Source organism: Sprattus sprattus (assembly GCF_963457725.1).
Source record: "Sprattus sprattus genome assembly, chromosome: 13".
NCBI classification, from domain to species: Eukaryota; Metazoa; Chordata; class Actinopteri; order Clupeiformes; family Clupeidae; genus Sprattus; species Sprattus sprattus.
Window position 1 is genome coordinate 31,609,820 of NC_137911.1, and position 144,179 is coordinate 31,753,998.

The 144,179-nt window shown below is 41.6% G+C and overlaps 1 protein-coding gene across 1 annotated transcript; it reads right to left on the minus strand.

The window, feature by feature from the left end:
* Positions 1 to 5,105: 5,105 nt before the first annotated feature.
* LOC308374514 (guanylate-binding protein 1-like) lies at positions 5,106 to 64,516 on the minus strand (the record flags this gene model as incomplete). Its single annotated transcript, XM_080850295.1, has 14 exons — positions 5,106 to 5,166; positions 5,552 to 6,621; positions 8,376 to 8,572; positions 31,770 to 31,830; positions 47,101 to 47,142; positions 48,655 to 48,867; positions 49,125 to 49,405; positions 61,346 to 61,612; positions 61,726 to 61,910; positions 62,110 to 62,219; positions 63,290 to 63,339; positions 63,518 to 63,595; positions 63,715 to 63,900; positions 64,504 to 64,516. 14 exons carry the CDS (start codon positions 64,514 to 64,516, stop codon positions 5,106 to 5,108), a joined length of 2,814 nt encoding a protein of 937 aa, XP_080706421.1.
* Between the last annotated feature and the right edge of the window lie 79,663 nt (positions 64,517 to 144,179).

Genomic DNA, 144,179 nt, shown 5'->3' on the forward strand with positions numbered 1-144,179 from the left:
CCAATCAAATGCAGCCCCTCCTTCTTTGTAAACCTGTTCTGCTCATTGGAGATCCTGAATGCCCAAAGCCAATACTGGTGATTGTTTCTACTGCTTCCAGATATTTGTGATATTGGATTTGTTGCTGTTGTTACCAAAGGAATGTCATGGTTTTAGACAGCTCCTTATTGACCATCATAATGTATTTCTAAGTCTTTATCCAGACAGAAGTCTTATCCCGAAACACCATTTTATGACTTACTTTTGGTCAAGGTCTGAAATATAAAAAACATATGTAGGTTTATGCCTTTACACAAAAAAACAAGGTTGTTGTGTTTCGAAGGAAAATAAATAAATCAAAGGAAAACGGCATTCATCTTAAGACCATCATTGACCATCATCATTTATTTAAAAGTCTTTATCCAGACAGAAGTCTTTTCCCCCCTTACCCCCCCCCCCCCTGAAGAGAAATAGAACGGCACCCAAAACCTTTCCTGTTGGGGTACAAAGTCAGGAGTCTGTGGAAGGAAATACGATTTTTTTCCCCAGTAGTGTGATCCGAGTTCGACAAGTGTATTCTCCCACTCAGGTTGGAACTTCCCAGTTGCTCCTGAACGCACCTTGTGTTTGGAGTATAGATGCTTCCCGGACCTGCCCACCCCTTCCACTTCCTAGAATTTGCTGGAAGTGCTAAGGAAAGCCTGTTCAATTATCCAGTAAAACTACACGATGGTAGTCCACTCCACAATGGTAGTCGTGCATGCTCAGATACAAACTGTTTACCGCACAAGGCTCAACGTCATCACATGGGGTTGTCTTAACGCATAATGTGGTTATATTTAATGTAATATTTGATTATTAAAAGTGTGGAGACGGAGTCAGGGTAAAAGGCAAATAGTTTGTATTATGAAGAAGTGAGAAAATATAGCAGTAGGTAATACAAATAAAGCATTGATGTGCTATAACTTCACAGGCAGAACAAAATACATCAGAATATCCAGTATATCTTTATCTTCTTAATTATACTAACATTAAGAACTTACAGTTGTATACAATGACCAAGCTTCTTCAAGTATGCCATCTTTCGCGAAGTTCCACAAGCTGTCGCAGTGTTGCAAAGTGACACATGCTACCGGTCTACCATCATGCAGTGAGCAACTGAGCATGCGCGACTACCATCGTGTAGTGAACTACAATCGTGTAGTGACATCCAGCATTAAAGTGGCGAGTATCCAGTGTTCCTCATAGCCAGTACATTTCCCAGTATACAGACCATAATAAACATGAACACCTTACTGATACCGCTTGAGTCAAAATAATAGGGTCAAGACATCAGGGGCCGTATTCACAAAGAATCTTAGGGCTAAAAGTAGCTCATAAGTGGCGAATTTAGGAGAAACTCCTAAAAATAACGGGGCGTGTCAGTCTTAAATGTAGGACTCCTAATTTTTTTTACTAAGAGCAATTCACAAAATATTTTATCCCTAAAAGTAGCACCTAAGTCTAGGACAGCTTAAAACTCCTCATGAGGACTCCTAAGTCACTAAGACCTATTCACAAAAAATCGTAAGATGGCTGCAGCCGACTTGGAATTGATAAAAGACATTGCTTAAACCGTGAAGGTATTGATATTGTCGTAGAATTAGCGCGGGATGCAATGACGCCTTTAAACAACGATGTGTCCCGAAGTGAAATGTTTGGAAACATAAAGATAGCCTATTTGGCTTCGCGTAAAACATCATTCAGCCGTTTAATTCATCAAACTATCAACGCACTGTAGACCCCACATCATCCAACAGTTGGATGTACCGATGACTTGTGCATTTCAAGAGCGGTCTGCAGCAGGTTTTTGAGAACTTACCAGCTGGATGCCGCTGGGGTGACAGTGGCTATTGGTCCTGGGACCAGTAGGCTTTCGCTTAGGCTATACGTTTCACGTTCGTTTCGCTTTGATCAATTAAGATTGGAGGGCTTAAAGGGCCGCATGTGCTGATATTTGAAGTGGTCAAGGGCTGGAAATATAATAGCCTTACAGTTTGCTGGGTGCTTTAATTATTACTGCCTTGATTACATGCAATTGCCATATTTTATATTGATCGCTTTATATTTCTCTTAACGTGCAAAGTGTCATTCCCGTTGGATGCACAAACTTGTCATCATGCGTGTGCATTCTGCTAACTGCACTGTCCATAACTATTTAATATGACTTAATTTGAAGCCTAGGTTATTCTCTTATTTTCAGTCGATATAGTGGGATTGTTAGAGAGACGTCACGAATGAGTTTTTAATGAGAGAGCCTGTCAACAACCAATCACCGTCCTCACCCCTTCTAAACTCGTGCATGAGAAGCGACGTCATCCATAGCAACGGAGTTTTTATCTTAAGCTTAGGAGTTGGTATTATCCTTAGTATGAGTAGGTCTCAGAGCCGTTGTGAATCACTTTTAAGAAATGACTCCTACGTAAAAGGTTTTAGCGCGAGTTAGGAGCACTCCTAGTGGTAAGATAAAAGGCTTTGTGAATACGGCCCCAGAAGTAGGAAAATTATTGTGAAAATAATGTTTGGTGTTATTAAGCACACGTGACTTTATAGACAGAACACTTGACTTCTAAAAGTAATATGCATTTCTTAAATCTACTCTGAACCAAGAGCTGTGTTGTCCGCTAGAGGGTCCTTTTCTACTGAATCCCTAACAGATTCTTCTATATCTTTCAGTTGTTATTATATGTTCATACCTTTTTGTTTTGGATCAATTGTCTTTCTATTATTATTTTCATACCTTCTGATGGATTCAGAATACTGAATGCGAATATCTTGATTGTCTGGTTGCCGATGTTTTTGTCACTTGTTACCACTTACTCTTACACCTGCACTTTATATATTTCATATCTCACTTCTACCTCAATTGCTGCTAGTCCCAATTCTGTTTATATAACGATTCTGTGTCATATTCTACTTCTTACTGTACATATCATATTTATTCACTTATTCCACTTTACATTTGCACATACTCTGCACTTTTATTGTTATTTTGCACTTCTGGTTGGATGCTAAACTGCATTTCGTTGTCTCAGTACTTGTACTCTGTGCAATGACAATAAAGTTGAATCTAATCTAATCTAAAAGTTAAAGGTTTTTCCATAATCTGATTTAGGCTTTTTCGTATCCAGAATGGCTAAACTATGTAAAGTTACATTTCATCATTGAGAAATGATGCCCAATGTGTATTTTACAAATGTGTATAATTGTAGTCATGATTCATAGTTAGTGTGTTCTCAATAGTGAAAAGCTTTCATGAATTATACACATGATTCATAGTTAGTGTGTACTCAACAGTGAAAAGCTTTCTCCGTAACCAGCTCCTGCATCACCACCTTTAGTTTCATCACCAGTCTCAGTGACATCACTACCATCAACACCTTTGTTTCTGCAACAGCTGGAGTATGAATACTAGAGCTCAGACCTGAGAATTGTCACGCTAAATTACATGGGTTTATTATGAAGGTTTAGGGTGTGAGGTGTCCAGATGCATAATTAACAATTGTAATATTAGCCAATATAATAAAGTTATAATGGTAATATTCTGAGTTATTATAAGTTTATGTAAGTGCATGTATAGAGAATTTTTACTTCTCTACATTGTGTTCACTGCAGAACTTTAGTTGAACATTATCAACCCCTAAAAGACCAGAGACCAGACCTGAGCTGTAAAATAGCAAATCATTTTTATTGAGCACATATCATATGATTACATTTAGCCCAGTAGTGAAAATCACCATACAGAGCCCAACCCAACACTAAACTCCCCAGACTCAGAGCTCAACCCAACACTAAACTCCCCAGACTCAGAGCTCAACCCAACACTAAACTCCCCAGACTCAGAGCCCAACCCAACACTAAACTCCCCAGACTCAGAGCTCAACCCAACACTAAACTCCCCAGACTCAGAGCTCAACCCAACACTAAACTCCCCAGACTCAGAGCCCAACCCAACACTAAACTCCCCAGACTCAGAGCTCAACCCAACACTAAACTCCCCAGACTCAGAGCTCAACCCAACACTAAACTCCCCAGACTCAGAGCTCAACCCAACACTAAACTCCCCAGACTCAGAGCCCAACCCAACACTAAACTCCCCAGACTCAGAGCTCAACCCAACACTAAACTCCCCAGACTCAGAGCTCAACCCAACAATAAACTCCCCAGACTCAGAGCCCAACCCAACACTAAACTCCCCAGACTCTTCATGTGCACACAATTAACAATTCTACTAATGACAACTATAGTATGGAAGGGATGTATGATACATGGGGATAGACAGAAAAGGCTGAGAGTGAAATACATATGCAAAACTTTAAGAACAACCATAACCATAAAAGCTTTGAAATACTGATTACAAGATTGAAACAGGATTCAACAATAATTATTTTGAACTCTCATTTGAAAAATAGCTTGGATAAATGAATAAAGTTAAAGTTTAATGATTATCCTTCACACCGAGCCACCTCTCCTCTTACAGACAGCATCTCCACTGGTAAGGCTTTAGGGGATATATATTCAGACAGCATCCCCACTGGTAAGGCTTTAGGGGATATATATTCAGACAGCATCCCCACTGGTAAGGCTTTAGGGGATATATATTCAGACAGCATCCCCACTGGTAAGGCTTTAGGGGATATATATTCAGACAGCATCCCCACTGGTAAGGCTTTAGGGGATATATATAGTCGGACAGCATCCCCACTGATAAGGCTTTAGGGGGCTATATATTATTCCCACTGAGAATTTAAATGACAATTGAATGTTTTAAATCACACCAACTTCAATTTCAATACCTTCTTTTTATAGGATGAAATAACAAACTCAATTATTTGTGTAATTACACTTTTATGGTTTATGTGATAAAATGAACTGATCTGCCAATTAACGAAACCAATTGGCAGGATTGCTGAAGACCCCCTTGACCCTAGACTTAAGTTTCCCCGATGTAGACTTTTCTGTTCCAGTTAGAGCTACTCCCTTTCCCAGATTTTCTTTTCCAGGTAGAGCTACTCCCTTTCGCAGATTTTCTTTTCCAGGTAGAGCTACTCCCTTTCCCAGATTTTTCAAAATAAGTGCCCTCTCTCTTACTTCTTGTAACTCTTGAACACGCTTCTGCCATCCAGGTTTGGCCTCATGTTTCTCTGTCTGTATGAGGATATCAATGTAATCTGGAGTAGACAAAGGATCTGGACGAAGGGCAATCTCTCCTAGACGTTGCAGGCATTTAGTTAAAATCTCCATCTTTTCCACAACTTTCCCCTGCACTTGCTCATATTCTATTCCCAATTGTTTGATGATTTTCTCTGTAGTCATCTTCTCTCCCTGTGCTGCCTCATATTTACTCTTCAGATCCTGATATGTCCTCTTCTCTGTTTCATGTTTTATGTCCCATCGGTAAGTCATGTTGAAATGTTGACTATAGTGGCATTTGTTGGGACACACTGTGCAGTATTCATCTGTTATCGCAGCACAGCCAATTTTGTCTTCATCCTTTGGTATCTGACAAGGATAGTGGCAGGTGTAGTTGCACCCATGGCAGTTGGTGATGAAGGTTCCTGGTTCAATATCAATCTTCTCAGATTTATCAACCTCTACTTCATAATCAAAGTCCTCATTTTCCTTCATGTGGGTCTTGTGGTTTTCCAGTGCGGCTTTTGTGGTGTTTATTTCATCCAGTTTTGACAAACCTAATCGTATCATTGGCTGCACCCCCTCAACAGTTGCCTCAAGCCGTCTGCGCTCTTCCAGAACTTGCTTTGTCAGCATCAAACTCCGGGGTTTCATCGAGCTTAGATGAGTGAAGAATTTCTTCATGCTGGTTTTCCCCATCTTCCAGAACATGTTATCAAAGTCATCCTCATCACTGCTGGCTCCTGTATTTTTGTCAAAAAGCACAGAGTTGTTGAATTTGAAATGAAGAGAAGACCCATCATGATTTGATGCACATGGGATGTTGGCAGCTTTGATTCCCTCCAGTACTGGGGGAGATTGGCCATCAGCAAAGGTCACAAGAAGAATGATGTTGGCGGCGATGTCCTTCCCAAAAATGGAGAGGATAGCATCAAAGATGTATTTCTGTGTGTGTGTCAGACGAGCTAACGCAGACTGCACTACAAAGCACACTGCATCAATTTGATCAATTCCACCCTTGACTGAGAAAAACTGTCTTATTTTATCTGTGATTTCTTTGTCTTGTGTGATTCCTCTGGTGTCCCCAAACCCTGGAGTGTCAATGATTGTCAGAGAGAATGGAACTTCGAATCCATCTGTGTGGTTAATCTGATAGGCTGTCACCTCCGAGGTCTGACTGGACGCTTGTGTTTTGTGAGTTTGTTCATCAATCAGTTTATATCTCCAGTCGTCCTCCCATTCAACTCCAAGAACGTAGTTGATCATACCGTTGATGAGGGTGGTCTTGCCAGATCCAGTGGCACCAACAACCATGATGGTTTTGTTGGCTGAAGTTTTTGTTGGTGGGCTTCCAAAAACCTTCTTGTTGAGCTGACTATCTCCTGCTGATTTCAGTTTTAGCAGGCGAACTGTTGGGAACAGATCATCACCCTTGATTTCAGTGAACTTCTCCGGATCCAGTCGTGTTCTCTTAGTTTTCAGAAAGAAAGGGGAAAAAAGAAAGTTACATTTATATGGTTAAATGCAGCCCCTCTGATGATATAATGATATGCAACACACACACATACACATAGCACACACACGTACTGTTACAACCCCCCTGTGCCCCCCTCCGGCCTTGCGCAGTCACTGCAGGGGTAGTGCTGATTGGTTCACGGTGCACACTTGTAGAGGGGTGTGTGGGTATATAGGGGGATCGTCTCCCTCCCATGGTCTAACCCTCTCTCTCTCTGTAAATACTGATACACTCATTGTATGCACACATACACATTATTTCATCTTTCCTAGGCTTCTGTTTTAGTCTGGATGACTGCAGTAACTTATTTTTTAATTCTTGGTTAAAAGCAAGGTTGCTGCTTGCTGGCTGACATAGTGTCTGTCCGGGTACAGCTGTGATGATAAAATACATACAAGAAGTATTAATTAATCCAACATTACAGTTGGATCAGTTTTGGATTAGGACTTGTTCTTGTGTAGTCTTGTGAACTATGTGGGCAACACTCAGATCTCTCTCTTTGGCAAAAGTCTGCCAACATTGTATAGAAAGTGTCAGTTTACTGTCATTCAAAATAACTAGGATCAGCGTACACAGCTATGTCATATCATGGACCACTACCTTGACTGCAGTAGCAATGTATCAGTTTACAAGTCCAAATGTAATTCACATGTGAGGCTTCTTTGAGTAAAACAAAAGTGGATCCAAAAGTGAATGGGTAGTAACGTGCTACGTTTACGGCGTTACATGAAGCTGAGTATTGTTTTTCAAAAAATTGTACTTATAGTAAATAACATTTAAATGTAATGCAGAGTGCCATTCACTCTTACTCAAGTAGGTCTACATTTACAATGAAACAATTGACTTATACTGTGTTCCATTAGGCTCGACTTTAGGGTACTACTTTGATATGAAATCATTGTTATTCACACACGCACAGCTTCTAGCCTACAACGTCGACAGCTTTGGCTACGTACACAATTACGTACACACCGCATTGGTCGCTTGTCACCTTTTCTCATGTTCTTACTGAGGCATACCTGATGGAACTGTTCTCAGTAGGCATTACCCTTATAACCAGCCTCCTATAATTCAGTTTTTTAATTATGCATATGATGAAAAATTAAGAAACAAAATGCTCATTTAACAAACTTTATGTACTACCAAAGGTACACTGAATGTAGAGGTGGAAAAAATACAAACCAAACCGGGGAAAAAAGATTGAAATGATTGTTATGTTGCTGTAACCATGACCCAGTGTGAGAATAAATCCTCAGATGCTCAGTTTCTACTTATCAACCGCAGAGAGGAAGGAAAGGGAGTTAACCCCGGGGTTAAAAAAGAACTAGAAAGGCCCCTGCTACCGACATACGCTAGTATTGTAGAGAATTCTGTTTACTGGCCACGCTGGCTACGCCCCCACCAATCAATGTGTTGTAGCAGGCTGCAGGTGGGTGAGACACCTGAGGCCTGTTGAGCAGGGACGTGCACAGGAGGGGGCTAAGGTTGCCCGGGCAACTGCCCTTCTGCCATCCTCGACTCAAGTTGATCCTCCGAAGGAAAACATATTTTTTTTTAAATAGTATAAGGCTGCAGAATTTCATGTAGGCCTAGATAACAAAATGACGGAATATGTTTGAGTTATCTTCAGTTAAGCTGTTAGCATTCCCTAAAATCTGGTTACCAGTTACCTTCAGTGTAGCTATGATTAGCATTCCCTCAGACCTACCCTGAGATTAGCGGTTACAACCCGCTCCAGCTCTGCCTGGGCTCTCACTCTTTCCTCCTCCTTCTTCTCCTCCAACTGCCTGATGTTCTCCTCATTGATGCTTCTCTGCAGGTCACAAATGGCTTGCTGCTGGAGGTTGGTACGCTGTACCAGAAGTTTCTGCTGCTGCTCTGCTTCCTCCCACCTTACCTTGTCCTCTGAGAGAGAGACAGAGAGAGACAGAGAGAGATAGAGAGAGAGAGAGACAGAGACAGAGACAGAGAGAGAGAGAGAGAGACAGAGAGAGACGGAGACACAGAGAGAGACAGAGAGACAGAGAGAGAGAGAGAGAGAGAGAGAGAGAGAGAGACAGAGAGAAATATGTGACTTCAGTAGGTTCAACCCAGCCCGGGGAATCATTTACATACAAGGCTGGTAGGTACAGTGGGGAAAATAAGTATTTGAACCCCTTGCGATTTCACAAGTTTGGCCACTTGCAAAGAAATGTGTGATCTATAATTGTAATGGTAGGTGTATATTAACAGTGAGAAACAGAATATCAACAAAAAAATCAAGAAAAATGTATTTTATAACATTTATGACTTTATTTGCATTTGATGCAAAAAATAAGTATTTGAACCCCCAAAATTGACTGACAAAAATGACTTAGTACTTGGTGGAATAACCCTTATTGGCAAGCACAGACGTCAGACGTTTCTTGTAGTTGGTCACCAGGTTTACAAACATCTCAGGAGGGATTTTGGTCCACTCTTCTTTCCAGATCCTCTCCAAATCTTTAAGGTTGTGTTTTCAATGGGAGGGAATGAGGGAATGAGGTTCAAGCCCAATATTCCACGTTACATGGCCCCATCCATAGTCCCCTTGATGCGGTGGAGTCGTCCTGTACCCTTGGCAGAGAAACAGCCCCAAAGCATAATGTTTCCACCGCCATGCTTGATGGTGGGTATGATGTACTCTTGGGGTCATATTCAGCATCCCCCCCCCTGTAAAACACGGCAAGTCGAGTTGATGCCAAAGAGCTTGATTTTGGTATCATCTGACCACATTCTGTCTCCCAATCCTCCCTAGAATCATTCAAGTGTGCAATGGTAAACTTCAGATGGCCCTGTACATGCGCTTCCTTGAGCAGGGGGACCTTGCGAGTCCTGCAGTACTTCAAAAAATGACGGCGTGGTGTGTTGCCAATGGTTTTCTTGGTGACTCTGGTCCCAGCTGCCTTGAGATCATTCACAAGCTCCCCCTGTGTAGTTCTGGGGTTATTCTGCACCTTCCGAATGATCACTGATTCCGCACGAGGGGATATCTTGCATGGAGCCCCAGACCTGGAGCGGGTGACAGTTGTTTGGTGTTGCTTCCATTTATGAATAATCGCACCAATAGTTATCTGCTTCTCACCAAGCTGCTTGCCGGTGGTTTTTTAGCCCATTCCAGCCTTGTGCAGGTCTACAATCTTATCTCTGACGTCCTTGGACAGCTCTTTGGTCTTGCCCATGGTGGTGAGGTTGAAGGTGTGAAGTATGATTCTTTGGACAGGTTTCTTTTATACAGGTCACCAGTTGAGATCAGGTATACCTTGTTAGACCTAATGAGGACTAATCTGTGTGCTTTTTGGGCACATAACTGGCCATTGGGAGCCAGAATTATTGCTGTTTGCTTGGGGGTTCAAATACTTATTTTTTGCATCAAATGCAAATAAAGTCATAAATCTTATAAAATGCAGTTTTCTGGATTTTTTTGTTGATATTGTGTTTCTCACTGTTAAAATACACCTACCATTAAAATTCTAGATCAAACATTTCTTTGCAAGTGGCCAAACTTGCGAAGTCGGCAGGGGTTCAACTACTTATTTTCCCCACTGTATCTCCTGAACACATTGAACCATTTAGTAAATTCCATAGATATTGTCAGGACGGTTCTCATAATATTTATAATAATAATATCGTAATAATATCAGTGACAGCTTCTAATAATGTGATGGGAATTACAGTTAATTGTATCATAGGGCTGTTTTGTCATTAACTTTCCTGGCAACTTATGCTAGGATATGATGTCTTCCAGGATGTTGTGAGGCAACATGCCCTTCCTTACCTGAGCAAAATAACACAGCATGTATGTAAGTGTTAATGCTGCCTTTAATACCAGTCATATGCCCTAGCTTTAAAGAAATTCACCAACAATAACAAAAGGGCAGGAGATTCAGGCAGAAGTTTCCAGAGGGCCCAATTTAACAGATCCAGAAAACAAGCTTGGGTCAAGAACAGCAAAAATATCAACAGGTTGACTGAACACTAAAACGAAAACAAGGATACAAAAGACAGTCTGTCCAATCACAATACGTAGAACTATCGGTCTAGGAGTTTAAGCTATAATTCAGCCGGCTAAGACCTGCGTGTAACTTACCCTGTGATGTATGTAGGTGACGTGACCTTGATGCTGTATCGGTAGTGTGTGTAGTGATGTTCCATGACCAATGAAAGGCCACAAGAGAACCAGCTAGTCTAGATCAACACAAGCTATAGTCTTACCGTGAGTGGCCAGCTCCTTATTTTTTCTCTAACAGTTCAAGTTTTAGGATGTTAAATTAATTGAGGACTATTGCTAGAGGATATTTGTAACGGGGGAAAATGTCATCACATTGAACATATGTTTGGGGGCGGGACAGCCTATCTCTTTCTGTGTATTTGTAAACAAAACACATAAGAAACATCTCCAAACTCCGCCCCACTTTAACCCTATCAGATGCAGAGAAGCTTGTCCACGCCTTTATCTCCTCAAGACTGGACTATTGTAATTCACTTTTCTATGGGATCACTGGCAAGAACATCCAGAAGCTGCAATACATCCAAAACAGCGCTGCCAGGATTCTGATGAAGGTCCGGAAATATGAGCACATAACACCAATATTACACTCACTACACTGGCTCCCTGTCTCTTTCCGGATTGACTACAAAGTCCTTATAATCACCCATACATGCATTAATGGACATGCACCTCCCTACCTGCAAGAATTAATTACTCCCCAAACCTCCACCTGCACCCTCAGGTCTTCAAACAGCTCGCTCCTCCGCGTCCCCAAAACCAAGCTCCGCACCATGGGCGACCGGGCCTTTTGCTCGGCAGCCCCACATTTATGGAACAGCCTCCCTGACCACCTAAGGGCAACACAGACGCTGGATTCCTTTAAAGCTGGACTTAAAACTTTCTTATTTAGGAAGGCATTTCTGGCCTTGTGTTAAATCTTTTCTGCTATGCTTGTGTTAATATTTAAATTTGTTTTTAATTTTATTGTATTATTATAGTTAATTTCTAATATGTAGGCACTGTGAGATTCTTTGGAATGAAAAGTGCGTTAAAAATAAAATTAATTTAACCTCCCATCTGACATCACCACAATGCCTCCCCTCAGTGATGCACCTGGATGCGACCCTCCTACTCAGGCAGCAGGTAGCAGAACTCAAAGTCAGGTTAGCGAACCTCTACCAGATCAAGCTGGATGAGCAGTTCATTCTCTGTGGGTCCCCTTCACACACACTGGACATCTCAACTCCACTCCACCCTGCAAGCAAACTAACCAAGAACACACACTGATGGGGACCCTGAACTCCACTCCTCACAGAGCCAGGCCAACCACTGCAACTGAGGAACCGCTACACCGCACTGATGGATGTGGAGGATTCCCCTCCTCAGCTTGCCCAGAATGCCTCTGCAGACCGGCTCCAGAGCAACACCAGTATCGCACCGACAACCAGCATCGCCCACGCCGCCCTGCTCCCTACCCTGGGCCCTCAACACAGTCGATTAGATTCAACTTTATTGTCATTGTACAGAGTACAATTACTGAGACAACGAAATGCAGTTTAGCATCTAACCAGTAAATGCAAAATAGCAATAAAAGTGCAGAGTATGTGCAAATGTAGGGTGGACTAAGTGAATAAATATGATATGTACAGTAAGAGTTAGAATATGACACAGAATTGTAATAAAAACAGAATTGAATAGCAGCAATTGAGGTAAGAGTGAGGTATGATAAGTATATAAAGTGCAGGTGAAAGTAACTGGTGGTAACAAGTGAAATCAAGTGAATGAGGAAGAAAAGTACAAACAATACAGGTAATGTAGTAAAGGTGATACAGTATTAAAAAGACATATGGTGCAAATGTTCAGTGGCTGGAGGAGGGTGTGTGGCAGTCAAGCCAGGGCTGGACTGGGGACATTTTTCAGGCCGGGCATTTTTAACCAAGAGCAGGCCACCACCAGGTATTGACGGGGGAAAATGTAAGCGCGCTGTGTGACAGCGTGGGTTTTTTCCCCAACTGCTTTTGACATGCGTACCCCTTAAGCCTTTTTGTCACACCATGAGTACCCCTTCACTCATGCAGTGACTATGCTGCACACATTCGTTAATTTATCCTCATACCCCCTGCAGTTTGCTTGCGCACCTCAGGTGGTATGTACCACTTACCCCTTGTTGGGAATCACTGCCTTAAACGATCAATGTGCACTAGGAGACACAAACATTTTAACACTATGAGAAGCATTATGAAAAGTTCTCCCAAAATACTGTTATCATAGGCTTATCAAAAGTATGATCTATTGACCGTAGGTCAGATTACTTTTTAGACATGTCATTTCTTTCAACCTTGTTACTTAAATTTAAGTAAAGGAATTATATTAAAAAATATGAATTAACTTAATCTGATCCACTTTGAGTGTTTCAAGTCAGCGTATTATTTTACCTCATCACAAAAGCAACCTTTTCATCAGATCGCTCTTCTCGGCTACCCTGTCAATGATGACATCTGTACAGTGGCGTAATGTGGTTACGACGGGCCCCGGTGCACGCTATTTTGACGGGCCCTATAGTTACTTTGGCGTTCCCTATTACACTAAACAAAGATGTTTGTAATCAATATGATTGTGACAAGTGTGTACACAAAGAACGAAATCTTGTTTAACTCGTTAGAAATGGTCAGAAAGTAGCCTAGATAGCACTGTTTACGATAACCCTGATCTTAAAAATGACAGACGTCCCACATAACGTAATTAACTAATTGATTAAGAGGAAGAGTAAACAATGTATTAACAATATTTACAAGAAGAAGTTTCAATAGGATATTTAAATTGTGTATACAAGCAACGCAGACACGATGAAACTAACTAAACTAGAAAATGCATTTCCTGAAGGAAAAACCAGTGCATGAAATGCAAAAGTTAGGAAAGGAAGAAGAAAAGAAAGAAGAGTGAAAGAAGGAAAGAAGAAAGGAAAGAAGAGTGGAAGAAGGAAAGAAGAAAGGATAGAAGAGTGAAGAAAGGAGAGAAGAGAGGATGAAGGAAAGAAGAGTGAAAGAAGGAAAGAAGAAAAGAAAGAAGAGTGAAGAAAGGAAAGAAGAGTGGAAGAAGAAAAGAAAGAAGAGTGAAGAAAGGAAAGAAGAGTGAAAGAAGGAAATAATAGTTGAAGAAGGAAAGAAGAAAAGGAAAGAAGAGTGAAAGAAGGAAAGAAGAAAGGAGAGTGAAGAAAGGAAAGAAAAGTGAAAGAAGGAAAGAAGAGTGGAAGAAGGAAAGATGAGTGGAAGAAGGAAAGAAGAGTGAAAGAGAAAAAGAGAGTGAAAATATTGAAAAAAGGAGATACAAATGGAGTGAAGAAGAGAGATTGAGTGTGAGAGAAAGTAGACTGAGAGGGATAGAGAGAAAGATGGAGAGATGGAGAGAAAAAAAGTAGAGAATGGAAGGTGTCTTAATGTTCCTAGTTACAGTTAAATTGAGAGGGACAGAGGAGAGGTTCCTTTGATTTGGCGCAGCTGTTAGTGAAGCACAGGTGCAAGCCAGTTTAAAGACCCTATTATGATGTCATAATGGCCCAATGTAAGTCAATGGGAAAATTTCGATTCGTTTTTATTTAATATCTTAAAAAGTATAAAGTTTAGAAAAGTGAAAAATACATAGCATAAGTGTCCTTTACAAGACCTACGCGACAAAGTTTGAATGAAGTTTCTACGTTAAGCGGTTCGCAGAAAAAGGTAACAAGAATAAGAAGAAGAAGAAGAAGAAGAAGAAGAAGCCTAGGAATAACAATACAGGGCATTTCATGCACTGTGATTATTAAACACAGACACACACGTTCTGTTTTCCATCCCCCTGGCCATGGCCCGACACCTCTCACACTCAAAGTCCTCTTGCTCTTAGACAGGACAGTGACAAATGTATTAGAAACATGGATAGCGACGCGCTCCGACTCGCGGTAACGTAAACACAGGTCAAAGTGTGCTAAAGCGTTCTTAAAACACGGATGACAAGCGACACACCTGCTTTACCCACATCTGAAAAACACATAATGAAACGGGTGCTCCACCGCGAATTGTTAAAGGGGGCATGGCCGGGCATGGCAGCCCATCAAATACCCTTGTAGCTACTAGTACTCACCTATTTGAATGGCATTCGACGAGCCTTGCGTGCTAGCAGGAGGGTCGCCCGTAGCACTAGCAGACTCCATGGACTGGCGAACGTTTGTTGAAAAAACAAAATAATCTCATTTAGGTAGCTTTGCCACCTTCTCCTGCAGCTCTTTACTCTCTTGCCTTTTCTTACTGCCACTTTTGTGTTCATAAGACATTTTCAACAGACTCCTGTAGCCTTCACAATAGGGTATAGCAGTCTTGCTCCTTTGCTATTGACAGTTAGCAGCCTTAATGTCACTCTGTTACCTTCCTCGTGAGACGAATATTTAAATGATCTTGTCCATTTACAGTACTGCGGCGCTGACCTACATATTTCCCAGAAATCCCCATTGCAAATCAGAAATTCTGAATGACAAAATACCAAAGAAAATAACTTATTCGTTTCATTGAAACGTTTTTCTGTATTGTTTCTTCAGTGTATGTAGGTTAATCATGTGCTGTTGTTCTAAATTGCTACTATTTTTTTGCAAAAATAATACCCACCATGACGAAGATACGTACGGTATTATAGGTGTATAAAAAGTTGTCGAGACACATATTTTTGTAACTAATGAAGTTAGCGCTGTAAACTCTAGCTGGACTGCTTGAAGGCCAGGTCCCGCCAGTTTAATTTGAATTGACGTTAATGTGGCCTGCTACGTTAAATGCGAGTTTGGCATGAATAAAAAAAATAATGAAACGCTTCAGGCCTGAAGCCAATAAATAGCATCCTCACATAGCTGTTTTTACTGTCCAGGTGAGAGAGGGCGGAGTGTAATGCTGCGGAGATGGCATCCTCCGTACTCCTGTTCTTGCGGTAGGCGAATTGAAAAGGGTCCAGTGTGGGTGGTAAGGAGCTTTTGATGTGAGCCAGGACCATCCTCTCGAACTACTTCATGATTGTGGGGGTGAGTGCAACGGGGCGGAAGTCGTTAAGGCTCACTGCAGCGGAGTGTTTCGGCACTGGCACGATGGAGGTGGTTTTAAAGCACGTGGGGACAGTAGCTTGGGCCAGAGACAGGTTGAATATGTCAGTCAAGACCTCAACTAACTGCCCAGCACAGGCCCTGAGCACCCGTCCAGGGATGCCATCAGGGCCAGCGGCCTTGCGTGCATTAATCCTGCTCAGTGCAGCACACCCGTCAGTGGAGGAGAGTGTGAGAGGTTGGTGGTCAGAAGTGAGCACAGCCTTGATGGCAGCCTCCTGGTTGTCCCTGTCGAAGCGTGCATAAAAGCTGTTCAGCTCGTCAGGGAAGGAGGCCGCACTGTTATGGGGAGTGGTGCTGGTGGGTTTGTAGTCTGTTATGGCCTGGATGCCTTGCCACATGCGTCGGGGGTCGGAGTTGTTCTTGAAGTGCTCCTCAATCCTTAGCTTGTGGCAGTGCTTGGCCTGCTTGATGCCCCTCTTCAGGTCAGCCCTGGATGAACTGTAGGCCTGAGCATCACCTGATCTGAAAGCGGTGTCTCTTGCCTTCAGTAGTAGGCGGACCTCTTCGTTCATCCAAGGCTTCTGGTTGGGGAAGGTAGTGATACGCTTGAGTGTGGTGACGCTGTCAATGTTGGAGTTGATGAAGTCCAGAACGGATGAGGCATAGGAGTCAATGTCCGTGTGGGAGTCCAGTGTGGCTTGAGTGGCAAACACACTCCAGTCCGTGTGTTCGAACCGGTGCTGTAGTGCAGAGTCTGCTCCCTCTGGCCACACTTTAACTGTCCTCACTGTGGGTTTCACACGTTTGATGAGTGGTGTGTATTTGGGGAGAAGGAACAAAGAGAGGTGGTCAGACTGACCTAGGTGGGGGAGGGGGGCTGCCTTGTAGGCATCAGCCATGTTTGTATACACTTTGTCCAAAGTCTTGTCTCCTCTTGTGGGGCAGGAGACATGTTGATGAAATTTGGGGAGTACAGTCTTCAGGTTGGAGTGGTTAAAGTCACCCGCAACAATAAAGGCTGCCTCTGGGTGTAAAGTCTGTTGCTTGCTAATGCCAGAATGCAGTTCTTTCATTGCCAGCTTAGCATTAGCGTCTTGGGGGATATAGGCTGCAGGTACAACAGTAGATGTGAACTCTCTGGGCAGATAGAACGGTCTACACCTAACCATGATGTATTCAAGGTGAGCAGAACAGTGACTCTCGATGATAGCAGTGTCCGTACACCAAGCTTTGTTAACATAGATGCATAGTCCACCGCCTCTGGTCTTACCGGAGTCCTCTGTTGTTCTATCTGCTCGGAGGATGTATCACCCCGTTAGCTCGATGGTGCTATCAGGAACGCCGCTGTTGAGCCATGTTTCCGTGAAAATCATGACGTTGCAGTCCATAATCCATTTATGAGTGGTGATCCGCAGCCGCAGTTCATCCATCTTATTCGCCAGAGACCGAACATTGGCGAGGAAAATGCTGGGTAGAGAAAGCCGGTGAGGAGTTAGCTTTAGCCTAGCTCGTAGCCCTCCTTGCGAACCCCGCTTTTGTTTACGGTCTCAACGCCGCCTGTGAGCACTTCCGGTCAGCGTAGCCGGGTTGATAGTTACCGCTGTTCTGGAGATCTCTGGAATGAGCCGGAGACTGTCGATAAAGTTGTCGGAATCGCATGATCCGATGTCCAGAAGTTGCTGACGGCTATAAGATATATTCGCAAGGCTGTTCTTAGTGAACAGGCTCGAAACAAATAGGCAGAAAACTACTATTTTACAAATACTGGAGAGACGCTGAGCCTCGTGTTGTTCACGCGCCGCCATCTTACTGCAATCATCATTAGGGATGGGTATCGTTTGGGTTTTTTCCGATACCGGTACTTAACCGATACTTTTAAATCGATACCGGTGCCTAAACGGTGCCTGAACCGATACTTAAAAAAAAAAAAAGCACAAAACGAGGATTGACGACATTAAAGAAAGGCTTTTTTTATTGCCAAGGCCATTTTTTTTCTTCAAATTGAACAATATATTAACTGTTTAAAGTATACTATGAATATAAATACACACAAAACACTTGGCTTCAAACTACAGCTTCAAACTATGAATATTATATTAACTGTTAACAACAGTTTATAGTATGCTTAAATAAATATAAATAAATACAAAACACACACACACTCTCTAAGACTACAGCTTCAAACTTATGAGCATATTTGCCTTTGGAGTCAAACATTTATTATTTAGTTTGCATTTATTTCATGAAATTTTCAACACTTTCTTTGTACTGTATTTGTACATACCTAGCTATCTTTTCTTAGCCTGACGATGTCATACTCATAATTCTAGTCAGAATATGAGTCTGAGATCGGACAATTGGGCTGTGATTATGGGGCGTGTTTCAACGAACCAGGAAAGAAAATTCCTCTTCGCTGAATTGGATACCTAGAACCAATCAGCGCAACGTAGTATTACCATCTGACAGATTAAACTTTTACCTGCTCCCGTAGGAAGGACGGCAAAAACATCTTTTCAATCGACAAATGCCTTGATCGCGTTTCTCTGTTCCTCTTTCAAAATGAATGCGCTGTCAATATCTGCTGAGATTTGCCTGCTCACGTTACTTAATTAGCACTCAAGGCTAGAAGCTACCATTAGTTTCAACGATTATTTTGGCCAACGCGTTAGCATAACCGATCAATAATGGTCTAGAGTGCTTTAGTTAGGACCTAAAATCCTCGGCAACACTCGTTTTGCGTATACACAACTAACCGAGTCAATGTAGACATAAAAAAGTCGTGTAGATAGCTTAAATCATATAAAATATGTCCCACTAAGCTCCCGAGACGGCGCCATCTTTGTTCGATGTATATTCCGGTATATTCTATCTATATCTGTCCATCAACGTATAAAGCCCGCCCTTACAATTTGATTGGTTTAGATTGCGTTTCAACCTTTTTGAAACGTTAAATCTCTCCCAACTAACTCGATTCCAGACTGAATCTCCCAGCCCAAAAATGTTGTGGGCGGAGTTCAGGCTGGTATCCAGGCTAATCTTTTCTATCTTGTTACTTGAACACCGACTGCGTGAAAGTGTACTGCCCCTTTAAGAGATTATGGCACCCACCGGTTGCTATAGGCTACAACCCGGTACCTACAGTTTTAGTTTGCGGTTGCAGATCTGCCCAGAACTCTTGTGTTTCTCCCCTCTTTCCACGCGATTGTTTTGTTGCATTTGCTGCACGTCGCGGTGTTTGAATCTTTTTGTGCGAAATACAGCCACACTTTTGACCGTTTACCTTTCGCTATTTTCTCTGTTAAATGGTTGATGGCGAGCTCTGTTTGTGCTTGCGCTGTTAAATGCTGCCTGCTTCACTGTCCCAATGAGCGTGAGCGCCACAGGACAAAGTTAACAGTGGGAGATGGGGCAGTTTTAAATGTGACCCACAAAATATGCCTGGCAACAAAATAAAAAATAATTCATACAGATCATACTCATACAAACATGATACGCCACTAACGTTACTGCTAGTTAGCTATCGCTAGTTTTCTACTGTTTTGGAACCAGACTCCGTGTTTCATGTTGCAGCCTGAAATAATTCCTGTTTATAAGACAACATTTTACGGAAGTTTTGTTCATTTACCTGCATGATTTGTTGCTGTTATTCATTTCAATCGGCTCAGGCACCGAAAGGAAGCACCGAAATCTGCGTGACAATTCGGTCAGGTTTGTTCATTTAGCTGCATGATTTGTTGCTGTTATTGATTTCAATCGGCTCAGGCACCGAAAGAAAGCACCGAAATCTGCGTGACATTTCGGTCCGGGTAGGTATCGGTTGTATAGTCCCGGTGCCATATTGGTACCGGTTCTCGGTACCCAACCCTAATCATCATCCCCTCGGCGACTTCTCTCGCTTGATGCGACAACCACCACTCTGGTCATCGGCAGCTCCATGGTCAGAGATGTCTACATCAGTGGCGGCTGGTGGTTTTTAAAGTGAGGGAGGAAGGACTGTGCGCCTGGTTGCCATTGGCCTGCTTATTCCGTTGGTGGCATAAGTATGTGAGATACAAGTTGTTTCAGGGTGTTTTTGTGGACTACAGTACTACAAAATAGCAGGCTGGGATACAATTGATACAAAGCCACCAGTGTGGCACCATTATACTTAAAAAGCTGGTGGGCAGCATGTCTTTGGACTAGACAAGGCCAGAAGGAAAGGATGCAAAGCCAATTAGTCAAATCAGGCCTACTCTTGATTTAAAAAACTACATTCTAAATTTTGGGCCTACCATTACTAAAGCTTTTGGTTATTATTTGACTAATTTTATTTTCAGCTGCAATTGTTTTGACACAAGACCAAAAGTGATGCCATTTAAAATGCTCTGAATCATTCACTAACATCCTTTCCACAATATTAAACAACAAGTTACAAAGGCAACAAGTAAGAGAACATTATTTCAGAACTATTAACATGGGCTGTTAGCCTAACATTGTTTGTGGCAAATGTGGATGTTAATGGATGTTTCAGAATGTTGGTCAATGTGTAGGCTAATTAGAATAGATACGAAACACATCGCGTTCTGAAACATTCATTAACAATTTCCATTCAGAATGTCAGCTGAACGTGAACAGTCAGACTAACAATAGGCGTATGAACGATTTAAAAACAAAACAGTACAGCCGATTGTTTTTTTATGGTACCAGTGAGCTATAAGTATTTTGCATACCAGTTAGCATTAACGGCAGCGGTTTTACCATTGGGTTTAGTCACTTGGATTTTTGGAACAGGTTCCCTGCTGTTATGATACTAACCTTCTCTCTGTAGCTCAATGAATGAGACGGTTTGTTCAATAAAACATGAACAATATCTTCGTTCTCCATTGCACATCCTCTTTATTTGCAATCTTTCTACAACACTCTTTAAGGGTGACGAGTTATCGAAATCCTTCTGCAGAACGGTTGAAGACGGAAACTTCTTTCGGTATTAATGTCTAATCCCCTCCCTCCAACGCCAAATCCGTTGTTTATTGGTTAAGCGATGTTGGCGCAGACTCAGACGCTAGGGAGGTCTTTCCTCCCCTGGGCAATGTAAGTGAATGAGCCCCAAGAACCGCCAGTATCAGAGACAGATTACATTGATCTCAATGGGAGCCAAAGGGAGGACGTCCTCCGTGCAGTCATTTCTTGTTTATTCTTAGTTATTTTAACTCAGGGAAACAAATTATAATATGCATAGTATTAAATACTGATATCAAACTGCATTTTTAAAGGAGTTTAGTCAGTTCAATTACAAAAATACATTTCTCAAACAGATTGGGGAGGTTCTTCCTCCGTTTCCTCAATGGAAGAACCTCCACTGGTCTACATCCCCCCTTCAACAAGCGGCCCCTGCAAGGTTCACTGCTTCCCCGGAGCCAGGGTCCGAGACATCCAGCGTAGACTCCCAAGCATCCTCGCTGGCTACACCAAGATAAGCACCATAGTTGTACATGTGGGTACAAACGACATCAGGGCAAGACAGTCAGAAGTCCTTAAGGCAGACTTCACAGCACTCCTCACCACCCTCGCAGACACAGGAAGACACATCGCCATCTCTGGGCCTCTCCCAACCTACCGGAGAGGTGTGGAGAGATGGTCCAGACTGTTCGGCCTCTACACCTGGCTGCAAGCGACCTGCGCCTCATCAGACACTAGCTTTGTTAATAACTTTGACTTGTTCTGGGAGAGGTCCAGCCTGCTGAAGCATGATGGCCTCCACCCGAACCGGAGCGGTGCCAGTCTGCTGTCGGACAACATGAGGACCACCCTAAGGAACTGACATCCTGTAGAAAACATCACAGACTCATGCCCCCCAGGTAGTAACTCTAATAACACTTTCTATGAAAATTAATCTGAATCTGTCAATGTTTTCTACAGAGCATTATATGATTCCACTACCTCAGAACAGGCTGCTTCATATAATATCATGGCATGCACCTATAATCCTATTCCAGTTTTAATCTCTACTCGACGCATAGTTAAAAACAAAGGCCATAGTTACAATAGAAAAAATAGAAGCCCAGCAAATATTCTATTTATACCTCGGCATATTCCTCCTTCCTGTGATCCACTATATCCAGAAACTATTTCAATGGCAATACTAAATATTAGGTCACTATCAGGCAAAACATTTCTCATTAATGATCTTATATGTAAATGTAAATTAGACTGTATGTTTTTAACAGAAACCTGGCTAAACATAAATGGGTCTGCAGCTCTTATTGAAGCGTCCGCTCCCAATTATAGCTTTTTTCAGTCCATTAGAAATGAAAAAAAAAGGGGGCGGGACAGCCACCATAGCCACGGATGCCCTGTGCTGCAGGAGCATCTCCTTCGATGAGTTTGCCTCATTTGAATATCATGCCATAGTTCTAAAGTGCCAGCCTCCTGTGACAGTAACTGTGTATAGGCCACCCAAGTTACGATAAGATTATTATCACTGGCGATTTTAACATACATATTAATAATGGGAACGACTCAAAGGCCCGGGATTTTATGAATCTCTTAAATTCCATGGACTTCAAACAACACCTCACTGAGCCCACTCACAACCGTGGCCACACCCCTGATCTAGTTATTCCAAAAGGGTCTTACAACTGTTACATCGTCTATCTGTGAATTTGCTTTTTCTGACCACTTTTGTATTTTCTTTACAGCACTGGTACCTAAAGTTAAAAATAGTGCTGAATGTTTTATTAAGAAACGCTATCTTAACTCTGCAGCAGCTAAGAATTTCAAAATAATGATAACTAGACAAAACATAACTAGTACAAAAACGCCAGAGGCGGGGCCATCATGTGTTAATGATCTAGTAACTACTCTAAATACAAAATTGAGGACCGCACTGGACTCTGTAGCACCATTGAATCAAAAAAAGGTTTTAGCCAAACAAAAAGCTCCATGGAGAAACAAGGAAATTATTAAACAGAGATCCTGCAGAAGGTTTGTCTGGGAATTCCCTGCCCCTTCACTGCATTCCATTTGTTCAGTTGGTCTGGCCAACTCTCAACGGCGCTCCACTTCAGCCACCTGATTGGACAGTCCTTTAACCAATCAGACCAACGATACTATACAACGATACAACGATCGGTAATAAAGCAAACACATATTTTTTCTGTATGAATTGTTCCAGGGCAAGTTTCTGTTCTGTTTTCAAAGAAAACTAGTTTTGCGGTGCTTCGGCGGCCACCATGTCCAATGTTTAAAAACTCTCCGTGCAGTAGATTTTGTAACGTAGCCGTGGTAAGTTTAAATCCGCCAATGGCGTGCCAGGTAGCCAAAAGCCAGTTTGTGATTGGCTCCAAGGATTCTGGAAATCTTGAAATGAACGGGTATGCAAACTTGACCAGACCCAGTTCTGAGGCAAAATCAATTTGGCCGGAAGAAGTGGGGCGGGACTTCCCAGACTAGCAGAAGGTCTGAGCGTGTATGGAGAAAGAGCAAGCTACAGGTCCACCTTGATATTTTTAAGGATCAACTATCAGTTTTTAATAAAGCAAAAAGAAATGCTAGGAAGGATCATTTCACAAATTTGATATCTATAAACTCAAAAAATTCCAGAGTCCTCTTTTCAACAATAGACAGCCTTATAAATCCTGCACCCAAAGTAGATGAAAGTCTTTTTTCGACCTCCAAATGTGAGGAATTTGCAGCATTCTTCAGATATAAGATAACAAACATTAGAAATAATATTGCTCAAGAAACCCCAAATGTCTTGTTTTCCGATCCCCCTCGACCATGCTGTACCAGTATGAGTTTTTTGCACTGACTGATATAGAAATGTTGAGCAAAGTTGTGTCACAAATGAAGCCGTCTACATTCCCTCTTGATCCCATTCCCACCAATTTTTTTAAGACCATCTCTGACTCCGTGACTAAGGACATTCTAGCCATTATTAACTGTTCCTTGCTTTCAGGTGTTTTCCACTCAGAACTTAAAACTGCCCTGGTGAGACCCCTCTTGAAAAAAAAGCAATTTAGACTCTTCTGTTCTAAACAATTATAGACCCATCTCCAACCTTCCTTTTCTAAGCAAAATCCTAGAAAAAAATTGTCTTTAAACAGTTGAATAATTTCCTAGATGCTAAATGTGTCTTTGACACTGTTCAATCTGGTTTTCGATCCAATCATAGCACAGAAACAGCATTAGTCAAGGTTGTAAATGATCTCAGGATTAATGCTGACTCCAAAAAACGATCTGTCTTGGCCTTTCAGGATCTTAGTGCAGTTTTTGATACTGTTGATCATGATATCCTTATTGAAAGACTTGAAAATTGGGTTGGCCTCACTGGTCCAGTCCTACACTGGTTAAGGACCTATCTTACAGGCCGGGAATACATTGTTGCCCTCGGAGAGCACAGCTCAAAAAACATTTCTTTGACCTGTGGGGTCCCTCAAGGATCCATTTTAGGGCCCTTACTTTTCAGTCTATACATGCTACCCCTTGGTAGTGTAATAAGGAAGCACAACATTGATTATCATAGTTATGCGGATGACACCCAGCTCTGTATTTCTGTAACACCCAACAACTACAGCTCTATTGATTGTTTGGTAAACTGCATTTCTGATATAAATGTATGGATGTCACAAAACTTTCTCCAGCTCAACCAAGATAAAACAGAGGTATTAGTCATTGGTGAAAAAAATTAAAGAGAAAAACTATCTGTGCATTTAAAAACACTAGCACTTAACACCAAGCACCAAGCCAGAAACCTAGGTATATTAAGATTATTAAGACTCAGATCTCAATTTTGAAACCCATATCAGTTAAGAAACACTGCTGCAGGTTCAACCGTTTCTCGCTCAGGCTGACACCGAAAGACTGATGCACGCGTTTATTACAAGCAAGCTAGACTACTGCAACTCTCTTTTGTCTGGTCTACCAAAAAAAGCCATTAGTCAACTACAAACAATACAGAATGCAGCAGCGCGAGTCCTCACTAAAACAAGACGGAGAGCACAGCACCAGTATTAAAATCCCTGCACTGGTTACCTGTTAGTTTTAGAATAGATTTCAAGATTCTCTTCCTAGTCTATAAATCACTTCATAGTCAAGCACCTGAATACATCATTTGCTGTTGATTTTCTCTGGCAAAATCGGTGTCTCTTTAAAAGTGTTTTGTAATCTGTAAAATGTATTTAATTAACATTTTGTAACGTGTAATGTGGTGCCCTGGTATCATGTGTGGTTCCCTGGTATCTTGTAAAATGTATCTATATAACAATTATGTAACGTTTTACTTATTTTTCTATCTGTGTCTCTGACAAGTATTTGTAAACCCCCCTCCCCCCCTTTTCTTTCCTTCCTACTGTGAGGCGCATTGTGTTACCTTCGTGTATGAAATGCGCCGTACAAATAAAGTACGAGGTGATGGCAAAGAGAAGTGATTTGATTTAATCTCTTTCTGTGTATTTGTCGTGTCTGTGCTTGTGAGACATCCCTCTACAGGTGCTTGCTGATTGACAACCTACGGGATTGTGTCATTGCATAAAAACAAACCGATATTTCCTCTCGGGGTGCTTGCACCCGGCTATGGACGACAACGAATTCCATGCACGGAGGCGAGCTCCAGAGCCAGCTACTCACTTCACGGAACACAGGGTTACCGGCCAGCTAGGCAACTCAACGTCATTTGTTCCAAGGACGAGCGCAAAGACGTGGGCTCGGACGTCGAACTGCTGCGCATCCAGTTTGCCATGCGCCTGAGGCATGGATTGGCCACCCAAGAACTGCAAAGACAGCTCAGAATGATCACAACGCTTTCGTTTGCCCAGGCCTGTGAAGAGGCAAAAGCATTGGAGTGTGAACTAGGCCACACAGAAGAAGCCCAAGCATGCCCAACCGTTGCCACAACATCCAAGAGACCGTCAACGGTTACCCCCGATTGGCAGTAAATGAAGGAAGCCCTCCGAGCCGAATTGTGGCAAGAGTTGGGAGAGCAGCCTCCTAAGTAAATCCATCGTCAAAGTGCTGCAAGGGCGCTTGGGAAATCATCACATTGAACATATGTTTGGGAACAAACCGATAATTCCACACACGGAGGCGAGCTCAGGAGCCAGCTACTCTCTTCTCGGAACACTGAGCGATCGGCCAACACGGGGACTCAACGAGATTTGTTCCAACGCACTCAACTCCACACTATAAAGCTCCAGAAGAAGCAGACATCGCCAGCAGTGACAACGGCTACCCCGAGGCTTATCAACGCACGCTACCTCCTTGCCCTTAGGGAAGTGACCAAACCAAAAGTAATCGCTGAGTGATTGTACTGTGGTCCGAACTATTGTTGGTGCTGATCATTGCTGCCTTGTTCCCCAGCCTGGGCGGAGCTGCTAGTACACGGGAGAACGACATCAGTGCCACGTAGGCGTGGCCGAAAGGATTGCATCTGCACACCTCCTCCTGGACTTCTGTTGGCTAGGCCGTGGGTTGGGCCATGAGTAATACTGGACTGTGAATGGCCTTTGAGCCTGTCCCTACGTTAGAGTAGTGAATGGTGTTTAAGTCAAGTTATGGCTAGACTTTCAACTGGCTGCCCGCAGTGTCGTTATCTTTACATTGATAATCCCTATGCCTAGAGCTAGAGTGTTGTAACATTATGTGGTGGTTCTTATCTGTTGACTCATTTAGTCCTTAGCCGTTTGCTTTTTTTGCACGTATGATTGAAGTGTTGAATTGCTTGTGTTTTTCACAAACTGATTGCCGTGTTGATCACTGTTTAAGGTTTTGCACTTATTGACTCTTACCACTATAAGATTATTACATGGTTGGTTAGATTTACTCTAGCCCTCTCTGCAGATTTGCACACAAGTCATTGCCACTGTCGGCGCCTAGTTTAGCCACCTTGTTTTATTTGTGAATTGATTAATTGTTTTGTGTGTATTCTTTCTCTGCTACTATTTTATAGGATGACAGTTTCCTGTTTTAGACTTTGTTAATAAAAATCCAATCTTTCACATTACGTTTTGGTATTGTTGTGTACCCAAGGGTCTAACATTTCAACCTGTTACGGTTACATATATTCTATATTATTGGGTCAAGCAAGGCAAAGGCCGAGATCGAGATGATCATACGGATGAGAAAGAGCTCCGGAAATCAGTTCTAATTACAGAATAACTTGTAAGAGTTGAAAGTGGTTTTATCCACCAAGTCATTACCCTGTAAGCAAAATGACGTCCCCTAGACGTCCCGTAATGGTCTCTCTGAACGTTCTAAAAACGTAAATGTGTATGGTTCCCGTGACAACTTTAGGACGTTTTGCACGACGTTCCAAGACCCTCCCGAGGACGTTGCGGTGACAACTGGGAAACGTTTTCTATAGGTCCTGGGGACGTTATGCAGGACGTTGCAAGCACCTCCCGAGGGCATTGTGGTTACGTCTGGGGAACGTGTTTCTATAGGTCCTGGGGACGTTCTGCAGGAAGTTGCAAGAACGTCCTGAGGGCATTGTGGTGACATCTACAAAACCTATTTTAGACGTCCTGGGTACGTTATTCAAGGATGCACCGCGGACGTAGCAGGCACGACCGTTTTTGCTGAGCTAAATGAAGAAAATAAAATAATAATAGATCGCGGAGCAGTCATTTTGCTTACAGTGCGCACACACACACAAGTTCATTTATATTACACATTTCATATGATATGCATAGACACAGACACACACGATTACAAACTTGATTGCGGGCATGGGAATTGAACCGTAAACCTTCCTATTACTAAACGAGATCGTTACCTACTGTCCTAACACTGTCTGATTACTATAGTGCCACTTTAACAGGTTTATCACAGTGTGAGACAGCCAACAAACTTAGTCTTTTTTTCCGAGGGTTTGAGGGAAAGCATATTGTAGCAATCTCAGTCACTACGCATTGAGGGTTTTCCGTAATGATTCCTTTTTTAATTAACATCCATGGCACATCACGGACGTGCGGGCAGGGAGGCAGAATAACTAGCCAAACTAAGAATGATGAAATAAAATAAATATGAATGCTTCTGTACTGATCTGTGCTATAAATGTAATGTCTGCATGACTCCAATACAATGCATACATAGGAAGGTGACCAAGTGTCTAGCTTTAACATATTGAGCTTTCCACAGGCCTTCAAAGATGGTGCAACAGAACGAAGAGCTCACTGGTCAAATTGTCTGATTGGAATTTCTTTAAAAATCCCGTCTCGCAAACACAATTTTGACAACAATCCTAATATTACGTAAGGCCTATAAAGCAAACGTGCACTGCCCGCCTTATTATGTTTAAAAGGAACAGGCTAATCTGCCGTTAGAAAGTTATTTAACAACACGCATATGCTGCATTTTAAAGCGCAAACCCTCGGTTTCAAACGAGGAGCGAACTGAGTGAGAAGGATCCAACATGGCCAAGCAGACTAGCCTTAAAAGCTTTTTTCAGAGGCCAAAAACATCTGATGAGGGTAAACCTTCTGACGAGGATGAACCTGTAATACCTGCAGTGTTGCGCGTTTCCTTTTATTACCGTGCGTGAGCGCGCGGAAGAGCCGAGAGCGGTATTGCAGACAGAGATTTTGAAAAATTATAGCACTCGCCTCATGAAAATTGGAGCTGTGAACGTAGTTCAAAATTATGAATTATCAACAATGAACTGAGCAAGTTCATGTAGAAAGTGAACTTTCCAAACACTGAATACCTGAAGCCCTAGATGTTCGAACAGCATCACCAAAGAAAAAGCTGAAATGTCGGGCGTTTATGTCGTTATGGAGTGACAAGTTCGCTTGGCTCAGGTGCGAGGTAATTGATAGTCACAGTAAAATGTGCAAAGGATTCACAAGAGGGTCGAATAATTTAAGAATCTCTGCTCTCATTGAACAGAGCAATGACCATGTTGCGGCGCTCATTTTAACGCCACAGCAGGTTGCGCTTAAAGGCCACTTATTGACGCGCATCAGACATAAATGTTTTTGTTTCCCATTGTAAACTTAGGAAAATAAACATGTTGCATTCTAAACTACCTGATTATGTTATTATTTAAGCTATGCAGGCCGTCAGTTTTCTTCAATGGGCTAATTTAGAAGCAGAAATAGGCTAGATATTTGGCCGGCTTATCATTAAAATGTCGGGCAAATGAAAATCATTTTTCTCTAGCGGAACTTCTGGTTCAGAGAGGACCATCAGAGGACCAAATAAGAACGGTCCCTAAAAGTCCGTTTTAAGGCTCATGCGAACGTCACGCAGAGGACCTGCAGGTAAAGGTTACGGGACGTTTTTAAATGACGTCCTGGGGATGTGTGCTGAGTTACCAAATTATAACGTTCCTTAATAGTCCGTTTTAAGGCTCATGCGAACGTCACGCAGAGGACCTGCAGGTAAAGGTTACGGGACGTTTTTAAATGACGTCCTGGGGATGTGTGCTGAGTTACCAAATTATAACGTTCCTTAATAGTCCGTTTTAAGGCTCATGCGAACGTCACGCAGAGGACCTGCAGGTAAAGGTTACGTGACGTTTTTAAATGACGTCCTGGGGATGTGTGCTGAGTTACCAAATTATAACGTTCCTTAATAGTCCATTTTAAGGCTCATGCGAACGTCACGCAGAGGACCTGCAGGTAAAGGTTACGGGACGTCATTAAATGACGTCCTGGGGACGTGTGCTGAGTGACCAAATTATAACGTTCCTTAATAGTCCGTTTTAAGGCTCATGCGAACGTCACGCAGAGGACCTGCAGGTAAAGGTTACGGGACGTTTTTAAATGACGTCCTGGGGACGTGTGCTGAGTGACCAAATTATAACGTTCCTTAATAGTCCGTTTTAAGGCTCATGCGAACGTCACGCAGAGGACCTGCAGGTAAAGGTTACGGGACGTTTTTAAATGACGTCCTGGGGACGTGTGCTAAGTGACCAAATTATAACGTTCCTTAATAGTCCGTTTTAAGGCTCATGCGAACGTTACGCAGAGGACCTGCAGGTAAAGGTTATGGGGACGTTTTTAAATGACGTCCTGGGGAGGTGTGCTGACAGACCAATTTATAAGGTTCCCTAAAAGTCCGATTTAAGACTCATGCGAACGTCACAGAAGGACCAAACGTAGACTTGCTACGAACGTCAAAAACGTTCTGGTAACGTCCTCTAGCGAACGTTGTGGCGGGGACCAATTGGGGACGATTGGGGACCTTGCGAATGTCCTGTTAACGTCCTGGGGACGTTCCCTGTTTGCGGGGTAACACCTGTGAAGTGATGATTACAGAGGCAAGAGACTCCCTGTGTATCCAATTCTCATTAAGGCTATGAGATTTATCAGCTGCTTTTGACAGTCAACTACCGCATCCTTCTGTCAAGTATATGGATATTTCTGGCAGGGCACACTTCTGGTTTGAATCTTACCTCACTGGGCGCCCGTTCAACATGTCATGGCATGGTCAGCTGTCTTTACCTCACCACCGAGGTGCCCCAAGGCTCTGTGTTGGGACCACTTCTCTTTGCCATGTACTCACCAGGTGATACCTCATCACCTCGTTGGGCTCTATCATATCCCTGCTATGCAGATGATACCCAACTGTATCTGCCTTTCCCGTCTGACGGGACCACTGTCTCAGCACGGATCTTGAATTGTCTCTCTGAAATATCCACATGGATGAAGAATCACCATCTTCAACTTAATTTGGCTTAAACGGAACTGTTGGTCTTCCCAGCCAAACAGGCCATACACCGCAACATCAATATCGAACGCAACATCGATATCAAAATTGACTCCTTATCTCTTGCTCCTTCCAAAGCAGCAAGAAGTGTAGGTGTCATTATGGATGACCAACTAAAATTCACAGACCACATTGCCTCAGTTTTCAGTTCATGCCGCTTCACGCTATTCAACATCAGGGCATACCTTACCCAGTATGCCACCCAGCTGCTGGTCCAGACAGCGGCGCCGCATCTGATGTTCAACCAACGGAACAGGGCACACATCACCCTGCTACTTATAGAGCTACACTGGCTGCCTGTAGCTGCTCCCATTAAGACCACATTTAATCATAGCCGGGTATTTTCAGAAACGAATATTTCTGCCTCTCCGTTTTCAACAATAACGTCGTACACACAAGGTCGTTTTCAAAAAAGTTTCTGTTTACATGAACCCGCAAATACGCCCCCAAGCGCCTTCATAACTATGCCAAACCTGTAGGTTTGCATAAGTAGGCTAATCCATTACATTGGCTATGAGTCCTAGATATTTAAGTGTATTTAATCTGGGCTACTACAATAGGTAGACAAAATGGAATGGAAAACTCGTTGTCCACTGGTGGAAGTACGGGGGATACCATTGTTAAAGCCAATAGTCACAAACTGGGAAACGGTTGAGATTCCGTTAGGCTATAGGGTTGAAAGAATGCAATCCTGCGTTTGCCTTAACGTAAATGAGCACTACCTTAACAGCATCCATGATCAGTAAGCAAACTAACTGTAGACATAGGACCATCACATGACGTGATGCATTTTTAGTCGCATACTGTGACGTTTCAGAAACTAAAACTCCGTTTGACCCAGTACACACGCAAACACAAAAACGGAGTTTTCAGAAATCTCCACTTTGGCCGGAGTTTTTAGAAATCATCGTTTTCCGTGATAAAACCTCCGTTTTTGTGTAAATGAAAAGCCAAACCGCATGAAAATATCTGCGTTTTCCCAACGTGTAAACGGGGTCTAAGTTAAAGTCACTTATGCTTGCTTACAGAGTGACTGCTGGTTCTGCTCCCACCTACCTAAATGCTCTTGTAAGGGCAAATGTTACCCCCTCGATTGCTGCGTTCTTCTAATGAGGACCTCCAGGGGGGAGGACACGTACAGCTGAGTACAAAACATGTTTGTGTATGCTGTAAATTATAGCTCTTAGAAAAAAAGGAATAAGAACCGGACAATTATAGCTCTTAGAAAGACGGAATCAGAACCGGAAAAATTGGCAGGTCAGACTATTTAGGATCAAATCTACACATCTTCACTTTCAACATTTCTAAAAGTTTGACATCCTGTCTGATTAAAACGTTCCCCTCACCTTCCATCTTCTTTTGGGCTTCAGTTAGAGAGCGGTCAGCATCACGTATGGTATTTCCAACTACGTTCTTCTCCTCCAGATACTTTGTCAGAACCTCCTCACTCTGACACACACATACACACACACACACACACACACACACACACACAAACAGATTGCAAAATAAAGATAAATATTCCGTGAAATGAGTTACAGACACAGACACAAATACATACACACACACAGAGATACATAACAAAACTTGTAATAACCATGAATCCATTTGATGCAAAAAATAAGTATTTGAACCCCCAAGCAAACAGCAAGAATTCTGGCTCACAATGACCAGTTATGTGCCCAAGAAGCACACAGATTAGTCCTCATTAGGTCTAACAAGGTACACCTGATCTCAACTGGTGACGTTTATAAAAGAAACCTGTCCAAAAGAATCATACTTCACACCTTCAACCTCACCACCATGGGCAAGACCAAAGAGTTGTCCAAGGACGTCAGAGATAAGATTGTAGACCTGCACAAGGCTGGAATGGGCTACAAAACCATTGGCAAGCAGCTTGGTGAGAAGCAGGCAACTATTGGTGCGATTATTCGTAAATGGAAGCAACACCACACAAATGTTAATCGCTCTAGGTCTGGGGCTCCATGCAAGATATCCCCTCGTGCGATATCAGTGATCATTCGAAAGGTGCAGAATAACCCCAAAACTACACAGGGGGAGCCTGTGAATGATCTCAAGGCAGCTGGGACCACAGTCACCAAGAAAACCATTGGTAACACACCACGCAGTCATTTTTTGAAGTACTGCAGCACTCGCAAATTCATGTATCTGAAGTTTGCCATTGCACACTTGAATGATTCTAAGGAGGATTGGGAGACAGAATGTGGTCAGATGATACCAAAATCAAGCTCTTTGGCATCAACTCGACTTGCCGTGTTTGACAGGGGGGGGGAATGCTGAATATGACCCCAAGAGTACATCATACCCACTATCAAGCATGGCGGTGGAAACATTATGCTTTTGGGCTGTTTCTCTGCCAAGGGTACAGGACGACTCCACCGCATCAAGGGGACTATGGATTGGGCCATGTAACGTGGAATATTGGGCTTGAACCTCATTCCCTCATTCCCTCCCATTGAAAACGTAACCTTAAAGATTTGGAGAGGATCTGCAGAGGAGTGGACCAAAATCCCTCCTGAGATGTGTGTAAACCTAGTGACCAACTACAAGAAACGTCTGACGTCTGTGCTTGCCAACAAGGGTTATTCCACCAAGTACTAATTCATTTTTGTCAGTCAGTTTTGCTAGGGGTTCAAATACTTATTTTTTGCATCAAATGCAAATTAAGTCATAAATGTTATAAAATGCATTCTTCTGGATTTTTTTGTTGATATTCTGTTTCTCACTGTTAATATACACCTACCATTACAATTATAGATCACACATTTCTTTTACAGGTGGACAAACTTTTGAAATCGCCAGGGGTTCAAATACTTATTGTCCCCACTGTATGTTGTTGTTCAATGTTTTTTAACTTATTGTTTATTGATCCAAGACAGTCATCACAAGAAAATCAAAAGAGTAGAGTTACTGTTACATTAACATCCATTTCATACACAGTAAATGGAAAACTCCTCAGAAAACATATCCTTACTTATAACACAAAAGAAAAACACATATGACACAAAAGAAAAACAAAGACAAAACATTTGGTTCTTTAAAATAAATAAAAATTCAGTGGGAAAACGAGAGGGGGGGGGGGGGGGGGACTTGCTCTCTCTCAAAACATTATGAACATGGCAGGGCTCCATCTCTTCAAAAATGTATCTCTCTGGAGCCTCAAGTTAAATGTTATTTCCTCCATTCTATAGAGTTGCCATACACGTTTTATCCACGACTGACATGTTGGGACGGTAGGCTTCAGCCAATTGACAGTGATTTCTTTAGTTGCTGCTGCCAGGAGGATTTGCAAAAGGTAGATAATGCCTCTGCGTTCAAAACCCTCAGGGATAACTCCCAGTAAAGCAGTTAATGGATCCTGTGGTATACGTACTTTAAAAATATCATACAGAGCTAAGTAGATATCATGCCAATATTTCTTCAGTTTCTTACAGGACCAGAAGGTGTGTATGAAATTTGAGTCTGTTTCCCCACAATTCCTCCAACAGCCACTGGTGGCTGGTGTTCCACTTCTCCCTGTTATGTGTGGTGTCCTAAAGAATCTAACTACCATTTTCCATTTAAATTCTCTCCAACTGTTGGAGCAGTTAACCCTATGCGCCTCAGAAAAAAATTCCTCCCATGTTTATATCCTGTTGAAGCTCAGTTTCCCATTTCGTTTTGATATATAGTGTGTTATGTGCGTCCATTAGGGATGTGCATCTCATCACTGAGGACGATGCGATACACATCTCGATGCACTGCCAACGATCCGATACATTCAAGATACATAAAAGCAGCTACTAATGCGATACGATACGATTCACCCCTATTGCGATGCAGTGCGATTCGACACGGTGCGATTCAACGAGATGCGATGCAAAATAATATAATTCTATGCAATTTAATATGGTACATAATGATTCATTTATTTGTCATACAACAAATCATTAACAAGGTCTCTGACAAAGTATAACATGTACCTATGTGTGTATGTGTGTGTGTTAGTGGTCTCTGAATGTAATTTTTTTTTAACTATACCTGCCAGTCACAACGCAGTTTTCTCCATCCTAAACCAGTGGATCAACGCCTCACACACTAAATTCAATTAATTTGTCCTATTTTAAGGTTTTTCTTTAGGAATATGAGTTGATCCACATGATCAGGATGAAACAAAGCAAACTGTGCTGTGCTGTAACTATGTCACCAGTTGTGCTGAACACTCTTTCAGAGGGAACACTTGTTGCTGGGATGGACAGGTTGCTCTTTGCCAAGGCTGAAAGCATTGTTTTATAACTTTTGGCACAGTTCCTATCAGAACAAACCTCTCTCTTCCTTTTTGTGTGGGCTCCTGTCAAATTCTGTTTCATCTGCCTGGCCCTGACAAAAATCAGTATAATGGAGACTAGCTGCTAGATTTCCTTTTCCAATTTAAGGAAGATACAGGTAAATTCAAGTAACAAATAGAGAGTTTAGCTACGGTATATGGAGTATAATCCTACCTCTTCCTCTATCATCACCGCCTCTGCTATTATCTTAATGAATATCTTGTCTTGGTGCCGTGGTCTTCCAAGAAGGTCAGGTTTTTTGAAACGTGGATCAATCGCCAGAGTTGTGTCTGAACTCGTTCATAATGTTGGTGAACGTGAACTGAACGTAGGCTACTGTATTACTGCCTGATGAACGATACTGTGAACGTGTTCATTCTGGTGACTCTGAACGGCACGTTCACTCTTTTTAATTTCGTTCAATAAGGTAACAGATTTCTGGAGACTTCCAGTCAAAAAACACCGATAACAGTAATTTATCCCACTGTCTTTGCCTGTGAGAGCGCCGAAGTTGCACTTAATTAAGTTGCGTAGAGGCAGAGAGCGGTATTGCAGGCAGAGAGAGATTTTAGAAAATTATAGACTTCACGAGAATAGGCCATTGACAGCAGTGGAGGTGAGAGCGCGCTTAAGAAACAGTTAGAGAGGAAGAATCTATCTAAATATAAAATTATTGGTCTTATATTCGGATTATACCGATGCAAAAATGTTAGAAACGATGCATCGCGATTCATTCCACATTGTATCCGGTGCACACTTTTTTGATCCGGGCCATCGCATCGTGAGCTTTCATGCCGGTGCATCGATGCGAACCTGTGAATCTTCCCATCCCTAGCGTCCATAGTAATCAGTTTATTGTATTGACAAGAAATAGTTTTTTCACACAAAATACCGCGTTGTACTCTAATAAAATACTGTTCTATTGCAGATGGTGATCTAATTCTATTAATTTCCCCATGCTGAACAAAGAAATGCCTAATTTGGAGAAACCTGAAAAAAATCAGTATTTGGACGTCCAAATTCTTCTTCAATCTGGGTGAATGACTTAATGTTATTTGATTGGACTAGCTGGTGAGTATAAATAAGACCATATCCAGCCCAGTTTCTAAAGCCAGCATCTAGATGCAGCGGTGTAAAATTGGGAATGGATTTGATTGTAGCTAGGGTGCCGTGCCTTGCCTATGGTAGGGCAGGATTACTAGGCTACAAATTGGGTAAATAGTGGTCGCTATTATTATTACTTTCAAACTATTTTTACGGTAAGAAATGTTCCTGCTGAGAGTCAAACAAGACTGAATGTAGTTTATAGTGTACATGGCCATCGCTTCTGAAATATGTAAGGTTGATTAATTAAACACTTTTTATATCGATAACAATCTCCTTGATTAGCGTTTTTTTAAGACGTGGTTGCGGAAGTAGGGAAAGCTACATTTTTTTGCATTTTTTTTTTGCATTTAGTAGGGGGGCCCGTCATAATATTTTGCACCTGGGCCCGTCATCACTACGTTACGCCACTGCTTACCACACGCACAAACACACTCAGTGGAACTCACCATGACTCCCTTGCCTTCTTCTGATCTGTAGAGTTGAGCTCCTTTGTTGAGTGCACATTGAAAGTCTTCATGGCCCCCAGGCCTATTGTAGGAGCTGTTGGTCAGCTCTTCCTTCAGAGAGGCAAACACCTGAGAGATGACTGACTGGCACTTCTCACGAGACATTTTGACATTCTTATTACACAACTCCTGATACTCTTTCTCCATGTCTGCCTGTGGAAAGAGAGACAAGAATGATTCAGGGCATTAAAGTCATTAATACAATTCCTAAGTCAGATATTTTTCAGATCCAAACAGCATACGCTGTTATTTAGTTTTGGTTTTATTTGACCTTCGTAAATACTCATCCCAAAACGGGGACACATTTGCAAAAAAGAACAAAACAAGATGCATGGCAAAACTCTTTTTATCTACTCTTTCAGGTCAGAATAAAAAACTTGTAACTTTTGACAAAACGTTCCCAGAGGTTGGTCCTACAACTGCTGTAATATGCTCTGACTGAGTTTGTTGAGTGAGATGTGTGTGTGTGTATGTGTGAGAGTGTGTGTGTGTGTGTGTGTGTATGTTTGTGACAGCGTGTGTGTGTGTGAGAGTGTGTGTGTGTGTATGTCTGAAACTGATGGTACCTCAAGCTGCTGCTGGTGTTTGGGGTCCCTGCCATTGAAAGTTTCCTCGATGAAAAAGCTGATGGCCAGTTCCTTTGCAGCAGTGTGAATCATCGACAGCGCCTCCTCAGTCTCTGTGGGGAACTTCACTTTCAGCTCCATCTCTTCCCGATAGCGCTCCAGAGCTGTGGTGGAAAATGTACAACTGATTAATCAATGTATAATTACCTGTATGTAGATTACTTACTCATGTAAAAACCAGTATGACTAGAACAGTTCATTAACCCATGTATGTTAACCAATGTGTCAACTATTAACAGTCATAATAATAATAAAAAAAAACATTATCAATGGAACACTAGCAAATCAGCATATTCACTGGGATATTCATAATAACACACTACCAAAAAATACTGTGCTATTATAAAATAAGCTAGAATGCCCAATCTGTGCTCAAATATAGGGCTGGGCACAGTGCGAGTAAGGTATCAATACATCAAGGGCCATAGGGAGCCGCTACATACAGGCCGGAAGGTCTGAAAACCAGATAACCCATCTCTGTTACTGGGCTAAAGTTATAAACTTGGCGTAGATTCAACCCAGAGTTCATCTAAAGTGCAAGGCATGATTCCATCCTAGAGGTTACTTGGAGCACATCTTATGCAGCAGGCCAATGAGGGGAGGGGAAGCAATGGTTGCTAACCGGAAAGAGGATGCTAGATGAAACACATGCTAGGAGACTCCACATAGGCCTGAGGTTGCAATATCCCAACTAAAAGACCATATATGCCCAATTGGGGGCCGATAACTGATATATGGCTACAAGAGAAGCGCCAAGGCAAACAGAGCGCCATTGTACCATTGTAATATCAGTGTTGTCTCGAGGCAAGCTCAGGTTTACGCTGTTGGTATTGCACGGACTAAATAAACCTTATTGCTTCACAATCTGCTGGTTTGCTGAAGGTTTTGGAGATATTCTTCAGGAATCAACAAGAACGAAGTGTTTAATTTGGATAAGAAAATAGAGTTTTTTCCTTATCTCAAACCTATAAATCTGACACAACAGAGCCTCTGTGATAGCCCGGCCGTTCTGCTCGACGCCAGCCACTCTGCGAATTTGTGGATAGAAATGAGTTCAGGAATAATTGGGTTTTCAAGTGTGGAACTGAGCTTTGATCATTTACAGAGCTGTCTTTACCCCATCTGTAGTTTGCTTTGATTTTCCTGGCATGGCATGGTCAGCAGGCTTTACCTCACCACATCACCACCACACCACAGGGGTGCCCCAAGGCTCGGTGTTGGGACCACTTCCCTTTGCTGTGTAAACCACCTTGTTTCGCCCCATCATATCACTGCTGTGCAGATGATACCCAACTGTATCTGCCTTTTCCCCCTGACGACACCACTGTCTAGGTGTCTAGGAGAAATCTAGGTGTCATTATCGATGACCAACTAACATTCACAGACCACATTGCCTCGGATTCCCGGTCATGCCGCTTTGCACTATTCATCATCCGCAAAACAGGCCGTACCTAACCCAGTATGCCACCCAGCTGCTGGTACAAACCCTGGTGATTTCTCACCTTGACTACTGCAACGCCCTTCTAACAGGCCTGCCAGCATGTGTGGTGAAACCACTACAGATAGTCCAGAACGCAGCAGCGCGTATGGTGTTCAACCAACCGTAGAGGGCACACATCACCCTGCTACTTATAGAGCTCCCCTGGCTGCCTGTAGCTGCTTGCATATAGTTCAAGTCACTTATGCTTGCTTACAGAGTGACTGCTGGTTCTGCTCCCACCTACTTAAATGCTCTTGTAAGGGCAAATGTTACCCTCCCGGATGCTGCGCTCCTCTAATGAGCACCTCCAGGGGGGAGGACACGTACAGCTGAGTACAAAACATGTTTGTGATGCTGTCAATTATAGCTCTTAGAAAGAAAGGAATACGGAACCGGACAAAATTGACAGGTGACACTATTTAGGAGCAAATCTACAAATCTTTCACAGTAAAACATTTCTAAATCTTTGAAATCCTGTGTGTTTAAAACATTCCCCTCACCTTCAATCTGCTTTTGGGCAACAGTTAGAGAGCAGTCAGCATCCAGGATGGTCCTCCCAACTGCGTTCTTTTCCTCAAGATACTCTGTCAGAATCTTCTCACTCTGACAACACAAACACACACACACAAACAAACACACACACACACACACACACACACACACACACACACACACACACACACACACACACACACACACACACACACGCAAATCAGCATATTCACTGGGATATTCATAATAACACACTACCAAAAAATACTGTGCTATTATAAAATAAGCTAGAATGCCCAATCTGTGCTCAAATATAGGGCTGGGCACAGTGCGAGTAAGGTATCAATACATCAAGGGCCATAGGGAGCCGCTACATACAGGCCGGAAGGTCTGAAAACCAGATAACCCATCTCTGTTACTGGGCTAAAGTTATAAACTTGGCGTAGATTCAACCCAGAGTTCATCTAAAGTGCAAGGCATGATTCCATCCTAGAGGTTACTTGGAGCACATCTTATGCAGCAGGCCAATGAGGGGAGGGGAAGCAATGGTTGCTAACCGGAAAGAGGATGCTAGATGAAACACATGCTAGGAGACTCCACATAGGCCTGAGGTTGCAATATCCCAACTAAAAGACCATATATGCCCAATTGGGGGCCGATAACTGATATATGGCTACAAGAGAAGCGCCAAGGCAAACAGAGCGCCATTGTACCATTGTAATATCAGTGTTGTCTCGAGGCAAGCTCAGGTTTACGCTGTTGGTATTGCACGGACTAAATAAACCTTATTGCTTCACAATCTGCTGGTTTGCTGAAGGTTTTGGAGATATTCTTCAGGAATCAACAAGAACGAAGTGTTTAATTTGGATAAGAAAATAGAGTTTTTTCCTTATCTCAAACCTATAAATCTGACACAACAGAGCCTCTGTGATAGCCCGGCCGTTCTGCTCGACGCCAGCCACTCTGCGAATTTGTGGATAGAAATGAGTTCAGGAATAATTGGGTTTTCAAGTGTGGAACTGAGCTTTGATCATTTACAGAGCTGTCTTTACCCCATCTGTAGTTTGCTTTGATTTTCCTGGCATGGCATGGTCAGCAGGCTTTACCTCACCACATCACCACCACACCACAGGGGTGCCCCAAGGCTCGGTGTTGGGACCACTTCCCTTTGCTGTGTAAACCACCTTGTTTCGCCCCATCATATCACTGCTGTGCAGATGATACCCAACTGTATCTGCCTTTTCCCCCTGACGACACCACTGTCTAGGTGTCTAGGAGAAATCTAGGTGTCATTATCGATGACCAACTAACATTCACAGACCACATTGCCTCGGATTCCCGGTCATGCCGCTTTGCACTATTCATCATCCGCAAAACAGGCCGTACCTAACCCAGTATGCCACCCAGCTGCTGGTACAAACCCTGGTGATTTCTCACCTTGACTACTGCAACGCCCTTCTAACAGGCCTGCCAGCATGTGTGGTGAAACCACTACAGATAGTCCAGAACGCAGCAGCGCGTATGGTGTTCAACCAACCGTAGAGGGCACACATCACCCTGCTACTTATAGAGCTCCCCTGGCTGCCTGTAGCTGCTTGCATATAGTTCAAGTCACTTATGCTTGCTCACAGAGTGACAGCTGGTTCTGCTCCCACCTACTTAAATGCTCTTGTAAGGGCAAATGTTACCCTCCCGGATGCTGCGCTCCTCTAATGAGCACCTCCAGGGGGGAGGACACGTACAGCTGAGTACAAAACATGTTTGTGATGCTGTCAATTATAGCTCTTAGAAAGAAAGGAATACGGAACCGGACAAAATTGACAGGTGACACTATTTAGGAGCAAATCTACAAATCTTTCACAGTAAAACATTTCTAAATCTTTGAAATCCTGTGTGTTTAAAACATTCCCCTCACCTTCAATCTGCTTTTGGGCAACAGTTAGAGAGCAGTCAGCATCCAGGATGGTCCTCCCAACTGCGTTCTTTTCCTCAAGATACTCTGTCAGAATCTTCTCACTCTGACAACACAAACACACACACACAAACAAACACACACACACACACACACACACACACACACACACACACACACACACACACACACACACACACACACACACACACACACACACACACACACACACACACACACACACACACACACACACACACACACACACAGATTGCAAATGAACAGAAATATTTAATTACACAAACAGACACACACACACACATAGATACATAATAAAACTTGTAATAACCATGAATCCTTTGTTGCAGGGGTGTAACTACAGGGGTGGAGCAGGGGCGGCTGCACCTTCCATGGGGTGTGGGGGCCCGTAGCCGGGCCTAAAGATACACACGCGGCGATTGACGGGCCCCCATTGGCTAATGGGTAGTCATGCCAGCCGTGCATTGACGTTCTAGCCCGTCTGCGGTCTGATTAGTATTGTTATTGCACACCCCATCAATCTTAAAAATGAGTGATACCATGTACCAAGTACTAAACATTACATCCTTAAAAATTAGCGATATATCAACAGCCATGAGCATGTATTGATAGAATCAGGACTCCTATTATGAAATTATCTGAGAAGAGGAAACCAGTTGAATGTCGTGGTAACATGACAGTTGACAGAATTTGCGAACATTTTGATATCGGGTTATACTTTATAGGACTTCAGAAGCAGCGTAAATGTGTTATTGAAAGTGATGATGAAGACTTGACTACTATAGTTTGAAAACCTTGCGTTTAACTGTAAATTAAAGCCATTTAAGCTGAGCCCTGTTGTCCGTTTTCTATTGATCATTGTAACTTGAGGTTAGCAAGTCATTGTTTGCTAGGCAACACCTGAAACACTGTGTCGTGAGAAGACTTGAGAGCTGAACAAAACGACATGTTTTCTATTTACAATTACCATTTATTTTCAAAATGAAAAGAGCTTAAATGCCATATAATAAACAACTTACTAACCTCGACCGTTCGATCATGCAGGTATATCAGATTTCGGCCCCGCAGCATCGCAGCATCGCAGCATCGCTTTCGCTCGGTTGATACCTTACGGCCTCTGTCTGATATTTACCTGCATGACCTCACTCTCGGCCAGTAAGTAGTTAATATTTTCTTGGATACGCTCATGTTTAAATATGCACTGTTTTACATTGACAACAGGTGACAAATGTTCTATCTACACTTGAAAAAGCAAATTTCTCAGTCATGGTGGTCATTATTTTTTGGGGAAAAAGACAAAATCATATGCTTATCCTACATACACTATAGAAACTATCTCTAAAATATTCAATGAAATGAATAAGTTCTTATTTTCTTTGGTATTTTTGTGATAAGCAATGATGGTTGCTGGATAATATGCATGTTGCTTTTCAATGTCAAGTCTCTATTTGATCATGTGACTATACAATTCGCTATAGTTAAACCAATTTGAAGGTCTGATTACCAAGTTCATTGAGCACAGCACAACTTTACTCGTAACAATGCCTTTTAAGCAAAAGAGTGGATGTAGAAAAGTGGAAGAGAAAAAAGAACAGGAGGAGAAGGCGGCAAAGCTGCCTTAATTAGATTATTTTGGCTTTTTAACTAGCCCGTCAACTAGTCGCCATCCCACGGAGTCAGAAGTGCAGCAGATCAACTGGGATTAGCGTCGCTGCTTCTGCCCTCAGTGGTGTCAGCAGCCATGCACTAGGTAACCTACGGCTATTGATATACATTTCAAGACAAGTTATAGCCTACATACATTGATGTGAACATTGTATGGTCATTTTATTACCACTGTGTATTTATGTGAAGCACATTGTGTTACTACAATGTACGAAGTGTGCTATATAAATAAACTTGCCTTGCCTTGCCTATGGTAAGGCAGGATTACTAGGCTATAAAATTGGGTAAATAGTGGTCGCTATTATTATTAATTTCAAACTATTTTTACAGTAAGAAATGTTCCTGCTGAGGTCCAACAAGACTGACTGTAGTTCATAGTGTACACGCCCATCGCTTCTGAAATATGTAAGGTTGATTAATTAAACACCATTTATATCAATAACAAACACCTTTGATTAGCGATTTTTTAGACGTGGTTGCGGAAGTAGGGAAAGCTAAGTTTTTTGCGTTTAGTAGGGGGGCCCGTCATAATATTTTGCACCTGGGCCCGTCATCACTACGTTACGCCACTGCTTACCACACGCACAAACACACTCAGTGGAACTCACCATGACTCCCTTGCCTTCTTCTGATCTGTAGAGTTGAGCTCCTTTGTTGAGTGCACATTGAAAGTCTTCAAAGCCCCCAGACCTATTGTAGGAGCTGTTGGTCAGATCTTCCTTCAGAGAGGCAAACACCTGAGAGATGACTAACTGGCACTTCTCACGAGACACTTTAACATTCTCCTTACACAAACCCTCATACTCCTTCTCCATGTCTGCCTGTGGAAAGAGGGACAAGAATGATCCAGGGCATTAAAGTCATTAATACAATTCCTAAGTCAGATATTTTTCAGATCCAAACAGCATACGCTGTTATTTTGTTTTGGTTTTATTTGACCTTCGTAAATACTCATCCCAAAACGGGGACACATTTGCAAAAAAGAACAAAACAAGATGCATGGCAATACTCTTTTTATTTACTCTTTCATGTCAGAAAACAAAACATTTAACTTTTGAAAAAACCTTCGCAGAGGTTGGTCATACAACTGCTGTAGCATTCTCTGCCTGAGTTTGTTGAGTGAGATATGTGTGTGTATGTGTGTGTGTGTGTGTGTGTGTGTGTGTGTGTGTGAGAGCGTGTGTGTGTGAGTCTGTGTGTGTGTGTGTGTGTATGTCTGAAACTGATGGTACCTCAAGCTGCTGCTGGTGTTTGGGGTCCCTGCCATTGAAAGTTTCCTCGATGAAAAAGCTGATGGCCAGTTCCTTTGCAGCAGTGTGAATCATCGACAGCGCCTCCTCAGTCTCTGTGGGGAACTTCACTTTCAGCTCCATCTCTTCCCGATAGCGCTCCAGAGCTGTGGTGGAAAATGTACAACTGATTAATCAATGTATAATAACCTGTGTGTAGATTACTTACTCATGTAAAAACCAGTATGACTAGAACAGTTCATTAACCCATGTATAATAACCAATGTGTCAACTATTAACAGTCATTATACAAAAAAAAACATTATAAATGGAACACTAGCAAATCAGCATATTCACTGGGATATTCATAATAACACACTACCAAAAAATACTGTGCTATTATAAAATAAGTTAGAATGCCCAATCTGTGCTCAAATATAGGGCTGGTCTGTCAGGATCCTGCTCTTTCCATTGTGTGTTCGCCTGTTTTGTCGTGTGTTTCTTGTGTGTGTTGTTTGCCATGTGTTTTCTGTTTTGTTCTGAAACTCCGCCCCCACCTACCTTCTGTTATTTCCTGGATTTCCCTGTCACCATTTACCACACCTGTTCCTTTAATCAGCCCACTCATTGGCCTGATTAGTTTCTCCTGCCACCTGTTTGCTTCCCACCAATTACCTCTTTCCCCTTCAGTAATTAAGTTCAGTCTGCCTAACCCTAACCCTCCAGTATTTAAGTTCAGTCTGTCCTCTGTTCCCTGTCTGGTCGTAACCAAAAGTCTGTGTTGAAGACTCTGCCTGTGAAACCTGTAAACTGGCGTATACCGCTTCTGCTTCAGTTCCCTGGATTATCTTCCCGTTTGAGATACGTTTTTTGCCTTTGAGTGTTTTTCCTTCCGCTCTGCCTGTTCTGCCTGCTCTGAATTTTTGGATTTTTTGGTGTTACCTTTTTGACTTTGAATTTTTGAATCTTTTGTGTGTTACCTTTTGAACTTTTGATTGACCTTCGGTACCAATAAACCTACATTTTCCCTGCATTTTTGGTCTGCAATTGGGTCTCTATTCCGCCGGATCCTAACATGGGCACGGTGTGAGTAAGGTATCAATACATCAAGGGCCATAGGGAGACGCTACATACAGGCCGGAAGATCTGAAAACCAGATAACCCAACTCTGTTACTGGGCTAAAATTATAAACTTGGCGTAGATTCAACCCAGAGTTCATCTAAAGTGCATGGTATGACTCCATCCTAGAAGTTCACGTCTTGGCGCAGGTGGCCAAGCCCCGACCAATGAAGGGAGGGGAAGCGATGGTTGCTAACCGAAAAGAGAATGCTAGATGAAACACATGTTACAAGACTCCACATAGGCCTGAAGTTGCAATATCCCAACTAAAAGACCATATATGCCCAATTGGGGGCCGATAACTGATATATGGCTACAAGAGAAGCGCCAAGGCCAAGAGAGCGCCACTAATGTATAAAAATGATGTTCAAACCATTGTAATATCAGTGTTGTCTCAAGGCGAGCTCAGGTTTACGCTGTTGGTATTGCACGGACTAAATAAACCTTATTGCTTCACACTCTGCCGGCTTGCTGAAGCTTATGAAGATCTTCTTCAGGAATCAACAAGAACAAATTGTTTGAATTGGATCCGAAAATAGTTTTTTCTTTATCTCAAACCTACTAATCTGACACAACAGAGCCTCTGTGATGACCCTGCCGTTCAGGATAGACGCCAGTGACTGTGTTAAAGAAAGTATTCGTATATTTTATCGTGAATGTATTAACTAAAAGTTCTCAAATATGCTGTGAGTAAATGTTTTACTCTTGTTCTTCAAACTGTACTTTTCCACAGGAAACCACTCTCAAAACAAGGCCTTGAAACCAGGTGTCATCCTGTTCTGATGAGGCCCAACTTGTCTTGTTGCTATGCAGAAGTAAAAGTTATGACCGCACTCCCCTCATTTAATAAAAGCAGCCTGTGTGAGCAGAAGGAGGGCAGAGAGAACTCAGACGTTTTACTCTCCTCCAGGCCTGGTGATCACAGTCTGAATTAACTATACTTTGGTTGTGGTGTCTTTTATCTGATGAAAATAATTAAAGTTTAGGGTAAATCCCTGACACTGTGAATTTGTGGATAGAAATGAGTTCAGGAATGATTGGGTTTTCAAGTGTGGAACTGAGCTCTGATCATTTACAGAGCTGTCTGTACCATATCTGTAGCTTGCTTTGATTTTCCTGGCATGGCATGGTCAGCTGGCTTTACCTCACCACATCACCACCACACCACAGAGGTGCCTCAAGGCTCAGTGTTGGGACCACTTCTCTCGTTTGGCCCTATCATATCACTGCTGTGCAGATAATACCAAACTGTATCTGTCTTTCCCGCCTGACGACACCACTGTCTCAGCACGGATCTCGGATTGTCTCTCTGAAACATCCACATGGATGAAGGATCACTATCTTCAACTTTATCTGGCTAAAACGGAGCTGTTGGTCTTCCCAGCCAAACAGGCCATCCACCGCAACATCAATATCAAAATTGACTCCTTATCTCTTGCTCCTTCCAAAGCAGCAAGAAATCTAGGAGTCATTATCGATGACCAACTAACATTCACAGACCGCATTGCCTCGGATTCCCGTTCATGCCGCTTTGCACTATTCATCATCCGCAAAACAGGCCGTACCTAACCCAGTATGCCACCCAGCTGCTGGTAAAAACCCTGGTGATTTCTCACCTTGACTACTGCAACGTCCCCCTTACAGGCCTGCCGGCATGTGTGGTGAAACCACTACAGATAGTCCAGAACGCAGCAGTGTGTCTGGTGTTCAACCAACCATAGAGGGCACACGTCAACCTGCTACTTATAGAGCTCCCCTGGCTGCCTGTAGCTGCTTGCATATAGTTCAAGTCACTTATGCTTGCTTACAGAGTGACTGCTGGTTCTGCTCCCACCTACTTACTTTAATGCTCTTGTAAGGGCAAATGTTACCCCCCCTAATGCTGCGCTCCTCTAATTAGCACCTCCAGGGGGAGGACACGTACAGCTGAGTACAAAACATGTTTGTGACGCTGTCAATTATCGCTCTTAGAAAGAAAGGACATCAGAATCAGACAATTATAGCTCTTAGAAAGAAAGGGATACAGAACCGGACAAAATTGATAGGTGAGACTATTTAGGATCAAATCTACTCAATCTTTGAAATCCTGTGTGTTTAAAACATTCCCCTCACCTTCAATCTTCTTTTGGGCAACAGTAAGAGAGCAGTCAGCATCAAGGATGGTCTTCCCAACTGCGTTCTTTTCCTCAAGATACTCTGTCAGAACCTTCTCGCTCTGACAACACACACACACACACACACACACACACACACACACACACACACACACACACACACACACACACACACACACACACACACACACACACACACACACACACACACACACACACACACACACAGAGATTGCAAATGAAAAGACATTTTGAATTACACAGACACACACACATAGATACAAAATAAAACTTGTAATAACCATGAATCCTTTGTTGCAGGGGCGTAACTACAGGGGTGGAGCAGGGGCGGCTGCACCTTCCATGGGGTGTGGGGGCCCGTAGCCGGGCCTAAAGATACACACCCGGCGATTGACGGGCCCCCAGCTCCAAGTATTGCGACAGGTGTCGCTAGGCGGGCCCACCATCAGTACAGGGTAATATTTTCTTGGATATGCTTATGTTCAAATATGCGCTGATTTAAATTGACAACAGGTGACAAATGCTCTATATACACTTGAAAAAGCAAACTTCTCAGTCATGGTGGTCATAATTTTTTGGGGAAAAAGTAGCAATTTATAACAAAAGCATATGCTTATCCTACATACACTATAGAAACTATCAAAAAACTATTCAATGAAATGAATCAGTTCTTATTTTCTTTGGTATTTTTGTGATAAGCAATGATGATTGCTGGGTAGTATGTATGTTGTTGTTCAATGTCAAGGCTCTATTTGATCATGTGACTATACAATACGCTATAGTTAAACCAATTTGAAGGTCTGATAACCAAGTTCATTGAGCACAGCACAACTTTACTCGTAACAATGCCTTTTAAGCAAAAGAGTGGATGTAGAAAAGTGGAAGAGAAAAAAGAACAGGAGGAGAAGGCGGCAAAGCTGCCTTAATTAGATTATTTTGGCTTTTTAACTAGCCCGTCAACTAGTCGCCATCCCACGGAGTCAGAAGTGCAGCAGATCAACTGGGATTAGCGTCGCTGCTTCTGCCCTCAGTGGTGTCAGCAGCCATGCACTAGGTAACCTACGGCTATTGATATACATTTCAAGACAAGTTATAGCCTACATACATTGATGTGAACATTGTAAGGTCATTTTATTACCACTGTGTATTTATGTGAAGCATATTATGTTACTACAATGTACGAAGTGTGCTATATAAATAAACGTGCCTTGCCTTGCCTATGGTAGGGCAGGATTACTAGGCTACAAATTGTGTAAATAGTTGTCGCTATTATTATTACTTTCAAACTATTTTTACGGTAAGAAATGTTCCTGCTGAGAGTCAAACAAGACTGACTGTAGTTTATAGTGTACATGGCCATCGCTTCTGAAATATGTAAGGTTGATTAATTAAACACTTTTTATATCGATAACAATCTCCTTTGATTATGTTTTTTTTAGACGTGGTTGCGGAAGTAGGGAAAGCTACGATTTTCTTTCTTTTTTTTTTTGCGTTTAGTAGGGGGGCCCCTCATAATATTTGGCACCTGGGCCCGTCATCACTACGTTACGCCACTGCTTACCACACGCACAAACACACTCAGTGGAACTCACCATGACTCCCTTGCCTTCTTCTGATCTGTAGAGTTGCGCTCCTTTGTTGAGTGCACATTGAAAGTCTTCATGGCCCCCAGGCTTATTGTAGGAGCCGTTGGTCAGATCTTTCTCCAGAGAGGCAAACACCTGTGAGATGACTAACTGGCAATTCTCACGAGAAACTTCAACATTCTCCTTACACAACTCCTGATACTCTTTCGCCATGTCTGCCTGTGGAAAGAGAGACAAGAATGATCCAGGGCATTTTCCAGATCCAAACAGCATACGCTGTTTATTTGTTTTGGGTTTATTTGACCGTCTAGAATATTCATCCCAAAACGGGGACAAATTTGCAAAACTTTTATCTTTTGACAAAACGTTCCCAGAGGTTGGTCCTACAACTGCTGTAGCATGCTCTGCCTGAGTTTGTTGAGTGAGATGTATGTGTGTGTGTGTGAGAGTGTGTATATATCTGAAACTGATGGTACCACAAGCTGCTGCTGGTGTTTGTGGTCCTGGTCATTGAATGATTCATTGATGAAAAAGCTGATGGCCCGTTTCTCTGCAGCAGTGTGAATCATAGACAGCGCCTCCTCAGTCTCTGTGGGGAACTTCACTTTGTGCTCCATCTCCGCCCGGTAGAGCTTCAGAGCCTCTGTGACTGCCCGGCCGTTCTGGATCGCCGCCAGCGACTCCACAGCACTCTCCAGACATGGCACCTTCCCACTGCGGATCGCCTCCACATAAGACTCTGCCAGGCTGCCCAGCACTGCAGGACAACAGAGAGTCATTACAGACCAGAAGGGCAACAGAGATGCCATTAAAGACCATTAGGACAACAGAGATGCCATTAAAGACCATTTAGTCAGCTTGAGACCAGATAAATACAACCACTAGAACATTTATCAATTATATACTGACTACTGGTCTTCTGCCCAGACTAGCATCCTAACTGACTACTGGTCTTCTGCCCAGACTAGCATCCTAACTGACTACTGGTCTTCTGCCCAGACTAGCATCCTTACTGACTAATGGTCTTCTGCCCAGACTAGCATCCTAACTGACTACTGGTCTTCTGCCCAGACTAGCATCCTAACTGACTACTGGTCTTCTGCCCAGACTAGCATCCTTACTGACTAATGGTCTTCTGCCCAGACTGGCATCCTAACTGACTACTGGTCTTCTGCCCAGACTAGCATCCTAACTGACTACTGGTCTTCTGCCCAGACTAGCATCCTTACTGACTACTGGTCTTCTGCCCAGACCAACATCCTTACTGACTACTGGTCTTCTGTCCAGACCAGTAGGCCTATAAATGTGTCAAACATTTCCCAATTTTTTTTTTAATGCACTGGAATTAGCTAGGTTAGCTAGTTTCCATCCGTTGTCCCTTGGCAGGGCATGACTGAGAGATATGGAAATAAAAGAAATAAATAATAATAATAAATTATAAAAGAAAAGCAACAGTTTGCCAAAACAGTGCAGTTAAGAAAATGAATTGCAAAAACCAGACGGACATACAAGGTAAACAACAGTGTGACAAAACAGTGCAGTTAAGATAACAAATTGTAAAAACCAGACAGACAAGGTGTTTGGCATAAAAAGAAGTAATGGTGTGAGTAATGCAATGGCCTTATAATGGTTGCAGGTTTGGTTATTTTTTATCCATTTCTTAAATTTGTTCTTGAACACTGAAATACTGGCGCACTCCCTCACATCAGTAGGGAGGGTATTCCATTAGAGGCGCGTACTGAGAAGACTGTCTGTCCAAACATACTGTGTCTATACTGTATAACACAGTCTCCCCTGGTGACTGCCCTAATTACCAAGCCATTGCCATCCTTCAGCTCTATAAACTAATTTAATGGTGGAGGTGCCAGCCCATGTTATATTTTTTAAATGAGACAGGCATCCAAACACAGTAAGAAACTTTCAAATTTGAATAAGTTATACTTAGCTGATGGATTTCTGGACTAGAGTTTGTTTTTAAGGACTGCTTGTAGAGGGTCTCTATTGATTTCAGAGTTGTTGTACTTGCTTGTGACCAGCTTGTGTAACAGAACGAGATGTGAGAAAAGATCATAGCATGCATAAAAAGTTTGGCTGCCTTTGTAGGTAAGTACGGCCTTACATGTCTAAAAAAAAGTTCAATGTAATGGCATTGGCCACCTTTTTGACATGTTTTTAAAAGTTAAATTGCAATCTAAAATGATCCCCAGATATGTAAAATGAGATACAGCTGTGAGCTTTTGTCCTTCAATAAAGACATCAGGGGGCTGTAAATTTGATGATTTCTTGGAGAAGAGCATACAGATTGTTTTATTTGTGTTCAAGTGTAGGGATGCAGTTTTTAGCCAGAGACATGGACCAATGCTGCAGTTAGTTAAGTGGCAGCCTGTTCTTTGGTTTTTGCATGTGTATATAGAACAGTGTCATCCGCATACATTTGAACATTAATAGATGGACACACTCAAGGCTGTTGTGGAGGGTAAACGCACGTAAACGCCGTTTACGCACCTCTGGAATTTTGGAAATAGCGTTTACGCACCTCTAAATAGTGTTTACCCACCTCTTAGTGGCGTTTACGCACCTCAAAGTTTTCTGCGCCTAGTATTCTTCCGTTGGAATAATCCAAAATAAACTTGTGTCACTTTAAAACACCTAATACTAAGTTTCATATTGTTGAACATATAAACGCTGTAGTCTGAATCATTTTCATCTGCTGTATTATGGTTTGTGACCCTCCAAATCAGTGCCTTGAGGCTGCAGCGGCGAGACCAATCAGGATCCGAGAAGGATGTAAACACATACACGTTGTGGGTTATTCTGCCTGCCTACCTGTTAGGAAAAGATCACCGGTAATTAGCCATGGGTATCAGGCGATTTTTTTCAAAGACCATCGAGTGCTCCCACTCCCACAGATGCCCACAAAAAGCCTCAAGTTCAAAGTAAGTCTGAGAAGATTAATTCACGTTTTTAAACGTTGTTTTGGTTCGCACAACATCGCATTAGGACAGGGACAAATTCTATTAATAACGTGCTTTCAAATGCGATGATCGGGTAACAAGCCAGCCTTCCGGGTTCCATCTAAATAGGCCTAATAAAACGTAAATTCTTTCAGCAATTGAAAATGCTGGAGTAATTATCCTCACGCATATCGCTGCAGATAAGGCTAATTCATTGAAAAATTGTAGACAGATTATGTGCAAGCCAGTTAAGCTTGCTAAGTGAAATGTTTTAGCTTTGCTATAGAATCTTCCATTTTCGCGGTCAAGGTCAAATATATTTGTTTTTTACTTTCATGGTGACACGTCCGTGCTCTCGCATAGAAACGTGAGCAGGGAGCAAAGCTGTTTATTCACTGAATAGGCCTATATGCTTAATCAATGCAATAATTGAAGTCATGAATGGTGTAGAGTAGCCTGTAAACGAAATACACTGGAATATTTAAAAACAAGTCAGTTCTCAATGTGATAAAGGCTATTTATGAAGACATAGGCAGTACATGAGTATTCCTTTAACTTATGTTGTCAGTGTAATTGACAGGCTCCTTAACTGGTGTTCTCAGCCCCACAACTCTTACATTAAACATATTCTTTCAGGCAATGATGCAGAGAGCACAGGGAGAGGAGAAACACCAGGAGGTCAAATAGAGAGAGGAGAAAGAGTGATAGGGCTGGTCAGAGAACAAAATCATGACCGTGGAGAACCAAAGACTGGAGAAGAGCAAAGGGGAGGAAATTAAAAAAGACCAACAGAGAAGGAAGAAACAGAGAAAGGGGAGACAGAGAAAGATGAAATAGAGGGAGGAGATGAAGAAACAGGTAGTAAGAGAGGCGCAAGAGAAGAAACAGGGACAGGAGAGATGGATAGTGGAGAATCTAAATTAGAGGGAGATACAGAGAAAAAAGAATTTGAGACTGAAGACACAGTGAGAGGAGAACTAGAGAGCAGATGCCACCCACATATCTGGACAGAAAAGCAACATGCTTTTCTTTACTGTTACTTGAAATTTAATAAACTTCAAACTAGGGGTGGGAATCTCTTGGCACCTCACGATTCGATTCGATTCCGATTCAGAGGTCAACGATCCGATTCTAAATAGATTATCGATTTTAAACCGATTATCGATTTCAGCATAAAACTGGATGTGTAAAAAAAAAAACACATCCATTTTATGTTGAAATGCAAGCTGCATCGATTATTGCATTGCTCATAGAAAGTCAAAATTGTGACAAGAAAAAGCTTTTTCTCTTATAAAGCAAATAGAGAAGGTAATTAATCTGTTGATTTTCTTTAATTATCAAACACAAAGTAGGAAGTAATTTTAGACTCTGAGTTGCAAACTGAAATGATTTAATAGTCGAAATGCATCGATAATCGTTTTATCGGTTTCAAATTGATAATCGATAATCAATTTTTTTTGTCTTATTACAAAATCGATTATAATAATAATAATAATAATAATACATTATTAATACATTATAATAATACTACGCCTTTCCAGAAACCCAAGATCGCCTTACAACAGTGAAAACAACATTGAATAATACATAATACAAAAAAGAGCGATTGAGTTAGGGTCAATGTTCCTGATGTCAGGGGGGAGGGAGTTCCAGAGGTGAGGGGCAGAGCGGCTGAAGGCTCTGGATCCCATGGTGGACAAATGGGCTCGGGGGACGGTCAGGGTGATGGAGGAGGCAGACCTGAGAGACCGGGTAGGGACATTGATGTGGAGGAGGTCAGAGAGGTATGGAGGGGCGAGGTTATGGATTGCCTTAAATGTGTGAAGGAGGATTTTGTAGTTAATGCAGTGTTTAATGGGAAGCCAGTGGAGTTGATGTAGAACGGGGATGATGTGACTGATGGATGGTGTCCTAGTGACTGTAATGATATGTGATATGTGACTTCCAACCACTAGGGATGCACCTGGGGCTTTGTACATAAATAGAGCTTGAATGATCTAGAGAGACAAAGATAGTAGAAGAATGAGAATACCTTGTTTAATGAATGCGCGTTTATTTCAAAAATAAAAAGTACTTATATAAAGTCAGTTGTTGCTTGAATAAGTAACATCACATGGTACCAGGAGTGGTTCAACAGAAGTCATGGAAGGTTTGAAGCCGTCTGAACCTCTGAATTGGACTGGAAACGTGGATTATGGATGGAGAACGTTTAAACAACGATTCAAACTTTACCTGCAAGCCCTTGGATTGGATACCAAACCAGATGCACGGAAGATTGCACTGCTTCTTACCGTCGCCGGACCTCAAGCTGTGGAAGTCTTCAATACGTTTGTGTTTGTTAGCGAGGATGACGGTGAAAAGTTCGACAAAGTCGTGGAAAAATTTGATGAACACTGTTCGCCAAAGAAGAACGAGACATTCGAACGGTATGTGTTTCGTACACGCACACAAGGGGAATTTGAGAGTGTTGATGCCTTTGTCACGGACTTGAAACTAAAGGTTAGAACGTGTAACTTTGAACATCTTAAAGATTCGATGATACGGGATCAAATTGTCTTTGGATGTAATGACCAAAAAGTGAGAGAGAGGTTGCTTCGAGACAGTGATCTTACTTTAGCTGGAGCTATGAAGATTTGCCATGCTAGTGAGGTGGCCCAGCAACATGCAAAGACGTTCGGTGAGCGTACAAAGGAAGACGCTGCTGTGGCAACAGTGGCAGGGCGAACACATAAGTATAGCGCAGCAAAATATGGGCAACAAAAAGAAATTGAGAACTTTATGTGCAAACGATGTGGCTCACAGCATGGACCTAGACAATGCCCAGCATTTGCAAAAATCTGTAACAAATGTAAAGGAAAAAAATCACTATGCTTTTCTAAGGGGAAACAGAGTGGAGTGCATACAGTAGAAGAAACGGCTTTAGAAGATTCATTCTTTGTTGGCATGGTAAAACAGGAAGATTTTAAACAAGAAGAAACTGAACAAATGCTAAATGTGAACAGTGTTGAGCAGGACAAGTGGATTGTGCCATTGCAAATAAATGGAGCTGTCATTCCTCTCAAGCTGGACACGGGGGCCAAAGCTAACTTGATGAGTGAACGTGACATCAGAGCCATGAAGGTAAAACCGCATATTCATTCCAACTCTGTGAAACTGAAGGCCTACAATGGACAGCAAATTGACACAAAAGGCATCTGCAGACGGACAGTGAAATTTAAAGAAAAAGAGCATCACCTTATGTTTGTTGTTGTTCCAGATGGACATGACTCATTACTAGGTGATAAAGCATGTGAAAATGTAGGCCTAGTTAAGAGGGTGTATTGCATTAACAACGCCAGTGCACAGCATAGTGTAGCTTCAATTGTGGATCAGTATCCTGACATCTTCAAGGGGTTTGGTGTCTTACCATTCACCTACAAAATACAACTGAAGGAAGATGCACGGCCTGTTGTCCATGCTCCTAGACGTGTTCCAGCGCCATTGCGAGAAAAGCTGAAAGAAGAGCTTGACCGTATGACATCACTAGGAGTTATAAAGAAAATCGAGGAGCCCACAGAATGGGTTAATTCGATGGTGTGTGTCAGAAAGCCAAATGGAGACTTGTGTGTGTGCATCCTAAAGAACGACAACATAAAGAGGGAACATTATCAGATCCCCACTAGAGACGAGATCACAAGTGAGATGGCTGTTGCAAAGTACTTTACCAAACTAGACGCCTCTCAAGGCTTTTGGCAGTTGAAACTGCATGAAGAAAGCACAAAGTACTGCACATTCAACTCACCCTATGGCCATTACTGCTTCCAACGGCTGCCTTTTGGAATATGCTCCGCCCCCGAAGTGTACCACCGTGCCATGGAGCACATCATTGAAGGCCTTGAAGGCGTACGGGTATATGTGGATGATGTGATTTTGTGGGGTGCCACACTGGAACAGCACAATGAAAGGCTCATCAGAGTGCTTCAAAGAATTCAGCAGTATGGACTGAAGCTGAACAGAGCAAAGTGTCAGTTTGGCGTAAAGGAGATCACCTTTCTTGGAGATAAGTTGTCTGAGGCGGGTGTTGAACCAGACAAGAGCAAGGTGAAAGCAATACTGAAAATGCCCAGGCCTGAAGAGAAAAAAGGCGTGTTAAGAGCATTAGGGATGATCAATTTCATTGGAAAATTCATTCCCAACCTATCCTCTAAGACAGTGCATCTAAGGGAACTATTAAAGAAGAAATGTGAGTTTACGTGGACTGCAGATCACAAACAGGAGTGGGCAAGTCTTAAAACCACGCTCACTACCAAGCCTGTATTGGCATTCTTTGATCCATCCCAACCAATCAAAATATCCACTGACTCATCCAAAGACGGCATAAGAGCTGTATTACTACAGGCTGCTGGAAAAGACTGGAAGCCAGTCGCCTATGCGTCACGAACCATGACCAGCACAGAATGCCGCTACGCACAGATTGAAAAAGAGTGCTTAGGACTGGTGTATGGATTCCAAAAGTTCCATGGAGATGTTTATGGCCTACCCAAGTTTGTAGCTGAAACGGACCACAAACCACTTATATCCATCATAAAGAAAAACCTCAGCGAGATGTCACCACGCATCCAAAGGTTGATGATGAAGCTACAACGCTATGATTTTGACCTGATCTACACACCGGGTAAGCACATAGTGCTAGCTGATGCTCTGTCCAGAGCAACAACACTGAGTGAAGAACAGGGTGAGTGCATGACAGACACTGACGTCACTCTTCACGTGAACCTGATCACCGAGTCTCTACCTGTGTCTGACAGGAAATCAAAGCAGATTGCTGCAGAAACACAGGAAGATGTAAGCTTTCAGAGAGTCATCAAGCTTCTGAATGAAGATTGGCCAAGAGGTGAGTGTCAACAGTACTATAACATAAGAGGCGACCTGAGTGTTATTAAAGGACTGCTGTTTAGGGATAACAGAATCATCATTCCTCATTCACTGAGACCAGAGATGCTGAAAAGATTGCATGAGGGCCACCTAGGTATGGAAAAATGTAAAAGAAGAGCCCGCACAGCCATCTACTGGCCAGGAATCAATGCAGACATAGACAGGATGGTCTCCAGTTGTGACACCTGTCTAAAACATCAGACAAAACAGCCAAGAGAGCCCATGACGATCACAGACCTACCTAATGAACCATGGCAGAAAGTTGCGACAGACCTGTTCCATTTAGATGGAAAGAACTACCTTCTGGTGATCGACTACCTGTCCAACTACCCAGAGATAGCACTGCTTTCTAACATGTCTGCGACTTGTGTGATCAAGCACATGAAGTCCATCTTTGCGAGACATGGAATTCCCCAGATTGTCTATAGTGACAATGGTCCATCATACAGCTGTAAAGAGTTCCAGAGTTTTGCAGAAGAATATGACTTTAGACATGTGACTTCAAGCCCTCTCTATCCTCAGTCAAACGGTAAGGCAGAGAAAGGAGTGTACATAGGTAAACAGTTGCTCAAGAAAGCACAAGAAAGTAATTCAGATCCATGTCTAGCTTTGTTGAGTTATCGAGCATCGCCACTTGAACATGGCCTGTCTCCAGCTGAAGTTCTGATGGGACGTAGGCTACGTAGCACATTTCCATACACTGCAGGTCGAAAACAGAAAAGGGTAAAACAGAAACAAATGCTTCTACAAAAGAGACAAAAAGCAAACTATGATAAGTGCACAAGAAGCTTGAAACCACTGGCAAGACATGACACAGTAAGGATTCAAGATTCCAACACTTGGAGCACAAGAGCCGCTGTTCTGGAAGAAGTAAACCCAAGGTCCTACACCGTCAGAACAGAGGATGGCCGAGTCCTGAGGAGGAATCGAAGGAGTCTGCGGAAAACACGAGAGACATTGGCAGAGGAAGATTCAGCCTGCACCACATCAACTGAACCACCATCAGTGATGGACAGCTGCGGGCCAGATGAGCAGAATGTCTTACCAGTGTTGAGAAGATACACACGTAACCGTCAACCACAAGACAGACTGAATCTTGGAAGACAATGAATTTGCGTATCCTTTTTGAAAATTATAATCTACATTCAAATATGGACATACTGTTCCTGATGTGATATGAACGTAAATTGTCATGTTTAAGATGATTTAAGGTAATCTGAATTAAAATATGGTCATACTTTTCCTGATGTGATATGAATGTTAATTGTCATGTTTAAGGTGTTAGAAGAATAGCTTGTTTATGAATATGGTAACTTGCATCGAAAGAAAGGGGGCTTTGTACATAAATAGAGCTTGAATGATCTAGAGAGACAGAGATAGTAGAAGAATGAGAATACCTTGTTTAATGAATGCGCGTTTATTTGAAAAATAAAAAGTACTTATGTAAAGTCAGTTGTTGCTTGAATAAGTAACATCACAGTGACGATACGGGCAGCAGCATTTTGTACCAGTTGAAGTTTATGGAGGATATCAACTTTTTTGAATCGAGACAGAATCGTTTTAGAGAGAATCTTCAAACTACAAACACATTTATTCATTGTCGTTGATTTTATATGACTTTAACTGATAACACAATGCAATATAGCCAGGACAGCATTACAGAGTTGCAACGCTTTGTGTTGCGTTGCTTCGCATCGCGTTGCTTCGCATCGCGTTGCATCGCGTCGAGGTCTGTACGACAAAATTCATAGTTTACCCACTTCTAATTTTACCGCTACAGCACTGGACACACTAATGGTAAATCATTCATGAACATGCTAAACAGGATCGGCCCCAATACTGACCCCTGGGGTACACCAATATTATAACTAAGGTATGGAGAAAAGCTACTTCCAAAGTGTACACTTTGAGTCCTATCAGCCAAATATGACTGATGGAGATTATTTCCAAACACTGATTTAGGCATATAATAATCAAGTGCCTTGTATTATTAATTACTATGAATCATGTGCTTATGGAAGCAGGGACATGGTTTTTCTGTGCGTGTGTGTAACTCTGATACATGGTGCCACTTAAGGCCCCCGCATGGTTATCCAACTCACCTCGTACGACTTCACGAGAGACACGCCCTTTCTAATAGGATGATCGTACGACTCACCTTTACCTGCATGGTTCTACGAGGGGCTGTGGAGATTACCATCGGTTTATTATGATGTTACAAGGCCATTACATCATCATCAACAACAGTAGAACTATAAAATAAGAAATCGTTTGTTTTTATCCCGTGTATTTTCCGTTAATGATCAGAGGCTGTTGTTGTGAAATGAATTACTAACGACAATGACCGAGCTGGCGGTTATTGCCGAATATTTTCTATTATTATACCACACAAACAGTTCTGCTTTTTTACGTCTACAATTCAGGTTCTTTTACAATTTAATCATTTACACTACATTCTCTGCTAGCTCAAACACAAAGAGGCTGTTTGAAAACCAAGAAATGTTTTTATTATTGCTGTAATTAGTCGACGTCTCCCTATGCTTTATATGCGGCGAGAGCCACGATAGAGCAAGGAAGAAGGGTTGGTATGCTGGTGCCCTTCATAGTTTTTTTCATTTTTACAAACTTGTCCCTGATCTTCCTCCAACTCCTAATGCACTCCTGGACCTCCAGCCCCAGGTTCCCAGCGATTTCTCAGCGATTTTTTAAAAACGGCGGTGCTGTCATATAGGGAACGAAACAGGAAACGTGATTTTAGCCAGGGGTGTCGGACAAATCGGATCGGATAGTGAGAAAATTCAAGCGGTGCTCCAGAGGCCATCCAAGACCCTCGGAGAGCACGGTCGGATAAGCATGCGGACCGATTAAGTCTGCATATGGACAAGAGCATGTTTAGACCAGAGGTGATAAGAAGGGTCGAACTGTGCTTCTTTCGACCCTGTGCAAAACTGCCATCCTTGCAAGACAGAGAGCCTCAGACGTGAAAAATCCACCACGTGGTTATCCCTGCTGAAAACTAAACTTCTGACTATTTAAACCTTGTGCGATGGGTTTATCATTGCTTCACTTTCAGCCTTGTGCTGAGAGTGGAGCCCGATTGCAATTGTTGTGTTTGTTTGTCTAATAAATATACTTAGGTGAATTTTCACCTATCAATGACTTCATCCATTTTGTGGCTTCTGCTGAGAAATTAAAATATGATAATTTTGCTAGTGTCTGGTGGTTCACAGTGTCAAAAGCCTTCTTAAGATCCAAGAAAACTGTGCCAACTATCCAACCTCTATCCAATTTGGACTTAACGTTTTCTAAGAAGTAGCAGTTAGCTTGTGATGTTCACATAATATGAGTGTCTTGATATAGGTACTGAGAAGTCAATTTAAGGCTCTCTGATACCTTTTTATATGTATGCTGGACATAAATCCAGTCAAGCCATATATATATATATATAAGTACATGACCTGAATAATGTTATGCTACCACTTTAAAAAGTGACGCTCCTGGGCTGAAAGAGGAACAGGTGAACGCTCAAAAGGGGGAGGTTTTGGTTTTCTCGGTGTTTGTTGGTGAGTTGTTTGAATTGAGTAGTGGCGGCAAGCTAAGGTGAACGTATGATACTGAGACCACATTTACACATAGCCGGGTATTTACCGAAACGAATATTTCTGCCCCTCCGTTTTCAAAAATAACGTCATACACACAAGGTCGTTTTCAAAAAAGTTTTTGTTTACATGAACCCGCATATACGCCCCCAAGCTCCACCATAACTATGCCAAACCTGTAGGTTTGCATAAGTAGGCTAATCCATTAAATTGACTATGAGTCCTAGATATTTAAGTGGATCCTTTACATATATCAGGGCTACTACAACAGGTAGACAAGATGGAATGTAAAACTCGTTGTCCACTGGTGGAAGTGCAGGGGATACCATTGTTAAAGCCAATAGTCACACACTGGGGAAGGGTTGAGAGATTCAGTTATAGGGTTGAAAGAATGCATAAATATATGAATGATTACTACCTTAACAGCATCCACGATCAGTAAGCAAACTAACTGTAAACATAGGACGCTCACATGAGGTGATGCATTTTAAGTCGCATACTGTGACATTTGAGAACCTAAAACTCTGATTGACCCAGTGCACACGCAAACACAAAAACAGAGTTTTCAGAAACCTCCACTTTGGCCAGAGTTTTTAGAAATGATCATTTTCCGTGATAAAACCTCCGTTTTCGTGTAAATGAAAGGCCAAACCGCATGAAAATATATGCTTTTTCCCAACGTGTAAACGAATCTGGGTGGGGTGACCACGCTCTCCCTTCGCTAAAAATGGTATCAGAAGTGGGATGCCCTGCTGTTTGATCATCCGAGGCGCACCCATGAACATTGTGTGAGGAGGAACCCCCAGGAATGTTGACCCCGTGTGAAGGACCCCATGTTGGCTGAAGCACTTGTGTGTGGGGTGCTCTGAATGGGAAAAACATGATTGGTGAATGTGTGAGGGATGTCTGTGTACGTGAAGAGCATTTGTGCGCTTCCCGAAGGTGAGGGTAGTATGACGATGTGATATTCACCAACAGGTGAATATGCTCTATCTGCTGATTCAGATATTTCCCTTTAAAACATTGGGATACTATCACCTATGAGGACATCTTCCTTCCACTGGTTTTTAGACCAGACCAGCATCTCTACTGACTACTGGTCCCTTGTGGCAGCTCTACCTACATTAACTCCTGTGGTATAGGGAAAATCAGGAACGGTGCTCTCAAATTCTGCCTTTGAGCCCAAAGGCTGCTGGAATCAGGTATCATGTAGTGACAGGTGCTACTCACTCCTGCCGTTCAGCCCCCGGCCTCCCATCATGGCCTTGACCTGGGCGCTCTGGTGGATGTAGCGGCAGAACGCTTTTGCCTGCTGCACAAAGCTGGAGTCCAGGTCAGAATCCTTCAGCTGCTCCATGCATTTCATGTCTTTGCTGTTGGCTGGACGTTCCATCACGAAGCAGCGTCGCACAGCAAAGAATGTCATCAAGTTCTGCCGCAACTTATTGAGCTTAAGAACTTCCTGGGAGGAACCTGTTTCGACACAATCAACCAATTCTCATTAATGATGAAGAGAGAGTGGCAGGGCAGTGTGTGTGTTTGTGTTAGTATGTGCATGTGCGTGTGTGTGTTTGTGAGTGTGTGTGTGTGTGTGTGTGTGTGTCTCTCACCTGGTTTCAGCTTCAGGGCGTTCTCCAGGTACTCATCGGCAGTGATGGGTTTTCCCTTCAGCTTCAGGTCCAGAGCGAAGTCTCTGACTGTCCACACGAAGGAGGGGAAGTCCCGCATCAGCTCCGTGGTCTGGTCGTGCCCACTGGACTTCACCTTGATGTGCTCCGTCAGTTCCGTCACGTAGCTGTTGGGAAAGCTGTTCAGGAAAGGTGCATCTCATTGAGAGATTTTTTTGCAGACATTGTTTGTTTGTGTATCTGTGTGTGTGTGTGTCTGTCTGTTTGTGTGGGGTTATGCATCTCTGTGTGTGTATCTGTGTGTATCTCTGTGTGTGTATCTGTGTGTGTGTGTGTGTGTGTGTCTGTATGTGAGTGAAAGGATACTGCAGTTTTTCCAGGGCAATGTTGTCGATGGTGCCCAAGCTGTTGTAGACCAGAGTGCTGCTGAGTAGAACAGCCAGACAGAAGATCCAGGTGTCGTGTTTCTCATCGCCCTGGAAACCACAGAAATGGATTGTTGGGAAAATGTTTGATCTTTGTTGACGCTGACACACATAACTACACCAGCATTGAGCTATAGGAACAGAGTATATCTAATAAAGGACACAGACTGACATTGCTAACCCTATACACTAAGGATGTTACGAGAACCGATACTTAGGATACCTTTCGGTACTAAAATAACAAAACACCAACGATGCCCATTTTTTTGAAGCACCGTAAGTACCGTGAGCGCCGATGCCAGCTGTTAGAATCGGTGCTGCGCTTCTTCTGGAACTGACGGGGGAAGTATACGCTTCGGTGTTCCAGTGGAAGTTTTGACATGTTTTTCACATGCAGATCTGCCATTTACTATTGTAAACGATGAAACAAGTGGAAGCGGCCAGGTGTGAAGTGTTGCCAGACTGGAAATGGCGTATCGTATCAGAGGCTCATTTTGGAGGATAATTATCATATCTGGCAACACTGTGAAGGCGGTTGACCAATGACAGTTCTCTCTACAGTCAGAGCTCACGCAAAAAGGTTGAATGTAAGGGAGATACCCTTTCCAAAAGATGTAATACTAGTTTGTGAAAGACCCAGAGAAACACAAATATCCGACGAGACAAAATTCCGGACGCTTTTGTAATCCCTGCCGGACGCATTTTTTAAGTCTAGAAAAGAGGACATGTTCTTGGTAAAACAGGACGTCTGGTCACCCTACAACATTATGCAAACGATGCTACCATGTTCTTCAGACCAAGGTAGGTAGTACTTCCAATTTAGCAAAGCACCTGAAAGACCGTCATCTGTATTTGTTTAAAGAACTCAAGGATAGTTCTGATTCATTTTTTTTTTTATCTGTCATACTGAAATACACGTTACATAATGTTTAAAATGGTGGGCACTTGTGTTACAATGGCTTATGTTATGTACGTAGTACGTAGCTATGCTGTAGTTTTAACGTTAGCCTATAATTAGCCTATAATAGCCTATAATCTACACGCACATACACACACACACACACACACACACACTCACACACTACATTTTTGCTCCAGACTATGCATCACACATCCCTCACCTTTTCAGCATCTCCCAGCCCCTCTGTGTCCAGCAGCACCAGGGTGTGACCTGATGAAAGGAGGAACATATGAGTGTGTCTGTGAATGGATAAACACACACACACACAGACATTTGTGCTCGTTTGTGTTTGTGTGTGTGTGTGTGTGTGTGTGTGTGTGTGTGTGTGTGTGTGTGTGTGTGTGTGTGTGTGTGAGTGTGTGTGAGTGTGTGTGTGATCCATGCCCACCTGCTTTATTGGGGTGAGGCACACACCACATCCAGATGCCCTTGGTCTTGGACTCGACTGTGCTGCCCAAAGCAAAGCCTGAGAGGATCACAATTACCACGGTTACAATTACCACAGTAACAACTTCCATGACAAGATCCAGGTACATTAATAGTTTGCGAAGAAGCATTAGGGAAATAAAAATACACTTAGTAAACCTGTTTGTGCCCCAGCCAGCCGGTTCATGAGGTAGGACTTCCCCGTGCGGTAGAGCCCCACCACAGCCACCACCACCACCTGCTGCTGGATCTGCTCCAGGATCTGCAGCGCCCCCTGCTGTACACGCAAGCGCCCGTCTGTCCCATTATCAATCAGACACACCGGGGCCTGCATGGCAACAGTACCTGGAATCACACACACACACACACACACACACACACACACACACACACACACACACACACACACACACAGACACACACAAATCACATACAAAATAAAAACAACAAAAACAGGATTAAGAGGAACTGGACCCACACAGTAATAGCATCCAGCAAGGTAATCTTGAGCGTCATGACAGGTGCCATTAAATAAATGTTTTTTTTTTTTTTAATCAATCCCTTATTGATAATTTTAAAGGTAGAGATACAAAAAAATTACAAGTTTTACATTTTAGATCAATACAAAAACATACACATGACACAGGACAATCATGCACAACCCCCCACCCCATTGACCACCTTACCCACCCAAGTCCCTGGTCTCTCTCTCTCTCGAGACCTCTCTTCATTTATGTTTTACACTTCTCATCTTCCTGGCTCTGAAGATAGCAGACTAACTGTCCGCTTCAGTCCGGGCAGCAACTATAACTAGAAATGTGCGCATCCATGTAGAGTACTGTTCATCAAAGTAGAAACTATTGTCATGGAAACTGCAAATGTTTATTCTGCCACACTGTTCCTTGTCCTTGCCTTTTGTGTGAAGGGGGCACGTTATCAAGCACTGACTCGGCAGTTTCATTTTGGCGAATATCATATAAAACCATACAGTACATTTTTAACTTTGTTACACCATATTGGTTTTGAAATGTTTCATAGCTTACTTGCTCTTGACAGTATCATATTTATATGATATTCGCCAAAATGAAACTGCCTTGTGAATTGGAGCCACCTTTGGCCATATGGTGTACTGCAGATATGTTGTGTGTAGTCCAGTGCTGCTTCCCTACCCGATCAGAGAAGTCTATGCTTCTGATCGGGAAGGTTGACTGTACAAAGCACTGTACCTGGTATGTTCCCGACTAGCCGTAAACTACGGTGGCCACGTCCATCATGCTTTTAATATACTGGCTAGCTGATACAATGGGATATTGACGTAGATGCGCACTCTTTATATGTTGCTTGTGCAGATGCTGCAAATTCACACCAAAGCATGAAGACAATGTTTTGATTTATTTTCTAAAGGTATGTGGCTCCATAATGTAAATGGGTTTTAATGAAGTGCTGTAACTGCACTTAGGCTGTATTTATGCCCATTCAAGTTAAAAGTTTGTATATATGTTCTATGTATGTTCTATTACTGAAGTAATCAGCAGAGAAGTCTTTGCTTCTAATCGGATGCTGCAGATTCACATCAAAGCCTGAAGGCAATGTTTTGATTTAGTTTCTAAAGGATAATAAAAGAAAGAAAGATCAACAGTTTCGCCTCCATCTCCCCATTGCTCGACCATCGTTACACTGGTGCCTTGACCACAATCTATAACAAAACGATATGCTTATCTTACATACTCTATAGAAACTATTAAAAAAAGATTAAATGAAATGAACTGATATTCTTTGGTATTTTTGTCATTTAAAGATTTGCAATGATTTCTGGGTAATATGTATGTTGTTGCCCGATGACGAGACAATACGATATAGCTAGTTTCGGCGCAAAATCTGAACGTCAAGACCGACATGTTGACTGTACACAGCAGGCCTGCAAGCCGAAACGATGCCTTTCAAATATAAAAGTGGTGATGCATGATTGCTTTTTCAATGGACAGGATAGCCAGACCATTCAGCCTCTCCTGCTCCTCAGGTAGGTCTTAATGAGTTTCAATTTGGAAAAGGGTCACTCTGCTGTTGACACTGTCAGCATCTTGGCAAATTGAGAGACTAGCTATACATGAACACATGAACAAACATACATATTACCCAGCAATCATTGCAAATCTGAAAATGACAATACCAAAGAAAATAATAACTTTTTCATTTTATTGAATTTTGAATTGAATCTGTTTCTATAGTGTATGTAAGTTATGCATATCATTTCTTTTATAGATTGTTACTTTTTTTCCCACAAATAATACCCACCATGATCGAGAAAACTTTACCTTTTCAAGGGATTATATAAATTTGCCACCTTGCAAAAGGAAATATCAGTTCTTCACTGGACACAACTGTGTCTGAGTGGTGGAAACTGGAGTCAGAGACTTCTGTCAGACACAGTGTAAGGAGGGAAAGTTACGGGCCCCCAAGTGCCACTGCTGCACCCCCTTCAATTAAGGCCCTGGTCCAGACTGTTATTAATGCATTTGAATACATTATATTATAAAGAACTTTATAGGGGAATCTACATTGAAAATCAGTTGAATAACAGTGTTATAATGAGACTTCAGCATTTCTCAGTGAAATTGAATGGGATTCATGTACAATATAGACAACAACTGGATGTACATTTTACTGAAATAATTGGTTTTATAACGGTTATGCAAAATCAGCATAAATCCAAATTAAATGTACTGGTTTACAATGTTATGTTCTGTGAAGATGGTTACGGTTTGGCCGTATTTTTTACAGAATTATTCTGGCAACTCAGCTGCCAGATATTTCCTGTAAAAACAACAACAAAGAAATTCTTTAAAATTAACAGTTGTATTTCGTTTTGTATTTTAACACCACTATGTTGTAATTCAAACTGCATTGCATTGCTTCTTGTAATACAGCTTTTCATTCTGAAAATTACAGCTATATGTCGTTTCTAAAAAGAAATATGCGTAATCTTACTTTAAAATTAACATTTATATTTCGTTAAGTATTTTAACACCACCAGGTTGAAATTTAAACTGCATTGCATTGCTTCTTGTATTACAGTTTTTCTTTGTGTAAATTACACCCATATAATATTTCTATAAAGAAATATGCATATTCTTACTTTAAAATGAACGGTTATATATTCTTTTTAGTATTGTACCAAAAAATGTTGTGAAATATGCAATACTCTATTGTATTTCTATTTACAGTTTTTTGAAGTCACGATTTTACGCCATTTCACTGTAAATTTTAAGCACATTTTTTACAGTGTGTAAATTACAGCCATATATATAGATAGATAGATGGATACTTTATTGATCCCGAGGGAAATTAAGGGAATATCACTTCTTACTTTAAAATTATATATATATCGTTTTCGTTTAGTATTTTACCAATTTTTTTTATATATATTCATATGTCACAAAGTACATCTCAATACTGTTAAATGACTAAGCTTGTGACCTCTAGCCATGCCAGTGCTTCGCTGTTCAGGGTAGACAGTGCCTGGAGACCAGGGCACTGGTACTTGGTGCAGTCGTTTATGATGTGGTCAGCCGTTTGCTCTGGGGCTCCACAGGGGCAGTCAGGGGCATCACAAAGGTTCATCCTGTGCATGTTGGCTCTGAAGCGTCCATGTCCTGTCCGGCATCTTTTAAGTCGTACCCAAGATTTTCGGTTGAGGTTGTGTCCTGCAGGCCTTGTGGACGGTGTTTTGATGTAGCCATGTAGCTTGGTGTTGGCTTGGCCCCACTGTTTGGTCCATTGTGTGATGGTCCAGGACCCAGGTGGCTGGCCATTTGCCTCATGCAGCAGGCCCCGAAGTCTTGCAGAGATTGGTTCCCTCGACGGTAGGCGTGGTGGTGGGTCGTTTGAGTTGATGTCGTGGTGGAGTAGGTGGCTGGCTCTGCGTTGAGCTCTCTGTGCAAGGTTGAGGCAGGCTGCTTCACGACTGATTGCTGGCGGTGGGATTCATTCCGCTGAGGATGGGTAAGTATGAGGTTGGTGTAGATTTTATGCATCCTGAAACTATCCGCATGCTGTGGTTGAGGGCTGTGTCAAGCTTGGAGGTGTGAGTGGATTTGCACCAAATAGGTGCACAGTATTCTGCTGTTGAGTAGGCCAGTGCTAGAGTAGCAGTTCGGAGTACAGGGAAACTTGCTCCCCACGAGGTTCCACAGAGACGGTGAATGAGGCAGTTTCTTGCTTCCACCTTGGCTCTGACTTGCTGGAGGTGTTGTTTAAAGGTGAGGGTTCTATCCAGAGTAACACCCAAGTATTTTGGTGACTTTTCAAATGGGATGATGTTTCCTGCACATTTGACTTCTAGTTGGATGTTGGCTAGTCGGTTGGCAAGATGGAAGGTGCTGCTGACAGTTTTGGTTTCATTAATTTTCAGTCGCCAGTTGATAAAGTATTTTCAACGTGGTGTTCCCTGGACAACGTCTCTGATGGCTAACTGCTCATAAACCAGTCCCGACATCTCGTACCAAAAAATGTTGTGAAATAAGCAATACTCTAGTGTATTTCTATTCACATTTTTTTATGTCATGATTTTACGGCATTTCAGTGTTAATTTAGTATACTAATCATTGAAAAAAATGACAAAACATTTCTGTTAGCCATTTCTGATATGCAGCAGCTACTAAAGCTAGCTTCGCTTATTGTTTCCACTGTAACAGAGCCGTCTCAGAATAATCCGCTTTTCTGTTGGTCATTTCTGATTATCCAGTCATTTAACGTAACAGAATGTCATTGTAACCCGAAGTCAGCAAGTAATGGGTTGCTACGCAACACCTGAAACTTTAAAGTTCTATTAGCATGAAGAAAAAAGCGGCAACAAAATCTATTAAAAAATAGGTATTTTGTCTTCTGCCTTCTATCGTTTAGGCAAGTAACTGTATAATAACAAATTCGCCTAGTAGGTCTACGTGGGAAAATGCTTTTTTTTATTGCAAGCAGCCCATGAAATAAGCCAACAACATTCAATATGAGGAGAACATGTATTTATGAAATGCATTAAATTAAAATTGTGCTGTCTGCTTTGTGCTGATATTTTACCACTGGCCTGTATTCGGGGTCCGGCCTTCATTTGTATCGACCACGCCCTACTATCTGAAGCCTGGCCTCTTATTTATGGTCTGGTCTTTTTTTGAGGATTTACAGTATGTACAAAAAATTTTGTTTGAATGTGTATATTTTACTGCTATAAAATATAGAAAGCAGGTGTTTGATGGTTGTTTACTTTTGTCTTCTCTGTCAGTAGTCTTGTATGCTAGGCTATTGACCGTTCGCGAAACTCCTCCCCAGAACGGCTCTCATCCAATCCTACCTTGGCAACCGCTACCAAGTGAAGAGGGTCCTACAACTTTGAGGTCTGAGCAGTATGGTAAAACAGTGTGCCTAAGGGACTTGTAGATCTGATACAAGGTACCCTGAGAGATTAGAGGGATGCATAGTTTTTTTTCCGCATTTCCAAAGCCCAAAACACAGGAGGAAAGGCTGTGGATTAAACAGTGTGGGAGACCCCACTCCCAACTCAATATATCGGGGGAAAAACACATATAAGGTGGGGGAAAAAAGTATTTGAGCCCCTGCCAATTTCGCAAGTTTGGCCACTTGGAAAGAAATGTGTAATCTATAATTCTAATGGCAGGTGTATTTTAACAGTGAGAAACAGAATATCAACAAAAAAAATCATAACATTTATGACTTTATTTGCATTTGATGCAGAAAATAAGTATTTAAACCCCTAGCAAAACATGACTTAGTACTTGGTGGATTAACCCTTATAGGCAAGCATAGACGTCAGACATTTCTTGTAGTGGGTCACCAGTTTTACACACATCTCAGGAGGGATTTTGGTCCACTCCTCTTTGCAGATCCTCTCCAAATCCATAAGGTTGCGTTTTCAATTGGTGGGCATGAGGGAATGAGGTTTGTCATGAACCAGCCTGGTCTGCCCCGCCCCCTGCTATCATTGCTCTTTGTTCTTCCACAGCTGATTAGCAGAGTCTGCGCAGGTGCCCGCAGGTGTGATGAATGAAGGCTTAATGAGCTCCACCATATGAGGGCCATGGCGGATGGTGCAAGGATGTCTCTCTCATCGACGCGTCGTTATGTTGTTTGTTTTGGACACATGTACACTACTCTGACACCTGCTTACACCACACCTTTATTTGCTGACATTTACACTGACTGTTCTATTATACTTTAAATAAATCCTTGTATTACACAACCTGGCGTCGGAACTCCAGTTCATGTAACATGCAATGTGTGTTACAGGTTGAAGCCCAATATTCCACATAACATGGCTCCATCCATAGTCCAATGTTTCCACCACCATGCTTGACGGTGGGGATGGGTTCATATTCAGCATCCTTCCCCCTTCAAACAAGTCAACTCGAGTTGATGCCAAAGAGCTTGATTTTGGCCTCATATGAACACAAGCTGTCTCCCAATCCACCTTAAAATCATTAAAGTGTTCATTGGCAAACTTCAGGTGGCCCTGTACATGTGCTTCCTTGAGCAGCTGGACCTTGCGAATGCTGCAGTACTTCAAAATATTACGGCGTAGTGTGTTGTGAATGATCTCAAGGCAGCTGGGACCACAGTCACCAAGACAACCATTGGCAAGCTCCCACTGTGTAGTTCTGGGGTTATTCTGCACCTTTTGGATGATCACCGATACCGCACAAGGGGATATCTTGCATGGAGCCCCAGACCCAGAGCGATTGACAGTTGTTTGGTGTTGCTTCCATTTACGAATAGTCGCACTAATAGTTGTCTGCTTCTCACCAAGCTGCTTGCCGATGTTTTTTTTTAGCCCATTCCAGCCTTGTGCAGTTCTACAATCTTATCTATGACGTCCTTGGACAACTCTTTGGTATTGCCAATGGTGGTGAGGTTGAAGGTGTGAAGTATGCTTCTTTGGAGAGGTTTCTTTTATACACGTCACCAGTTGAGATCAGGTGTAACTTGTTAGACCTAATGAGGACTAATCTGTTTGCTTCTGGGGCACATAACTGGTCATTGGGAGCCAGAATTCTTGCTGTTTGGTTGGGGGTTCAAATACTTGCAAATAAAGTCATAAATGTTATAAAATGCAGTTTTCTGGATTTTTGGGTTGATATTCTGTTTCTCTCTGTTAAAATACACCTACCATTACAGTTCTAGATCACACATTTCTTTGCAAGTGTCCAAACTTGCGAAGTCGGTAGGGGTTCAAATACTTATTTTCCCCACTGTATGTCTGCTCCAAAGCAAATGAAACTGCTTGCAACTATCTATCTAACTAGCGAACTACGCTATGGAGCTTAACATACTGTATCAATATTGAACAAAACGCCCCAAAAGGCCATTATGCATTTTTTTTTTAAATCTTTAAGCATTATGTGAATGGGCAACCTACTCCTGATATCCCAAGGTATGCATAAGGCACAACCTAAGAGCAATAACCTGGCGATCTGATACAAAGCCATAGCATTACATCAGGATCATCATTTTGCAAGCAAGTTATTGCTACAGTGACTGTGAAATACTTTCAGCAAAGTTGCAGAGTTATTAACGGATGCTTGTCAACTTACGTATGGAGAGTGGTGAGGACGGATCGGGGTCACTATGAATCTGGGGGGGACATGTCTCCCCTGTCCCCGGTGCCATCTGAGCGCATGCTCTAAATGCTGCTGCTCCCATAATTAGTTCGCAGTCCTGAGGGGGTACCAAAAAACAGGCAAATGATAAATCATCATAGCTATAATAATTATAATGCCAATATTATTTCATTAAAGAAATATAAGGCACCTTTTAGGCATGTATATCACAAAACTGTCAGAACAAGAGGTATATTTAATTGCTAAAAAAAATTACGATGGGGGCTTCCGGTTTAGAACATGGAGAACATGGATTGGACGTGTTTGAGTGTGGCTCCCGTTTATAGTCTAAATACTTGTTCCACCTTCATTGTAATCATATGCTTGCAATTATCTGTATTTAGCCTTAACCTTTTGCACAACTTTGGTCATAGCTAGACACCGAAATGTCAAGCAAAGCAAACCGTAGAAATAAAAAAGCAACCGAAAAAGACGAAGTTTCAACCAGAAGTGAAAACATGGCTACGGCCTCGATGCCTGATGCACTACCAGAAGACCTTGAGAAACTTCGTTCGGTTCTCCTCACTGATATGACTCAAGCACTGCATTCTTAAGCGCACTGCATTCTTTTTCACGACTTTAATAAGACTGTGATATACTATGAGTATCCTTTCAATCAGCTGATGAGTAATGTTTTTTTTATTGTAGGCTACATGCTAAACTGATGTTTTCTGTAGCTAAGCGGGCTGTGCTTTGAAGGTGATGAGAATGTTTTAGGAAGGGAGCCACCCACGATCTAAACGTTAGTTTTAGTTTTAAAGGAAAATATTTTTGGAAGTTTGGAGTTTTGTAATGCCTGCGATTGTCTTCAATTGGGGAAGTAGATCTAGGTTTGTCTTGTTGGCAAGGAAAGTCTCATAAATCAGAGAATTATCGCAAAGCTGCACCTTTCCAAACAGGGCTTCCCTGAGGAGGAGTGTGATGAGACTAAAATACTGGAGGAGAGAAGGAGAGAGGAGAGAGAGGAGAGAGGAGAGGAGAGGAGAGGGGAGTGATAGATGATTACAGAGGAGGAGAGAGGAGGAGAGAGGGGTGCTGTCTGAGAGAGGGGTGCTGTCTGAGCGAGGGGTGCTGTCTGGACTGGAGGAGAGGGGTGCTGTCTGGGCTGGAGTAGGGGGGGTGCTGGATGAGAGAGGGCTATAAATGTTATTAAGGGGTGTTCTGGGGAATCTCCATGGCAGCTTACCTTAGATGGTCGTTTTTGTTTTGTTTTTCCTCAGTATGTGTTCTAAACAGCGTATGCTTACATTGTTTATTGCTTGCCCTATATGTCTGTTAATGTTGCCAACATGATGAACCCTGATGAAGGCCATCCTGTGAAGTTTATATCTTGGAATGGCAAGGGGCTTAATGGTCCTGTTAAAAGAGCTAAAGTTTTTTTCTCATTTAAAACAATTAAAGCCAGATATATTACTTTTACAAGAAACACATCTCAGATTGGAGGATCATAATAGACTCTGTATAAATTGAATTAGTCAGATCTTTCATTCCAAATTTACTAGCAGGTCCAGAGGTGTGGCTATATTGATTGCCAAAAGTACTCAATTTTCTCCCTCTAGTGTAATCAGTGACCCCAATGGCCGTTTTCTCATAGTTTCCGGTTTCCTTTTTCAGAAGCCTGTTGTACGTGAATGTTTATGCCCCTAACTGGGACGATGTTTATTTTGCAAATAAGATATTGTCACTTATACCCCATCGAAATACACACCAGATAATTTTCTCAGGAGACTTGAACTGTGCTATTGACCCATTGCTGGATAGGTCCAATTCCAAGCAAAATCCTTTTCACTTTTCATGCAACAGAGTGGTTTTGTGGATCCTTGGAGAATTGTGAACCCACTCAGTAAACAATTCTCTGTTTTCTCCCATGTCCATCGTTCCTTTTCCCATCTAGACTATTTCTTTATAGATAACTCCTTTATTTCAATGATCAAACTGATTGAATACACCGCTATAGTATCTGATCACTCACCTGTGTTGTTGGATCTGGGCTTTCTTTAAACATTTGAGAGCGACCTCCATGGAGATTTGACCCACTTCTGCTATCAAGTGAGAAATTGTGTAGTTTTATCTCAACTAACATAAATACATTCTTGACGATTAATGAATATGATTCTGTTTCATATTCTGTGCTGTGGGAAACCTTGAAAGCGTACTTACGCGGTCTCATAATCTCCTATAGTTCATTTGCCAGTAGGGAACGTAAGAAGGAAATGCAAGCTCTAGCGCAGTCCATTTTAGAACTGGACAGGAAATATGCAGAGACTCCCTCTCCTAAATTATATAAGGAGCGGGCTGATTTGCAGGCGAAATTTAATTATCTCTCTACCAAACAGTCAGAACAACCTTTTCTTAAGACACGTGGTCTCTACTATGAATATGATGATAAATCAAGCCGGCTTATGGCTCATCATTTGAAACGTCAAGCCACTTCTCGACTTATACCCCTGATAAACGATACCCACCAAAACACCACAAACAAGCCAAAATAAATTAATAATATTTTTAAAGACTTTTACTACTCTCTTTACACTTCTTAATTTCCCTCTGATACAACAGATATGGAGCACTTCTTAGATAGTTTGGAAATACCAACTCTAGACTCTGAGGCATCAAAGGATTTAGATCAAGCTCTTACACAAGATGAGCTTAAAAGTGCCATCATGGCAATGCAGAGCAATAAATCCACAGGACCTGATGGCAACCCAACACATTTCTACAAGAAATTCAAAGAGGAGCTCACACCAATCCTTCTGAAAATGTTTAAGGAATCCTTGTAAAATGGTTCTCTACCCCCCACCCTTTCACAGGCGTCTATATCCCTTCTTCTTAAAAAAGACAAGGATCCAACCCAGTGTGGATCCTACCGCCCCATCTCTCTTTTGAACGTAGATGTTAAAATATTGGCTAAATTATTAACATGCCCTTTAGAACGCCTCCTCCCTCAAATAATTTCAGATGACCAAACAGGTTTTATTAAAAACCGCCATTCCTTCTCTAATATTCGACGGCTGGCTGCTATAGTTTATTCACCCAGGGCTTCTCCGTGTCCAGAGGTAGTTATTTCTCTGGACGCAGAGAAGGCATTTGGCAGAGTGGAATGGTCTTATGTATTTGATGTTTTGAAGAGATTTGGATTTGGTAACATATTTGTGCAGTGGGTAAAGCTCTTATACCATTCACCTTTAGCAAGCATATAAACAAACTACTCTAGATCTGACTATTTTCCACTAACTCGTGGCACCCGCCAGGGTTGCCCACTGTCCCCCCTTCTTTTCGCCATTGCAATTGAGCCACTCTCTATTGCACTTAAATCAACGTACCTATTTCAAGGCATTAAGAGGGGGGACATGGAACACTGTGTATCTTTATATGTGGATGCCCTCCTGCTCTATATTACAGTTTTTATCCATTGCTTTGGGCAATTTCACAAAACAACACGTGCAAACCTCCAAACCACTGGGCACTTGTTCAAAACCGATTGGCATTTCTCATTCCTTTAATCAATTTGCAATTGTTTTAGAAACTCCTTGCAAATGACAAGTACAATTGCCTACAGCTTGCACACATTTCAAATGATTTAGCACATCAGTGCAAATGGTAAGGTACAATTGCCTTCAGTTAGCCCAATTACCAATTGAATACATCTTGCTGGTCTAAACTGACTGTTGCTTCTCAGTCAAGTGGTTGTTCGCTGCAAAACATGTTGGCATAATTTCCTTCTGTACATCATCACCTGCAGAATAGTTCACTCCACTGTCACAATCGTTCAGGCACATAATACCATGAAAAACGCCAAAGGACGACAGCGTGGCCGGAATGCCATCGCCCACCGGGCAACGGTGGATGTCCCAGGACAGCGCGGGGGCAACATCACAATGTGTGCTGCGGTATCCGAAAACGGGGTAGTCACCCACATTCCAAGTATTGGCCCATACAACACCCAGAAGCTCCTGGTGTTCTTAGACCGCCTTTACGTTGATCTTATCCCTCTACATGAGGGGGGTTTGGTAGGGCCTCACTTGCCGACATATGTGATTGTGAGGGACAATGTCAACTTTCACCGTGGCCCGCTCATCAGGGCGTGGTTCGCTGCCCATCAAAGGATGGTGATGGTTCTCCTAGCCCCTTACTCCCCATTTCTAAATCCTATTGAAAAGTGTTTTTCAGCTTGGAGATTGAGGGTCTACGAGCACCGGGCTCTAAATCAGAGGTCCCTCCTCCAACCAATGGATGCTGCTTGTGTGGATGTATCAGCTGATCATTGCAGGGGATGGTTGCGGCATGCACGCCGATTCTTCCCACGTTGCATTGCAAGGGAGAACATAAGATGCGATGTAGATGAGAATCTGTGGCCAGACAGACGTGAGCGTGAGGCTGAGCAGGAGAGTGAGGACGAAGACTGAAGACTTCCTTTCCTTCTGTATGGTTTGTTACAGTAGTGTAGGCTATACTTCATTTTAGTTTTGATGTTCTTTTTGTTTGACAGTGTTTTTTTCTGTATACATTTTCTGGTTCTGTTTTGCAATTACATACTGTAACAATTTCCATGGCATGAGTCCAATACAGTTCGTCATGTGAAACCTTGTTGACTCCTCTTGAATTTGTTTCTGTTTGATACACATAGTATTCTGGAAAGAAAACATCTACTACAGTAACCATTCAGTGTCAAAAGACTAAGCCAAGATTGAAATGTGCACATGAGGGATATTTCTATGGTCCACTGACATACTGACAAAACATCTAAACGTTTTGACCTGCAGTGCTTAAACAATGCCAAAGGAACTTTTCATTTTGGGGGCACTGACTATTAGTATGAGAAAAGGAATGAGTTTTAATTGATGAGTTGTCTGTTTTGGGAGAGATATGACCTTTTGCAGGTGTGCCATAGTGTTTTGATAAACCATCTAGGTTATTTTGGCAAATATATTTAAAGCTTGGAGAATGTCCTTTTCTTTTCGGGAAGGAACTTTTCATTTTGGGGGCACTGACTATTAGTATGAGAAAAGGAATGAGTTTTAATTGATGAGTTGTCTGTTTTGGGAGAGATATGACCTTTTGCAGGTGTGCCATAGTGTTTTGATAAACCATCTAGGTTATTTTGGCAAATATATTTAAAGCTTGGAGAATGTCCTTTTCTTTTCGGGAAGGAACTTTTCATTTTGGGGGCACTGACTATTAGTATGAGAAAAGGAATGAGTTTTAATTGATGAGTTGTCTGTTTTGGGAGAGATATGACCTTTTGCAGGTGTGCCATAGTGTTTTGATAAACCATCTAGGTTATTTTGGCAAATATATTTAAAGCTTGGAGAATGTCCTTTTCTTTTCGGGAAGGAACTTTTCATTTTGGGGGCACTGACTATTTTTATGAGAAAATTATTTTGTTTTGAAGCTTGACTTAACTGTTTTGGGTCAGATATGACCTTTTGAAGGTGATCTATGTAGTTGTGCTGAACCATATAGGCTATTTTGCCAAATGCACTAAGAGCTTTGAGAATGTAATTTCGGTTTCGTGAAATTGCCCAAAGCAATGGATAAAAACTGTAATGATCCTATGGCTAGTGGTCCCAGAATTGTGTCGCTTTTAAATCAGTTTGGAGCTTTTTCTGGTTATAAATTACATTTTCAAAAAAGCATATGCTTCCCTATTAACAACTCAGCTCTACATATTCAAACAGGATAATTTCCCTTTCCCATATCTCAAGATGGTTTCAAATATCTATGTATACACATTACTCACTCCTTCTCCTCTCTGTCTGAAGCTAACTATGGCCCCCTAGTCAATCAAATGAAGGCTGACTTTGAAAGATGGCGCAGTTTACCACTTACCATGGCAGGGAAAATACAAACTGTAAAGATGACAATTCTTCCCAGATTTCTTTCTATCCATTTTCTTTCATTTTTTAAATCCGTCAACCAATCCATAACATTGTTTATTTGGGGGAATACGATTTTGAGAGTTAAGAAGTCCATTCTCCAAAGAGATCGTGAGGTGAGGGGATTGGGCCTTCCAAGCGTTATCCATTATTATTCGGCATCCAACATACAAAAGATATTATTTTGGCTCCATCAATCATATACTAACTGGTGTCTACTTGAGGCTCAGTTTTGTCGTTCCATCTCTCCAAGCTTTAGTGTATTCCTCCTTGCAAGTGCACCTCTCTAGATTTATAAACAATCCGGTTGTATTGTCAACTCTCAAAATTTGTAATCAATTTCGCTGTCAATATAAGCTAACATCAGCATTGGTTCTGGGCCCGGTTTATAAGAGCCATCTTTTCCCTCCCTCTACACTTGACTCAACATTTAAACCATGGAGTTTGAACGGTATCATATACATCAAAGACCTATATACAGATAACATATTTGAGTTTTGAAAATTTGTGTAAACGAAATAACTTTCCTCACAGTTCTTTTTTTAAGTATCTACTGGTTCGCCACTTTGTTAAGAGTACATTTTCCCGATCTCCCAGCCGTCACATAGCTGGAAAAACTTACTCTCACCTTTGTGAATAAAGGTCTAATCTCTCTACTTTATTCTCAGTTGATGTCTCTTGGAGATCAAAATCTAAACAAATATAAAAGTAGGTGGGAAGATGAGCTTGGTATAGATCTGCTGGAGGAATATTGGGTAAAGGCACTGAAAAGCGTCAATTGTTCTTCATCATGTGCCAGGCTTATACAATTTAAGGTTTTGCATAGGGTTCATTTAAGCAAGGCTTGCCAGCATATACCCTGAGACGGACGCTAGCTGCAATAAATGTTCTTTTTCTCCAGCCAACCTAGTTCAAAATAATAATACGAATGAGTTTCCAAATTTGAGCAAAACTTTTTTTCTAACAGGCAATTCAAATTAACAAAATATTGGTTGGGACAATTGTGTTTTTCACAAACTTTGGTCGTGACAAGACCCTATGGACCATATGCAAACCTACGCCCTTGAAAATAACATCACAAAAAAATAAATTGGCACTTTATAAGGGAAAAAGGACTACATTCTTACACATTTCAGTCACTGAGTGAGGTTTCAGCTCCTAATGACCCATTAGCAAATGAGGGCTATTCATATGGTGAGGAAATAGTCATTAAGTAATCGCTATTGACATGGCAAGAAAACATGTGGAGGGTAGAGAGCCACAAAGACATTCCAAGGCCATTACGTGATGGCCATCGCATTTGACAGATGGGCCATAAGCAGTCCCAGGTGTGCTTACACCTACTTCATCAATATTCATTGTGTAGGGTGACTGGTTTTGAAGAGGGAAAGGTCACTGAAGTTACTAATATTTAGTAGTGAAATCACTCACACTTTCCGAATGCTAATATCGTCTATGTATAGCTACCACCTAGGGGTGGGCGATATGAGCTAAAATTCATATCACAACATTTTTCACTCTGCAGACGATATCGATATGATATCATTATATATGAGGAAAAAAAATCTGAATCACATTTTAATGGCCCTTCTCCGTTATACTGTATTTCATTAGTTAAGGCAAAATATGTCATCATGAAAATTTTAATAAAATAAATATGAATTAATAATCAAAATCGCTGAATTTGCCCCTGTTCAAACAGAGAGGAGTGTGCAATCCATCACAAACTGGGTTGAACGATGCCTTTTGCTTTATCATTGTTTGTCACCATTGTATTTATTTGTGGACACTTTTATTTTATGTCCTTTCTATCCATAGAAAAGGTAATGTATTTCACACATGTGTAGAACCTATTCAGTCTTGCTGATCTGACATAAAACCGCATTGAAAAAGCACAGAGGGGAGGCAAACAGTACCTCTGCCTCAATGAAGGGGGCGTGCGAGAGCTTAAATAATGGGAGGACAATGCCGGAGCTAAAAGGTTTGCTCCAAAAGACAGGACAAAATATCAAGGTAGCCTTAATGCTGCAAGTGGTGTGGCTTTGTAGTTTGTCATTCTCACACAAAACTTTGTCAAACCAAACACTGTCATTCTCAGAAAAAAATCCCGTTATCATTCTCACACAAAACGGTGTCAGAAAAACCGGCATCATTCTCACACAAAACTGAGTCAAACAAAACCGGCATCATTCTCACACGAAACGGAGTAAAAAAAACGGCCTCATTCTCACACAACACTTTGTAAAAAAAAGCCCTTAATATCACTCAAAACTTCGTCAAACCAAACAGCGTCTTTCTCACATAGCACTTTGTCAAACCAAACTGCCTCATTCTTGCATAGCACTTTGTCAGAAAAAAGTTGTTTTATGTGGTACACAGCGTTCTGTCAAAATGTTTGAGTACGACTTTGGTAAACTACAAAGCCGCACCGCTTGCAGCATTAAGGCTACCGTATTTTATTTTTACCCTCGAACAGTACATTGCTTGCTACTTTGCTGGTGGCTTGGTGTTAGCAGTACCTTCTCCAGCAAGCTTCAAATGACAACTACAGTAATTTGCTATGGAGTAATGCTGGGAGCGTTGCTCTCTATCCATTAAATAGGGAATGTATTTCACGTATGTGTAGAACCTATTAAGAATGGCTGACCTTTCATAAAACGGCAGTGAAAGAGCAAAGACACTGGAGGCAAACAGTACCTCTGTCGGGGGCATGTGAGAGCATATCAGCATGCTATCGTTACACTTATTAGCAGCGAGGCTAGCTAGCTTCTATGTGTTTCAATGGATTTTTGGTCTAAGCGTTAGTGATAGCTTCAGTTAAGACCTACAATACTCTGCAACATTTTGAGAGTAAACAACTATTTCGTATTATATCAAAAGTTCTTGCTGTACCAGTTAACATAAACACCATAGCGGTATTCATTGCAAAAGCTGCTACTTTAGCTAATTCAGACAACTTTTTTTCTGACAAAGTGCTATGTGAGAATGACAAGTTTGGTTTGACAAAGTGTTGAGTGAGAATGGCGCCGTTTGGTTTGATGAAGTTTTGAGTGAGATTGAGGCCGTTTTTTTGACAAAGTGTTGTGTGAGATGAGGCAGTTTTTTTTAACTCCGTTTTGTGTGATAAGGAGGCAGTTTTTTTTTACTCCGTTTTGTGTGAGAATGAGGCCGTTTTTTTTTTTACTCCGTTTTGTGTGAGAATGATGCCGGTTTTTCTGACACCGTTTTGTGTGAGAATGATGACGATTTCTTTGACTCCGTTTTTTCTGAGAATGACGGTGTTTGGTTTGACGAAGTTTTGTGTGAGAATGACGCCGTTTTGTCTGAGAATGACAGAGGTTTTTCTGAGACTGAAGCAGATTCGCCTGAGTCTGACAACTTTTGGTCTGAGACCTGACGTTTTTTCGTTTGAGTCTGACAATTGAATCTGAGATCTGAGGATATCCTAAAATGAACACCGTAAACCTGGTTTTTATGGTTTTCTAGTTGCTGTGCTTGCTAAGGAAACATTTAATAACCTTGAACGATTTAAAAGGAAGAGTTACATTTGCATGAACTGAATTCTAGTTATCTAGCTGATGTTAAAGTCAACTCGATTCAACTCATCAAATTATAATGGGAAAAGGTAGGGTATGGGAACCCTCAGGGAGCCTATGCAACTTTGTATGAAAGAATTCATTCACAAGTTCATATTCACACACATTAACATCACTTTCTGGGTGTTCGCTCATCCCCGATCATTCACTTTTGCACTTAAAATAAGCTATATATACGTATATATACAGTATATATACAAAATAAGTACGAAGCCTGCATACTAACTGCAGCTGCCTGCACGCTTGTTTGTTGGGCACAACATGTGCATAAAAATAGGTCAGCATATTAACATACATAATTTTTTCGTAAGAACCTAGAGAGATTAGATTGAAAAAAAAACAAATAGATGTAGCTACTAACTACTATCACTCAATTGACATTAATTCATGTTAAATCGATCAATAGTAGAGATTACTGGCTGTTGCTATACATAGGCTACTGTGAAGTATGCTATGGATTCATGGGATTATTTGATAATAGTGTGACTGTAATTCCACTTGACACATCCACACACACAGGACCCCTCCTTTCACCTGACACATCCACACACACAGGACCCCTCCTTTGACCTGACACATCCACACACACAGGACCCCTCTTTTCGCCTGACACATCCACACACACAGGACCCCTCCTTTCACCTGACACATCCACACACACAGGACCCCTCCTTTCACCTGACACATCCACACACACAGGACCCCTCCTTTCACCTGACACATCCACACACACAGTACCCCTCCTTTCACCTGACACATCCACACACACAGGACCCCTCCTTTCACCTGACACATCCACACACAGGACCCCTCCTTTCAAATATCAAAGCTACACACCTAACTCACCTGACACATCCACACAGGACCCCTCCTTTCACCTGACACATCCACACAGGACCCCTCCTTTCACCTGACACATCCACACACACAGGACCACCCCCTCCCCCTTCACCTGACACATCCACACACAGGACCCCTCCTTTCACCTGACACATCCACACACAGGACCCCTCCTTTCAAATATCAATGCTACACACCTAACTCACCTGACCCATCCACACAGGACCCCTCCTTTCACCTGACACATCCACACACACAGGACCCCTCCTTTAACCTGACCCATCCACACAGGACCCCTCCTTTCACCTGACACATCCACACACACAGGACCCCTCCTTTCACCTGACACATCCACACAGGACCCCTCCTTTCACCTGACACATCCACACACACAGGACCCCTCCTTTCACCTGACACATCCACACACAGGACCCCTCCTTTCACCTGACACATCCACACACACAGGACCCCTCCTTTCACCTGACACATCCACACACAGGACCCCTCCTTTCACCTGACACATCCACACACACAGGACCCCTCCTTTCACCTGACACATCCACACACAGGACCCCTCCTTTCACCTGACACATCCACACACAGGACCACCCCGTCCCCCTTCACCTGACACATCCACACAGGAGCCCTCCTTTCACCTGACACATCCACACACACAGGACCCCTCCTTTCACCTGACACATCCACACACACAGGACCCCTCCTTTCACCTGACACATCCACACACACAGGACCCCTCCTTTCACCTGACACATCCACACACACAGGACCCCTCCTCTCACCTGACACATCCACACACACAGGACCCCTCCTTTCACCTGACACATCCACACACAGGACCCCTCCTTTCACCTGACACATCCACACACAGGACCACCCCGTCCCCCTTCACCTGACACATCCACACACAGGAGCCCTCCTTTCACCTGACACATCCACACACAGGACCACCCCGTCCCCCTTCACCTGACACATCCACACACAGGACCCCTCCTTTCACCTGACACATCCACACACAGGACCCCTCCTTTCACCTGACACATCCACACACAGGACCCCTCCTTTCACCTTTGTATTATCTTGCAGAAAGTTTTGCCACATGATTGTGAGGCTCAGAATGATCTGATAGGTTTGCAGATTAGGTGTGTAGCTTTGATTTTTGAGTCAAATGTTCCAAGGTCTCATGTAAAATTGTGGTGTGTTAGCAACTGGGATAGAAAACACAATGAGTGAAATCAGCACTACTGTACCGTGTTGCCTGCAGGCTCTGCTGTCTGCTTGCTGGCTGCCATAGTGTCTGTCTGGGTGAAGATCAACTGGGATGATAAAACAGATTAATTAATTCATCCAATTTTACACTGTTTGATCAGTTTTAAATAAAGACTTGTTTTTGTGTAGTCTTGTGAGCCAGAAGTTTGACTATCAGCATGCTATGTGGGAAACACTATCTCTATCCTCGGCAAAAGTTGAATATGAAGTTGAATAAAAAGTGTCACTTGACTGATTCAAAATAACTAGGATCACGATTCACAGCTATTTCTGAAACCCAGTGTCATATCATGGACCAATACATTGACTGCAGTAGCAATATAACAATTTACATGTCCAAATTCAATACACATGTGAGGCTTCTTTGATTCAAACAAAAATATTTCCCTAAATCCAACACCACAGTAAAGTTGAGTTTATCTCGCTACATAAGGGCAGAGGTGGGTAGTAACGCTAAGCTATGCTTACGCCATTACATGGCCAATGTTTTCCAATAAATTGTACTTTTTAAATGTAGTACTTTTCACTCTTACTCAAGTAGGTTTACAATACAAATGTTTTAGTTACACTGTGTTCCTATCACGCTTTGTTGAACTCCGCTCCGGCGACGCCCCCTTCAGCTCACTCACAGAACACTCACACTATTATATGTGTTGCTATGCGTTTATCCAACGGATGCCTGAGCCCTATTCGGTATAGCTCGCTAAGCAGTTTAGCGAGCTAATTATCAGGCTAAATCATATTTAATTGACCAGCAGGTGTCACTAGAGTGGATTCGAACCTTAGAGTCATGAACCTTTTTCAACATGCCTTGCTTGAAAGCTTTGAGGGTTCATCTATCTATAAATCCAGGAACTCTGTGTGTCTGTCTGTCTGTCTGTCTGTCTAGGGCGTATCTCCCTGACGGTAGTTCCGTTAGTTATGAGATTTCGCATGTAGCTTACGCATGTCATGAACCTGTGCATCCTTGATTTTGAAGATTTTTGAATTTATAGTTTTCGAGATATTTGTATTTTACCGTTGGTGAACAGATACAGACTTTTGCTCAGGTAATCTTAAGACAGTGATTGATTTTATCTATTCGTTTATTTTTAAGCTTCTTTATAATCTAAAGACTGTGATTGATTTCGTTTCGTTTATTTTTAAGCTTCTTTATATTAAGTTTTAAAGTTGATGCGTATGGGCCTCGCATGTAACCAACTCTCATTACCATGTTAAGTAGTAGGCTATATTGTAGTTTGATGTATTTGTATAAGAGTTAGCTTTCTATTCAATGTTGATGGTAAGCCTAGACCAGTGACCACGCGTTCATGCATCTGACGCAATGAGAGGTTTTCAGATGTGTCCCGATGTATCTGTTGTAATTCGTGTGTAGACTTTGTTTTCTCATTATTGCAATATTATAAACCTCAGTCTGCATTTACCCTGGCTGGGAGAGGCTGTCATTCGGAAGATACTGTGTGTGATCGCCTTTGCTCTGTGTTCATTAAACCTGTCAGAGTGTATGAATAAACGGCTGGGTGCCAATCAAAATCACAACGCAAGAGTGGCCGCTACAAATGGTAGCTTATATTGATAAGCCTCGGAGGCTTTCAGATTGTACATTGCTTTCCCATCTGTTGCTATGGAGTCCACGAAATACGCGCAATTCTCGCTGTAAGTTATGCCGGGCCACGTCGTCATGTTATCCCCCCAGTTCTGCACTGAACAACAGCTAGCCTACACCTACGTCTGCTAACACTACAGAATGCATAATTCCTACGGGCACTGCACTAGTGAAGCTTAATTTCACAATCACTACTGGAGACTAGGAACTAAGGAACTTGAGACTTGAGAAACGGGAACAGGAAATCAGAAAACACCAAAGTCACAGCAAAGAACACAAAAAACAAGGAGGTATAAATACTAGACTTATTGGTCATGTGACCAATTAACTAGAAGACAGACAGGGGGAAACAATGAAAGGAAAACAGACACAGGAAGTCAACAAAAGCACATGTACAAACATAACAAACACAACAGGGATAGAGACACTTTGATGGTAATGGCTAGGTAAGGAGGTGACAGGGTGCCATCAGGCTGGTTAGGTGCAATTGAACTTGAAAAGGTGGTGGCAGATGAAGATTACCTTGATGGTCCCCCTGTCCTCTACATCTGATGTTGAGTCCAAGTCCATGAATTCTTTCTCGAAGTCAGCATCCATGTATTGAAGCCTGAAGTCCACTGCTACTCCGAACTTTGTCTTTATTTCTTGTGAAAGTTCACTGACAGTCTCCGGCATCCCATTTGGAAGGACCAATTTTTTGCTGTGGTTCTCTCCAAGAATTACCCGTAGCCTGATTGGAGGAGCCATTTTATGAAAGGTGGGTCTGTAAATGATTAAGAGGGAGACATATCATATCATACCATACTTCTGCAACAATAAGGGGACATAGCTGAACATTTTAATATTTAGTTTAGATCAGGGGTTTTCAACTGGTTTTGTCCCACGGACCACCATTCTGACCAAAAAGTAAGTTGCGGCCCACTGATGTGCCTGCATGCACGTGCATGTTTGTAACCGCTGCCGCCACGCCTCCTCCCCCTGCACAGATATTCTGCCTAAAACACTTAAATATGTGCAGTTATAAGGGTAGATCACTAACCGCCATCACCACGCCCCCTCCCCCGCGCACATATTCAGCGTAATCTGGAAACGTGTTGAAATATCAAAGCGAATTTATAACAATAAAAAAATTCAATGGTGAACTGATCAACATGACGCGGACCCCCTGCAACGCCGTCGCGGACCACCAGGGGGTCACGGACCCCCTGTTGAAAACCCCGGTTTAGATGATAAACATAGTCTATATGTGAATATGTCTTTTAAATATAATCAGTCACAGAGATTCAGCAAAGTAGTCTGCCAAAAGGGTAATCATCTGCCTTATCTCCCTCTGGAACGAAATACTGTTTTCTGATTAGCTCATGGGGTGTACATTAAGTTCGTATAACCGGACACCTTGGACGTAGTCCCAGTAGAAAAGTTAAATCGCCGTTCCATATCAATGCTCTTGAATGGTTACCTGAAGTCCACTGCTACTCCGAACTTTGTCTTTATTTCTTGTGAAAGTTCACTGACAGTCTCCGGCATCCCATTTGGAAGGACCAATTTTTTGCTGTGGTTCTCTCCAAGAATTGCCTTTAGCTTGGTTGGAGGAGCCATTTTATGACAGGTGGGTCTGTAAATGATTAAGAGGGAGACATATCATATCATACCATACTTCTGCAACAATAAGGGGACATAGCTGAACATTTTAATATTTAGTTTAGATCAGGGGTTTTCAACTGGTTTTGTCCCATGGACCACCATTCTGACTAAAAAGTAAGTTGCGGCCCACTGATGTGCCTGCATGCACGTGCATGTTTGTAACCGCTGCCGCCACGCCCCCTCCCCCTGCACAGATATTCTGCCTAAAACACTTAAATATGTGCAGTTATAAGGGTAGATCACTAACCGCCATCACCACGCCCCCTCCCCCGCGCACATATTCAGCGTAATCTGGAAACGTGTTGAAATATCAAAGCGAATTTATAACAATAAAAAAATTCAATGGTGAACTGATCAACATGACGCGGACCCCCTGCAATGCCGTCACGGACCCCCTGTTGAAAACCCCGGTTTAGATGATAAACATAGTCTATATGTGAATGTGTCTTTTCAATATAATCAGTCACAGAGATTCAGCAAAGTAGTCTGCCAAAATGGTAGTCATCTGCCTTATCTCCCTCTGGAACGAAATACTGTTTTCTGATTGGCTAATGGGGTGTACATTAAGTTCGTATAACCGGACACCTTGGACGTAGTCCCAGTAGAAAAGTTAAATCGCCGTTCCATATCAATGCTCTTGAATGGTTACCATTGACAACCAACGTAACGTTTATTTTTTGACAGCTAGGATAATTCGAACTAGGGATGCAAATGATTAATCGACTTTAGATTAATTGTCGATCAAGAGGTTGCTCGATCAAAATGTATTAATCACGATTAATCGCTAGAGGGCGCTAGCGCGAGAGACCCGTTGAAAACAAAATGAAGCGGGCGAAAAGAAGTGCGGTGTGGGACCACTTCAACATTGTTAATTCAGGCAAAGAAGTAAAATGTTCTCTGTGTAATGCGGTATTGAAATACAATAGTTCCACTAGCTCACTCAGTTATCATTTGAACACCGTGCATGCTGCTGTCCTGCATGGCACCACCAGTTCACCTGGTCAACCTAAAATCACATCTACACTGTATTATACCTTCTCTCGCTTACTGCGCGAGTTAAGGCTTAAAACTCAGGTTAGCTGTTAGCTCGTTAGCGGGCTAGTTCACCTTGCTATGAATGTGAATATCTCTGTCTACTCCTGCGCTAACGTGTGCCCGCGAGTTTGGCTCATGAGAGTTAGTAAGTAAGTAAGTAAGAGTTGAGTTGGCTATTTAGCTTGATAGCGGACTAGCTCACTCAGGCTTAATGATATTATATACCTAGCTCGTTAGCGGGCTAGCTTACCTTTGCCTGATGGCTTGCCATTAAGAATGTAACTACTCTATCCCTCACTACCGTGAGCGCGAGTTAAACTTCAGAGAGTTGTGTTGGCTATTTAGCTTGTAATAGCCTAGATGCAGTTTCTTCATAATCTATAGGCTCAATAATATTCTGTTTGGCTCTCTATTTAATTTCTTCTATTCTTTTTTTTATGTCTGTTTCAAATGCAAGAACTGAGCCAGTCCATAATTTATTTCTTTGTTTTAAATTAAAGAATGTATTTTGTTATACCATAAAATTCTGCTTTCTGCTTTCTTTTCCTAATCTATAATTACTTGAGGAATGTATAATAGAATAGAATTATCATAATGTAATGTAATATAATAACTCAACTATTAAGCTGATATTTATAAAGGCCCTATTGAAGCACTGAAACTCAGGTGAAAAACGCCGCTTATCAATTAATCGAAAGTCGATCGATAAGATTATCAACTAATGATTAATTAATTAATCGATAATTTGCATCCCTAATTCGAACAAAGATGGCGGCGTGTTGGGAGAAGTTAGTGGGAAATGTTTTATATGAATTAAGCTATCTACACGACTTTTTATATGTCTAAATTGACTCGGTTAGTTGTTTATGTGCTACACGAATGTTGCAGAGTATTGCAAGTCTAAACTGAAAGTCTCGAATATTATTTGTAGGCGGCTGCTAACGCGTAGACCAAAAACCCATTCAAACAGATAGTAGCTCACACGGCTAACTCGCCGGCTCGATTGTGAGCCTTCAACCAAAATCACCAAACTTGACCTCCCTGTTGCTCTGTCCAACTTCACCATCAACGGAAACGTGGAGTTCAACTTTAAATAGTATAACCTTATGAACAACACCTTTGCCCGTGTGTCCGTTTACAGAGGAGAGCTCATGAGTGTCACTTTGCAGCAATGCCCGGGGTAACTAAAGGTCATATGATAAGACCAGTTCCACGCACTACTTTTTCTCTACTTTCTCTAACGGGAGCACTAGGCTTCAAATCAAGAATTCATCAGGTTATTATGCATATTAAGTTTCCTAAAGATAACGGAAATTCTAAATACAATAATAAAAACATTTTTGGATGTTGTAAACGGGAGATAAGCGGGATAACGGCCTTCGAGCTGTACAGTTCTACAAAGGTAATGGACTGCACGGAGCAACTCCACTCCGCTTTGGTCCCCTTGCGGGGTTCTGGACTATGCGCTTTGAGGCTAAGCACAGTTTTTCTAAGCAGGTAATGGGACCAATAATGTAGAAATGGAGGGCATTCAACATGACCGCATCTCTGCCTAGAAGTGGACGCCCATCAAGACCATCACCAAGAAGCACCAGAAGAAGAATAAATCAGGTAAAAGTCAACCCACACATCACCTCTAAAGAGTTTCGGACCTCTCTGGCAGCATCTGGAGTATATGTACATGAGTCTACAATCAGACGAAAATTGAATAGACATGACATTCATGATCGGGTTGCTAGAAGGAAGCCTCTGCTCTGAAGAAAGAACAAAACTGCCCATTTCAACTTTGCCAGAGAGCACTTGGATAAACCAAAGGCCTTCTGGAAGTCCCTTCTTTGGACAGATGAGTCCGAGATAGAATTATTTGGTCACGATCAAAACCAACAATTTTCGTCTGATTGTAGAACCATGTACATTTACCCCAGATGCTGCCAGAGAGGTCCGAAACTCTTTAGAGGTGATGTGTGGGTTGACTTTTACCTAATTTATTCTTCTTCTGGTGCTTCTTGGTGATGGTCTTGATGGGCGTCCACTTCTAGGCAGAGATGCGGTCATGTTGAATGCCCTCCATTTCAAAATGATTTGTCTTGGATGGATGGATGGAGCTGGAATCTTTTGGAGAGGGTCTTATAGCTTTCCCAAGATTGATGGGCTGCCAGTACCTTCTTCCTGATGTTCTCGGATATCTCGTTTCCTCTCAGCATTGTTGATCTGTGTGGGTACACCTTGGCACTACAGTAGTTTGGTTGGTTTCCTCTCTCTTTTAATCTGTGTTGCCCAACCCTTTCCCTAAGGATGTCTCAGTTGATTGGTTTGCTTAATTGACTAATTAAGCACCCAAATATGTTTCACCGAATCTGTTACCTGCTTGACTTTACCAATGCAGCTGGGGGTTCACTTACTTTTGAAAAAACACTAATTCCATGTTTCATGTAGTTTTTTGGCTACTCAAACAATTCCCTCTAAATGATAAACATAAACCTGACATTTCATCTATGGAAAATTGGTGATGAAAAAATGAAAAATCATGGTAAAACAGAAAATTCTTAAGCGCTCAAGGGGTTCACATACTTTCAAGTGGCACTGTATATATTTATCCATGTAGCATATACTTTTTATCCCTGCACTTCTTGCACTCTCCACTTCTTCTTTGCACTATTGTAACAATTCCCAGCTCCTGTATATACTTTCTCAAACTTTCATAGACCATTGCACTGTTTGTTTTTGTATGGTATTGTGTTTGTTTTTGTATTGTGTTGTGTTTTTGTTTTTTGTATTGTGTTTGTTTAGTATTGTGTTGTAATGTATATTATGTGTAAGAACATTGAGAGTCAGTTCACCAGGTCAAATTCCTTGTTTGTTCAAATTTACTAATTCTGATCTTACAATTCTGCGGATGACAAGTTATCTACCACGGATTATCTGCAAGGTTAATAATGTTAATGTTAATGTTAACGCAATAATGGTGAAAATATTTTTTTCTTATATGGCCACATATAAAAATTAGGAAAATTAAGAAGTTGGCCATTACACATTACACATACGCCCCATTGACCATTGGTGCAACGTGCTAAAGCAAAAAAATGGTTAAAGAGGTATCTTGGGGTCTTCTATCGTTTTCGTGAGTAACTGTATAATAAGCCGGATGATGTATAGTTTGGAGGTCATTATCTAAAAATAAATCGATTGACTTTCAAAATACCGTGAGTATACCGTGGTTGAAACGGTATAGCCAAATTTCTCCCGGTAGACACATTTCTACCGTTGCACGGTAAATACCGTCATACTGCCCAGCCCTACTTGATACTTTTGTCTGTGCTCAGAAATGTTGCCCTCAAGATAGACAATGGACTCGTCTGTGTGTGTTGGAGGAACCACAAGCTCAACAATGTCCTTCAAACTACCTGCCATGCCAGTTCTCCCTTTAGGAACCATGTCCCCAATTATAAGTGGAAGTAGTCTTAAGAGGGCCCAATTTTCATGGTCAAGATTTTTTTTTGAAAACACAATTAAATTTAAGAATTTAAGAAGGAATTTATTCTGAACTCCACTTACGATGTATTCAGCATTCAAGTAAGTTTTCTAATCTGAGATTCGTTCTGAAACTTAGTTTTCTAAAATGCAATTCCTCAAAAAACCAACAGATGCCCCAAGGGCTACGTGTTAGAGGTTTTGAGGATTGAATTTGTGAGAAATCGTTTGTGATTGCATTCACATCAACTCTACACACATCCTCTGATTTAAATAATTATAATAATAATAAATACAAGAATATTTGTATCATGAACAATTACGTTTCACATTTATAGGCATAATTCTATGAGGCATCATGATGTCACAAAATAGATAAAAGCACTCCACGAACACTGCAAATGGCGTGAATAAATTAATAAGCTTCAATCTCAATCCCGTGTATATAGCCACAGTGGAATATCATGGACTTGTGTACATTATGTAAATAAACATGCGACAATAGCCAAGCAGCCTACTCATGTATTTAATGCAATTTTGTATTAATAGTCCACATACAGTCTTTTTTCTCTGTAGTCATCTTTATTATTATTATTTTGTTCTTACGTGCTTAGTGTGCACACTGTAAGAGCCAGTGGAGAAACAATCCACTGGTCATCTTACTGGTATGATGTTGTAATCGAAAAATAAAACCTTTAACTTGCATGCGGACTTGAACATCATATTTCATGTTTTTTTTGCGTCGATTCTGCCGATTCTGACTGCACACGTCACTAAAGTTGTGTGCCCTTGTAGGAGATGGAGGGATGTGTGTGTATGCAAATCCAGGTGCACGAGAACGCACGTTCAATTTAAGAATCCTGAGAACACTTTGTGTCATGACTTAGGACTTCTGTTATCAGCACTTGGGCCATTGGCAACCTCTGGTGTCCAAAAGACATTATTTCAGACCCATTGTAATGTTTGCCTTTGTTGTCATGCTGTTGTCACACCTGTTCCTTATTTATAGCAATTACATTTACCAAATTGACCGGGGTAAATATTGTTATTGTAAAACGTTTTACACACGTCATCGCAACGTTTGTTTAGACTAGATCTGAGACACACAAGACGTTACTCTCTAGTAGCGGTGGTGTTTGTTAACATGGTTCTCTGCCGCTGTTCGCTGCTTCTCTAAGCAGTGGTCTCTGGATATCTGTTTTTGTTTCCTGCTTAGGTGAGCAATTCTTTTGATAGCTTCCTTAGTTAAGCCTTTTGCTGTATTGACTGTTCTTCTTTGCTTTGGAATAATTCTATGTTTGGATTATTAGATTGTTTGGATTTAACGATTTAATTTGGACTTTTACCTTTCTTCTGTGCTTTTGGGATCAACCTCTTGTGTTTGGATTATTGCTGTTTCAAGACACCGTTTTCATTTTTGAAACTTGAAATTATAAAACAAGTTTTGATGTTAAGTATCTGGGTCTTCATTAGCCCACTGGGTAAATCGCTGGGTTACAAATCCTGCGACCAGGGTTTGCTTCCCTTTGGAGCCTTGGCACTTTAGGTGTGTAAGAACCTTTTTATTAGGCGTTCATGAATCAGGCAGAGATCTTTTATGACGATGGTCTTCTTAAGTCTTGAAGAAAACATTTCAGAAGACACTTCAGAAGATGTTTGAGGATGAGGCCCAATGTCTTTTTACCTCTACACAGTTTTGACCACTCTCTACTGATGTTTTCACATGACAGTAATGTAGTTCCGTGTCCTGACAGTGAAGGCACCTGACCGAACATCCTTTGTTTGGATGTCTCATTTTGTTGCTGTGCAAAATCGGCAACTGTACCTGAAAAGCTCTCAACAAACCCTGCCATACAATGAGCGCTAAGGTTATCTGCCACCACAACCTGAACTGTGCCTTTAACCAATCTGCCAAGCAACGGAACAAAAACTCCATATTCCTCAAGTTCTTAAATCCTGAACAAGAGGATCCAAGACATTGTCAGAACCATACCTCTTCACCACCTGACTCTTACACAATACTGTCAAGTAAATGGAGGACAGCGATAAATGTGATCCTGGGGACAAGTTACTCAAAATCCAGTTGACGGCAGAAAGTTTATGCTTTGTGCGAGAAGTACCCAGAGGATTGCAAAGCTCAAAGTCATCTATACAGAGTTAACAGTATATCAACCTTTTATTCTGCTGTGCTCTGTTTCTGATGGATATCATTTAGAAATACTGTTAATGACCTCAGAGAATATGAATCAAGTGCCTTGTATGAATTCATACCTTGTATGAATCATGTGCTTAAGTAAGCAGGAACATTGCTTGTCCTTGTTTCTGTGTGTGTAACTTAGCTTTTTAGGTGCCAGTTAGTCTGCATATGTGTCAGAGCATGTTTGGACCAGAGGTGATAAGAAGGGTTGAAATGTGCTTCTTTCGACAAACTTGGGCAAAAATGACATCCTCGCATGGACAAATTGTTTTGGCGCCAGATAACGCTAACTTCCATCTATATACACCATGTACGATGTGTTTAGTGTTGCTTCTCTCTCGCCCTCTGCAGTCTGGGAGCCAGCCTTGGCTCCCTCTCGCTCTCTGAGAGAGGGCCCATGCCTCTCTCTGACCCGCCAGGACGTGGGTGAGCTCAACACGCTTTTTGTTGTTGTTTAATAAAAATACTTATATACAACTCCGGAGTCCAGAGGTAACTTGAGTGAATTTTCACCTATCTTAATTGGAGGCTTTGTTCAGGATTCCAACAACCTGATCGACTCGACCTGGTCTCGACCTGGCCCTTGGCTAATCATCAGGACCTAAACTGTACGGGGGAGGAGAAGACTCCATCTAAAGACCGCTGCCTTGAATTGGAAGAGGGCAAGGGCCTGCCAGTGAGGAGAGCCGAGGGTGAAGGAATTGAACAGGACTGTGGGTTGGACTCTGCAGTTGTATATAGTCATGGGGAGTCACAAGAAAATTAAACGATTGTACAGGACTTTTAATAATAACTGTATTTGTCTACATTTTGGGACTGTTAGCATATTGATGGATATCACAACAGGCACTGGTCTTGGTCAAATGTCTGCGATTGGGCCTGGCTAAGGACCATATGTGTTGAACAAACTTTCCACAAAGAGATTGTCTGGTCTGTGCAGGGCCAAGAGTTCAGACCAAAACTTCTCTTGGTGACTCCTGTACCCTTTGGCCTGGAGCACTTCAACAAAGAATTTTGATAAACTGAAGCCTGGAAGAAGTACGACAACATGGATGCCAAGTGCACATGTGAGACTTTTCATCTAGCGGATCCACCATGTCATGTGACTTTTCACATGGCAGATGGTTCATCACCACACAAATTGGGGCCGAAAAGGCAAGGCTGAAGTGAGAGACTGTTCATATCTTTCTGCCCAGTGTAATGAGATTGTAGGTACACTTAAAATACATCCATTGTGTTTGACTCTAATCAGAAACTTGCGTAAGGTTTAACCCGGAACCTCGGACACCTCTAGCCTACTGTAACAGTAACCTGATGCCACTCCAAAGGACGCCCCCTTAACTGGATTACAAGACCACCAATTGCATCCTTTTGTTTCCTTCTCTCCACTGGCGTTGCCAGAAAAACATATCTCTAAGGTCCGGCATGGCCTGGTGCACACCATCTCGTTCGTCTACTGAACCAAGAGAACAAACAAAGCTCTCACTTTTGTCTACGCAAAACAACTGCCAAATATCTCTCGTTAGCCAATCACGGGCCGCTAATGTAGAAAAAGTAAGTTGAACGCAAGCAGCTAACAAGCTAAATGAAAATCATTAAGACCTACCTGAGAAGCAGGAGAAGCTAAATGGGCTGGTGATCCTGTCCATTGAAAAAGTAAATCATGAATTACCCCTTTTCTGTTTGAAAGGCATTGTTTGGCTTGCAGGTGTGCTGTGCCTCTGACTGTGCTCAGTTAGCTTGTCTTGACGTTCAGATTTTGGCCTAAACTAGCTATTGTCACAGCCTGGCCTGGTTCACGCCCTCAGTAGAAGGTGATCTGGCGTGTCAGTGCGGTTTTGTGTGCTCCGTGCCAGGATTTCCCTCTGCCCTGTCTGGCTGACTGACAAGCAAAGCATCCAATCATTGGTGCCTGCTCCACCACACCTGACTCCAATCTGCTCGTCAGTTTCTGGATTCTCGTTGGTATGCCATTCATTTTTGCTGTCTTCAACCCAAGCCTGATCCCACCCCAAGCCTGTCCACAAAGCATCCAAAACACAGAAAACAAAGAGAGTCCAACAGACCGTTAGCTGAGGTTGACAAGGATCACGAAAACACAGGAGCTGGATTGCACAAAGAGAAGTCCTTTCCTCGGTTAGAGATTTTATGACTGAGCAACGAAGCTCAGAAACAAAGGGCTTAAGACAGCCACCTGAAACAGGGAACCTGGCATGGGGTTTCTTAGTCCGTTTGGCAAGGGCTTGGGACATGTGCCGGGGTTTCCCGGATGTTACCAATTTCGTTTCTTTTACTATTTTAAACTTTATGTGCTATACCAGGGGCGTTTCAAGGATTAAAAAAAAGGGGGGGCTTAGCCCCAGGGGGTGTTAGATGTTTGCGCGTGGCATTTTTAGGGGGACCCATTTGGGGCCGTGGATATCCATTGCTTCAGAAAGTTCATAGATTGGTTCTATCAGACCCATGAAAGAGTGTAATTTTGCTCTGTAGTTTTGCTTGCATTCAGGACAATTATTTCTCTCTCTTTATTTGAGAAAAGTTCATATTTGTAAGTTCATAATATCACTATGACCTTGAAATTCTGTCTCTTGTGTTATCATGACAACACAAATTTCAAGGTCATAGTGATATTTGTAAAGGAAAGACGGATAAACTAGCTTTCATATCCGCTCCCAAATACTCATTCTTAAAGGGAAAGTATCAACTTTTGAGTTTTTTACTGATACAAAATCGTAAACAACAACAATCGCCGGTGGGGAGAGGCCATTTTTCCATTGGCTGGAATCCTGCTTTATTTATTGCGGCACCAATAAATAAATAAAGAAAATGGCGGCGATTGTTGTTGTTATCGATTTTCTATCAGTTCTCACCAGTGCAACTTCCGAGGCTTAAAAATAAACATTCAATTTCTAGTCTTTTTTACACGTAGTTAGTTTCAATAACTCCATACCATTACATATTGACATTCAAGGAGCAAAGATGAGACGTCGTTGTGTGGTGAGAACTGATAGAAAATCGTAAACAACAACAATCGCCGCCATTTCCCCCCCAAATCTTTATTTATTGGTGCCACCAATAAATAAAGCAGGATTCCAGTCAATGGAAAAATGGCCTCTCCCCACTGGCGATGGTTGTTGTGTATGATTTTCTATCAGTTCTCACCACACAACAGCGTCTCATCTTTGCTCCTTGAAGGTCGATATGGACTGGTATGGAGTTATTGAAACTTACTATGTGTAAAAAAGAAATTGACTAGAAATTGAATGTTTATTTTTCGAGTCTCAAGCCTATAAAGTTGCACTGGGTGCCTTTAACCTCCCTTCCCTTTACAGACAGCAGGAAAAGTTACAAAATGGAATGAAATAGCTACACATTACACACGCTATGCTTTAATAAAACTCACGTTACTCAAATACTGGTTAACACTGTTCCAGCACATAAATGTTTGTCGCTGCATCCAAACTATGCGTCACCGTTCTCCCTCCATGTACGTGCTTCTCTTAACGGTGCCGCACCATTTTACTAAACGTTCTTGCAATGTGAATCATTTAATTTAAATATGCTTATTGGCCTTATTGTGCACCATTGTGCGTTTAACAGCGCTTTTTTGTGTGAGAGAGCATTTAACTGTTTAACTGTTGAAATTGATTCCGTTGGGCTTGGTTCGGATTTGAAAAAAACATATTTTAATGGCTGTTCGGAACGGGCTCGGTTACTTTTCTGCCGGACCGGGCCAGGAAAAATTCTGCCCAATCTACAACAATATTCTTTCAGGGGGCCCAGAATTCCTAGCAACGGCCCTGGTTGCAGAGCAGGGATAAAACAGCCGCGGAGCTTGTGGAGAAGCTCGAATGCTTTTCAAAGGAAGCTATCGCTTTTCTCTGTTGATCTTTGTTTTGGGAAGATGCTCCACTTCCCCACATTGAGGAGTTCTGGCTTACAAATTACAGATATGATGTCAGTCTTTATTGACTCGTTGAAAAACAACTTTGCAACAAGGTTTCATGATTTTAGCATCCCCAGTGGAGTCATGTCATTTGTAAAGGATGCTTTCTCTGTGAACGTTCAATCTGACTTCGCATTGAAAGGAAATTAACTTTTAGACTCTGTGGATGAGGGGTCTTTACAACTGGAAACCATTGACATTCAGTCATCAGGTGACTTGCGACAGTCACGGCAGCAGGCAGGTTTTGAAAAATTCTGGACCCAAGTCAGCCGAGAGAAATTTCCACACTCAAGGGATCTTGCACTTTTTGTTCTGACAATGTTTGGTTCAACATACACTTGTGAGTCATCATTCTCACACATGAATGCCATTAAAACTCACAATCGTACATCCCTTACTGACCAGCATATACATGACTGCATGCGCATTGCCCTGACAACTTATATGCCTGACTTCACTGCTCTTGCCAAGTCAAAAAGATGCCATTCTCTCCTTAGATGGCAAATGTAGGCAAATTACATGCAAGTTGATAGACATGTTAGTCCAGCAAGCAATTAAGGTTAAACACAGTAGGTTTGTAACAGTATGATGTAATTTTGATGTTTTCACCTGATATTATCCACTTAATGTTTTGCTTGATGCGGTTTAGTTCTGTTGTAAATTTAAGTGTATAGTTTGATAGACTTTAAGTTAATTATTTGAATACAGATTTAAGTTAAGTTTAAATGAATTTGTATGGATATATTTAAATATGCATAATTGTCTTATCTCATGTGATTGTTTCATTAATACTGTTGTTTTATTTGTATGTACTGTGTGAGTGAATAAGTGAAGAGAGATTCTGTGAGTAAAGTTCTTCGATTTTGTACCCAGTTGTGGACCTCCATTTATTTCCTGCTGGCTAGTTAGATTAAATACAAAAGGTTCAGCTGGACTGAATATTGAGGTATCTGAGGCTATTTAGTTATAGACAGATATGCAAAATGCAGTGTACTTTTGGCCACAGCAGATTAACTGCATAACCCTGTTATTGTAAAAAGAGGTCAAATATTGGACTGTTACAGTGATTGTTCTGTCAGTGATAATAGTTAATTGCAGTTTGAAACATTTTGCAACTCGAGAAATAAGTAAAAATGTGTCATAACTTGGCCTCCTGCTTACCAACATGGAAACCGCCACGGTGTTATGTCGATGTTGATGTTAAACATGTAATGGATTTATGGACCTTACTGAAAGCTTGGTAACGGAGGCTAACGTGAGGTAACTAGAATGCGTTTCGTGAACGAACTGCGAGAGTGTGCTTGCTCTGTTGCGGCCATGACAGAGAGAACAAGTGCCTTGGAATTGGGGCAAGTGTCAGCCGTGCGCGCCTACCACACACACTCTCCCTGCTGGATGAGCATGCACAAATGAGTATGCATGAGTGAGTATGCATGAGTGAGTAAACATGAGTGAGTATTCATGAGTGAGTATGTATGAGTGAGTAAACATGAGTGAGTAAACATGAGTGAGTATGCACGGGTGAGTAAACATGAGTGAGTATGCATGAGTGAGTGTGCATGAGTGGGTATGCTTGAGTGAGTATGCATGAGTGAGTAAACATGAGTGAGTATGCACGAGTGAGTAAACATGGGTGAGTATGCATGAGTGAGTATGCACGAGTGAGTAAACATGAGTGAGTTTCCATGAGTGAGTAGAGCCCTGGTATGGAAGGTGTCTCTTAATATTCCTAGTTATACAGTTGAATGGAGAGGTACAGAGAGAAGAGGAGCCTTGGGACCTTGGCGCAGGTGTCAGTGAAGCACAGGTGCAAGCCAGTTTAATGACCCCATTATGATGTCAAAATGGCACAGAGTTCTGCCATGCAAGTCTATGGGGAAAAAAGGTAATTGAAAATAAGGAATAAAAAAAGAGTGTCAAGGAGTACCGCCACGAAAAGATATAGCAGTGTGCACCGCTTCGGGCCGGACGTTTCGGTGTTTGAACGGCGTCTCTATCTCAATTGGGCGAGGCCTGAAAGGTCGCAAGAAAAACGGGGAGAATAAATAGCGAAGAACAATAGTGTGCTTCCCTTCGGGCAAGCACACTAATTAACGTGATCATTTCGTGAGGTAATTAACGTGATAAGTCTGTTCACTTTTTGTTGTCAGATGACATTATTATGTAAAGTTGTTTGGATTGTTAGGTTTTAAAACATTACCAAAATAATACCACTGCTGCTAATACTATTAGTGCAGTAATATAGTGTTGCCAGGCTGGTCTGCACACACACACACACACACACATACAATAATATTAGTGCTGTAATATAAGTGTTGCCAGGCTGGTCTGCACACACACACACATACAATAATATTAGTGCTGTAATATAAGTGTTGCCAGGCTGGTGTGCTTTCAATGTGTGTCTGAAGAGAGTATCGCAGTGTTAGACAGACACGTGTTCAGTGTTACATGTGTGTGTGTGTGTGTGTGTGTGTGTGTGTGTGTGTGTGGGTGTGTGTGTGTGTGTGTGTGTGTGTGTGTGTGTGTGTGTGTGGAATGAGAGTGTATAGAGAGTGTGGCTCTTCTGAAGTAAGCCTGTGTTTTGATCAGTGGGTTTACTAGAAAGAGCCAAAGCTAAAAACCTGTTCTTCCTCCTCTTGTCTCCCTCTCTTCCTTCTCTTCATCTTCATTCTCTTCTTTCTCCCTCTCTGTCTCTTCCTCTCCGCTCTACTACTCCTGCTCTCTCTCCATCACCTCTTCATCCTCTGTCTCTTCTTGTTCTTCCTCCTCCTCTCCTCTCCCCCTCCTCCTCTCCTTACTCCTCTTCCTCTCCTCCTCCTCCTCAGTGCACACAGGCAGTCCACCAATAGCAGGCCTCCTCCTGGCGCTGGTCGACCCAAGCCCATGCCATTATCTAGCAGTCTAGCTCACCTATATCACCCATTGATATAATGCTGGCAATGTGTTATATCAAGTATAGATTAAGCTCTAACTGCTGTGTTATTTAACCATTTTCCCTGACCCTGTTTACTTTTTTACAGCTTTGCCTGGCTCCTCCTCCTGTCTGTGTTCTGCATCTGATTCCTACAGGTGAGCTGGGCGCAGGTGCTTGGAGTCGCGCTAATCTGGGGTCTGGGCCTTTAAAAGCGCTTCAGACCAGACTGGAGGGGGTCTGCCGCTGCTCTGTCTCTCTCCCGCACCGATTTTGGATTTTGTTTGCTTATTCACTGCACCGCATTATACTGATTGCTTTTATTTTCCAACTCCAATACTGACTTCTGTTCAGTTTGATTCATTTAATAAATCTAATACATACATAGCTACTCTGCGTGTGGCCTTCCCTTCTCTGTTCCCTGCTCTGAGCCAGGCTTATATCAATACAGATGAAAAGCATGAGAAGGGTGTGAATGGAACTTTAATTAAAGATCTTGTTTGCTTGTGTATTGGTCTATTCCAGTCCATATTATCATTCCAGTTCATAAGCTCTGACATAAATTGCAACTGTGAATAGTTGCTTGTAGAGTTAGATTTGGTTCTATTGACTGTTTCGACATATTCAGTCATAATGAGTGGCTGTTTGATAGATCTGATACATGGCTCCATATTAAAATCTCCATGGTTCTGATGCATGTTGCAAGATAAAATCAAACATATATCCATATAGCATGAGAAAATGGCAAGTAGGTTCACAGGAAACAAGTAAACACCATGCAGTTGCAGAAAACAGGGAGCAGAACAACAGGAGGCCATAACTCTTACAAGACAGAGTAAGAAAGGGGTCTAGAGGGTGGTATCGATAGATAAGGAGGAAAGGACTTGACCTCGGGAGGAAAAAGGTTGTATCGATAGAATAGGAGGAAAAAGGTGGTATTGATAGAACAGGAAGAAACACTTAAGAATGTGAGCAGAAAACAGCAGTTAAGGGCAAATGTGCTTATATGGGCATAAGCCAAATCACATTTGCCTGGTGCTCTACTGTGTGCAAAGGGCACTAGACATTGATATGAAACTCCATCCCATGATGGAGAGGAGGGGGCTCTTTTTGCTGACCAAGGATGACATCACAGAAGAGGTTAAAAGCTAGAACATTGCTGATGTTAGACAGAAGGCCTTCTCCAGCTCTTGGTGTTGAATGTATCATCTTTGACTGCATTTGCATTGACGGCTGTATTGTACCATCTAATACCAAGTAAACTTATCTTGCTACAAAAGAAGCTTCGTCCGGTGACTCCTCTCTTAAACCAGCACGGAAGAAATACTTAACAATGTCCTACAAAAATAACTAAAATGTAATGTAATTTAATTTCCTTTAGTCTCCTACATGTCCTTTCAAAATAACTAAACTTGTTAATAAAGATAAAAAAGTACTTTGGAAAAGCTGATATTTAACAAAAGTGCTGAGAGTGCTTAGAGTCCAATAACAGTACAAGTTAGATTGTAACTTCTTTATCTAAGTGCAAATGCAGAATGTAAGGTTAGCACCACTCACGTAAGTAACCTATCCAAGCTAACACGAACTTTTCCCTCCAAACGTGTATTATTATTATTATTATTCAGAAGTAATAAATGCAGTACTTCCCATGTTTAACCACAGCTCAAAAGCATACCACACTAAAATATGTTACATACAGCATACGTGTGCTTACGATTTAATATTTACCATGCAATAGCTCACTGTACCATACAAGTCAATGACAGCTTGCGGTTTCTTAGGAACTATTGAGGCTTACATGAACCACGTGACAGCCCTAGCGGCGACATCAAAGTGTGTCGCAACTCTGCTTTTTATGGCAGAAGCCAGTAAACCATAGACATATATAGATAGACGCCTCCTTGACTGCTTCAGCCCATTGCCGCGGCGAAAATCGTCGCGGCCATCTTGGGAGAGCCCTCAGTGACGTAATTTGCGCCTGTCACAAACGCAAGTTGCCGGGAGCAGCTGGGGTTTTTTCTGAACAAAAATCACGATAACCTTTTCCACCTCTCAACCGATTTCACGGAGTCATTTCTATATTCAAGGGTTTATGATCTACGTGAAGTATCCCCCAAAAGATTTGTCTCCATGTTACTTTGAATTCTCGCTACTTAATCTACAGTCTTGCACCCACAGCTCGTGCATCTTGAAAATACTGAGTGGATAACTGAACTACCGGAATAGTGCTTCTTTACGTACTGTGTTTTGGCCATAATTGAGAGAAATAGCCTTCAAATCAAACAGTGAAAAACTGGCAGTCAGTAAGTTTTTTATAGTTATTCAACAATAAACAGTAAATTAAAAAAGAAACAGTAGCCTACAAAAAGACAATGGTAAACAAGCATCAAAACACCTGCTGCTCTATATTGCTATAGCAGAAAAATATACATAGGCTATCTCAATATATTTAGTTTATCTGTAATATAAATACCATAGGTTATATATATATATATATATAGCCTATACAATGACTTAGCGCAATGATACAGAAGACTTAGGTAAAGGCCATCGGCCCACCGGGGATATCCCCGGTATCCCCGATGGCCAGTCCGCCCCTGGTTGGGCCAGACTGATTGGTGAACATCGGTTGGTGTGAAAAGTAAATCCGATTCGGAGGCCCTAGACTTCGTGTGCATAGCACCTGAGTATGAGCTTGAAATCAATTCAGGCGGAAATACGTAGGCTGGTGTCACCAGGCTAAGACTATTAGCTTGAAATCAAATCAGGTGGAAATACGTAGGCTGGTGTCACCAGGCTACTGACTTTGCCTCAGTTTCAAAAACTGGCCCCAGCTCCGAACTAATTGAAGAGACCTGATTTACAAGATCAATGAAATTACCCCTGTTCAGACTAAGAGCATATGGATTTGTAATTAATAGAATGCCGCATATTTCCAGAACTGCAAGATTCACGTTGGATGACACGGGTTGTGATGATTACTGCCATATACTTAAGTATGAAATAGACAACAGTATTCTATCTGAAACAATACATTTTCAGAATGATTGCTGTGAAATATTGGCATCGCGGAAACTTGGTTCTATGATCACCTCTTTTCGTTAAGATGGAATGGAAATTCGGATAAATTCGTTGAAACAAGAAAAGGCATTTATACCACAAAGTAGTCTGTGAGCAGGAAATATAATTTTCTCCGGAAAAAAATAGCCTACTTACGTGTGTTACTAGCTGGTTTATCTCTGGACGCTCTCTCTGGTGGTCGGTTTAGAGTTGTAGAGTTGTTGAGAGAGCGTCGCCGCTTTTATGCTGGAAAACTGAAAATGAAACTAGATAGTCATTGGTGTAAAGGCTATCTAAATTGGGTTGCTATAGTTGCGTATGTAAACGTATTTCATTTGGCATCAGCATAATTTGATAACTTGTGGACCAACCCAAGGCTCAATTGTCTTTTTTTATCATTTGAGCTTTACATCTGTGTGGGCGCGTTCACCTCCTTCGACCGGCCTCAAACTATCGACACTTTTTTTCTTTAGTCTGCTCTTCTTGTGTTGACAGTGTTCGTTGACGTCCATTCGATTTATTTGCAGTTTTTCACGCAACTTTCTCTTACTTGCCACGTTGGAATAATCCCTGCAGCGTTTCACTTTTATAATAATTTGATCAACAGCCTATGTTCTTTCTGTTATGTACATCCGTATGACAGCTATTTCGTGTTAGTGCATTTAATGCCGTTTAGATAATTCAAAAATCACTTCGAATTTCTGTTTGCAAATGTGATAAAAGAATTCGGTCCCCCCCGAAATTACTCTCTGACATGTTACCATGTATTAACTGGTGACAAATCACAACACTGACAGAACGTCTGCTACTGCGTTTATACCATATCATATGAACTGCAGCAGTCAGTAACTCGGAGACATTCTATGTGAAAATGTGACATAACCTACAACTGTGAACATACATTGTTTAAAACTGAAGTCACGCTTTCGAACTCTTCACACAGTCAGTCCATGTGGTCCAAACTGAATCATTTTTCAATGTTTTTTCAATTACCACAATCTTCAAAATCCAAGAACTCTTTTGTCATTCACCAGTCTCACCTTAGGAAGGTGGCAGGTTTAGTTTTTTTTCTCTTTTAGTTCTACATTACTTGGATGCACGTGGGAAATTGAATCATGGGGGTCAGGTTTTCTATAGCAATGTGTGCCCACAGCTGATGAAGTTATCCACATTCATTAATCAAAAGGTATTTGTGTTGGTACTATAGAGCAATGACAAATGTTTGTGTTTAAAAAAATATATATTGTTCATAATTATTATTGTCCATGTGCATATTGCGCAACATTGAGGATTACAGACGAATGGAGTTGGACAGACTGTATCTGATGTCATCAATATTACACTCACTACACTGGCTCCCTGTCTCTTTCCGGATAGACTACAAAGTCATTATAATCACCCATACATGCATTCATGGACATGCACCTCCCTACCTGCAAGAATTAATTACTCCCCAAACCTCCACCTGCACCCTCAGGTCTTCAAACAGCTTGCTCCTCCGCGTCCCCCATGGGTGACCGGGCCTTTTGCTCGGCAGCGCCACATTTATGGAACAGCCTGCCTGACCACCTAAGGGCAACGCAGACGCTGGATTCCTTTAAAGCTGGACTTAAGACTTTTTTATTCAGGAAGGCATTTCTGGCCTTGTGTTGAATCTTTTCTGTTATGCTTATGTTAATATTTAAATTGCTTTTTAATTATATTGTATTATTATAGTTATTTTCTAATATGTAGGCACTCTGAGATTCCTTTGAATGAAAAGTGCTTTAAAAATAAAATGAATTATTATTATTATTATTATTAGAAAGGGGACAACTAAAGGAACGTAGTAATATACGTTTTAAAGATGAGGAATGAGTGTAGCTGCCATGGCAACTGTGCAACAATACCGGTTGAGTGCACTCCATGTGCCAGACTGACATGGACCCTAGTTAGTAGATAGTGAGCCCTATTTTCACAAAATGATTCTAAGCCATTGTAAAGAAATCTGCAACAGATCACATATCTCAATGACAGTCGGCTTGATCATAGGTCTCTAACCCATTCTAAAAGTACCCGAAACTGCAATCCTTCATATCTAAATGAGCTCCTATAAAACAGCACATGGTGAGTTTCTATTGGGGTTGAACTGGGCAGCCTCAGGTTTATGGGTGGGTGGCATGACAGGGCTTTACAGGAAAGAAGGAGAGGCAGCTCTGCTTTCACATCCTAGGGAGATAATCTGCCTTTCTTTCAAACTGTTAAACTGTTTAAACAATGTCTTAGAAGTTATGCAAATAAATAATAATGTTCATATTTCACAGCTTTAGTGTTTAGTGCTGCTGTTGCTCAGATGGTCATGTTTTCTTATGTTCTTACTGAGACAGACCTGATGGAACTATTCTGAGTAGGCATTAACCCTTATTACCAGCCTCCTTTAAGAACATTTTTTAGGTTGCAAAGTGACACAAAATATAATCAAAATCTTTTTTTTTTTTGGCAATACAAAAATTCCAAGGCCTATTTGTCAGTCTCAACATAGGATGGTGACAGGTTGCAGAAGTCATGTTACATATAACCCTTGGAAATATAAAGAATGACCACTTACAGATCTTACATGCTATCTTAAATGACTCAAAGATGTTGATAACCTTCCCAAAATATAGATGCTGTCAGTAGACAAAGGGTGGTAGCAGACAATCAGTGGTAACAAGAAGTCATTCTGGAATCTGATTGGTATCTGATGATCTGACCAGTCACCTGACGGCTTTATACTTAACTGACTTGCCTATGAAGTTATGCAAATGCATTATAATGGCATTTTTTCGCCAATGTCCGCCTAGAATTGCATACCCAAAGCCAAGCCCTTTTTTAAGTCTTACCATAGGATGGTGGCAGGTTGCAGAGGTTTTGTTAACAGATAACCCCTCAAAATATAAAAAATTACCAAACTAACTAAAGACAGTACATGCTATTTAAAATGTCTGAAAGATGTTAATAAATGACTGACATGGACCCTAGTTAGTAGATAGTGAGCCCTATTTTCAGAAAATGGTTAAGTAATCTGCAACGGGCCACATATCTCAATGACAGTCGGCTTGATCAAAGGTCTCAAACCCATTCTAGTAGTACTGCAAACTGCAATCCTTCATATCTAAATGAGCTCTTATCTACAGCACATGGTGTTTTTATCTGAGATGAACTGGGCAGCCTCAAGTTAATGGGTGGGTGGCATGACAGGGCTTTACAAGAAAGGAGAAGAGGCAGCTCTGCTTTAACATCCTGGGGGGACAGTCTACCTTTCTTTCAAACTGATGAAGCAATGTCTATGAAGTTATGCAAAATAGTAATACAAATACAAATTATAATGTTCATATTGCACAGCTTTTTAGTGTTGTAGCCAGGTGCTGCTGTTGCTCAGCTTGTCACGTTTTCTTATATTCTTAATGAGGCAGACCTGATGGAACTATTATGAGTAAGAATTAACCCTTATAACCAACCTACTTCAAGAACATTTCTTAGGTTGAAGAGTGGCTCTCTATTTAACAAACCATTTCAAATCTTGGCAATTTTTTGGGCAAGAATTGCATAACCAAATTCCAAGACCTATTTCACAGGTTTATCATAGGATGGTGGCAGGTTGCAGAAGTCATGTTACAGATAACCCTTGGAAATATAAAGAATTCCCACTAAGATATCTTACATGCTATCTAAAATGTCTGAAAGATGATGATAACATTCCCAAAATTCATGAGTTGCTTCAGTTTTTTTTCTCTTTTAGTTCTACATTACTTGGATGCACGTGGGAAATTGAATCATGGGGGTCAGGTTTTCCATAGCAATGTGTGCCCACAGTGGTGTGCCATCACCTGATGAAGTTATCCACATTCATTAATCAAAAGGTATTTGTGTTGGTACTATAGAGCAATGACAAATGTTTGTGTTACTTTTTATTATTTTCCATAATTATTATTGTCCATATTGCGCGATATTGAGGATTACAGACGAATGGAGTGGGACAGACTTGTATCTGATGTCATTTAGAAGGGGACAACTAAAGGAACGTAGTAGTATACGTTTTAAACATGAGGAATGAGTGAAGCTGCCATGGCAACTGTGCAACAATACCGGTTGCGTGCACTCCATGTGCCAGACTGACATGGACCCTAGTTAGTAGATAGTGAGCCCTATTTTCACAAAATGATTCTAAGCCATTGTAAAGAAATCTGCAACAGATGACATATCTCAACTAGAATGCGTTTCGTGAACGAACTGCGAGAGTGTGCTTGCTCTGTTGCGGCCATGACCGAGAGAACAAGTGCCTTGGAATTGGGGCAGGTGTCAGCTCTCCAGCTCTCCCTGCTGGATGAGCATGCACAAATGAGTATGCACAAATGAGTATGCATGAGTGAGTATGCATGAGTGAGTATGCATGAGTGAGTATGCATGAGTGAGTAAACATGAGTGAGTATGCACGAGTGAGTATGCATGAGTGAGTATGCATGAGTGAGTATGCACGAGTGAGAATGCATGAGTGAGTAAACATGAGTGAGTATGCACGAGTGAGTAAACATGAGTGAGTATGCATGAGTGAGTATGCATGAGTGAGTACGCATGAGTGAGTATGCATGAGTGAGTACGCATGAGTGAGTAAACATGAGTGAGTATGCATGAGTAAGTATGCATGAGTGAGTATGCACGAGTGAGTATGCATGAGTGAGTATGCACGAGTGAGTAAACATGAGTGAGTATGCATGAGTGAGTAGAGCCCTGGTATGGAAGGTGTCTCTTAATATTCCTAGTTATACAGTTGAATGGAGAGGGACAGAGAGAGAAGAGGAACCGTGCGCAGGTGTCAGTGAGAGTTGTCAGTGAATCACAGGTGCAAGCCAGTTTAATGAGCCTATTATGATGTCATAATGCCTCAAAGTTCTGCCATGCAAGTCTATGGAGAAAAAAGGTGATGGAAAAAGAGGAATAAAAAAGGAGTGGCAAGGAGTACCGCCACGAAAAGTCATAGCAGCTTGCACCGGATCGGGCCGGACGTTTTGGTGTTTGAACGGCGTCTCTATCTCAATCGGGCGAGGAGTAGTTAGCTGCAAGAAAAACTACTAGAATAAAAAAAATAGTAAAAAACGAAGAACAATAGTGTGCTTCCCTTCGGGCAAGCACACTAATGACAGTCGGCTTGATCATAGGTCTCTAACCCATTCTAATGGTACTGCAAAATGTAATCCTTCATATCTAAATGAGCTCCTATAAAACAGCACATGATGTGTTTTTATTGGGGTTGAACTGGGCAGCCTCAGGTTTATGGTGGCATGACAGGGCTTTACAGGAAAGGAGGAGAGGCAGCTCTGCTTTAACATCCTGGGGAGACAATCTACCTTTCTCTCAAACCTTTAAACTGTTTAAACAATGTCTATGAAGTTATTCAAATAAATAATAATGTTCATATTTCACAGCTTTTTAGTGTTGTAGTCAGGTGCTGCTGTTGCTCAGATGGTCTGGTTTTCTTATGTTCTTACTGAGACAGACCTGATGGAACTATTCTCCCCAGGATGTGAAACCAGACCCTTACATTTTCACTTCCCATGTGCAACCAAGTAATGTAGGTCTAAAAGAGAAAAAATAAATAAAGGATGACCTAACTTTTGTGAAGATGTTATCAACATCTTTCAGACATTTAAGATAGCATGTAAGGTCTGTAAGTTGTACTTCTTTATATTTTGAGGGGTTATCTGCAACATGACTTCTGCAACCTGGCATCATCCTATGGTAAGATTGAAAAATAGTCTTTGGAATTTGGGTATGCAATTCTAGGCAAAGATTGCCAAGATTTTAAGAGGTTGATTATATAGTGTGTCACTTAACATCCTAATAAATGTCCTTAAAGAAGGCTGGTTATAAGGGTTAATGCTTACTCAGACTTGTTCCATCAGGTCTGCCTCAGTAAGAACATAAGAAAACGTGACCAGCTGAGCAACAGCAGCACCTGGCTACACTAAAATGCTTAGCAAAATTAACATCATTATTTATCTCCATAACTTTATAGACATTGCTTTTGCAGTTTAACAGTTTGAAAGAAAGGTACATTATCTCCCCAGGATGTGAAAGCAGAGCTGCCTCTCCTTCTTTCCTGTAAAGCCCTGTCATGCCACCCATCCACCCATAAACCTGAGGCTGCCCAGTTCAACCCCAATAGAAACACATCATGTGCTGTTTTATAGGAGCTCATTTAGATATGAAGGATTGCAGTTTACAGTACTACTAGAATTGGTTTGAGACCTTTGATCAAGCCGACAGTTATTTGGTTATGAGGCCCGTTGCAGATTTTTCACTTGCATCTAATGTAGATCTAAAAGAGAAAGGAAGGAACTCATTCATTTTTGGAAGGTTTTCAACATCTTTCAGATATTTTAGAAAGCTTGTATGGTCTGTTAGTGGTAATTCTTTATATTTTGAGGGGTTATCTGTTAACATGACTTCTGCCAACTTCCATCATCCTATGGTGAGACTGAAAAACAGGCTTTGGAATTTGGGTATGCAATTCTAGGCAAAATTGCCCCAAAAAATGCCAAGATTTTAAGAAGTTGATGATATAGAGAGACACTTTACAACCTACTAAATGTTCTTCAAAGAGATATGTGTCCCGTTGTAGATTACTTAGATTCATTATGTGAAAATAGGGCTCACTATCTACTAACTTGGGTCCATGTCAGTCTTGCACAAGGAGGGCATGCACTCAGTACTGTCCCACTCCATTTGTCTGTAACCCTCAATATTGCGCAACATGCACATGGAAAATAATAACGATTGAACATCATCAAAAATAACACAAGCATTTGTCATTACTCTATACCAACTTGAATAACTTTTGATTAATGAATGTGAATAATTTCAGGTGAAAATACTGTTGTGGGCTCACATTGCTTTTGAAAACCTATTCCCTACAAATCAACAACTCACAAAAACACACAAAGACGTGTAAATCACCCTGGCCATTGTCTTTGACTGAGGTGTCCTAAAATGTTTACACCTTTGACTGAGGTGTCCCAATGTGTTTACACCTCTCTCATCAATATGCATAGTGCTCTACGTGAAGAATAGTGTCACTTTCTACGTTACTTATAGAAACCATAAACAGTTTCTGAATGCTAAACTCACCTATGTGGACCAAACACCTCTGTTTACAAGGTTCAGAGTAAAAAAGAAAACTTACAAAATATGTACAATGTATTTTTGTACAAAGTCTGAGCACCTCTAAAACAAGATTCAATTTTAGTGTCTTCAGATTTAATTTTGATAAAACACTTTTTTGCTACTTCATTTTACTGCCATTGTATTATTGCTGAGGTGTTTTAGTGTATTCATATCTATATCTATTTATTTAAAATTGCTGTCCCCATTCATTGTATTTATATCATATCAGGTATCTTACCTCATATTCATTGTTTTTGATATCTTATCATGCCTCTTACCTCATATTAATTGTATATATCAGATCATGCCTCTTACCTCATTCATAACTTCTATTGCTACCCTCACATGTTGTCACGGAATGTAACGGCTCAGACTGAGAGATTCGGGTGATGCAGAGTTTATTCATGGAATGCAGCCGGGAAACAGGACACAAACACAAACAGAGCATACAAATCCACGAAAGGGTTAACAGACAGAGGGAGACAGGACAGACACGCAGACGAAGTAGATGTAAATTAAACTACACAGAGTCTTGCTCCAGAAAATACTAACAGGGGATGATGAACTAAACAGAGAACACAACAGGGAACTACGTAATTAACTAACTACACTGAGACAAACACGAGACAAACTAAATCACAAACACCAGCAGAGTCAAACTCTGGGGAATGATCGTGAGGGCGCGTAACAGAAAACACTGAAAATAATAAACTGACAACAGACAGGGAATACTACACTAAAACAAGAAACAAGAACTAGAACAAGAACATAAGATCGCGAAGAGTCTCACTCTGCGCTACGGTGCGCTAGGGCACAGAACAGAGGTACACGGCTACAAGTCGGACAAGAGAGTCACGTTAATCACGGTGCTGTATACACAGCACTCTGGGCAATGCAGTCCTGGGAGTTCTGGAGGCACGAAACTCCCTGAAGGGAAGCCCCAGTAAGATAAAGTTGCGTGAATAACTGTAAATAAAGTGAATAAAAGTCAACGAACACTGTCAACATAAGAAGAGCAGAGACCAAAGAAAAAAGGTGTCGGATAGTTTGACGCCGGTCGAAGGAGGGGGGCGTAATAAAGCACTGCAGTGTACTCAAAGCTGCAAAACGACCCACCGGTATCAAATGATGCTGATGCCAAATAATGCACGTTTACTTACGCAACTATACAGCAACCCATTTAAGATAGCCTTTACACCAATGACTACCTAGGTATCCTACGGTGACCTGACGGCCAATGCTGGCAGCTGACGCAGCCCAGTTTCATTTTCAGTTTTCCAGCTTAAAAGCGGCGACGCTCTGCACAACTCCACGACTCTTAGCCGACCACCAGAGAGAGCGTCCAGAGATAAACCAGCTAGCAACACACGTAAGTATTTTTGGATTTCTTGCTCACAGACTACTTTGTGGTATAAATGTTTTTTCTTGTTTCAATGAATGTATCCGGAGCTCCAATCCATCTTAACGAACAGCAGGTGTCAGCTATGTTAGAAAAGAGGTGATCATAGAACAAAGTTTCCACGATGCCAATATTTCACAACAATCTTTCACAACAATCTCTGAAAATGTTTAGTTTTAGATATAATACTGCTGGCTATATCATACTTAAGTATATGGCAGTAATCATAACCCGTGTCATCTAACGTGGATCTTGCAGTTCTGTAAGCGCCATTCTATTAATATTGCTCTTAGTCTGAACAGGGATAATTTCATTGATCTTGTAAATGCCAGAAAGTCATAGATCGTTTCGCCTCATTGAAAGAGATGAGAATGCTTCTGTTCACCAAGTCAGTTGAGCAGGAGCTGTATTTATGTAGGCCTATTCGATGTTTGTGAAAGAGACTGAACTTCGACTACCTTGTTATGAGGAGATAGCATAGTTCTCGATGTTCAGTTTGTGTTAGTTTTAATCAAGTGCGCACTTGATTTGGACAATGTCACTGACAATATTATATTAAACACGTAGCTACTGTGCCATGTATCGCTGTAGGTTCATTTAAGCACCGTGTAACATTATATTTTTAGACAATGGAAATAGCGTGCCGCGCCTCTTCTGGTAACAGTGACACGCTCTACTAGAAAGAAAGGGTAATTTGGGCTGTGTTATATATAGGGTTGCCACCTGTGTCTGACAAAAAACCTGGACATATTGATGACACGACATACCACGGCCCACCCATGGACGGATTATGAAACCATGGGCCCCTGGGCCTGGCCGTGTAAAAGGCCCCCCACTCTTCGCGCCCGAAAAAAAGCATTCTTGTGCAAAACCTTACATTGAATTGACATTGACATTTTTTTTGTTCAACAGCACAATAACTTCATTCACCTGTACCTCAACAGGATATACAGTGCACATATACAGTACATTTGCTAACACAGCGCAGGTACACTTAATAGTTAATTACAGTGACTTCATGCAGAGGCTCTGGCTTAGGGGCCCCCTGAACTCATGGGGGCCCTGGCCCAGTATGCTTGTTCGTCCAATCCATCCCTGGGCCCACCAATATTTTACACATAAAGCAATCTCATGAGTGGAAACAGCTTACCTAGTTCCTTAGATACTGGTGTGTGCATTGCTTGTGCTTGCCTTCTCTACCTCTCAGCTAAACACATGAGGGATGACATTAGAGTTGCCTTTATCATACTTTGGTATCACATAGCCTATAACGCTTAATGCATCTGTCATATAGGCCTTCTTGATGTAATCATTTTCTTACCTGGTCTTCCATTCACACTGTGTGTTTCCCTTTGCTGCAGCTATCAGTGACACTTGTCAGGTAGCTGTAACCATGTCGCACACCATGATAAGTAGGCCTAGCTGTTAATTCGGCAACAGTAACTTTGTCTGCTGAATATTTTATAATCATGAATGAAATTGCCTTGGTTTGTCTGGTAACTTGAACACGATTCTGATGGTTTTTTGTTTAAGCATGTTCATCCGAAGCAGATTTCACTTCATGCTTAACGAGAATCTTAACTGAGCATAGGGAACATGTAGCAGAAAGTGGATCGCCTGGTGTGGTTTTGGCCACTTGGAGAAATTTCCTTTTTTCATCCAATCATTATTAAAACAAGTGTTACCTTAAATTTTCTTTTTTAACTGGCCTGTCAGTTCCAGTAGTGCCATCCTCGTCCTCAGTCTCCCCTCCCATGTCAACGTTGTTTCTATTCAGCACAACCTACAGTAACGTGCAGTAAGCGATTCAACCTCTTTCACACGCCCTCCGATAGCAAGCATCAGTTGAATTAATGCGCGAGCGAGATTGGCTATGCAACGTCACACACCTAGTGGCCGTGCAGTCTGCGCAGGAGAGAGAGATTGAGCATAATGAGATACAACGCATATTTTGAGTGTATGGACGCAGGAAAACATATTTTATGATCAGGAATGTTCATGTTGACAAAGCAAAGCCCATGAAAAACCGGGACATTCCGTGTCCCGGGAGAATTTTGAAATTTTCCGGGACAGGCTACAAAAAAGAAGGACAATCCCGGTAAAACCGGGAAAGGTGGCAACCCTAGTTATATATCTACCTAGATATATCTAACTAGACTTGTACTTGTACTAGAAGTAAAGAGACGGACACCGTGATTCATCCCACGTTCTTTATATCTCAACTGAACTCATTCATTCAACCACATTACATATTATCAGGGTCACGTAAGTGCGCCATTTAGTGGCGTGGTGTAATAGCAGGAACGAACGAATACACAACATATTCCCCCTCTCTTAAGAAGCTTGCCCGTAACCGAAATAACATTCCATATTTCTCGAAGATCAGTCAATAGTAAATCATAACTCAGTAATGCAATAACTAATAATAGAAAATGTAACACTCAAGTATAACCAACAGCTTTACTGTCATACAGTGGCGATTCTAGAAGATTTTACATGGGGTGGCAGAGGGGTGGCAAGTTGAAATTCAAGGATGGCATATCACACACACACACACACACACACACACACATGCCTGTGCCTATATGTATTTATTTATACAAATCCAGATAGTGAAAACAGACAACAGCAATGTTGCCAAGAGTCTAAATATTGTTACAAAAAGCCTTTTCTTGAAAAAAGTCCTTATGTCCTGAACTTTTCTCTTAATTTTTGGGCCCTGAAACTGCAATATTACTAGTGGTTTAGTTTTAAAGAGGATCTGATATCGGAACAGTGCTATCAGTTTGATTTACAACTGATTTAGTGCTTACTGGCATTTGGATGTAAGTTAAATAGGTTAATAGATATGTGTTAACACTTACATTTAGGTTTATTTCCAAGTCCAAATTTGATTTCTCTAACAAAAGAAAACTGCATTCAGAACCCACAGCACTAAATGTCATATTGACATATGACATATTTCCCTTCATAATGACAAATACTTTTCTTAATGGCCAATTGAATTTCTAATGGCTTGTTGTTCTATTAGGTTATCACATACAAAATAATTTATACCAAATCAAAGCTAGACTAACTACTAGCTAGCGAAAGATAGGGTGGACAAAAAAACGCACTTTTTACTGTTACTGAGTTTACTGTAGGCTACATGACGGAGTACCTTCAAAACAGCCAGAAAAAGGCTTTTTGAGAAAACGGTTAGTGGTATCTAAAATCTGATTTCGGAATAGCTTAACAGTTAGGTTACATACGTAATCAGTCCACCTGGTGTACTGTACTAAAGACGTTGGTTAGCTAAGCTAACAGTGGTAACTTCAAGGCTAGTTAGCACAAGCAAGCTGTATAGCAAGCTAGCTTCTGTACGCTACCGACTTTTGCAAGTTAGCAATTAAATAAACGATTGAAATTACAACGGAACTGTCTATCACATATGACACCCCATTACATTTTCTTTATTCACGATTCAGCAGCACTATACATTGATTCTTTTAGCACTGCAAGCCTACAGTAGGCTTGTCTCCAGTTTGTTTTTGGCTTCTCAAATGCTTTCAAACCGATTATTTCCTCACTATGGAGCGGGAGATGGGCAAACACGCTAGCGGACTCATGGACTCAACCATTTTACAGGGGAGGGGGAACTTAAAGATTTTAGAGCAAGTTACCAAAGAGATCAACCGCTTAAGTAGCAAAAATATAAGTAGCAAAAATATAATACCATTCAATACATTTAGAGTTTATTACAGGAGACACTTCTGACAACCTCAATGGCAAGTGGGGTGTCAAGCATTTTTTTGGGGGTGGCAGCTGCCACCCCTTGCCATCCCGGTGGTTTCGCCACTGCTGTCATAACACATGTAGACTGGAGCAGGGAATCTCTTGAACCTGTAAACTCAAAAGAATGGCTTTCATAGGCAATTCAATCACAACAGCCTAGTATCAATCAAATAGAAACGAAGTTAAACATAAACCGTTTTTTTCATTCAATAGTCAACAACAGTATTTTTTTTTTTTCACATTTCAGCTCATTTTCTCCTTACACCTCTCAATTCATCAGAGTAACTAGTGTTCGTACTCCTGAAGCCAAGCAGGCTCCTTTCTCACTCTCTCAGGTCTTTCCATTACCCCAGGGCAAACTGGTTGTTCGGGCAGTTCAGGTTGCTGGGCCAACTCCGGCACAGGCACATGGGCAGGGGCAGGGCAGGCCACTGGTTCTGGGTCTGCATCCCTCTCTGTTTCACTCTTAGGGACCAGAGAGAGGTGGGTAGCGTTCCATGTACGCCCATCCTCCAGCACAAAGGCACTCGAACCTGCTTTGCGTATCACTCTGGTAGGTCTCTGAAACTTAGACTGTCCCTTTTTTACATGGAAAGGTTTCTTTACTCTGACTAAACTTCCCTCTTTAATCTTTGGCACCCGTGCTCCCCTTTTCACATCAGTATAAGTTTTCGATGCTTTCTGTTTGGCAGCGACCCGACGGCGTAGTTGTTCCTCTGGCAGTGGATCGGATTTGCGAGCAGGACCGATGTTTACTTTGGTGCGCATCGGTCGGTTGCACATTAGTTCATGCGGTGACACTCCTGTGGTGCCATGTGGGGTAGCACGATAAGTGAGCAAAAAATCCTGTACAAACGGTTTCCACGGTCTTTTCTCATGATCGGCGGATAACAAAGTCTCTTTGAGAACGCGGTTCCAGCGCTCTACAGCTCCGTTTGCTTGTGGATAGTAAAGAGACACTGTCCTGTGTTTGATGTCTCTCGCAGCAAGGTACTCAGCAAACTCGCTGGAGGTAAACTGAGTTCCATTGTCACTCACCAGCTCTGTAGGGTTTCCAAACCGGGCAAACACGGTAGACAGGAAGGAAGTGATTGCTGCAGTTGTGATGGTAGCCGTGAACGCGACCTCCGGCCACTTCGTGTAGTAGTCGATCAGCGTCACAGCAAAACGGCAGTCCCAGCTTGCTGACTCGAACGGTCCAACAATGTCTATGCCCACTTTCTGCCACGGTGCATCAGGCAGTGGAACGGGCTGGAGAGGAGCGGCATGTGTCTTGGCACTTTTGTCATTCAAACGGCACGATCCACATGTACGGATAGTCTCCTGCACACACATGTCCATACCGGGCCACCAGTATAAGTCCCGCAGCATCTGTTTGGTGCGGACAACCCCCTGATGTGTCTCGTGTGCCAAGTCCACCAGCTGCTTCCTTAATGCGACTGGCACAAGTCGTCGGTGCGGGCCCCTGTAGATGATCATATTTTGCATTGACAGTTCATCTCTTGTAGCGAAGTATGGTTTGAGCTCATCTGTTAGAAACTTTGCTTTCTTAGGCCAGCCCTTGTTTATCTGTGTTCTAAGAGCTGTGAGCTCGGGGCACGCCTCACATGCGTCGTTAAACTCGTTCACAGAGAGAGCTTTCAGTTCTGTATCCAACAGAGCAACAAGCTCTGGCTCTGTCACTGGTTCTGTAATCTCTTCTGCTGGGAGGGGTAAACGGGAAAAGCAATCGGCAATCTGATTTTGTGAGCCAGGACGGTACTCCACATCGTAGGTGAAGCACAAGAGTCTCGCAGACCAACGCGCAATACGCATCCCTGCGCGGCCCAGGCCTTTTGTTGCAAGCAGTGTGGTCAAAGCTTGGTGGTCTGTGCGCAGTGTGAACCTAGTACCCCATAAGAAAGTCCTCCATTTTTCAGCCGCCCACACAGAGGCCAGTGCCTCTTTTTCAACAATTGAATACTTGCGTTCTGCAGGGTTAAGTGTACGTGAGGCGCATGCAACTGTGCGCTCTGTGCCATCCGTATGTAGTTGTGTCAGCACCGCCCCCAAGCCATAGTCTGATGCGTCTGGAGACACGAAAGTCGGGAGGCTGGGGTCGAAGACGGACAGCGCTGAGCTGTTCACAATGCAGTTCTTAACCGCCTCAAAACTCGCATTAGCAGCTGAAGTCCACTGGAATGTGTCTTCATGCAGACATGCTCTCATAGGCTCCACGAGTGATGCGTAGTTGCACACGAACTTTTGGTACCACGCTGTGAGCCCCAGGAATGAGCGTAGTGTTGTAGCGTCTGTCGGCGCTGGAGCTTCTGTGATGGCTCTGACGTGTTCTGTGAGTGGCTGCAGGCCCTGGGCAGAAATCGTGTGCCCAAGGAAGCGCAGGCTGGTCTGGTTGAAATGGCATTTTTCCTCGTTTAGCTGGAGGCCGGCCCCTTTGATCGCGGCGAGCACCTCCTGCAGGTTGAGATCGTGTGCCTTCCTGACCTTTCCGTACACTATAACATCGTCCAGGTAGTACTGGACCCTCTTGCAGCCTTTCAGTACGATCGACATCATCTTAGAGAATGCACTTGGAGCTGAGCACAATCCATAAGGTACGCGTTTGAACCTGAACAGTCCGTCATGCGTTATGAATGCAGTTAAGTCTCGGCTCTCCTCTGCCAAGAGCATCTGATGATAAGCGTTCGCGAGGTCGATCGTGGAAAACACTGTTTAGCGCCGCTCATCTCAGAGAACAGTTCATCCATATGAGGGAGTGGGTAACAGTCCATCACTATCGCTTTGTTAGGCTCACGTAAGTCCACACACAGCCTCACCGCACCGTTCTTCCGTCGCGTGACCACAATGGGTGAGACCCATGGGGATGCATCAATCCTCTCTATCACGTCCATCTCCAACAGTTTCTCAAGCTCCGCGGAGACGGCTGGTCTCACGGAAAGAGGAAGCCTACGTAGTTTCTGTTGGGTGGGCTGTACTGCTTCGTTGCCCTCCTTCACTTTCACACGGTGGAGAAAACCCTTGGCTAGACCTAGTTTCACACAGGTCACTGGTCCAGTTTTGACCTCCGTCACTGGAGCCGTAGGTGAGAGCACCTTATTTTCTATAATGGAAAGTTTCAGTGCCCTGAATAAGTCCATTCCCAAGACAGCGGTACCTGTCTTTTTCACTATATATAATGTAGCTGGTACTGTAGTATTAGCATGCTGCACTGTAGCTGATAGGCAGCCTAGTACTGGGATATCTGACTTCGTATATGACACTAACTTAACCCCTGGTTTGGTCAGGGGCACATCACTGAAATGCTCTCTGTAGACGGGTTCAGGAACGATAGACACAGCGGAACCCGTATCTACCACTAGTTCTACTGGACATGAATTATTCTTTGCATTAATTATCACTTCACAAGTAATTTTCTGAGCTGGCTGAGTTTGGTCAATTCTCAGCACGCTAACTACACCAACTCCTTTGGCTGGTTTTTCATTAGACGAAGACTTACACACTTTTGCAAAGTGTCCCGCTTTATTGCACTTACAGCAGGTCACTCTCAGTGCAGGACAGTCTGGAGCATTTGCAAGGTGAGAAGATGACCCACACCGAAAACAGCATCTGTCCTGTCTTGGTGTGGCGTTTGCAGGTGCAGCAGGGTGGTTGCTCTTTCCTCTGAATGGACGTTTGGGCTTCGCCGTCACAGCTTGCACGGGAGCCCGGGACTCTGGACCTAGAGTCCGCGCATATCCAATAGCAGCTTCCACCTGACATGCAACTTTTAAAGGTCTTCTCCATAGTTAGATTTGCATCACTTTGTCTCTCGCGCACTTTTGCACAACTTGCATGCTCAATGATCTGGTCCCGTATCATCTCGTCTCTGTTACCTTCAAAGCCGCACGTTGTGGCTAACTCGCGCAGAGCAGCAACATATTCGGTAACGGATTCCTGCGATCTTTGACGTCTTTGCCTGAACTTGTGACGTTCCACCACCACATTTATTGCAGGGTTGAAGTGTGTACGCAGTGCATCCATTGCCTCTTTGAAGGACGTACCTGCATTTGCAAAGGTGTAGAACACACGCTGGCCCCCTGTACAACAGGCTGCTCAGCTTTGAACATTTGTTTTGGAAATATTGTATAGCCTTTTTGCTCATGAATTCGTGCATGTGTTAATGATGATGTGTGACATGTCAACTATGACATATGACAAGAGTTCAATATTAAACAACATAGGCCTTTCATTCTGAAAATGTGCCGTTTTACCTAGCTGGAATACTAGTGGCTTACCATACTGTAATATTTGTTAGTGTAACAGTGGCCAAGTAACAGGGAGACGGAGGCGAAACTGTTGTGGTTTCTTTCATTTATTTTCCTTTAGAAAATAACAAACAGATATTGCCTTCAGGCTACGGTCTAAATCTGCATCATCCGATCAGAATCCTAGACTTCTCTGATCGTTATTTCAGTAACGGAACATATAACTTTAGTGCACAGACTTACAGCACTTCATTAAATCTATTTAAAATATGGGGCCACATACCTTTAGAAAATAACAAACAGATATTGCCTTCAGGCTACGGTTTAAATCTGCATCATCTGCACAAGCAAAATAAAAGAATGCATAACGCACCATATAAACATCTCCGTCAATAGTCCACTGTACACTATCAGCTTGATAGCCAGCTAGACATCAGACAGAATGTCTGAACACGTGGAGTGACGTCGAACTCGCCTACATTCGCTGTCGTAACATTTAATAATAATAATAATAATAATAATATTAATAATACTTGTCACGTAACTATACTTCCAAGCATTTTAAACCAAACAGCCAAATCAATGCATGCTCTAAATTAAAATGCAACAGCACAACGGTGGCTAGCAGAGTCTATGGCTAGTCGAGGAACATACTAGGTACAGTGCTTTTTACAGTCAACCTACCCGATCAGAATCCTAGACTTCTCTGATCTGGAAGGGAAGCAGCACTGGACTATACACAACAGATGCAGTACACCATATGTCCAAAGGTGGCTCCCATTCACAGTTTAATTTTGGCGAAAATCAAACAGTACATTTTTAACTCTGTTACATTAGGTTACTGGAGGAGGAGTTAAACACAGACGAACACGGGATACACGTTTCAAAGTTAATTTATAGGAGTTAATCCATGCAACCCGACCATCGACCACCGGCATTTACACTACCCAAACTGGACTGAGCATTTATATGGTTGACACTAGCTAATATAAGGGAAGGGACTGGCCATTATCCCTGGCCAGGGACTAACTCACCCTGCACTCAGGCACACACCTAACAAATTCGGCATTTGCTTGTGGCGTCTAAACTTCAGCTTGTCTCACTCGGACTAGGCTAGTGTGAGCAAGCTGCATAAATCCCGTCACCAATTCCGGTGTTGTGCCCAATTCAGCACCCCCGGTGTCAGATGCACTCCCTCGCGGGAGCGCGCACCAGTGGCTTGATCCGAAAGCAGTTCGCCTAAACAAACGCAGGGGAAAATACTATACTACGATTTGATTATTTGTGAAAGAGATGGAAGAGAAGAACACAAGTGATTACAGTCTTTAAAACTGTTCTAAAGAGTACAAACAACCGATGTTTTTCTTCAAAGAAAAACTCGGATAATAGCGAACGCAAAAGAACACCTTTTTGTTTTGTGGAAATACATATAGCATACCCCAGCCATGACTACAAAATGAACAAGAATGGGAGCATTCAGAGAATGCAAACCTCTGCCTTGTGACCTTGACCTTTGACCTTGACATCTGAAAATCGAATCAATTATTGCAATTATATTACCCAATCTACCCACAAAGTATGATGGAAATCGGTCCATGCGTTTCTGCGTAATCCTGCTGACAAACAAACAGACAAACAAACATACAGGGGCGAAAACTTAACCTCCTTGGCGGAGGTAATTAACTTAATTTTGCTTTGAGCAAGTTGAATGTATTTGACACAGCGTTTCACAAGACAAAATATGATTCTAGCATTTCTTGCAATTCATAGGTTCTAGTGCTTTTAATTGGGTTAACCTGTATATACAGTAGGTCACACAATAGCCTTCTGATCCTGAATATCAGATGATGAAATGTAATGTGATCTATGCCTGATAGACAAGTCATAACCTTTGTGTGTTTCTCACCATTAAAGGGCATATTCTCTTCATCAAATAGCTACACTTGTTTTTGTGAAATTAAACATCTTTCTTTCTGCTTTATAAGATAAAATATAATAAACCAATTCCACATCCACCACTGACTTATCTGTTGTCAGACCTATCAAACTCATACATATCTTGGCACCAATTGCATGCAGTTAAAAGCACCAATAGTGAGGTCAAAGGAACAAAATGATGCAGATGGGGTGCATTTCATGGCAGGCCTTGTGTTCCATTTCCTGTGATATGTACCCCCAGCATTACTCTTACTGTGAAGCTGTCACATGCACTAAACTGACTCTGGTTACACATACTAGTCTCATCTGCGTACCTTGAAAAGCATTTGATGCTAGGATCAACAGAAAAAAAAAACGAGCCAGAATGTGCACCCCCTGTTAACTTTTACTACGAAGGTGGCACATGCATGAAACTGACTCTGCTTAGACATACTAGTCCCATGTCTGTACTCTGAAAAGAATATGATGCTGGGATCAACAGAATTCTTTTAAGGGGGGGGGGTGCATATCACGACAGGCCTATTTTCACACCAGGCAGAATTTGATGCTGGGATCAACAGGAAAAGAATTAGGAGGGGGTGCATATCACAACAGGCCTATTTTCACAACAGGCAGAATAAGCAACCCCTCTTAACTTTACTAGGAAAGTGGCACATGCATGAAACTCACTCTGCTTGCTCATACTAGTCCCATGTCTATACTCTGAAAAGCATTTGATGCTGGGATCAACAGGATTCTTTTAAAGGGGGGGGGGGGGGGGGGGGGGGGGGCAGAATTTGATTTGATGCCCTTGTGGGCATCCTCAAACCAAGCCTAGGAAAACAGACCAGAAGACTAAGAGCAACCATGTGATGTGAACAAGGACGTGCCTATGTGAAAGCCAATGTATGTGAAATCGTGTGTGATTACGATGGCATGTTAAAAGAGGGAAATGGTAGGTGATGCATGCAGAGCCTATGTGTCTGAGAGGCAATCCTAACAATAACCCTTCGATGGTGTGACAAAGCCAACTACCAAATAACCATGAAAATATATATCAGCAGTTATCACTGCACAAAAACTAAGATTATCGGGCCCGTATACGCTGTGATAAGCCGTGAATGATCAGCATTCCTGGTCGATCGTGGACATTCCCTCGAAATATCCGTCTGCCGCATATGAACTAAAATTCCCAGAAAGGGACCAGCGAGGGGAGGGGGGGCGATGTGTTTAGCATACTTCTCACCTCCCGCTGACAGAGGTGCGAAAGGCTCATATTAGCATATTGACTGTCAGCAGTCTAGCCTAGCCATTGGTTGAAAATGACAAGGATTTGAATTAAAACGTCTTGTGATGAGACGGAATGAGATTCTGTCTATTGGACAGATTTCAACTGACAAAAACATATCCCCTCCCATTTACAGCTATTGCCCAATAAAAATTAATTATTTACTTGATAATACTTTAATTGTTATTCTGTCTTTAGGGTTTTGGTCCGAGGTTATCACAATTCTTGATCTGCCTTTCGTTTTCAGAGTCGAGTATCACAATTTGCTTTCTAACTGTCCCACTCATATTCCGTAGCTTTCTCTCTGTAATTGCCACTCGTGAGTATCTAGCCTGTGTCTTTCAAGTAGTGCTTGAAATCGTGCCATTCACGAGTTTAGAACCTGTGCCCCTCAAGTTTATGGTGCTGTGTATTACCCGCTGAGCCACCGTGCTGGTACAGATTTCAACTCGTCGGTGCGACCAAGTCACTGGTTTATCATTCCCCCCTCTTCTGGGGTATATCTCTTCTGTTACTGGAGCTTCTGATCTAGTTATACGTAGTTAGTTTAAGTGGGAATGGTTTAGTGGACTTATGTGAAGTTTTAATTATGTTCGCTTAAAGGCGCCGAGGCAACATTAGAGGCTTGAGACTCGAATAATAAACGTTCAATTTCTAGTCTTTTTTACACGTAGTAAGTTTCAATAACACCCTACCATTACATATTGACATTCAAGGAGAAAAGATGAGACGTTGTTGTGTGGTGAGGACTGATAGAAAATTGCCTGGCTTCTATTTTCCACGGTAGATCGCAAGTTATGCTAGAAATGGCTTGGTGGGATGGGGAAAGATAACATCTTTCCATCCAGACACAAACTTAGCTAATCAGAATCTGTAAGTGGTTTCCAGATATACAGCCGCGGAAAAAATTAAGAGACCACTTCAAAATTATCAGTTTCTCTGGTTTTACTATTTATTGGTATGTGTTAAAGTAAAATGTACATTTTTGTTTTATTCTATAACCTACTGGCAACATTCCTACCAAATTTCAAATACAAATATTGTCATTTAGATCATTTATTTGCAGAAAAATGACAATTGGTCAAAATAGCAAAAAAGATGCAGTGTCTTCAAATCTCGAATAATGCAAAGAAAACAAGCTCATATTCATTTTTTAACTACACAATACTAATGCTTTAACTTAGGAAGAGTTCAGAAATCAATATTTGGTGGAATAACCTTGATTTAAAATCACAACTTTCATGTGTCTTGGCATGCTCTCCACCAGTCTTTCACATTGCCGTTGGGTGACTTTATGCTACTCCTGGCGCAAGAATTCAAGCAGCTCGGCTTCTTTTCATGGCTTGTGACCATTCTGTTAAACAATCAAAATGCTAAGTTTAATAATGGATTAACAATCAATATGTTCAGTTTAATAATGAATTAACATGACAACGTGAACATTTGCCGATAACACACGCAGTCCGATAATTAAGAACGTTACGATAACCAGGGACGTGCACAGGAGTGTGCTAAGGTTGCTTGGGCAACTGCCCGTTTGCCCTCTTCGACTGAAGTTGCCCCTCCGAAGGAAATATATATTTGCTAACAGATGACGGGGCAGCGGCGGTTAGTGAGAGTTTAAAATGATTTTGTGAAAATTTGCGATTGCATGACGGGGGCGTGGCATCCGCGGTAAGTGAGAGTTTAAAATTATATTGTGAAAATTTGCGATTACATGACGGGGGCGTGGCAGCGGCGTGAAAAAATATTGTGTTGCCCCTTTTTTCCAGGGCAGAGCAACTGCCCTTCAAAATTCCTGTGCACATCCCTGACGATAACTGTCTAGCTAGCTACATTATTTAAAAACAGTGATAACCCTTACTGTGTTGACAAAATGCAAGTTTCATTTCACTAATTTCACTCTTGGATTCTCAACTTGCTTTTAATAGTGTGGTTCATTCTTTTATACCGGTCCTGCTCACTGGGTGTTGTATGAATAGTGATGGTCTATGACTACACTTCTTTCTTTTGTTTGGATTGAACTCAATAAAATCAATAACTGAATGATTAAACATCCTTCAAACAAAGAAATTAACAAGAATGTAACCCCTTTTTCCCGGTGCTCTAACACACTGAGGTCACACTCGTATAGCATAAACAGGATCCTGGGTTTCCACCTGAATGATGATGTGACTGGACTTCCTTTCTACCAGCAGGAGCTAGAGAGTTCAGAGTTTGAGTAATGTAACTATTGTAAACTAGTGCAGTGTCTCCACTGAATAATTGCTTAAACAGTGTTCCTGGTAGAAAATATGTAACTCCCCAGAAGTATTATTAAAGTTTATGTTCCTTAACTAGTGACAGATGCAGCTTATTCTAACGAAAGCACTTCACAACCATGTAAGGAGATTAGAACATTACAACATTTATTGTTCCCCTGTGTGTTTACTTGTAGAGGGTTTTGGTTAAATATTAATTCAGAAACAAACAAAAAACATATAGTCCAGCTTATTAAACATCAAAATGGGGCGCTCCCAAATTAGAATTTCATAGCTAAAGTCTTTTCAATGACAAAATCTTCCCACACATTATTTATGATTTTCACATCCAATAACTGTTAATAAGAAACACTGGTGCCTTTGGTGTCCAAATGTAATATAGATTTGTGTCTTAAATGAAAACAATATGACCTTAGATTGACACACAAAAATCTTAACACTAAATAACCCATATGTGACAGTTCAAATGAAACAGAATGACACCTTCTTGCCCTAACCAAGAGCTTGGATACTAAATACAGTATGTTGGGGCGCAGTTGTCTCACATTGGTGCACATTTGATGATCACAAATTATGCCCTTAAAATTTCTAACACATAGCCCATGGGGCATCTGGTGTTTTTTTAAAGAATTGCTTTTAAGGAAAATCTGGGCGATTAATGATATTTCGCATGTATGTGCGCAATCAGGGCAAATTAGTTTCGCTGCCTGTGCGGAATAGTGTGGAAGTAGTGGCTGTGCATTCAAGGTTTTCTCTCTTGTGACTAGTGTTAGCAGTTGCGTTACTGCCATCAAGGTTCTTTTTGCTTGAAACAACAAACATAGTTAAATCAACTTCTGGAAAAGGCATATCTTGTAGGCTAAGCAATGCACTCAGACAGCAGAGCTGTTGTTTTATCTGTTCAAACGCCCTCTTAAGGCCTTTAAATAATATCTCCAGCTGACATGGGCTGGGAATAAAGTAAACTCAACTGCAACATTTGTGTTTCTTACGCGTAGTTAGGAAATCCATTATCTACAGAAGTTAGTCATTCCCAGAAAATACATAATTTATTTCTTTGTCTGTGGCTGAGGTGCTTTTTAAGATAGCTTTACTAGTGAAGCACAGCTGCTTACTTTGTGGCCTTATTTATGCTAAAACTCTTAACAAAGCCAGGGTATATTGTGTACAGGTTTACTTATCTAGAGAACAGCACAAGATGTTCAACAACAATTGACCGTCCCTCAAACTTTAGCTAAGTTTGAGCTCAAGGCTTGTTTTACAGTAATAGAGTCTTTTGAGCCAGCACCCAGCCCCCACCCATCCTGTCTTAGTCCAATACATCAGTCTAGGTTAATGAAGTTAGTGTGACAGGCTTAAATCTCTCTTCAAATCTTTTTGGGGCTACACAGTGTATATTCAATACAAAATAATATTTTGGGACACCACTTCTTTGACACACCATTGTTTTAATGTATTCTTAAACCCATATATTGTTAGAACAACTGTAATACCCAACCACATCTCTTCCTTATACGTTTGCAGGGTATTTTTTTTTTAAACAAAATCTGCATTTTAAATAACTGTCGTCTTTCAGACTCTTCAAAAGTAATGAGTTATGTGCATGACTCTGCTTTTAGATGTCTCTTTATTCTGACAACCTCACTGTTCTGGGCATATCTCATTCTCTGATTACTGCTCTGCAGGCACCAGAGTCACACAAAACAAAACATCTTTTTTTTTCTTTCCACCATTAACTTAAGCTTTAATCTGTTTGGCCCAGCCAATTTTCTGCTTAATTTCTTTACAACTCTATACCGTAGTGGGCAGTTTCGGGACCCGTGTCCAGCTTTCCACAAATACATTTTCTAGTGTTTCCCTTTTTTTAATCAAATTACCACAGCATGTTGCTTTTAAAGAGCAAAATCTGTAGTGTTATCAAATGCTTTTTTAACAAAACAAAGACAGAAGCAACATTAACGCCATCGTATATGGTTTATATAGATAGAAGTCCATGTGAGGATGTCAGTTTTGAAAAAGTTTGGCGAAAGATGCACAGTTCAACCCTTCTTATCACCTCTGGTCCAAACATGCTCTGACACATATGCAGACTAACTGGCACCTAAAAAGCTCAGTTACACACACAGAAACAAGGAAAAGCCATGTTCCTGCTTACTTTAGCACATGATTCATACAAGGTATAAATTAATACAAGGCACTTGATTCATATTCTCTGAAGTCATTAACAGTATTTCTAAATGATATCTATCAGAAACAGTAGATGTTGTGGACAAGGTTGTTGACAACCGCAGAGCACAGCAGAATAAAAGGTTGAGAGCAGAATGCTTACAGATCTTTTCAGGATGGTGCATACTTCCTGCTGAACAGTTTTCTGTCAGACACATTATTTGAGAATTCTGTTAACTCTATAGATGAGTTTGAGGTTTGCACTCCTCTGGGTACTTCTCGCACAAAGCATATATGCTTGACAGCATAAACTCTCTGCCGTCAACTGGATTTTGAATAACTTCCCCCCAGGATCACATTCATCGCTGTCCTCCATTTACTTGGAAGTATTGTGTAAGAGTCAGGTGGTGAAGAGGTATGGTTCTGACTAGGGGTGGGGAAAAAAAAATCTATTCTTTGATTTATCTCTCTAGAATGATACTGTCTCGATTCAGAAAAGTTCATAGCCGATTTACAAATGTTTTACACATCCATTTTGTGTTGAAATGCAAGCTGCATCGATTTCTGCATTGTTCATAGAAAGTCATAATTGTGACAAGGAAAAGCTTTTTTCTCTAATACAAAAATAGAGAAGGTAATTCATCTGTTGGTTATTTATAATTATCAAACACAAAGTAGGAAGTGATTTGAGATTCTCAAATGTTTTAAAAACGAGATGCATCCATTATCATTTAATCGGTTTAGAATTGATGATCGATAATCAGTTATGAACTGATAATGGATTTAGAATCGATAATCGGTTTAGAATCAAATCATTCACCTCGAAATCGAATCGTGAGGTGCCAAGCGATTTCCACCCCTTGTTCTGACATTGTCTTGGATCCATTTGTTCAGGATTTAAGAACTCTTGAGGAAGATGGAGTTTTTGTCCAGCTGCTTGGCAGATTTGTAAAAGTTCAGGTTGTGATAACCTTGGTGGTCATAGTATGGCAGGGTTTGTTGAGAGCTTTTCAAGTACAGTTGCCGATTTTGCACAGCAACATAATGAGACATCCAAACAAAGGATGTTCGGTCAGGTGCCTTCACTGTCAGGACAAAGGAACTATATGACTCTCATGTGAAAACAGCAGTAGAGAGTGGTCAAAACTGTGTAGGGGTGGAAAGACATTGGAATTCTGTGTCTTCTGAAATGTTATCTCACGGACTTCGGATGACCAACGTCAGAAAAAATCTCTGCCTGATTCATGAACCCCTGAAAATGGGTTCTTACACACCCAAAGTGTTCTCAGCTGTGCTCCCCCGAATTAGGATTCTTACATTGAATTGATTTGCATACACACACACCCCTCCATCTCCTTATAAGGCCACACAACTGTAGTGATGTGTGCAGTCAGAATCAACGGGAAAGGAAAAGGTTTTATTTGTCACATACAACAACATACCAGTAAGATGAGCAGTGGGTTGTTTCTCCACTGGCTCTTACAGTGTGCACACTAAGCAAGGTCAAAAAAGGAAAAAAGAACTATAAAAAATGACTACAGAGAAAAAGACTATGTGGACTATTAATACAAAATGACATTAAATACATGAGTAGGCTACTTGGCTACTTTCACATGTTTATTTACATAATGTACATGTGTCCATTCTATTCCACTGTGGATATATCCACAGGATTGAGATTAATGCTTATTTTTTTTTATTTACTGCCATTTGCAGTGTTCGTGTAGTGCTTTTTTTTTTTATCACAATGCCTCATGGAATTATGACTATAAATGTGAAACATAATTGTTAATGATACAAATAGTCTTGTATTTATTATTATTATACTTATTTAAATCCGAAGATGTCTGTAGAGTTGATGTGAATACAATCACCAACGATTTCTCACAAATTCAGTCCTTAAAACTTCTAACACGTAGCCCATGGGGCATCTGGTGTTTTTTGAGGAATTGCATTTAACAAAAACTCTGGGCGATTTACGACTGCTATTTAGCGTTCTGAAATTCTGGTCTAAGTTCAGAACGAATCCCAGATGAGAAAACTTTTATGAATGCCAAAATTGTCCCTTAAACATCGTAAGTGGAGTTCAGAAGAAATTCCTTCTCAAATTCTTAACTGCGTTCAAGAATGAGGCCCATTGTGTTTTCACAGAAAATCTTGCCTCATGGTACAACAGCTTTGTTTACTTCAGTGTAAGCACAGGCTATCCCCCAGATATTGTCCATGACATGTTTGGGGGCTGTTAGATAAATTAATATTAAAACGTTAATATTAATGAGACAGAGACCAGCAATCAGTTTCAACCAGCCAGTGCTTTATCGTTTGCTAAAAAGGGAGAGTGACAGGACCAATGTCATGAGCAAACTCCGTTATGTCAACACAGGCGTTCTCACATTACATTCTTTCAGAAGTACATTTGTTTTCATTTTAGGCAAGCATCACATGGATTAAACATAATAATAATAACATGGTAAAAATTTCTAACAAGGGGAAAGTTCCAGTAGAGCTAGCTCATTGCTTGGCATTATTGATGACAAAGAAATATTTTACTCTAGAACATCTCAAAAAAGCTATCCTGAGATTCCCTCACAAGTGGGGACACAAGACAGATAGGCCTCTTGTAATTATCCAACAAACGTTTTCAACAAAGAAAACAACAGGTGGGAATGCCCATGAAAATTGGGCCCTCTTAAGACTACTTCCACTTATAATTGGGGACATGGTTCCTGAGGGAGAACTGGCATGGCAGGTAGTTTGAAGGACATTGTTGAGCTTGTGGTTCCTCCAACACACACAGACGAGTCCATTGCCTATCTTGAGGGCAACATTTTTGGCAGATGACTTTGCATGATCTCTGCAACTGGTTACATTGAAAAGACACATTCACATAAAGAGTATGTTTATCATCTAAACTAAATATTGAAATGTTCAGCTATGTCCCCTAATGGTTGCAGAAGTATGGTATGATATATTTCCCTCTTCATTTACTTACAGACCCACCTGTCATAAAATGGCTCCTCCAATCAAGCTACGGGTAATTCTTGGAGAGAACAACAGCCAAAAATTGGTCCTTCCAAATGGGATGCCGGAGTCTGTCAGTGAACTTTCACAAGAAATAAAGAACCAGTGCGGACTACAGTGGGACTTCAGGCTTCAATACATGGATGCTGAGTTCGGTAATGAATTCATGAACTTGCTCTCAACATCAGATGTAGAGGACAAGGGTACCATCAAGGTAATCTTCATCTGCCACCACCTTTTCAAGTTCAATTGCACCTAACCAGCCTGATGGCGTCCCGCCATCTCCTTACCTAGCCATTGCCACCAACCTGTCATGATTTGGGACCTCATGGCCTCTTGTATTTATACCTCCTTGTTTTTTTTGTTCTTTGCTGTGACTTTGGTGTTTTCTGGTTTCCTGTTCCCGTGTCTCGAGTCTCAAGTTCCTAGTCTCTCCTAGCGAAATTAAACTTCATGAACCGTAAAAGCTTTCCAGCCAGGCGTGTTAAGTTTTATTACTCGAAGCTTTGAATGCACTCTAGGGACACCTGCTGGTCCATTAAAATATGCATGTGTCTGCAAATCAAATAGCCTTTCATGCAAATACGACAGCACAGGCGCTATCCAATCAGCTCGATTCGATGCTCACGTCTAAAGAGCGCAAGGTTTTTTAAAAAAGATGGCTGACTCTAGATGGTCATATTTGTACCTTAAGTTGTTTGTTTTACTTTTTTTTGCTTAGATTTTTTAAGGGTTTCTGAGAACTAGACACTGTACAATTTAAAAAAACCTGTTATTGTAACTGAAAAATACGCCTGAGACGATTTGCACTGCATGAAATGTGGGATTTACGACAGTCGCCAACCCTGTGTATTGCCATGGAAGCCCAAAAGGTTTGAAAGGCCCCCCCTTCCCCTTGCCCAGCTGGCTGAGGTTTTCATAGGTTAATTGAATTTTCCTGGATTGAAAACAACACCCCCCCCCCCCCCCCCCCCCCGCCAGGGGAGGCACTCCGTCGCTGCTTCACTGATTTCAAAAACTATACCTGAAAGTCACAGGTTCGATCCCCACTAGTGGCAACCATGGCCCAAGTTGCTTATCGACTGTTAACGACTCTTAATGACTGTTATCAGAGTAAGCCTGACTGTATAATTACATGCCAGAAACGAATCTCAAGAACATAAAGCTGAAATAATAATAATTATATGTTAGGAACACTAGTGCAGTGCCCGTAGGAATTATGCATTCTGTAGTGTTAGCAGACGTAGGTGTAGGCTAGCTGTTGTTCAGTGCAGAACTGGGAGGATAACATGACGACGTAACCGACATAACTTACAGCGAGAATTGCGCGTATTTCGTGGACTCCATAGCAACAGATGGGAAAGCAATGTACAATCTGAAAGCCTCCGATGTACATCTATCTAGTGCAGTGCCCGTAGGAATTCTGTAATGTTAGCAGACGTAGGTGTAGCTGTTTGGTAGTGTAATAGCAAGACATATTTGCACTCCACATAGGTACAGGTTACACTGAAGTATTATTGTGATGCATGTTTCCTTTTCATGTTTATTTGCGCGTATTTCGTGGACTCCATAGCAACAGATGGGAAAGCAATGAACAATCTGAAAGCCTCCGAGGCTTATCAATATTATCTACCATTTGTAGCGTTGTAGTACTCCACTCTTGCGTTGTGATTTGATTGGCACCCAGCCGTTTATTCATACACTCTGACAGGTTTAATGAACACAGAGCAAAGGCGATCACACACAGTATCTTCGGAATGACAGCCTCTCCCAGCCAGGGTAAATGCAGACTGAGGTTTATAGTATTGCAATAATGAGAAAACAAAGTCGGACGAATTATAACAGATACATCGGGACACTAATACATCGGAAAACCTCTCTCATTGCGTCAATAGATGCATGCCATGAACACATGGTCACTGGTCTAGGCTAACCGGCACGTCGCTAAAATTCATGCGTTTTGCATATGCCATGAATAAGTGCTGTAATCACAGCTACATTTCAACCATGCTTATGAAATGAGTTTGCCAAGTTGTAAGTCAAGTAAGTGCAGAAATGTACTGTAAAAATACGCTATACTAATAAACAATATGAATATTTTGATGGATTACTATTCCCTGTCTGTTAGATGACTGTACAACTCTAGACATTACTTTGAAACTTAATATAAAGAAGCTTATATAAACGAATAGATAAAATCAATCACTGTCTTAAGATTACCTGAGCAAAAGTCTGTATCTGTTCACCAAGAAGAATTTGAATGCGGACCTCATAACGTATCCAACGCTATTCTGAACTTTGAGTGAAGGCAGGATAGTTTTAATACCGCTAATACTGTTTGTGACGTCATTTGTGACGTCATTTCGGTGCTACGGGAAACGATAACCCCATTAGTCCCTACGGGAAACGGTAAAATACAAATATCTCGAAAACTATAAATTCAAAAATCTTCAAAATCAAGGATGCACAGGTTCATGACATGCGTAAGCTACATGCGAAATCTCATAACTAACGTAACTACCGTCAGTGAGATACGCCCTAGACTGACAGACACACACACAGAGATTCCTGGATTTATAGATAGATTACACATAGCCTAAGTTAAAACTTTTAAACACATAGCACAAAGCTCAAGCTTAAAGGAGCCCAAAGCAACATTAGGGCATCAAAAATCGAAATATTCTGGATAAGACAATCTTTATGATATTAACACTTGCTTCACCATATTACTACATTTGCATCATTATTTAATACTTTGGGCGTTAAAACGAGCGCTAAAACTGTCCGCAAGAGAGTAGCCCTTTATATGTTGGTGCCACCAAAAAACATACTGAAACGTGTAAAGATTCCATCCTCCAGTCTTACTATCGTGGAAAATAAAAGCCAGGCGGCAATTTGCCCTGCCGATCACCGTAAACAGGTGAGTTAATTTGACAAGAGATATAGAAAGACAGCTAACTCACTGCTTCGTCAAATAAGACAGATCAACTAAATATATTTATATATATCTGGAAACCACTTACAGATTCAGATTAGCTAAGTTTGCGTCTGGATGTTATCTTTCCCCATCCCACCAAGCCATTTTTTGGGGGGGATTTCTAGCATAACCTGCAATCTACCGTGGAAAATAGAAGCCAGGCGATTTTCTATCAGTTCTCACCACACAACGACGTCTCATCTTTGCTCCTTGAATGTCAATATGTAATGGTAGGGTGTTATTGAAACTAACTACGTGTAAAAAAGACTAGAAATTGAACGTTTATTTTTCGAGTCTCAAGCCTCAATGCCTCGGGCGCCTTTAAGTGAACATAATTAAAACTTCACATAATAAAATAAAACTCGCAATAAAATAATTGCCAGCGTTAAATAATTGATGAGTTAATGCAATATCAGTCCCCCCAGGATTTCGCGGGCCTTTTTTGTGATAGTTGCGGCTGAAATTTTAACTTGTCCAGCCCTAATTGCAACACATACAGTGCCTTGCATAAGTATTCACCCCCTTGGATGTTTTACCCTTTTATGGCTTTTATAAATCAGTCATGGTCAATATAAGTTGGCTTTTTGGACAAAAAAAATCACAAAATAGCTCTCTCTAATGTCAAATCGAAAACAGATTTCTACACAGTTATGTAAATTAAATAAAAATATGTAACGATAATAAGTGATTGCATAAGTATTCACCCCCTTTATATAGACTGACCTAATTCAACAGATGTCCAGCCAATTGGTGCTAGAAGTCTCACAGAACTCAGAACTGTTTATTTGACAGCAACAATATTAGTAAAATTTTACGGATGGAATAACATACAATAAATTAGATACATAAAATAAACAAAGAAATTAGATGAGTGTATAGAAAAGTATATGATGCTGTCGGGAGAATCCTATAAGGCTACATATTGTGCCGCTGTCATAGGATCCACCCAGAGTAGTTAATTTATTATTTTACGAATAAATATAGCTTAGTTGCAAACATAGCAATGTTCTGTTGTACAGCTGGCAGAATATTTGGAATTGAGGTGTGCTTTTGAATACCGGGTTAATCCTTCAAGGCTATGTGTAGTGAGTTTGTCTGTCATGCATGTGTGTAAGTGTGTCAGTAAATATGGAATATTATGTCTAATACAATGTTTGTAGGCAGCAGTCCTGCAAATAGGGGTGTTAAGTCTAAGATGGTGCCTTGTGTTATAGTCATGACGGGATGCATTTTGAGTGAACATGTTCAGGAAATAAGCAGGGAGGTTTTTGTTTAAGAACTTGTGGTAGAATTTCACAATTAGTGAAATGGGGATCAGTGTGCAGTGAATGTGTCTCAAGTGATTGTAGTATAACGACACCTGTGTCTGGAAGATCCATTCACTGGTCAGTATTCAGTAATCAGTATTACTGGCTTCCAGTGACGTGCGGTGATGATCGCAGCTGGTGCGGCACAGAAACCGGAAGTGATTACATCATTCCGATTGCTAGTTGTTTAAAAAAAATAGAAATGTATACATCATACATGTATATATGCTTATGGTTTAAAAATTGTCATCTCACCAGAACTGAAAAAACTTTGTTTTATTGTCTAATACTATTAGTTTTAAACGATCGTTTTTTTTTAATTATAAGTGGTTATGCGGCTCAATAGTCAACTGACTTTTACGAGGCCTACAGCTAAACGTACAATCGGTGTGGTAATTGAACTTTTACACCGTGTCAAATAAGATATTAATAGTTACAAGGTAGCGTATGTAGCCCTCCCACCAATGATATGGCTCATTTAATTTTGTCTAGGGAAAATATAACTACGTTGGTGGGATGCTAATTTAAATTACCTTTTACACAACTCGGACACTTGAATTCGCAGTTTAGAAAAAAAACAATTACATATTTATTTACACAACGTATTAACAAGCAAACAGTTAAACACCACAGACATAGCACACAATACCAAAATGTTCTACTGACCGGTATAATTTAAAGTTGGTGCATTTTTCGTTGGAGCTCTTAACCGTCAATTTGAGGTGAAACCAAAGTAATCCACTCACGGCTCCCCGTACAGTTCAGTATAAATCCGTTGTCCTTTTCATGAATATGTCCCGTTGGGAAACTTGAAACACTCCAAACACTTCTGTCCCGTCGTTTGAAACAAACATTTTAGCTCCGCCATTGGTCTCCCATTATTAATCATTTCACGTTTGGACTGCAAGTCCAGTTTTGAGAACTACTTCAGCTTTACAACCTTAGCAATACAACACCATTTTCGCCGTCAAGCAGAAATGTAGAAGAAAAAGACCTACTTTTAGAACCAAAATATACCCGACAATTGAGCTCTCGCTCGCCTCCCTTCTTGAAGCAGTGGTACTGCCTGCCTCACTAAACAATATTTTTCAATGCGTTTTGAACTCAACTCTACACCAATGCATCTGCCTCCCTTGACGGCACGTGCATGTTCATTGGCTGATCACTGTCACTGGGAACCGGAAATGCGCAAATTCATCGATTTTGATAATAAAAATGCTCAAAATGATCGGAATCATGCAGAAATGACACTCGTAACACAGATAACTAGAGAAATATGAATATTTATTTTATAGTTCAAGTTCAAGTTCAAGTTCAAGTATTTATTTGTCATATACACAGAAAAACAGAGTCAGACTGGGCATTGAAATTCTTGGGACAAGACACCGTACAACACGTTATAATAGGCTACATAAATATATATTATTATTATAAAAAATATATTGATATTTTTAATATATTTTTTTTTTTACTTTTTTTTTGCCTCCCCTGCCTCCTATGACTGCACGTCCCTGCTGGCTTCTTTTACACCATGAAGACCAAATATCACCCTAAGAAACTCAGAGAAAAGGTTATTGAACAGTATAGGTCAGGGGAAGGACTCTATGCCAGAATGGGTTGACCATAGAACATTCCCATATGAGATGTACAAATATGCCCATCTCTCTTTTGCTTTTCCAACATGTGTTGGTACCTATTAGTCCTATTTTGAATTTTATATTGAGTAAATTTACCTCTAGTTTCCTTTATATATCTACCATTATCAGTCAAAATATGTTTCCAGGTTTCATTGTCAATCTGACAGTCAAGGTCCCTCTGTCAGATTATCTTCAAATTATCACATGTGCTGCTGGTTGAATACATTGAATTACTGTAGAATACTGATGCCTTATGGTTGAGTGGGTTTTGAAGATAGTCGGTTACTGGGTTGCCTGTTTCATTTGGCCAGCACTTTTCTGTTAAGTAGTGTCTCATCTGCAGGTATTTCCAGAAATCCCCCTTCTCTTGCAGATTATACCCTTGGGCTAATTCAGTGAATGATTTAAATACACCATCTTTATAGAGATTACTTATTGTATGTATTCCCTTATCTAACCATCTTCTCCAAAATACAGATTGTTTCCCTATTTTGACTTCTGAATTTAACCAAAGTGATGCATATTGCTGCTTGTAATGTGAAACCTTGTGTATTTTATGAACCTTTGCCAAGACCTCCCTAGAGTGTTTAATTACTGGATTCTTGTCTTTCTCTTTGTCATTTGACTGCTGAGATATTACAGTTATAGGCTGGAATGGCTCGGCCAGAGCCTTTTCAATAGCGGCCCACTCCAAACCAGACTCTGTCCCACTCCAATGTTTAGCTATCTTGACCATTTCAAAAGACCAACTATATAGTCTACCATCAGGTCAACCCAGCCCTCCTTCATCTTTGGGTGCATACAATTTGCTCAACTTAAGTCTGGGCTTCCTTCCAGCCCATAGAAAGTCTTTAATAAGATATTCATCTATCTATAAATCCAGAAATCTCTGTGTGTCTGTCTGTAGGGTTGTAGGTCTAGCATAATGAGATTTTTGTAATACAGCCAAAGCCAGCAATGTTTTCCTATTTCAGCCACAACACAAACTAGCTAACCCACCAGGCAAGTTTATGCAAAATCTTTCTATAAATCCAGAAATCTCTGTGTGTCTGTCTGTCTGTCTGTCAGTCTGTCTAGGGCGTACCTCCCTGACGTTAGTTACGTTAGTTATGAGATTTCGCATGTAGCTTACGCATGTCATGAACATGGGCATCCTTGATTTTGCAGATTTCTGAATTCATAGTTCGCGACATATTTGTATTTTATCGTTTGCCGTAGGCACTATGGGTAGTGAGGCACTATGGGTAGTGTAGTAGGCTAATTCAGAGAAAGATGGGCGGACCCGCGCGACGTGAATGATGTCATAGTCATAGAACAGTCGTCGTCATAGATGTTACCCCAGCTGATGCGTATGGGCCTGGCATGTAACCAACTCGCATTACCATGTTACACTGCATGAAATGTGGGATTTATGAAAGTATTCGACCCTGTGTATTGCCGTATAAGCCCACATTGGTGTGAAAGCCCCCCCACCCCTTCCCTTGACCAGGCCTAGGTTTTGTTATGTTAATTGAATTGACCTGGATTGAAAACAACCCCCCCCCCCCCCCCCCCCCACCCCGTCACTGCTTCACTGATTTAAAAAACCTGAAAGTCACAGGTTCGATCCCTACTAGTGGCAACCATGGCCCAAGTTGCTTAACGACTGTTAACGACTCTTAATGACTGTTATCAGAGTAAGCCTAACTCTGTATAATTACATGCCAGAAACGAATCTCAAGAACATTAAGGTGAAATAATAATATATAAGTTAGGAACATTACACATAGCCTAAGTTAAAACTTTTAAACACATACCACCATAAACATGTGAGATAATTCCACAAGAGACATTGAAAGACAGCTAACTCACTGCTTCGTCAAATAAGAGAGATCAACTATATATATATCTGGAAACAACTTACAGATTCCGATTAGCTAAATTTGCGTCTGGATGGAAAGGTGTTATCTTTCCCCATCCCACCCATGCTAAGCCATTTCTAGCATAACATGCGATCAACCGTGGAAAACAGAAGGCAGGCGATTTTTTTATCAGTTCTCACCACACAACGACGTCTCATCTTTGCTCCTTGAATGTCCAGTGGTGTAGTCCAGTGTATACGCAGGTATACCGAGGATACCCACTTATTTTTCAGTCAGCATTGGGTATACCCACTTCTCAAAACAGGGTGTTTATCCTGTGCTGTATGAATAAATAAAAAGTATACCCACTTCTCCAGGGACCACTACCACTGTGAATGTCGATATGTAATGGTATGGTGTTATTAAAACTTACTACGTGTAAAAAGGACTAGAAATTGAACGTTTATTATTCGAGTCTAAAGTTTCTAATGTTGCCTCGGGCGCCTTTACGTGAACATAATTAAAACGTCGCATAAGTCCACTAAACAATTCCCAATTCGCAGGCTCCAGTAACAGAAGAGAAATACGCCAGAGGAGGGAGGAATGATAAACCAGGTACTTGGTCGCACCGACGAGCTTGAGCCTTACCATCAACGTGGCTAAGCGGTTAGACACAGGTATACAATACCATTAACCTGAAGAGGGCAGGTTCGAAGCTCGCGCAAGATTTCAAAATCTACCTGAAAAGACACAGGATAGATATTCACGAGTGGCAAACATGTCCCAAGTTGCGAAATGACTATCTCAATATCAGAGTAAGCTCGACTCTGTATAATTACATGCCAAAAGTGAATCTCAAGAACATTACAGAGAGGAAGCTCGGGAGTGAAACAGCCTCCAAAGCACATTGCAACCCTCAAACTCTGAAAATGAAAGGCAAAGCAAAGCAAGAATCGTGACATCCACGGAATAAAAACCCTAAAGGCAGAACTCTGAAAACGGAAGGTGAATCAAGAAATGTGATAACCCCGGACCAAAACCCTAAAGACAGAATATTGATTAAATTATTTTTTATTTCGTTTTTATGGGGCAATAGCTGTAAATGGGAGGGGATACGTTTTGTCAGTTGAAAGCTGAACTTTAGACAGAATCTCATTCCGTCTCATCACAAGACGTTTTAATTCAATTCCTTGTCGTTTTCAACCAATGGCTGCAGCAGGGTGTGTGTGGCTAGACTGCTGACAGTCAATATGCTAATAAGAGCATTTCGCACCTCTGTCAGCGGGAGGTGAGAATGCTAAACACATCGGCCCCACTCCCCTCGCAGGTTCCTTCCCGGGAAATTCCGTCAGTATGCGGCAGACAGATATTTCGGGGGAATGTCCGCGATCAGCCAGGAATGGTGATCATTCGCGGCTGTATCACAGCGTATACGGGCCCGATAATCTTGCTTTTCGTGCAGTGTTAAGTAGTATATTGTACTATATTGTAGTTTGATGTATTTGTATAAGAGTTAGCTTTCTATTCAACGTTGCTGGTTAGCCTAGACCAGTGATCATGCGTTCATGCATCTACTGCGTTCATGCATCTACTGACGCAATTTAAATTACATAAGATATTTAATAAAAAGGCTGAATATGCTTTGTTTAGTGTAATTTAAATTACACAAGATATTTAATAAAAAGGCTGAATATGCTTTGTTTAGATTAAAAACAACCTTTTATGAGTCAGGGGAAAAAAAACCCTGATCTTATTGCTGGAATTACATGTGCGGAGCTTTGTTCTTTGAGCTGTCTGGCCAAAAGCCTGCCTATTTTTTCCCCTGACTCATAAAAGGTTGTTTTTAATCTAAACAAAGCATATTCAGCCTTTTTATTAAATATCTTGTGTAATTTAAATTAGCATTTACAAATGTTATTAAACACGCTGTCAGAATAGTGTCTGGCCAGTTCTCGTTCCATTTCACTTAATTAATATTTTCTCTTTTCTTCTTGGAAGATTGTGCAATGATCTTACCTCTAACATAAGCTTTTGATGCTTCCCAAACCATTGCTACTAGGGGTGGGGGGGAAAAAATCGATTATTCGATATATATATATTTTTTTTAAATGTTTTTTTTACACATCCATTTTATGTTGAAATGCAAGCTGCATCGATTATTGCATTGTTCATAGAAAGTCAAAATTGTGACAAGGAAAAGCTTTTTCTCTAATTCATAGAAAGTCACAATTTTGACAAGGAAAAGCTTTTTCTCTTATACAAAATACAGAGGGTAATTAATCTGTAAATTTTCTTTAAATATCAAACACAAAGTAGGAAGTGTAGCAAAGCAAACTCGAATGTTTTAAAAGTCGAAATGCATCGATAATCGTTTTATCGGTTTAGAATTGATAATCGTTTTATCGGTTTAGAATTGATAATCGTTAATCAGTTTAGAATCGATAATCGGTTTAGAATCGAATCGTTGACCTCTGAATCGGAATCGAATCGAATCGTGAGGTGCCAAGGGATTCCCACCCCTAATTGCTACTCTGTCTGTGCTACCCATATTGATCTAAAAGAATGATGAGAAATCCGCTGCTAGTTCGTTATTAAATACTTCATCATGCAGCAGGGATGTATTCATTCTCCATCTGCCTCGTCTTAATCTATCTGACTGTATGTTTATACAGAGTTCAACAGGTGCATGGTCTGACAGGAACATAGCATTAATATTGCTATCAATTACATCATTGATCAGGTTTTGAGACATCAAAATGATGTCTATTCGTGAGTAGGATTTGTGGCAGTGGGAGTCAAAATGAATATTCTCGATTTCTCAGGTTAACCAATCGCCATACATCAATCAGACCATTGTCCTCTATCAGCGAGTGAATGGCAGCTCTATCTTTAGGTGTTGATGTTCGGGTTCCTAAAAGTGTTCTTTTAACAAGTACACCAACTAGAACCTGATTAAAATCTCCAGCCAAAATCACTTGACCTTGTGCATTCCCGATTATGCTATTGACCTCGTGAAAAAAAGATGGGTCACCTTTATTGGGGGCATAAATATTGCAGAGTGTTAATTGTATACCATTTATGATGGTTGTCATCTTTAGATTCTTTTACCACTAAGAAATTCAGCCTCTTATGAACCAGAATAAGAAATCCATTTTTTTTTTTACTGGAGAATGACCTATAATAAACTTGCCCTACCCAGTCTCTTTTACATTTTTTGGCCTCATTATCCTTGAAATGTGTTTCTTGAATAAATGTTAAGTCAGCTTGTTTATGTTTAAGATATAAAAGTACCTTCTTCCGTTTCACCGGATTCCCATTTATACTCCAGGACAGTACCTTCTTCCGTTTCACCGGATTCCCATTTATACTCCAGGACACTACCTTAACATCGGAATTATTTGCCATTCACGTAATGAGAAAATAAAAATGTATGTAAGTATAGGCATATAACACTAATCCCATTTTATCTGACCTTCTTGTACCAATAATATACTTAAATACTTGTGTACCATTACTGAGTATAATGAAAATGTCTAAGTAAACAAACATGACCAAACTAGTCCACCTAAGCCTATCCTCTTCAAAAGAGAACTTTGTCTATTAGTAAAACGCAAGAATTTCATCATGATCTGTCTCTGCGATTGAATGTTATAAGGGCGAAATCCAGGAGAGTGGTGTGCTCTTTCAATTTCAAACTCACTGTCAACGTCCAAGCCCAGTCCCTCTGACAAGATCTTGCCAATGCCTTTATGTTGTCCCCTTCGGTACCCTCTGATAGGCCTAGCAGTCTCACATTGTTACGACGGCTTCTATACTCTTAATCCTCCACTCGGTCCCAAAGGGTGTTTATGCGTTTGCTGTGTAGCTCGCTGTTGCTCACCGATTGCTGCTTGGTGTACTCAATGTCAGATACTCTGCCTTCCACCTCAGTCAGCCGTTCTTGCATGGCGTTAACAGCATTGTTTAGTTCAGCAGTAGTTTCTTTGATCGTTGAACCCTCTGAAGCAACCTTATGCAGTGTGGCGCTAATTTTACTCACTTCAGCAATAAGGGTTCCCAGGCTAGCATTCTTCTCAACTGGTGTTGGGCCAGCACCACTGGAGTCAATGGGAGCAGGCTTCCCACGTGTGTTCTTAAAAGTATTAAAGCCATAGTTTCTATTTCTGTGCTTCACTTGGTATAAATTAATGACGGAGTGTTCTCAGACAAAATTCATCAAAAAATATGAAGAAATAAGCGGATGAATTGATATTAATTCGGTGGGGCTTCTGGACAACTTCTAATGTGCGACCATCTTACACGGCGATCCAACGTGACTCCCCGTTCTATTCAATGTTGACAAACCTTTGCTGAAGAGAAAGACAGATTCCCACATAACATGCTGATAGTCAAACATCTGGATCATAAAACTACACAAAAACAAGGCTTCATTCAAAACTGATCAAACTGTGTAAAATTGGATTAATAAATTCTTGCTTTATCTATTTTATCATCCCAGTTGATCAGCACCCAGACAGACACCATGTCAGCCAGCAAGCAGACAGCAGAGCCTGCAGGCAACACGGTACAGTAGTGCTGATTTCACTCATTGTGTTTTTGTCCAGTTGCTAACACACCACAATTTTACATGAGACCTTGAAACATGTGACTGGAAAAGCAAAACTACATACCAAATCTGCAAACCTATCAGATCATTCTGAGCCTCACAATCATGTTCAAAACCTTCTGCAAACATGAGTGTGATTTTGCTTAGATTTTTTAGTTACAGAGAAATAGACACTGTACAGTGTAAAAAACCTGTTATTGTAACTGAAAAATACGTCTGAGAAGATTTGGTGTCTGAGCCACCTATCTAATGTTAGCATGCTACTAGCCACAAGGTAAACAGCTTGCTAGCGGCATGATTGGTTTGTTGATCTGTCAATCTCACTATAACGTCTCCATTATAAACACACCCCCATGCACCAGACTCCTCCTCAGGCATCCGTTGGATCAACGTATTGCAACACAAACGTCTGAGTGTACTGTGAGTGGGCTGAAGCGGGTGTGGCTGCTCTGCCCTGGAAAAAAGGGGCAACACAATAATTTTTTCACCGCGGCTGCCACGCCCCTGTCACGTAATCACACATTTTCACAATATCATTTTAAACTCTACCTTACCGCGGCTGCCACGCCCCTGTCACGTAATCACACATTTTCACAATATCATTTTAAACTCTACCTTACCGCGACTGCCATGGCCCTGTTATGTAATCACACATTTTCACAATATCATTTAAACTCTACCTTACCACGACTGCCATGGCCCTGTTATGTAATCACACATTTTCACAATATCATTTTAAACTGCCACTAACAGCCGCTGCCGCTCCCCCGTCATCTGATCGCAAATATATATATATTTCCTTCGGAGGGGCAACTTATTTCCTTAAGGCAGAAGGACAGTTGCCCAAGCAACCATAGCACACTCCTGTGCACGTCCCTGGTGTAAGCTGATCCTGGTCATTTTGAATCAGTCAAGTGATACTTTCTTTTCAATGTTGGCAAACCTTTGCTGAATATACAGACAGTGTTTCCCACATAACATGCTGATAGTCAAACGTCTGGCTCACAAAACTAAACAAAAACAAACTGATCAAACTGTTTAATGTTGGATTAATTAATACTTCTTTTATCTGTTTTATCATCACAGTTGATCAGCACCCAGACAGATACTATGGCAGCAAGCAAGCAGACAGCGGAGCCTGCAGGCAACACGGTACAGTAGTGCTGATTTCACTCATTATGTTTTTGTCCAATTGCTTACACATAACAGTTCGAAAGGAGGCCCAAGCTTTGGATGGGTCTGAAGGTAGGAGGTGGGATTTTCCGGTTGTGTTCTCAAAAAATCTATCTGGTTTCCCCAGAATCGCCTACCCTGCTTTTAATCAAGAATCAATTTATTTAAAATAGAAAAAAAGGAACTGCAGTCATCAAGAGTAAAACAGAAGTCTAGGAAAGATGAAATAATGTGTATGTGTGCATACAATGAGTGCATCAGTATTTAGGGTTTTAGAAATAGCTGTCTATGCTGATCCTGGTCATTTTGAATCAGTCAAGTGACACTTTCTATTCAATTTTGGTAAACCTTTGCTGAAGATAGAGACAGTGGGCCTCATTCTCGATCATTTTCTGTAATTTTTCAGAAATGTTTCTTACACGACTTCGTATAAACAACGTAAGGGAAACGCTTCTGCTGCATTCCTGAACGCTTGAAAATGCGTTCATAAGCAGCCGAAGTGTTCTCAGCTGTGTTCCCTCGGAGTAGTTTCTTAAATTGATGCGCATTCTCGTGAAAGTTGATTTGCATACATACACGCCCCGCCAGCATCAAATTAGGGCACGCAGCTATAGCCACCAGTGCTGTCGAAATCTCCCGAATCCAGACGAAAGCACTTCGGAAATCGAGCAAAAAACGCAGATCTTTCTTAACCG